Source organism: Gigantopelta aegis, chromosome 10 (genome assembly GCF_016097555.1).
Source record: "Gigantopelta aegis isolate Gae_Host chromosome 10, Gae_host_genome, whole genome shotgun sequence".
Classification (NCBI taxonomy): domain Eukaryota; kingdom Metazoa; phylum Mollusca; class Gastropoda; order Neomphalida; family Peltospiridae; genus Gigantopelta; species Gigantopelta aegis.
Window position 1 is genome coordinate 36,635,433 of NC_054708.1, and position 144,179 is coordinate 36,779,611.

General features: G+C 36.6%; 6 protein-coding genes across 9 annotated transcripts in view; 3 read left to right on the plus strand and 3 right to left on the minus strand.

Moving 5' to 3' along the window:
• The window catches only part of LOC121384353 (LIM/homeobox protein Lhx3-like), a 44,401-nt gene extending 37,156 nt beyond the window's left edge, over positions 1-7,245 (plus strand). For both annotated transcript variants that reach the window (XM_041514713.1, XM_041514714.1), the window contains exons 3-5: positions 1,871-2,082; positions 2,570-2,893; positions 4,437-7,245. In XM_041514713.1, the coding sequence (XP_041370647.1) occupies positions 1,871-2,082; positions 2,570-2,893; positions 4,437-4,795 (895 nt within the window). In that variant the 3' untranslated portion in view covers positions 4,796-7,245. The remainder of the gene's footprint in view (positions 1-1,870; positions 2,083-2,569; positions 2,894-4,436) is intronic.
• Positions 7,246-21,610: 14,365 nt separating this feature from the next.
• Positions 21,611-41,262, plus strand: LOC121384091. Of its 2 annotated transcripts, none has more exons than XM_041514318.1 (3): positions 21,611-21,721; positions 28,369-28,522; positions 40,162-41,262. In XM_041514318.1, exons 1-3 carry the CDS (start codon positions 21,668-21,670, stop codon positions 41,097-41,099), a joined length of 1,146 nt encoding a protein of 381 aa, XP_041370252.1. In that variant the 5' UTR covers positions 21,611-21,667; the 3' UTR covers positions 41,100-41,262. The 2 variants fall into 2 exon arrangements, with proteins under 2 accessions (XP_041370252.1, XP_041370253.1); XM_041514319.1 differs by lacking the exon at positions 21,611-21,721 and adding an exon at positions 27,257-27,315.
• A 38-nt stretch (positions 41,263-41,300) lies between these two features.
• LOC121384092 lies at positions 41,301-63,362 on the minus strand. Of its 2 annotated transcripts, none has more exons than XM_041514320.1 (2): positions 63,215-63,362; positions 41,301-41,708 (listed from the first exon to the last, which is right to left on the minus strand). In XM_041514320.1, the coding sequence occupies exons 1-2, from the start codon at positions 63,281-63,283 to the stop codon at positions 41,454-41,456; spliced, it is 324 nt and encodes a 107-aa protein (XP_041370254.1). In that variant the 5' UTR covers positions 63,284-63,362; the 3' UTR covers positions 41,301-41,453. The 2 variants fall into 2 exon arrangements, with proteins under 2 accessions (XP_041370254.1, XP_041370255.1); XM_041514321.1 differs by having other exon boundaries at positions 63,226-63,327.
• A 7,823-nt stretch (positions 63,363-71,185) lies between these two features.
• LOC121384442 lies at positions 71,186-76,682 on the plus strand. The gene is made up of 3 exons (XM_041514840.1): positions 71,186-71,295; positions 74,073-74,174; positions 75,413-76,682. Exons 1-3 carry the CDS (start codon positions 71,230-71,232, stop codon positions 76,562-76,564), a joined length of 1,320 nt encoding a protein of 439 aa, XP_041370774.1. The 5' UTR covers positions 71,186-71,229; the 3' UTR covers positions 76,565-76,682.
• A 1,460-nt stretch (positions 76,683-78,142) lies between these two features.
• Positions 78,143-91,212, minus strand: LOC121384603. The gene is made up of 6 exons (XM_041515063.1): positions 91,112-91,212; positions 89,879-90,065; positions 86,591-86,814; positions 83,843-84,029; positions 82,846-82,874; positions 78,143-78,508 (listed from the first exon to the last, which is right to left on the minus strand). Exons 1-6 carry the CDS (start codon positions 91,191-91,193, stop codon positions 78,324-78,326), a joined length of 894 nt encoding a protein of 297 aa, XP_041370997.1. The 5' UTR covers positions 91,194-91,212; the 3' UTR covers positions 78,143-78,323.
• A 37,445-nt stretch (positions 91,213-128,657) lies between these two features.
• LOC121384583 (mucin-5AC-like) overlaps positions 128,658-144,179 on the minus strand; it is an 18,545-nt gene continuing 3,023 nt past the window's right edge. Inside the window, exons 2-9 of the mRNA XM_041515041.1 lie at positions 143,648-144,084; positions 142,804-142,987; positions 141,501-141,889; positions 139,459-139,642; positions 137,892-138,016; positions 132,651-132,846; positions 131,272-131,414; positions 128,658-128,905 (exon numbers count right to left, since the gene is read on the minus strand). Coding sequence (XP_041370975.1) covers positions 128,736-128,905; positions 131,272-131,414; positions 132,651-132,846; positions 137,892-138,016; positions 139,459-139,642; positions 141,501-141,889; positions 142,804-142,987; positions 143,648-144,084 — 1,828 coding nt within the window. The 3' untranslated portion in view covers positions 128,658-128,735. The remainder of the gene's footprint in view (positions 128,906-131,271; positions 131,415-132,650; positions 132,847-137,891; positions 138,017-139,458; positions 139,643-141,500; positions 141,890-142,803; positions 142,988-143,647; positions 144,085-144,179) is intronic.

Genomic DNA, 144,179 nt, shown 5'->3' on the forward strand with positions numbered 1-144,179 from the left:
GAGAAAATAGGATTAGGATAATTATGGGAAGACTGCCATGTTGAGCTCTTAAGCAGATCACGCAAGAGACTGAATCATAGAAAAAATATTAAATCGATACATTCCCTGAGATACACGAGTGGGAAACACCGTTTTCTTCCATTCCCACGCTTACAAGTACAGAGTATATAATAATTAGTCAGTTTTAACAAAACGTTTTGGAGCATATTTTCTTAAAACTTCCGCCTACATTGTTCTTCGAAAATTCGACTAATTAACGAATATTATAATAATTATTATACACGCGAAATTCCATCACAGGTAGAATTAATATTTTTATACAATGTAGGTATTACGTATTGTATGATCGGTGTTTGAATTTTATGCCTTTTACGACACAATCATGTTAAAGCTGAAATCGTGTTGGCAAACAAAACGGAGTTCGTATTGCAGAGTAAATTCGTAGTTAAAAACAAACGTCAGTTGGTTATAAAATAATGAGTAATTCACGAACATTGTTTTAGTTTAACAACACCACAAACTGTGGTATCCTGAGCAGGAATGAACAACAGTGAACTGGTAGAGCAGTCGCCTGAAGCGCGGTGGGTCGTAAGATCGGTCGTCCTCGGTGGACTTCACGTAATGGATTTCTTTCTACGTTTTGGTATGTTGGTCTGTGCGGTGACAGCAGCTGTTCTGTCATTCTACATCAGCCATATGTTAGACACCAAATTAAAATGTGTCTAGTTGTCGCTAAATAAATACGTTTTCTTCAGTCGGTAGGTATTAATGTTAAACGTACCGTCACTTTGAGTGAGGCTTTTCCTATTTTAGCTGCTTAAAAAAACGTGGTGACTGAAGCCAGGTTTTAAACCTTCTTCTTTTAGCGTTAGTCGGATTTAGCTGTCGCGAAGAGATGATGTGTACTACTGTGAGTTCGGATCGATTGTTTCTCAAGTACTGGCGCCTACCAAAACCACCCCATTTACGTCCGTAAACACAGTTCGGTTATTCACTAATTCCAGAGAAATGTGAAACGTTTTTACTTATGTAAGTGTTAGCAAAATAGCATTGCTCTGGCAACTATGATAAACATCTATATTGATTCAATTACTCTGGAATAAAATAGTCTAGAATAAAAAAACTAGTCAATATTAGTCACTTATTGTGACAGAGTACTGCTAGTTTTGGTTTAAGCCAAACAATCAATGGAGATTCTTAACAGTACACATAACCTCTTTGCGACTAAGGCTGGCTTCAGTCACTCGGGAAAGTAAGAAGGTTATTTTTTATATGCACCTTCCCACAGACAGCAAAGTACATACCACGGTCTTTGACCAGTTGTGGTGCATTGGTTGGAACGAGAAAAAAACAGTCACTTGAACGGATCCACCGAGGTGGTTCGATCTTGCGACGCATGCACCCCAAACAATGTTATTGAAAGCGTATACCGTTATTATACACATGGATTGTTGAATTATAGATGGGTTGTTGAATTATAGATGGATTGTTGAATTATTGATTATAAACTACTTCTGGTAAATGCCGGTTAGGATTGGTAACCGTGGCCTGTGAAATGCAGGTTGTACCACCTCACAAAGTCCAATCAGATTCACTTACGAAATACAGTTTTATCAGATTTTTTATATATATAAAAAATGAACTTAATAAATTATAACAGTATATGAACATTTCAAAAAAAAAAAAAAATCTTGTTTGTTTTTAGCGAAACCCTTCTTTTACATACTACCTATAAGCAAGCGTAAAGCTTGGACTACCCTGTCCAAATTCACCTGCACATTTCATACCCAGTTCACAAACGCGAAGACAGACTGCAGTTTTGAAGGGTTTCTAATATGTTCTTATCGGCAGTGGTTTCTTGTCTTTACAGACGATTCGGTACGAAGTGTGCTGGTTGTGAGAAGGGGATCCCGCCAACGGAAGTGGTGCGCCGAGCGCAGGACAACGTGTATCACTTAGACTGCTTCGCCTGCCTCATGTGTGCGCGCCAACTTAATACCGGCGATGAATTCTACTTGATGGAAGACCGGAAGCTGGTGTGTAAAAACGACTACGAGGCAGCAAAAGCAAGAGGAACTTCCGGTATGAATTTACTTAATTAACTTAAATAATTGTCAGTGTTCCAATAAAGCTCAAACATTTAATCTGCAAAATATGCTGAACTTTACTGCGAGATCCAGGTTGAATATTCTATTTCAAGTGATTCGTGAGCAGAATTTTAAGAATAAGGATATTTATATTTACAATTTGTGTTTTATTCTCACAATGAACAGAAACTTTGATTCGTTTCGCTATTTCCTAGTTATTAAGTAAAGTTAGGATATATTCTCTCCGCCTTTAAGATACTTCAAGTTATCTTTTAATCATCCCCTGATAAGAGAATAACAAAGCTTTAATTTTGGAGTCAGGTGAATTTGTACAATATTATACGATCACAAATGGATTTAAGCCCAAAACCTGTCTGTTAAAGAGAAATAGCACACAGAAGCAAATATTGATGACCAAGTAGGACTAAGACACTGGCGACTTCGTGTAACTAGCCTACTGATACCCAAGTATTTGCTTACAGACTACGACATGGATCCATCTAACAAGAGACCTCGCACGACCATAACGGCCAAACAACTGGAGGCTTTGAAACGCGCGTACAACGAGAGCCCGAAGCCGGCCCGCCACGTGCGAGAACAGCTGTCCGCAGAGACCGGACTGGACATGCGGGTCGTACAGGTGTGGTTCCAGAACCGCCGCGCCAAGGAGAAGAGACTCAAGAAGGACGCTGGACGGAATCGGTGGAACCCCTACTTCCGCCAGATCAAGCGAGAGGGAGACCCAGACAGCTCCCAGAGCGGCGACGACAGGTCCGACGATGGCTTGACAGACGGCTCGTTTCAAGGTAAGCAGGAAAAAACCGTTTGTTTTGTTTAACGACACCGATAGAGCACATCGGCTATTGGATGTTAAACATTTGGTAATTTTGACTTCTAGTCTTAGAGAGGAAACCCGATACATTTTTTTCATTAGTAGCAAGGGATATTTTATATGCACCATCTGATAGGCAGGATAGCACGTACCACGACCGTTGATATACAAGTCATGGCGCACTGGCTGGAGCGAGATGTAGGTAGGAATTTAAATAAAAACCCCACACTAGTTTTCACGGAATAGTTTATGAATGTCATTGTCATCGTCTCGAAAGCCGAGTCACCAACAACGTTGTGACGGTGACGGTGTCGACGTTTTGTATTTAAGACTACGGCACTTGTTTGCATTTATATGTATCTGCGCTGGATGATTAAAGCTTGGCCAAAAAACCTCCGTAACTTACAAGTATATACGTTACATTGAAGTTCGTTGGTCAAATAATAAAACGATGGTCGAGACATATTATTAGAGGATGATGCATATGTTGAAAATTATATTAGTTAAATAATACGACTGTCATTACATGTTGTTGAGGGTTGTACATGTTGAAAATGGTATTAGTCAGGAGTTTCACCTTTTAATTCCGAGATTTTAACAATAGGCTGAGTGATACGCTGAAATTGTATTCTATGAATCCTGTGGTTCAAGCCAACTCGTGTCCCATGAACACTATATATTGCACATTATGAGCGAGTTGGCAAAACCTGTTTTGGAGTTACACGTATTTACAATACTTAAATAACTGCATTTAAGAAAAACAGGCTGCGTAAATTCGGCTCATGGTTTTCGGTAATTCACAACTGATGAACATGCAGTGTAAAACCAGAGTCGAACCGTGCACAACACTTAAAACATGAACAGTTTTAGGTGTTGTGTACTATTGAAGATGGCCAAACGTAATACATAGATACTATGGCAGACGGGACCGAACCAGTCGAGTACGAGAGAAAACTGTACACAACATCCGTACTGCCATAGTATATACTAATAAACACCATTCTACTCACATAGCTTTGTGAACTGTAATCAAACTATTATTGCAATTTGGTGATATTTTAGTTTTATCATAATTAATAGTAGTGACTTTAACTGTGGTTCTACACCAAACTACTGGCATAGAGATAAATATTCTGTTTCAAATCATCATTATTTTAGAGCATGCATGTATTTGTCTGTCTGTCTATCCATCTATCTATATCTATCTATCTATATATCTATATATATATATATATACATACATGTATATATATATATATATATATATATATATATATATATATATATATATATATATATATATATATATATCTATTTAATTGACTAGTCAGTTTAAGACTACAACACGTGTCAATTGATAAAATAATAACGACTGCAGAGTAATTTGAAAACTGTTAAACTAACAAGTAAAGAGATGGTTGTAAAATTAGCAAGTGGAACTGAACTACATCACCTCCATGTTATTGCCGTAGCAGACTATAAATGATCTTCACTGACGATGGATGTTTATGTTTCAGGGAGTCTGGATGACCTGGATGGTCCAGTACATCCTGGTAGATTATCCGGCGACATCTACGGACCGAGTCAAGTTCTAGATCACGAGCCACCAATGGGACAGATATCTGTTGGGCCGTCTGCCTCACCTCCTATAGATACATGGGGTCATTTCAACAGTGGACTACCTTCAGGTGGCCAGTTCATGGGTCGACATTCACCCAACGTTCCTGCTACACATCCACAAATGCTGTCTCTCGACCCGCTTCCAATGGGCAACCCACACGTTTCGCGCATGCTTCCACAAGATATGAATGAAAATTCTTCAGGGTTCATTGATTATCCACCTGTGTCAAATCACAATCATGTTGAGGTGTACTGAGGTGGTTACAAGGGAAGTTCTATTACGACAATATTGAAATACGCCCTTACTCGTATTGCGTGGTGCTGTATTGAAGGTTGCTGGGTGGATCTGTAGACTAGTGTTCAGATCAGACTCCGCAAGCGAACCTAGATCATACTTCGGAGGTTCGGCTACCTGTGGCTTGTGAAACCACGAAGGAAGAATATCAGCGACCGTGCAGATTAGCACCACTACTAACACGTGTTGTCAAAGAAACGTGCACTGACATGTCAGGCTACAGTGTATGCCATTTCAACAAAGGGCGGTGAACGTAAAGCCACGATCTCTATTCTAGACTGTGTGATAAGAAACTACACCTTCGTGTACATGAATGGTAACGACACGACGAACATACACGTGTGAATAAACTGACATACTATGACGAAGTACTGGATTTATTGTTCCAATTCTGACTAATGTAAACGTGTATCGCGGTGTTACCAGCATTGGTATTCTTGTTAACACGAAGGGATCTCTTTAGACTTATAGCACTGTGTAGTAATAGGTGAGACATGATGTTAGTATCCATGGTTTGTGAAATTGTCAACATTCATCATTATTAACATGCTCCTCTCTACGTGTTCGAAGTAATCAACTGACTAGATAGTTCAACACCAATACATACACGTATAGCACTATCCGCAACCTGTTCTGAAGATATCCCCAACATGATGAACATTTGACGGTCATAATGGCAGAAACCCCGTTAGTGATCAGCAGCTGTATGCTTTACCACTATCGGGTACACGCGGGCAGTATCTGGTGTGATGATAAACACACCGACATTCATAATACGACTGGCCAAACGTAAACCGGCATTAAAGTCCTTTAGTGCAATGTCTTTAGTTGTGTACTTTGATGATGTACTATTTTGAAAAACAAAATGTAGAATACAGGTTTCAAAAGCCTACAGAGTAAGCATATTGCTGTATAGAGAAGAATACATGATTGGTACCATCAGATCCATTTACCGTACGGGATGTTTCAAAATATATATGTAACGAGCGAAAGCTACTCGAATAGCTTTTAGACACTAATTATAAGATACATGTATATGGTATTAAGCGCATTTTGACATGGTGTTCTATTTCTTACATATCATCAAAACGAGGCAGTATTTTTAGTAATCGTTCCAGTTGGCGGTTTTGGTTTGACGTGTAGGTTAAACCAAGGGAAACCCAATGAGAAGTCATTAAAATTGTTTCCCAATTTGTTTGGTATTTTCGTGTGATATTATCTCACTTGGTTATGGACGAATACGATACTGAACATATATATAGTTGCTTGTAACATAAACTCCCTTTCTTGATTTACAGAGAGGACAAACTCCAACTATTCTTGACGAATTGTATTTATTGTCGGTGTATCATGCCCTGCTTGATAATGCATATGCTGAGACGTAATTATAGAGTTCGCGTCTTTTGCGAGTTTTCGTTTTCAGGGTTGAATTTATACTGAATGAAAAAATAACAACAAATAAGCGTATCCCTCAATTTAATGTGTTTGCTTACTAAATCTGCATTAATTAATATATAGTTTAAATATTGCACATGGACAATCATAGTTTTTATGTTTCGAACTACAAAATAGAATAGTCATTCTTTTTTATTATTATTATCATATTATTATTATTATTATTATTATTATTATTATTATATTACTATCATTTATTATTATTATTATCATTATTATTATTATTTTGTGGATTTCATGTTATTGATAAATTTGGCTCTAGTCACAAGCATTTGTGATCAAAATGTATCTGGTGTTGAACATTTTGATCATTAGTATTATCAAGGCAGTGGAAATTTGAAATAAATTTAAGATTTACCCTTTCATTACTTTTAAACCCGTGCCCTTCTAGTACTAGGCTCTCTGTCCCGCGTTAGTCCGTTCGGCTGGTATCATAACTGACTTCTTGCTTGTCCGGTTTACAAGTCTAATTAATGCTGTAGAGACAAGCCAGAGTAATGCTGTAGAAACAGGATTGTGAACAATATAGTTACCTTGATTCATTGATTGCTTTCACCACGTACAACTTGATGAAACAAACTGATGTGTGTAGTGTAATAGGACTTTCCGTTTTCCTCTGATCTCATTTCAAGCCATGTTTCTGATCATTATACGACTGTAGTCAGACTGAAAATATTTGTTAAAACAAAGTTGTCATGTTATGTTATGTTATATTATATAGCTTTTTTTTATTTACAAGGACATGCATCCATAAATGCATTACCAAGTATTTATATTTTACTTTATGTTCGGTTTTGTGCAATACATAAAAAAGTCATAAAATACTCATTGTCAAGTTCATGGTATATTATTTACGTCATATTTTATTTCATTTACGTTATTGTTTTATTTTTGAGACCTATGTTTCTGGTGCAATATTGAATGTGCAGTTGTGCAATATGTGAATAAAACATTCCATATTAGTATCCTGTTTATGTTCTTGTTTAGACTTCCACAAAATAAAACACAGTAATGTATATCTATGTTTGCTATTGGACATGGCGCTGGAACAAAACCAACAGTTGTACGTTCATTTGTGTGTAACGGAAATTAACACACAAAAAAACAAACAACAACAAAATCTCCACTACACCCCCCCCCCCCCCAAACAAACAAACATTAAAAAAACCCCACCCAGTGAGAGTTGACAGAAAACAAAAGCGTGAAGAGAAAGAAAGAAAGAAATGTTTTATTTAACGACGCACTCAACACATTTTATTTACGGTTATATCGTCAGACATATGGTTAAAGACCACACAGTTTTTGAGAGGAAACCCGCTGTCGCCACTACATGGGCTAAACAAACAACAAAAAAATCTCCACTACACCCCCCCCCCCCCAAACAAACAAACATTAAAAAAAACCCACCCAGTGAGAGTTGACAGAAAACAAAAGCGTGAAGAGAAAGAAAGAAAGAAATGTTTTATTTAACGACGCACTCAACACATTTTATTTACGGTTATATCGTCAGACATATGGTTAAAGACCACACAGTTTTTGAGAGGAAACCCGCTGTCGCCTCTACATGGGCTACTCTTTCCGATTAGCAGCAAGGGATCTTTTATTTGCGCTTCCCACAGGCAGGATAGCACAAACCATAGCCTTTGTTGAACCAGTTATGGATCACTGGTCGGTGCAAGTGGTTTACACCTACCCAGTGAGCCTCGCGGAGCACTAATTCAGGGTTTGGAGTCGGTATCTGGATTAAAAATCCCATGCCTCGACTGGGATCCGAACCCATTTCCTACCAGCCTGTACACCGATGGCCTAACCACGACGCCACCGAGGCCGGTGAAGAGAATGAAGAAAGATGACGAAAGGAACATGACAGAGGAGAGCCAGTATAGTACGTACGATTGTTTAACCACTACACTACCAAGCTTCACGTCGATCATTGGTTATTCAAATCAAAACAGTTTATCCATGCCTATATGCATTTCGTTTTTAGCACGTCTCTCTCGAGCGGGATGTTTGAACAGTTCAGTTTGCCCAGTCCAAGATTTACATTCACTACACAATATAGAAATCTCCAAATAACATCCCATATATCTAGATAACATCTTAAATCTTCACTCAATCTTAGGAGTCATTGAAAAATATGAATTTCTTGGCGTTTTTTATTCTAAACGTTGGCAAGAACTCAAGAACCAGTCTGGGTCGTGACAGTTCTCTTATAAAGGATGAATCGTCATGAGTAGTGACAGTTCTCTTATAAAGGATGAATCGTCCTGAGTAGTGACAGTTCTCTTATAAAGGATGCATCGTCCTGAGTAGTGACAGTTCGGTTATACAGGATGAATCGTCCTGAGTAGTGACAGTTCTCTTATAAATAATGTATCGTCCTGGGTAGTGACAGTTCTCCAATAAAGGATATATCGCTCTAGATAATCACAGTTCTTCTATAAAGGATGAATCGTCCTGGTATATTGACAGTTCTATAAATGATGAATCGTCCTGGATAGTGACAGTTCTCCTATAAAGGATGTATCGTCCTGGGTAGTGACAGTTCTCCTATAAAGGAAGTATTGCTCTGGGTAGTAACAGTTCTCCTATAAAGGAAGTATTGCTCTGGGTAGTAACAGTTCTCCTATAAAGGAAGTATCGCTCTGGGTAGTGACAGTTCTCCTATAAAGGAAGTATCGCTCTGGGTAGTGACAGTTCTCCTATAAAGGAAGTATCGTCCTGGGTAGTGACAGTTCTCTTATAGGAAAGAAAGAAATGTTTCATTTAACGACGCACTCAACACATTTTATTTACGGTTATATGGCGTCAGACATATTGTTAAGGACCACACAGATATTGAGAGAGGAAACCCGCTGTTGCCACTTCATGGGCTACTCTTTTCGATTAGCAGCCAGGGATTTTTTATATGCACCATCTCTCTGACAGGGTGGTACATACCACGGCCTTTGATATACAAGTCGTAAAGGAAAGAAATGTTTTATTTAACGACGAACTCAACACATTTTATTTACGGATATATGGCGTCAGACATATAGTTAAGGACCACACAGATATTGAGAGAGAAACCCGCTGTCGCCACTTCATGGGCTACTCTTTTCGATTAACAGCAAGAGATCTTTTTTATTCACCATACCATAGACAAGGATAGCACATACCACAGCCTTTGACGTACCAGTCATGGTGCACTGGCTGGAGCGAGAAATAGCCCAATGGGCCCACTGACTGGGATCGATCCCAAACCGACCGCGCATCAAGCGAGCGCTTTACCATTGGGCTACGTCTCACCTCTTTCCTATAAATGATGAATCGTCCTGGGTAGTAACAGTTCTTCTATAAAGGATGTATCGTCCTGAGTAGTAACAGTTCTCCTATAAATGATGAATCGTCATGGGTAGTGACAGTTCTCCTATAAAGTTTGTATCGTCCTGGGTAGTGACAGTTCTCCTATGAATCATGAATCGTCATGGGTAGTGACAGTTCACCTATAAAGGATTATCGTCCAGGATAATTCAATTCAGTTCGTTTATTGCTTTAAGCTACAAGCTTATCAGCACAACATATTTACACAGTATATATAAACACACAGGAGAATTAAATTATTATATACAATGAATCACATGCTTTGATCTATCATATTAAGTAACAATACATTAAAATATATAAACCAAAATATATTAAATACGTACATGCATGGCAGTAATACATTCACAGTTATAACATATGCGTCTGAAAAGTAATAACTTTTATAATATTAGACAACAGTTGAGTGCCGTAACTTGTATGTTAAACAAATATACCAATATTAATTAAAGGATTAAAGGTAGTGACAGGATGAACCATCCTGGGTAGTGACAGTTCTATAAAGGATGAATCATCCTGGGTAGTGACAGTTCTCCTGTAAAGGATGAATCATCCTTGGCAGTGACAGTTCTCCTGTAAAGGATGAATCATCCTAGGTAGTGACAGTTCTCCTGTAAAGGATGAATCATCCTAGGTAGTGACAGTTCTCCTGTAAAGGATGAATCACCCTGGGTAGTGACGGTTCTCCTGTAAAGGATGAATCATCCTGGGTAGTGACAGTTCTGTAAAGGATGAATCACCCTGGGTAGTGACAGTTCTCCTGTAAAGGATGAATCACCCTGGGTAGTGACAGTTCTCCTGTAAAGCATGAATCATCCTGGGTAGTGACAGTTCTCCTATAAAGGATGAATCATCCTGGGTAGTGACAGTTCCCATATATACAAAACATCCTTTTCACTCTAGGTAGTGCATAGATATAGTTTTGAATACGGCTATATTTGGCAAACCGTTTATATTGTAAAACACAAAAAATGCTACTGTAAAACTAACTCAATAATAAAGTACGTATTTTGTTTTATCATATACTAGTATTGGCATAAAAAGCCCAAATCGAACAGCTGAAGCATATGTTTTGTTTGGGTGGTTTCAATGGTTTGGGTTTGTTTCGTTTTTTGTTTCTTTTTTTGACAGATTGCAGACGAGTGAATTTTCCATTACATATTTTAGAGTATTTATTGTCCTAAGTAATATTTAATTAAGTAAATATAATAAAATACATTTTCTGCAAGCACACTAATCTCAATATATTCTTTTACATGATGGACATATGTTTTTAAAGATAGCATTTTATTTCAATTTTTGAAGTTTAAATAATTTTCTAAAATGGATTTCCTGTTTAAAACCGACTCGAGTAAAATGAACCTTTTATAGTTGGCTTTAAAATGCTTAATAATGTATAGTGTTAAAACAGAGTATCAATAATGATAATATAATTAAGGCAGCCAGAGTTACAGTGGGAGTTGGAAATGCACTGGGAGCATATGGCAGGCGTCGTGCTCCGCCTCGTGTTATAGTGGATCGCGGGCAGGTAATGATGCAAAACGACACAATTACAAAACAATTATAAATAAAAAATAAACAAATAAAACAAAATAAAACGAAACTGCCGTGTGTACGGCAAAACGAAACGGACCGTTGCGTGGCACAATTACTGTCTAATTGGTGAGACGATGACTTCCCGAGGAGCGCGATGGTTTGATACATTGTGATTGTGTGGGGATTGTCAACACGGTCAGTAACACCGCTGAACCAGTGAGTGCGCGCGAGTTGCCAACAGAACAACGGGGAACAGTCGAAACACCGCCTTGTTCACCAATAACTTAAAGATTACTCTGTGATCACCGAGTTGTAATAAAAAGAAGTTTGTTTTGTATAACGACACCACTAGAACACACTGATTTAGTAACCATCTGCGATTGGATGATAAACATTTGGGGATCGATCCTAGACCGACCGCGCTTTACCACTGGGCTACGTCCCGCTCCCTAAGTTGTAATACACTCGTATAATAAATATACTTTAACAATTAAGATAAGTTAAAATATAATAATAATAATAATGATAATAATGATTATAATAATAATAATATATATCAATAGAGGTTATTACCAGAGTTGTTTTCGGTATCGTCAATATCATGGTACTTCTTTCCGAGACGCCAGAAGGGTTACAGTCTATGTTAAATACCCTTGAATATTACACCACAAAATGGGATCTAACCGTTAATACAAATAAAACGAAAATAGTAGTCTCTAGAAATGGGGGTAAACTTAAAGATAACGAGAAATGGGATTATGAGGGTCACCAGTTGGAGGTAGTAGACGAATTTAACTATCTTGGACTGTTACTAAGTTATAATGGTAAATTTAATCGGGCACAGAAAAGACTGGCAGAACAAGGACGTAAAGCACAATACTGGATCATGAATATTTGTAATAAGAACTATTTTAATATTGAAACGAAGTTAGCGGTATTTGATACCTATGTAAATAGTGTTCTTAATTATGGATCGGAAGTCTGGGGTTTTCACTCAGCACACGACACTGAGAAAGTGCATATACAATTTTGTAAACGTTCATTGGGTGTACATAATAGAACTTGTAATTGCTTTGTTTATAGAGAATTGGGACGATTTCCACTAGCTATTATAAGAAAGCTGAGAATGTTTAAATATTGGATAAACCTTGGTAGTACCAGTAATTGCATTCTAAAAGCTGTGTACGAGGAAATGTATGAGTATGGAGATATTTGGCTAACGAATATTAAGCAGATATTAGATACGCTTGGGCTAAGAAATCGACCCATACCCATATCATTTTTTATTACATAATTAAAGAAAGAATATTTGATCTATTTAAACAAAAATCCTACAGTTTAATAACAGCGTCGCCAAAAGGATCACTATATAAACACTTAATAAAGGAATATCAATTACAAACATATCTGACGAAGCCAATTGATTCACGTATTATAAAAGAAATAACGAAAATGAGAATTTGTGCACACAATCTAAATATTGAAGCTGGTAGGTACAAGAATATCGAGAGAACACAAAGAGTATGTACGTTATGTAATATTAATGAGATTGAGGATGAGTTTCATTTTATTCTTCAGTGTCCAAGATACGAAACTTTAAGAAATAGATTTATTAAGAAATACTACTCCAAGAACCCCAGTGCTTTTAAACTAATACAGCTATTGTCAACTACAAACAATAAGGAGATACATAACCTTGGCAAATACTTACTACAGGCGAACAAAATGAGGGATATGCTATTACTACAAACAACTTAATATATCTATATTTGTGTGACCCATATTGCCGATTGTTTATATATAGATATAGATGGATTGTTTTATCGGTATATGTGTATGTATTTATGTAAGTCATTCTCCACCATTGTTCCGCACTATTGTACATAATAGTGTATTTCATTGTTATAATGCTGATAAGTTGGAAAACTTAACGCAATAAAGAACTTGAAACTTAAAAATATCATATAATTCCATTTTATAATTAGTGTTTTGTAATAGGTGTCTGGATTGGTTAAAATGCTATCACGGGATCTAAACAACAACATTCATTCTTCCATGAACGTATAACAAATAAAAACAGAATGTTGTTATCAGAACTACTTTTTATCTATTATGTCAGCAACGGAATCCCGGAGGATTCCATCGTTTCTATTTTTATCCCAATATCATCTGCACTGTGAGTGACAGTGAAAATTCAGGCTTTAAACGACTCCCGCTTTGAACTGAGACACTTAATGTATATGACAGGCCACACAAACGAAGCTTCTATTAGAAGTTATAGCAGAGAATACTCAACAAATCAAAACAGAGACATGAGCGCAGCTCTGTCACATTTGACAAAAAAAAAAAATCGACAACTTACACGCGCGAAAACACATACGTCTTCATGTATAATTACGCGGCCTGTCCTTTCTGAGAATAATATCACACAATCACAAACTTTCTCTGAAATCCACACATACAGTAACACTGAAACCACTTTATCACTATTAAGTCAGTCTTCACATTCACTTTTCACTAATTCAACTTTTGACAACTGCAATTTTAATATAGTAATTGAGAAATTTTCTAAATAATTTGACGCTCTCCTTTATGTTAATTAGTTCAAAATTCGTACTCTAACCGCTTTGCAACAAATCTTCCATTTAAGTATATAGATCGTTCAATTCTTATTAATTATCGTTTGTTATTTTTGAGAATAAAAACCTGCGTTATTAGTTGATGTTCAGTTATTTTAAATTTTATAACTTTTTATCCACATTTGATTCAGAAAATTAAAATTTATAAAACCTTATGTAAATCATTATAATGAATCGGAGATTTGACGAAAAAAAAAACGAATTTAACTTTCCTCATTTCCTCATTTTTGTATTGATACAGTTGTAAATCATTCGATTGGGTTTTTCAATATAGTTTTGTATAATGGCAATATTAATGCATTTGGAATTATAAGAATTGAACGTTATATTTTTGACGTTCATGCGATGATAAACACCAAAACCGTTTTACACACTGTATGAATGGCGTAGCATAATACATTATTTTTATTCCTAATATATAATATTGACGATATCGAAACGCACGAGGTAAATAATCTTTTTATCATATAATCTCAAGCTTAATACAACGTGTTTTTTGCAAACTGTATACACGTTTAATTCAAGTCAGTCATTACCCAATATCCCCTGCGCGTGCTGTAACCTCACCGTGGTGCAGGGGTGTAACATTCTCTTTGAGAATGGCCAATACAGCACAAAATTGAAAATTTGAGTAAAAGTCAGTATCTGTGATATCAGTATTTTTGCATAGTTCTTTACATGTTTTTATTTAAATCTTGAATTTTTAGCTTGATGTTGATCATCACCTTATTTGTTTGCATTACCACAGTTTGACACCCAATAGCCGATGTATTTTTCGTGCTGGGGTGTCGTTAAACATTCATTCATACATATTCCATTACCCAATATTCAAATGGCGTAAGAATATGTGACGCGGTGTCTTTTTGAATGGAAATGATGTCAAACTCGAATGACGACATTTTGGATATACATACATAAAAATAAACTAGTGCCTAAAGTAACAGACCCTATTTTTTAAACACTGTCATATTTTTTAATATTAGAGCCGTTTATGATCACTGAAATCAAACATTATTTATGTTTTATTGTGTAGATTATCCATTTCCGTACAGCCGAAGTGTTTCTGGTCATCCTGGTGTTTTTAGTATTACAAAATGCATTTTTCATATTTTAAAAAACGCACGTGCGTCTGAGAAGTAACTGTTTTGGAGTCGACTTGTAGTCTATTTTTCACTCTAACTTTATCCAAATATGCTACAGGTTTGTAGATTAACTAAATTTAGTGTCCATTTTTACGAGTTTAAACTAGGGTCTGCTACTTTAACGTGTTTTTTTCTGAACGTTGGACAGCTTTCAGTGTAAAGTTGCTATTGAAATATTTTTGTTGGATGCACACGTCAATTATGGAGCGTCTCTGTCATATGTTAGTTTAAATTTCATTAAACGTAGTGCTTTGACCTCGATTAATTTCCATCTAATTTGCAAAGTTATCAAATTCTTAAAGTATATGATTTGAAAAATATCACACACTTTGATTACACTGGATATGCTAACTATTATACTTATATACTGTTCAAAATAAGTAAGAGATATTTGGCATGAAGCCTACTTGTAAAAACAAAACGTCGGTACAGTACCATGATCATGCCTGAGCCCAGACCTTTCCCCATCGAACACATGTGAGACATCACCAGGCGACGTCTGCGTCAAACTCGGCGGCATCCAGCAAACACTGGAATGGATCCCTAAGTACTGAATGGACGTTCAATTGGGAACAATCCTCGATGAACTCATGTTCCGAGATCCGCGCTGATTTCCCGCGCTATTAAACGTACTTCGCCCTCTTTTACCGAGAACATCATTGGCAACTATAGTTATCAATAATACACCATAACAATATGAAAATGTAAAATTGTGTAATAGAAGCCGTAGAATATTGAGTACTGTATCTCTGTACAAGACTGATTTAAAAAGAAGTTATGATAGAGTTGTGAGGGCATGCAGCCATGACTCCGCCTACAGATAAGAGATGGTAATTTATAACCACGATATATGGTTTCTTTCTGTCTGTACGAGGACAGCCACTTTATAGAGGACAACGCTAAAAACGGGGTTTTTTCTTCAGTTTTCATGAATGAATTGATGTCTTAATACTCACACGTGTGTGCGTAGAATAACATTTCAACCAAGACATTATTAGTATTTTACAGAAATATTGCTCAAATTATTTTGAGAGCTAAGTACATTTAATTCATTAACTTGGATTTTAACATTGCTGCCTATATGTGTCTTAGATTTTAACATTGCTACCTATATGTGTCTTGGATTCTAACATTGCTGCCTATATGTGTCTTGGATTTTAACATTGCTGCCTATATGTGTCTTGGATTTTAACATTGCTACCTATATGTGTCTTGGATTTTAACATTGCTGCATATATGTGTCTTGGATTTTAACATTGCTACCTATATGTGTCTTGGATTCTAACACTGCTGCCTATCTGTGTCTTGGATTCTAACACTGCTGCCTATCTATGTTTTGGATTATAACATTGCTGCCTATATGTGTCTATATATATATATATATATATATATATATATATATATATATATATATATATATATATATATATAGCGATGTGATGTTACATTAGGGACCGTACCGGAACACTAGGTCGATTAGTGTTGTTGTTGTTTTGTTGTTGTTTGTATTGTTTTTTGTTGTTTTTTTGTATACCAACATGCCTCTCTTTTAAGTGTGTTTACGTATCAATACGGAAAGCTCTTCACTTGATTATTTTAAATATACTTGAAAGACAAAACCGGTTACTGTTTGGTGTTAATAGTTTATTCGATACTAAGTGCGAGATTTGACGTCAGACGACTTCAGAAGTGTATTATTTTATGACTTATCATAATTCCAACGTCCTACATTATTCAAACACAACATCACTGTAACCGGATATGCGAGTATTTCATGTTGTATGATAATAGAAGTCTGATTAATGAACAATAACAAAATTGTTTCGGTGAAATAATTTTTATGGAATCCATGATGACTGATATTACTTTACAAACTATATTATAGTTTTCATAAATAGATTTCTGCAGCATGTACTATAGAAATGACGTATTGTCAAAGATTTGTTTATGGCAAACAGAGTTACTTCCCGTGAATTCAAAAATTAAATTTGTAGTGGTTGAGATGAGATTTTCTTTTTTCTCTTTTAGTTATCATAATTTGAACGATGCTCCATCACTGCAGCTAAATTAGATGTCAATGCTTGTCAAATCCTGAAAGTGTCCACGGTCTCTGGCATCGTTTCTGCTGTAACACTCATTACTATGCATATTAGTTTGTGGTTTTTTTACTTTTACCTACGTATTTTGAACAGTATGTGTGACTGCAATGCAATCATGATTAAAATAACAACGTTATTAAAGCGTACTCAACTCCCCCAACCGCACCTCTCCCCCTCAAAAAAGAAGGGAAAAAAGTGGTCCAAGGGAGATAATGCTTTAGGCATATTACGAAAATCGTTGTGCCGAGTTATTGGGGGTTTTGGGGTTTTTTTTAAAAACTAAAGATGAAACCGTATTCACGGAACTTAGCGTGACAATGGTCAATTGTTAACGGAACGAAATGTTTTATTTAACGACGCACTCAACACATTTTATTTACGGTTATATAACGTGGGACATATGGTTAAGGGCCACACAGATATTGAGGGAGGAAACCCGCTGTCGCCACTTCATGGGCTACTCCTCTCGACCAGCAGCTATTCCTCTCGACCAGCTGCAAGGGATATTTTATATGCATCATCCCATCGCTGGAGCTAGAAATAGCCCAATGGGCCAACGACGGGGATCGATCCCAAATCGACCGCGCATCAATCGAGCTCTTTACCATTGGGCTACGTCTCACCCCCAATTGTTAACGGAAACTAACGACAGTATGTCCTTCCCGTCCAAGCCTCTTGTCTCATCTCGCAAAACAGCGAGGCTTGTAGTACATATACACGGGCGTAGGAAGGTGCCAACAAGTGGGGGTGGGAGTGGGAGCACACACACACACACACACACACACACACACACACACACACACACACACACACACACACACATATATATATATATATATATATATATATATATATATATATATATATATATATATATATATATAATATAAAAACCATTGCTGCTGCTACTAAGTGGGGTTTGGTGCGGGGTCACATGCCCACTTACCTCCACCCGCTACCTACGCCAGTAATATATTATTATTATTATTATATTTTATTTTGGGGGATTAAAAGCGTGAGCGATTCAGTGAACGAGTGAGTGAATAAATGCATGAATGAATTATAGTTAATTAATTAATTAGTAGTTATGATGTAAACATAAAAGGCACTGACAATAGTGCTTAGACTTTATCGCAGCCTCCACATGGACATAATAAATTAAACAGTTTAAAAAAAAGTTTGTTTTGTTTTACGGCATCACTGGAGCACATTGATTAATTAATCATCGGCTATTGGATGTCAAACATTTGGCAATTATGACTCGTAGTCATCAGAACAATCCCCGTCGATGGGTCCATTTGCCTATTTCTCGTTCCAGCCAAGGCACCACGACTGGTATATCAACGGCAGTAGTATGTACTACCCTTTCTGTGGGATGGTGCATATAAAAGATCCCTTGCTGCTAATCGAAAAGAGAAGTCCATGAAGTGGAGACAGCTGGTTTCCTCTCTCAATATCTGTGTGCTCCTTAACCATATGTCTGACGCCATATAACCGTAAAATAAAATGACTTTTTGTTGAGTGCGTCGTTAAATAAAACATTTTAATAATTTTAATACGTAGTCATTAGCGGAAACCCGCTACATTTGTCCTAATGCAGAAAGGGATCTTTTATATGCACTTTTCCACAAACAGGAAAGCACATACCACGGCCTTTGTCCAGTTGCGGCGCACTGGTTGGAACGAGAAAATAAATCAAATCTGCTAAATGGATCCACCTAGGTGGTTCGATCCTGCGACGCAAACACCTCGAGCGAGCATTCAACCGACTGAGCTAACCCGATCATAAACTCCACTGTCTGGCACTGACACGGAAACCACGGGAGAACTAACTTTGCCAATGTCAGACAGGGAAGTGACGATTTAAAAATGTTTAATAGTTTTGAAAGATATGCGGAGATTATTTTGATTTTTTTTTTTACTGTTAGTTTAAACATTATTAACTTCATTCTAGTGTTTCAAGTAGTTCCAAATGCATTTTGGTGACACAGAAAAAATACCTACCTACGAAATAAAGTTAATGACTTAATACACAAGTCTATATATATATTAAGTTAGTATGACATCGAACAATGATCACGCTAGCATTATGTAGCAAAGCAAGCAAACATTTAAAAAAAAGTTTTTTTATTATTATTTGCTGCACCTCATAACTAATTCTTTTTACAACTTTTCCTTTTATAGATTTTAATGATAAGGGTGGGGATGGGGGTCTAGACATAGCCCCATGGTAAAGCGCACGCTTGGTGCGCGGTCGGTCTAAGATCGATCGCTGTCGTTGGGCCCATTGGGCTATTTCTCGTTCCAGTCGGTTCACCTCGACTGGCATATCAAAAGCCGTGGTATATGCCATCCTGTCTGTGGGATGATGCATATAAAAGATCCTTTACTACTAATGGATAAATGTAGAGGGTTTCCTCTCTATGACTGTGCCATAATGACCATGCCCGGTATGTTTGACATCCAATAGCCGATGATTATTAAATCTAGTGCTATAGTAGTGTCGTTAAACAAAATAAACATTTAAAAAATATGTCTTGATATCTAACATACGATAAATGATGTATCTGCCACTATTATTCAGTGTGTTTGTATCATCTAAGAACACGTCGTTAAATTAATGACAAGAAAGGAGTCGCCATTTTAAATATTAACAAAAACTAATTTTTCTGTGTTTTGTTTTACCGGAATGTTAATGAAGGAACAGAAGTCACAAGTTGGTGATGTAGGTTTTTGTATTTTACTTGCCAACATGACTAATAAGTTAACAACATGGTGATACAGATACAATATATATTTCTAAACGCTTAGGTGAACGACAGAGTTGACACTGCGACTGAAACCTCAAAGGTCTCCCCTTGGGTCTCCCCTTCTCGGTCTATCTCTGGGTCTGTCCTTGGGTCTATTTTTATAGGATCCTGCTCAAATGATTAGGTCTTAATGTTCCTTGGGAATTCATCTCATTGTCACATGATAAATTATAATCGCTAACAGCTGACATAATAATTAATAGGTATGTTTGTTGGCAGACAGGGTATTGGTTGAGGGAATCAATTAAACATCCGTAGTGTCTTGATTGTTGTGATTTAGTTTCGCACTAATTGGTCTGCTTGCTAGCCCCTAAGTAACTAACGTCTAAGTTAGTGCACCCTCGACAGATGACACCATGACAATTAACTAAATTATATACGCACGCTAAAGTACATTTGAATATAGTTGTAAATCTTCCACTATAATAATATGTCTGGTAATTTAAAGAAATTATGCTAAGTGTACTGCCATAGTAAGATGTTTCTGACTAACACGGTTTTTAGTGACTAAAATTACATGATAAATACATATTAAATACATTTTCTTGTTCACTAGATAGAGATACATGGAATCAAGCACTATTTTGCCAAATACCCATTCGACTTTGTATTGTGCAGAGATACGGCCCTGACCATGTATTACGGTTTTGTCGTTCTGACTAGAATGTGTTTGCTAATGTTTATAGCCTTCATGTTTCATTTTACTTCGCAATATAAATGTTTTCGCTAGTACGAAGTTATTGGAAAGTAAAATCCGGTTTCGGCTAGAAACATTAGGACGACAACAAACACGTTGTTTATACCGACACTGATGTTCTAAACTAAAACGTATTACTAATATGTAAGTTTAGTCATCAAAAAGGCTACGTCCGTCCGTCCACGTTACCATGACAGCAAACTCAGGGTAGTCCCTTTAATTATAAATATTTACTACAAATTTCATTTAAACTGTATTTTAATAATTCAAACTCAAATACACCAATTTAACAAAATGATATAAATCTAATTAGAACTTTTTAATGTCATCAAGACATCAACGATGGGAATTGTATCAATGGTAACAATGCATGAGTTGAGACAAGAGACATAACCGACATTGCATCCCTAGTCAGTAAATATCGTAGTTTTGTAATTCATTTTACAGACCTGTTTTCACTAAAACATATTGGAAGATAAATTTCACAGTAATAATAATAATAATAATAATAATGATGATGATGATGATGATGATGATGATAATGATACTACTACTACTACTACTACTACTACTACAACTACTACTAATGATAATAATGATGATGATGATGATGATGATGTTGATGATAATGGTGATGTTGAACATGATGATGATGATGATGATAATAATAATATCTAAACCATGAGCACACACTTTATTGCCATTAAAATTTACTTCTAAATTTGTTTTGTCTGTTTTACTGCTTAATACGAAATAAATAACAAAATTAATGCTCACAAACTTCGGTTTTCCTACGTTAATATGTGACCTTTCATATTCTGCTAGTTGTGAATCTATATAATTTACAAAAGATGGGCCTTAATGCTTGTAACAAGGCATATTTAGAAATTATCACATTACTTGTCAAATAACTGTTCATGCATTCCACACACTGTTCAATTCAGTGCTGTTAGCGATGGCCTTCGAAAATTACGACTCATTTAAACTGACATTATGTCGAGAGCTTCCGTTTTATTGTCATTCATTCTGCTCTTGCATTTCACCAGCAGATGATAAGCTGTTCTGACTGCAGTCACGTGGAAAACGGACATCATGTTTCTCGTCGGATTTTGGGTGCTCCTGGTAGCCATGTTGTCTTCGTTACAGGTACCCTCTTGTTACTGACATATTACTAATATATTTGAGTGACGTTTCAGTGATTTGTTTTGATTACCGCATGTAGATCATATGCTAATGGTGCATTTTGTCCTTTACTAACAGTGTCCAGCTAATACCCACCTCGCTTTGAATCGAGCGGAGGTGTTCCCAAAAGACGACTTTAGGTTGATAAAGACAGTTTCAAATACCATTATTTAAGGGAACGGACACTGCTTTTGTTGTTTTTCTTAGAAGGCTAATTATTAGGCATTTGAAATAAATTCTTGAGCTTAGTGATAATTGAGGAGTTATTTCTAAAATTACATTTGTTTGTTTTATGGCCAGGAGTGCAAATGTTTCTCTGTGTATGAAGCTCGGTGTTCATGCACTGGGCTTCACTTGCGAATATCCATGGACTTGTCAAACAACTTAATGTAGTTTGTATAGATGTGAAATTGTCAAAACAGTACCACAAATCATGTATTTTGGAAACAGTTTTGGCATATTATTATGTAAACAACACAAAGAAATAATCTCAAAATGTTTATAATTACGACCATATTTGTAATTTCCCCAAGACTAGAAACACCTCTTTCTTTCTTATTAATAAGACAATTTATTAATAAAAAAGAAGCTGGTATAAATAAATCGGAGTTGAAGATTCACAAATATTGTTGTCTTCTACAATAGACTGTTCACTTTTTAAAGTATAGTTATTCCCTTTTTTATCTTTTTCTTCCGCAAAAATAAATAATATAAATATTTTAACATGTCAAAAACTAGTTATAAATGGCATTGAGAGTGTTTTCTATTTTTAATTATATAGCGGCAATGTACGAGTGCTTTTTTTTTTTATGCAACCCACACCTAAATAAAAACAACAACAACAACAAAAACCCCAACCCAACAACAAACCCCCCCCCCCACCCCCACCCCCCACCCCCACCCCCAATCCAACAGGGGGAACGATATACACTTTCTAGTGTAAATGACATTGCGTGTAGTGGGAGGGCACAATTTCTAGTGGAGAGGACACAGTCTGTAGTGGGAGGACACAATTTCTAGTGGAGAGGACACATTCTGTAGGGAGGGGGAACATTTTCTAGTGGAAAGGACACAGTCTGTAGGAAGGGGTGGAGGACACAATTTCTAGTGGAAAGGACACAGTCTGTAGGAAGGGGTGGGGGACACAATTTCTAGTGAAGAGGACACAGTCTGTAGTGAGGGGGAATAATGTCTAGTGGAGAGGACACAGTCTGTAGTGAGGCGACACACTTTCTAGTGGAGAGGACGCAGTCTGTAGTGAGGCGACACACTTTCTAGTGGAGAGGACACAGTCTGTAGTGTGGCGACACACTTTCTAGTGGAGAGGACACAGTCTGTAGTCAGGCGACACACTTTCTAGTGGAGAGTACACAGTCTCTAGTGAGGGGACACACTTTCTAGTGGAGAGTACACAGTCTGTAGTGAGGCCACACACTTTCTAGTGGAGAGGACACAGTCTGTAGTGACGAGACACACTTTCTAGCGGAGAGGACAGTCTGTAGTGAGTGGGGCACAATTTCTAGTGAAGAGGATACAGTCTGTAGTGAGTGAGGCACAATTTCTAGTGGAGAGGATACAGACTGTAGTGAGGGGGGGAGGGGGGCAGTGGGCACAATTTCTAGTGGAGTACATAGTCTGTAGTGAGGGGACAATTTCTAGTGGAGAGGACACAGTCTGTAGTGAGGGAACAATTTCTAGTGGAGAGGACACCGGCTTTAATGAGAGGACACAATTTCTAGTGGAGAGGACACAGTCTGTAGGAAGGGGGCACATTTTCTAGTGGAAAGGACACAGTCTGTAGGAAGGGGTGGGGGACACAATTTCTAGTAAAGAGGACACAGTCTATAGTGAGGGGGAACAATTTCTAGTGGAGAGTACAGTCTGTAGTGAGGGGACACACTTTCTAGTGGAGAGGACACAGTCTGTAGTGAGGGGACACACTTTCTAGTGGAGAGGACACAGTCTGTAGTGAGGCGACACACTTTCTAGTGGAGAGGACACAGTCTGTAGTGACGCGACACACTTTCTAGTGGAGAGGACACAGTCTGTAGTGACGCGACACACTTTCTAGTGGAGAGGACAGTCTGTAGTGAGTGGGGCACAATTTCTAGTGGAGAGGACAGTCTGTAGTGAGTGGGGCACAATTTCTAGTGGAAAGGATACAATCTGTAGTGGGGGGGGGGGGAGTGGGCACACTTTCTAGTGGAGTATACAGTCTGTAGTGAGGGGACAAGTTCTAGTGGAGAGGACACAGTCTGTAGTGAGGAAACAATTTCTAGTGGAGAGGACACCGGCTTTAATGAGAGGACAATTTCTGAGAGTGTAGTGAGGGGAGAGAACACAGTCTGTAGTGAGGGGACAATTTCTAGTGGAGAGGACACAGTCTGTAGTGAGGGGACAATTTCTAGTGGAGAGAACACAGTCTGTAGTGAGGGGACAATTTCTAGTGTCAGGTCAGGTCAGGTCAGGTCATAGGGTTTTACATTCAGAACAAGCTGTTGTAACGCACGCCTGTCCATGACAGGAAAGGTGGGGGGGGGGGGGGGGGGAGAGGAGGGACCGCCTGCACTGGTAGCAGGCGGGGGGAAGGGGGGTGCTATGGAATTTTGAATGGAGCAATTAATATGCCAAAGAAAAAAGGTGCGCTGTTTTACACATTATAGGGTACAAGTCAGATTTTATATTCAGACTTCGCCATTTAGGGGAGCTAACTCTCGCTCCATCACTCATTAGTTGAGAGTAACGTTTATCTCCTCTTATCAATATGGTGTTATCGCTACAAAGACATCTAAGCTAGGGGATCAGTTAAACCACCTCCTCGGTTATTTTCATGGCGAGGTCTGTATCTGTATTTATACAGAGTAGGACAAAGAAAATCCGTACATTTTCGTCCTCCGCCCGGAGCCCCCGATTACTACAGGCTTGTTTTATACATATAAATACTAAACATCATATCAAAGTGTAATATATCGTGCACAATATACATGGATGGTTTAAACTGCGTAACATTTTTTTTTTTTTTTTTTTTTTTTTTGTGGTGGGGTGTCATTAAATTTACATATTCATTCATTCATTCAAAACCAACTAGTGAATGTGGACAGAAAACTAGAGCCAAGTGCCATTTTCAATTTGCCAACAAAACAAATGTGCTGACAAAATAAACAGATCTATAAACAATGTACGATTTTCGAATTTGATTCTTGGCAAATTAAAGGACACCAGCCACCAAACCATACGTACGACGTAATGAATTTGTTTGCCGTCATAAACCACAATACGCAACTACCGCGCTCCCCTTATTGACTAAGTTAAACGTGCCAGTCTTGGTGGGTTGTTTTTTCCGCCGATGTCCGATGTTTACCGGAAACTGTCGACAATTGAAAGATATATTTGTTGAATACAACATTAATTCACATTTAGCAATTTCGCCAACGACAGCGTAAATCGTGTATGACATTATAATACATTATGTAGACATTGGTTAAATATCAGAATACTTTTATTTTTTAATAGTGCCTTCTTTGTTCTAAGAAAGCTAGCACAGTATTTAAAAGTATAGAAGTCGTGGTCGTTTAAAAACACTAATAATAAAATGTATGAATTTTGCTCATTTGTTTTGTGTATTTATTCTTATATTGTTCATTAGTTCACTAAATCGAGTAAATCGAGTAAAGTAATAACGACGTACTCAACACATTTTATTTACAGTTATAATAATAATAGATTTTTTATTTCAGATCAGAGATCCATAGAACATATATAAACATCACATACAAAACTGATTGCATAATATACAGCAGCTTGTGTCAGCGATTTACACATACAGATTTGACGTACACAGTTGTACACCGCAGGTGGGCAAGTAGGTCGTTTGAAGTTGTTTCGATTCTGCTCTTCAGCGAATATGCTGTTGAGCGAAGTAAAGCGCCAAAGCTTTTTACTCGATGACTGACAAACATCTTGCTGGCACTGTATGGTCGTCGTTGTCCGATCATCCTTTTTTATATGGCGTCGGACATATGGTTAAGGACCACACAGATATTGAGGGAGGAAACCCGCTGTCGCCATTTTTTGGGCTACTCTTTTCGATTAACAGCAAGGGATCTTTTATATGCACTATCCCACAGACAGTATAACACATACCACGGCCTTTGATATACTAGTCGTGGTGCATTGGCTGGAGCGAGAAATAGCCCAATGGGCACACCGACGGGGATCGATCCTAGACTGACCGCGCATCAAGTGGGCACATTGCCACTGGGCCCCTGGTAGCCCGATGAATAAGCGCAGATAAGCGATCTTGTGTCATGCTGGATCTCCAATAGGTGCACGCAAACGGCGCTAGGCACTCAAAGGCAATCGACCTGCGAAGGAGGGGGACGTAGCCCAGTGGTAAAGAGGGCCCATTAGGCTATTTCTCGTTCCAACCAGTGCTGTCCTGTCTGTGACTTAGACTCAGAGATAGGGCGATTACCTGACAAAAGTTGACCTAATCCATTACGATTACGATTATTTTTTAGAATGCCATTACGATTACGACTTAGACTATATGTTAAAATTACCAAATGCTTGACATCCAATAGCCGATGATTAATAAATCAATGTGCTCTTATAGTGTCGTTAAACAAAATAAACTATTTCAACCTACGAAAAAGCGGATGGCTTAATGTTTCGACGTTAACGCACACATACGTGTGTTAAAACAGTTTCAAGGACTATTATTTTTAAACACTTCGATCCAATATTTTGGAACAATTAATGTTAAGAATGTGGTGTAGGTCACACACGCACAACTGCTGAAATAAATCAGTGTTTAAAAATAACGAGACATTTATAACGAAGCATCTAATGCTCTTATTACTGTTTGCTTTAGACCAATCTATGTGACCTAGGCTGCACTCGCACTGTTACACAACTTGTACATGTCAATCTGGGCTTCTTTCGATTTCTGGCCGATTATTATTTTTTAAATAAAATTAATTTCCACACAAATTCCTATTAGACTGAAAATCAGGATTAAGTACTAGTAAAAAAATAAAAATAATAAAATAATAACACAACAAAACGAAACAAACAAAACACAACAAAAAACAACGAAAAACAACTATACAAAAACAACTCTTCAAAATGTGGACCTCGCGGTTCCGTGCGTGTGGGTACGCACCCAAACCGCATCCCCCAGCCCCAACCCACCCCAAGCCTCGGGTGCGGGCCTGAAGTAAATACTCTTACCTCTATTCTCTATATATATATATCCACTCGGAATGTTGACAACACTTGTTGAAAATATTGCTACAGAACAGCACAGTATAGCTATTAGCAGTCGCCAGTAGGTGATACTAGATCCATGCACATTTTAAATTTAGACACATTTAAAATAAATATGATTATAAATGTCAAAGAGCGATTTTGTTCGCACTTTTCTTAAGTACGTAGCATCGCTTTCGCATCGATAAGCATATTAAATAATACGTCAAAGCATTGTCGACGTCATGACAAAGCACTGTTGACGTCACGTCTAAGATATGTTTCCGGCATTTTGCATAATTTGACCACAGGTACCCCTAGCTAATAACGCTGAGCGTGCTATAGTTATGTTATATAATAAATAGTACGCTTTTATATGTTCCTATAGTATTAGTACAAGTTTGGGGTTTCGTTTGGGGGTACCAGTGATCTTGGTCAACTACAAACACAATGGCCAACTGTATTTTTTTTCGATTAGCGGGACGCCAGCCCAACTGGGACTTTACTTGATTGAACAAATGTAACTGTCTTGGTTGAAGGGTCGTCTCATATCTTCAAAACATATTTATATCCCTATAACACATTTCCAGGGATCGGTGGAGGAAAGTTCGACAGTTAGTGTAGGGCATATGTAGCTAAAATAGGTCCCGTGGGAATTTAATGTTAATTTTTGGAACCAATGATATTTGTAATCGCTAATGTATACAGATTGAGAAAAAGATATGGTTCCATTTTTTTTCTGATGAATAACAAGGTCATTTTGAAGTCTTACAAAGCCACCACTATAAATCTATTCAAGACGCCAAGTGAAATAAGGTGTAATTTTATGAATTGCGAAGCAATGAGTGAAAATATGGTTTTTACACATCACGAGATGACATAAGTGTATTCGAAAAACATACCATGCAATGGTCTACTGGTATTTATTATATACAGCTTTCTTCATTTTTGACAGGATATTGTATCACTATTATTTGGCTTTATACTCAATCAGTTTAAAATATTTTACCAACTTTGCAGTTTACATGCAATTATTTTATTGGTACAATTGTTTAAATCATATTTTTAATTCTCTTTAAAAAAACAACCAGATGCACTGGTAATCATCAAATTAAAAAAAAAAACCCAAAAACCCTGATGAAGCGACATTGACTTCAATAATTAGATTGTAATAATTTTCTAGGGAGATAATTGAATCATGAACTTGTTCACAAAAATAAATATGATTTCTATATTTTCACTGTAACTAAAATATAGTAAAAATACAACTTTTCACCGAATATCACATTGATAATTTCTGCAGATCTATATATTTCGTAGCTATGTATATAATAAAGTGTAATATTTTGCTGTTGCTGCTCTAGACGACAACGTGTCAAACTGCCGAGGACGAAGACTACGTGACAGCCAAGTCAGTTTTCATCATGGTGAAGGACAACGTGCGACAAGTGTCAGTGAAGTACGCGGCTCGCAGCAGACCCCGGGTGTACTGGAATATGGGCTGGAAACAGTATACAGGTAACCCAGCAGTGGAACTCGCTTATCTTAGAGTAACTCCAGGCTTAATATTCGTCTACTGTTCCTATTGTTGTTACCGTATCACATCCAACAGGCATATTACCACGATGATTTTCACAAACTGTTTTATGCTAATAAAAACAATTGGTGTTCCACAAAAGAAAGAGAAAAAATAGCACGGATAAAATGGAACAAGTAATAAACACTAATCTCACAATAACATGGTATCCAGCTGGACAACTTTAGGCGCACCCCTCCTCGCTTCAGCCCTGCCCCCGGGAACGTGCACGAGGCTATTCTAAATGTAGACCATAGGACAAACAATGAGTACGACTCCGGATCTTTAATCGGCCAATATCATCCCTCAATTTGGCCTGCCATCTGAGGCATACAGCAAGATTAGGTTGAGTAGGTCGGCGTTTTATGCTAGTTTCAGACTACCAACTGCCAGCACAAAATTGGCCAACTTTCTACTGTCACGACTTTACGACTTAGTTCATGAGCCAGACCAAAAATTGATACCATCCGAGGGAACCAAACAAAACTGTTATAATTGTTTAGATGGCCCCTAAAATGGTCGTTGGGAGTAAGAAGTGGCTATACCTTAATTCTATTTTACCCCAAACAATATTTTTTACTTCAAATACAGGGTTTTATAGTGGGCAGGAAATTCAGTTCTTGCATTAATTTTCTACTGAGAAATTTTATCTTTTCCAGAATTCAAGATGTTTAACATTATGGCTGCCAAAAAAAAGTGTTATATGTATCACCTGAAGCAATCTTTTCGAATCCAATTGTTATGTTTTGAGGGTGTTCAATCCATTAAAATTACATGTATAACTACAAGTAAAGTTAACTAAAATGTCATCTAAAATAATAATTCTTATGCCGACCAATCTATTTTTAAACTATCTAGAAGAAATGTTACATCATATAGACTAAGTCTATAATGCCAATCTGGCTGTTTTGGTAAATACTGTGGTATAAGTTTTTAGCATTCCCATTTTCTGTCTCTTGATAATGGATACATATATACATACATACATATATACAGGTGCGTGCGCACGCACACACACACACACACACACACACGCACACACACACACACATATATATACTTCATCACTACATTTGAATGACTAGGACAATTTGTCTCGACAAACTCGTCCGACATAATGTTTTCTCGCCGTACCATTGTAATGTCTAGTATATGTTATTCCGTTATACGCATATTACCAAAAGGAGTTGCCATATTAAATATCAACAAACTGATTGCGGCCTAGTAAAAATGATTGATTTTGAATATACATGATCCAACAATGCATAAACATAAAATACATCACCTTGAACAGCAACATTACCCAGTGGGCGAAGTGTGGTTATAGACCTGCATTGAATCGGACAATTTCAGAGGGTGCATGGTTTCACTCCATGTGGAATAGTTACTGGTGGGAAATGATCTAAACCTTCATATTTTCACCAAGGAACGTCTGTACTATCAAAATGTAGCCTTTCTGGTGGCATCCATATCAGAATGTATGTCCCCAGGTTTAAATGTTTCAGGCAGAATCTTGATAACTCTTGTTTTCGTAACCCTTTTATAATACAGCAGCAGTATTACCGCCTGGAAGGGCACGGATCATCAAATGAGAAGCAACCTTTTCCATTGTTGTTTCCCCATTGCACATTGCAGTTCTTGCTAGTAGCTCTATTATTTGGTCAGAAATCAGAAGCATCTCTGAAATTATGCAACTAATCCGGTGTAGCTTTCAATAAAACAATACCAAATTTTGAATGAAAAATGTAACTGTCATGGTACAAATGATAAAACAACCGCAGCAATCCTTTTAATCATGTTATTAATTAGCCACTAAGTTCATTTGGTTATGGCCGATCATTTTCAGGTATAGCTGAAGCGTACTAGTATACTAGTAATTGCCATGTTATGATGAGAAATGTTGGCGTCACACGAATACACATTTTGTTAGATAAATTGTCTTAGTCGACTAATTGCAAGGATAAAGCATATATCAATTATATAGAGATAGAAAATGGGAATGATAAAACTATCAGGGATGGCTGAAAAGTTATGAGCCTAACTATGATAAATTACGCTGACGGACTTTGTTGTTATTATTTTTCCACACAATCCCCTCCGCGGTCTACACACTGTTACAGACGATGCGTGAGTGCCTGGATCACACTAGTGTTGAAGGGTTCCTCCTGGTAGATTAAAAGATCATCCTCATCATCATTTGCATAATGCTTACCAGTTTTTCTTCAAGTTTGGGAAGAGGTAGAAATCTGGAGGTGCCAAATCTGGTGAATACGGAGGACGATTAATAAGTTCAAAGCCACAGTCATACAATGTAGTCATGGCAACAACATGTATATAGGTGTATTGGAACCAAGCGTCCTAAAACCTTTGTTATACATAATTTATTTCTTAACTTTCTCATGAGAAATGCCTACTGTATTGGCTGTGATGTGTGGTGAGTCGTCAATCATCCTTGTATTTTATACACATTTTCTTTGATAGTGTGAATTGAAGAATGTCCTGGTCTTGAATCATTTTCGATGCTCTCTTCTGCTCTTGAACTCAGCTGTCCACCTCTTAACTGTTAACAGTGACAAAGGAAGGATCATCATCCCTTAAAGTTGATACCAAAGATTATGTATTTGGTTTAAATGCAGCATATGTGCATAAAATATATTGTATTTAATACATGCAAACTGTTATGAGTATACAATAAATCATTCGTAATTAATACTAGAACTTTTCGGCCACCCTTCGTATAAACACTAGTAACTGATGACTTGCGTTCATATGCCCATTTATCACAGCAATGTTGGTATTGTGAACTATTTGATCCATGTCAAGCAACTTATATGTAGATGGTTTTGGGAAAAGGATTGGTTTACCCTTAAAACGTAGCAGTTGGTTTCAAAATGATTGTTTTAGGTGATACTTAAAAATACCGTGGTCGTTTCTTTGTTTTTGCAACCATTTTGGAAACTTGGATTCATGCAGTAATAACAATGTATATCCATATACATATAAAACATCCCTTTATTTTAGGTATGAATTATTCATTGGTGAATATAGGTAGAATGTAAGATATGACCACTTCTTACTCTTGGCGGCCATTTTCATGACCATCTTGGACTGAAATGCAATATGTCAGTTAGCAAGAGGTTTAAATTTATTCAATAATATAATACTATTTTCCCAGTTGATGTCAAATGCGATAAAGTATTATTTCCTTGTTATAAATTACGATTTGTTATATATTGGCGGCCATCTTGGATTGCAATGATGTTGCAATGCCATAATTAGCTGAAGATTGTTCAAAAGTAAATCCTGGTGAATGTTGACAAGTGCATTTCAGTTTGTGTGATTAAATCTATCTATATATTGACATACAGATTAATACAGAGAAACGTTATTAAAAGTTTACAAAAATACCCCTCTCTACTAAAACTCATTTTGTGACCTTAAGCTACTCTGCAGAAAAGTCCATCATGCTGTTTTGAGATCCCGATACATACACCTATCAAAAAAGTATAGTTAAGTTTGGTGCTCTCGGATGGTACCAATTGGTCAAATTTGGGGTATCGGCTCGTGGACTAATTGTCCAGTAGCTCGTCGTATAACCCATTAGTTGTTAATCTGAGCACACCCGTCGTAAGTCGGGAGTTGGACAAGTTACAACTTCGTCGTAACTGTTGACAGTCTTAACCTAGCATAAAACTACATGTTATTCTTTTCACCTACATATTAATTTAAAAAATCAATCTTGTCCGTAATTAGTTTGTTTTAGTCATTTTGATTGATCAGCATCATACATTATAGGTTTATATAAACGTATGATTTAGATCAGTTGTAGAATACTAGTTGTAGTTTATTTCTCTCTATTCTCTTTTTTAAACAAACAGAAAACAAAAACAAACTAGTAATTATTCACGTCAGCGTAATTCCATTGCCACTTGAAAATTACTTAAAGTAAAAAAAAAAAAAACCCACTTGCTTTTCAGCATTGTTTGTCTTTAGCCTATACGGTTGTACTGTACGATCTGTTAACAATTGTGACTTCTCGAAAAAAAAAAAACTAGGTGGCGGTTCAACAATTACGTAATGCAAAAAATATGGCCATATTATACCTTTCTGTCCCCATAGAGGTTTCCATATCCCAAACCACTTTTCACTCTCACTGCACCGTGACCTAACTGACCAACATTATGTTTGTATTTTTAATTTGCTTCTTTGATAGTAATATTTATCATCCATTAATAAAGGCTTTTGTAGGAGATATTGCTGGCACTATAATTTGCAATATCTCCTGTGATATTCTCCTAGGAGATATCGCTTCTTATAATCTTAATTGGTCAAATTTTAATCACAAGACTATATTTTGTTACGTCACTGTGTACGTTTCAGCACTAAACCTATCATTAGTGACGTCATGCCACTGTCGTTTTACCGCTGCCAAATATAGTAGTGCATATATGTCAAACAGCATTCTTCCCGCCTTTCCCTAGCTTTCCCTCAGAAATAAGTGCTTCACAAACTATTTTAAATGTTTTGTTGTTATTCCGACATGAAAACTAGTGTGTCGTCAAGAGATTAAACATAATTATCTTCTGTTTTAATTGTTGTTGTTTTTGTGGGTTTGTTGTTTTTTTTTTGTTGTTTTTTTTTGGGGGGGGGGGGGGGGGGGGGGGGGGGGTTGGGGGGGGGGGTTGGGATTTGGTTTTCTGGGTGGTTTTTGTTGTTGGTTTTTGGGGTTTTTTTTTTAAAACTTCAAATCCACGTTCCAAACGATATCTAAATAAAAGTTCAAAATATATTTTTGTGTAAGATTCCAGGCCACTGCCAGCCAATGTTCCACAACTGATACAAAGGCCATAACATGTACTGTCCTGTATGTGGGATAGTGCGTAAAAAGATCTCATGACGTGGCATTAGTTGGTTTCTTGTCTAATTCTCTGTGTGGTCCTTAAGGTAGTACTAAACCAAATAACTTCCGGCTGGGTCAAAGTTCGAGGTGCAACGTTTGATTGAGAAGTGAACACCACAAGTCCTGTGATTTGTGATAAATGTGTGTTGGTTGTAAAAAAAACCCCAGTTTCATCTGGGCAAAAAATTTATGCAGTTGTATTTCATCTAGTACCACTGTGTCAAGTAGCCTTGTGCTTGAAACATGTATGGGGTACCTGTAAAAAAAAGAGTACTCGCATTTTGTGCTGAATTAGACTCTACCCGTTATCTCAGAAATGAGCAGCTTGACCCCCAGGTTTTTCTGATCCACTTTAAGGGTGAGGGGTAGTAGTATTTATATCCGTAGCGTTTATGTCGATTGATACGCTGCAGTTAGGAGTTTTAGCCACATATGTTACTAGTGTCGTCTATGGTATTTAATTTGGTAGTATACACCCATAACGACATGTCCGACACCATATAAATAAAAATGTGTTGAGTATGGTGCGTCGATATATAAAACATTTCAGTGTTTTTGTTTGTTTACAGTTTGCCAATAACATGGTGTGGACAAAGCCATATGAACCAAAAATCTAGATCCAGAGTTTTTTCTTCTCGCCTTTTTGCAGTAAAAGGGTGAAATAAGATACAAGTATTAGTTTCCGACGGCGGCGGCGTCACCGTTTGCCTTTAACTCGACGTTAACGTGGCGCGTATAACTACATTTATCACAAACCATAGATCAATAAAACTCGGTTTATAGTTGCAAGTGAAACAAAATTAAATAATTTTTTTAATTCTATTTGTTTTTAATTGCATTTTAAAAAGTTGTTTTCAAAATTATCTGTGACACCGAATAGGTTTATAATAGGCAAGACACGCAGTGACACCGAATAGGTTTATAGTAGGCGAGACACACAGTGACACCGGCTAGGTTTATAGTAGGCACATGGGCGTATGGGGACTCTTTGATTTAGGGGGTCTGGAGGGGTTGATTTGCCCGAAATTTTACCCAGATAAAAACTGCCCGAATTTTCCCCACTGTTTTGCCCGAATTTGGGTGGGGGGGGGGGGGGGGGGGGGGGGGCAATTGCCCCCCCCCTGCCCCCCGGATCGTACGCCCATGAGTAGGCAAGACACGCAGTGACACCGAATAGGTTTATAGTAGGCGACACACAGTGGCACCGAACAAGTTTATAGTAGGCGAGACACAAAGTGACACCGAATAGGTTTATAGTAGGCGAGACACACAGTGGCACCGAATAGGTTTATAGTAGGCGAGACACACAGTGGCACCGAATAGGTTTATAGTAGGCGAGACACACAGTGGCACCGAATAGGTTTATAGTAGGCGACACACAGTGGCACCGAACAAGTTTATAGTAGGCGAGACACGCAGTGACACCGAATAGGTTTATAGTAGGCGAGACACACAGTGACACCGAATAGGTTTATAGTAGGCGACACACAGTGGCACCGAATAGGTTTATAGTAGGCGAGACACGCAGTGGCACCGAATAGGTTTATAGTAGGCGAGACACGCAGTGACACCGGATAGGTTTATAGTAGGCGAGACACGCAGTGACACCGAATAGGTTTATAGTAGGCGAGACACACAGTGGCACCGAATAGGTTTATAGTAGGTGAGACACACAGTGGCACCGAATAGGTTTATAGTAGATGAGACACGCAGTGGCACCGAATAGGTTTATAGTAGGCGAGACACACAGTGGCACCGAATAGGTTTATAGTAGGTGAGACACACAGTGGCACCGAATAGGTTTATAGTAGGCGAAACACACAGTGGCACCGAATAGGTGTATAGTAGGCGAGACACGCAGTGGCAACGAATAGGTTTATAGCAGGCGAGACACACAGTGGCAACGAATAGGTTTATAGTAGGCGAGACACGCAGTGACACCGAATAGGTTTACAGTACGCGACACACAGTGACACCGAATAGGTTTATAGTAGGCGAGACACACAGTGGCACCGAATAGGTTTATAGTAGGCGAGACACACAGTGACACCGAATAGGTTTATAGTAGGCGAGACACACTGTGGCACCGGATAGTAGGCGAGACACACAGTGGCACCGAATAGGTTTATAGTAGGCGAGACACGCAGTGGCACCGGATAGGTTTATAGTAGGCGAGACACGCAGTGGCACCGGATAGGTTTATAGTAGGCGACACACAGTGACACCGAATAGGTTTATAGTAGGCGATACACACAGTGACACCGAATAAGTTTATAGTAGGTGAGACACAAAGTGACACCGAATAGGTTTATAGTAGGCGATACACACAGTGACACGGAATAGGTTTATAGTAGGCGAGACACGCAGTGGCACCGAATAGGTTTATGGTAGGCGAGACACACAGTGACACCGGGTAGGTTTATAGTAGGCGACACACTGTGGCAACGAATATGTTTATAGTAGGCGAGACACACAGTGACACCGAATATGTTTATAGTAGGCGACACACTGTGGCAACGAATATGTTTATAGTAGGCGAGACACACAGTGACACCGAATAGGTTTATAGTAGGCGAGACACACAGTGACACCGAATAGGTTTATAGTAGGCGAGACACACAGTGACACCGAATAGGTTTATAGTAGGCGATACACACAGTGACACCGAATAGGTTTATAGTAGGCGACACACAGTGGCACCGAACAAGTTTATAGTAGGCGAGACACGCAGTGACACCGAATAGGTTTATAGTAGGCGAGACACGCAGTGGCACCGAATAGGTTTATAGTAGGCGACACACAGTGGCACCGAATAGGTTTATAGTAGGCGAGACACGCAGTGGCACCGAATAGGTTTATAGTAGGCGAGACACGCAGTGACACCGGATAGGTTTATAGTAGGCGAGACACGCAGTGACACCGAATAGGTTTATAGTAGGCGAGACACACAGTGGCACCGAATAGGTTTATAGTAGGCGAGACACACAGTGGCACCGAATAGGTTTATAGTAGGCGAGACACACAGTGGCACCGAATAGGTTTATAGTAGATGAGACACGCAGTGGCACCGAATAGGTTTATAGTAGGTGAGACACAAAGTGACACCGAATAGGTTTATAGTAGGCGAGACACAAAGTGACACCGAATAGGTTTATAGTAGGCGAGACACGCAGTGGCACCGGATAGGTTTATAGCAGGTGAGACACACAGTGACACCGAATAGGTTTATAGTAGGCGAGACACAAAGTGACACCGAATAGGTTTATAGTAGGCGAGACACACAGTGACACCGGATAGGTTTATAGTAGGCGACACACAGTGGCACCGAACAAGTTTATAGTAGGCGAGACACAAAGTGACACCGAATAGGTTTATAGTAGGCGAGACACAAAGTGACACCGAATAGGTTTATAGTAGGCGAGACACAAAGTGACACCGAATAGGTTTATAGTAGGCGAGACACAAAGTGACACCGAATAGGTTTATAGTAGGCGAGACACACAGTGGCACCGAATAGGTTTATAGTAGGCGAGACACACAGTGGCATCGAATAGGTTTATAGTAGGCGAAACACACAGTGGCACCGAATAGGTGTATAGTAGGCGAGACACGCAGTGGCAACGAATAGGTTTATAGCAGGCGAGACACACAGTGGCAACGAATAGGTTTATAGTAGGCGAGACACGCAGTGACACCGAATAGGTTTACAGTACGCGACACACAGTGACACCGAATAGGTTTATAGTAGGCGAGACACACAGTGGCACCGAATAGGTTTATAGTAGGCGAGACACACAGTGGCACCGGATAGTAGGCGAGACACACAGTGGCACCGAATAGGTTTATAGTAGGCGAGACACGCAGTGGCACCGGATAGGTTTATAGTAGGCGAGACACGCAGTGGCACCGGATAGGTTTATAGTAGGCGACACACAGTGACACCGAATAGGTTTATAGTAGGCGATACACACAGTGACACCGAATAAGTTTATAGTAGGTGAGACACAAAGTGACACCGAATAGGTTTATAGTAGGCGATACACACAGTGACACGGAATAGGTTTATAGTAGGCGAGACACGCAGTGGCACCGAATAGGTTTATGGTAGGCGAGACACACAGTGACACCGGATAGGTTTATAGTAGGCGACACACTGTGGCAATGAATATGTTTATAGTAGGCGAGACACACAGTGACACCGGATAGGTTTATAGTAGGCGACACACTGTGGCAACGAATATGTTTATAGTAGGCGAGACACACAGTGACACCGAATATGTTTATAGTAGGCGACACACTGTGGCAACGAATATGTTTATAGTAGGCGAGACACACAGTGACACCGAATAGGTTTATAGTAGGCGAGACACACAGTGACACCGAATAGGTTTATAGTAGGCGAGACACACAGTGACACCGAATAGGTTTATAGTAGGCGATACACACAGTGACACCGAATAGGTTTATAGTAGGCGACACACAGTGGCACCGAACAAGTTTATAGTAGGCGAGACACGCAGTGACACCGAATAGGTTTATAGTAGGCGAGACACGCAGTGGCACCGAATAGGTTTATAGTAGGCGACACACAGTGGCACCGAATAGGTTTATAGTAGGCGAGACACGCAGTGGCACCGAATAGGTTTATAGTAGGCGAGACACGCAGTGACACCGGATAGGTTTATAGTAGGCGAGACACGCAGTGACACCGAATAGGTTTATAGTAGGCGAGACACACAGTGGCACCGAATAGGTTTATAGTAGGCGAGACACACAGTGGCACCGAATAGGTTTATAGTAGGCGAGACACACAGTGGCACCGAATAGGTTTATAGTAGATGAGACACGCAGTGGCACCGAATAGGTTTATAGTAGGTGAGACACAAAGTGACACCGAATAGGTTTATAGTAGGCGAGACACAAAGTGACACCGAATAGGTTTATAGTAGGCGAGACACGCAGTGGCACCGGATAGGTTTATAGCAGGTGAGACACACAGTGACACCGAATAGGTTTATAGTAGGCGAGACACAAAGTGACACCGAATAGGTTTATAGTAGGCGAGACACACAGTGACACCGGATAGGTTTATAGTAGGCGACACACAGTGGCACCGAACAAGTTTATAGTAGGCGAGACACAAAGTGACACCGAATAGGTTTATAGTAGGCGAGACACAAAGTGACACCTAATAGGTTTATAGTAGGCGAGACACAAAGTGACACCGAATAGGTTTATAGTAGGCGAGACACAAAGTGACACCGAATAGGTTTATAGTAGGCGAGACACACAGTGGCACCGAATAGGTTTATAGTAGGCGAGACACACAGTGGCATCGAATAGGTTTATAGTAGGCGAAACACACAGTGGCACCGAATAGGTGTATAGTAGGCGAGACACGCAGTGGCAACGAATAGGTTTATAGCAGGCGAGACACACAGTGGCAACGAATAGGTTTATAGTAGGCGAGACACGCAGTGACACCGAATAGGTTTACAGTACGCGACACACAGTGACACCGAATAGGTTTATAGTAGGCGAGACACACAGTGGCACCGAATAGGTTTATAGTAGGCGAGACACACAGTGACACCGAATAGGTTTATAGTAGGCGAGACACACAGTGGCACCGGATAGTAGGCGAGACACACAGTGGCACCGAATAGGTTTATAGTAGGCGAGACACGCAGTGGCACCGGATAGGTTTATAGTAGGCGAGACACGCAGTGGCACCGGATAGGTTTATAGTAGGCGACACACAGTGACACCGAATAGGTTTATAGTAGGCGATACACAAAGTGACACCGAATAGGTTTATAGTAGGCGATACACACAGTGACACGGAATAGGTTTATAGTAGGCGAGACACGCAGTGGCACCGAATAGGTTTATGGTAGGCGAGACACACAGTGACACCGGATAGGTTTATAGTAGGCGACACACTGTGGCAATGAATATGTTTATAGTAGGCGAGACACACAGTGACACCGAATATGTTTATAGTAGGCGACACACTGTGGCAACGAATATGTTTATAGTAGGCGAGACACACAGTGACACCGAATAGGTTTATAGTAGGCGAGACACACAGTGACACCGAATAGGTTTATAGTAGGCGAGACACACAGTGACACCGAATAGGTTTATAGTAGGCGATACACACAGTGACACCGAATAGGTTTATAGTAGGCGAGACACGCAGTGACACCGAATAGGTTTATAGTAGGCGATACACAGTGACACCGAATAGGTTTATAGTAGGCGAGACACGCAGTGGCAACGAATAGGTTTATAGCAGGCGAGACACACGGTGGCAACGAATAGGTTTATAGTAAGCGAGACACGCAGTGACACCGAATAGGTTTACAGTACGCGACACACAGTGACACCGAATAGGTTTATAGTAGGCGAGACACACAGTGGCACCGAATAGGTTTATAGTAGGCGTGACACACAGTGACACCGAATAGGTTTATAGTAGGCGTCGCATGCAGTGACACCGAATAGGTTTGTAGTAGACGAGACATGAGATCTGAAAGACAAAACCGTAATCAATGCCGTATCTCTGGTCTGTCATAACATTGTTGGGACACTATATAGCCATGCTTTATTTGAAGATGTTTTATTACAAATGTTTACTCGCATATTAACTATGGAAAACAAATATGATTTTCGTTTCAGAGAATGGATTTAAAGTAGTTGATGATTACTCGGACTCGGAAGGTGAAACCTCACTCATTATGCCAACTGATCACTTCACTGAAGATCCAGACATACGCCTTTGGGTTTCCTTCACGTTGGACGATTTCTCATTGGTCTTACAACTGCGCAGAGGCGACATTCTTATGAACAGCTTCGCAGATGAGACATTTAAGCCGATCTACCTAACAATTCGACCAGGTGACAGCATGAGCTACAGCAAAGGCGATATTGTCTATCTAAATGCGTCAGTGGCGTCGGAAGATCACACACGCTATCGAGTTGGGCATACCTCTCTCATGCTGGAAGCTCTAGACTATTCTTTCAGCCCACCTAATCGAGTTCAAAGATTTGCATTAGGTAGTTTGAATCAAAGGGTCATGCGTGAAGACCGAAAAGCATTGGTGCTGTCAGCCATGATGCCATCGCCTTCCACTAGTAATATTCTTTCATCTTCAACAGCCATACTAAACACTACTTATGATCTGACTGAAGGAAGGCTGCTTTTTACCATTGAAGTCGGAGTAAATAGCAGAATTATTGAAGGAATAATTATGACACGAGGTGTGTATGTAAAGGAACACGTTCACGAATCGCCATTTATGGAAAACTCGTTAACATTTGTTGACGGTTCCGGTCTGTCTGGTGGACAGTTTGATGACTCGATAACGAGTTCTGACCCTAGAATCAATATCCGAGTCATTGGAAATCCTCGTCCAACTGTCAAACTGTATCGTGGATGTGAACAACTAAAGGAACCAGAAATCACTAAGTTGGAATCGGGGTCAAGGTTCACGGCCGACGTCACTTTTATGTTCAACAATTTCAGCCAAGCAGTGGAAGGAGCGTATCTTTTGGTGGCTACCAGTGGAACAAAACAACTTCGAGACATCTTTTCAGTTGATGTCATATCATATTAGATGGAGTTATACTCGAAATACTAAGCTGTATTCTTGTCTAGTCTGCGAAGTATTTGATTTCTAGGAGTTCCATGCATACCTAATGCAATAACATTGTTAATTTTACGAAACCGCCACCGTCTACTGTAGACTATAGTAAATAAAACACATTTTTATTCCAATATCTATTGTGTTCTGAAAATCATTTCAAAAACTCATTAATAATTACAAATCCTTTTTAATAATTAACATCTTATTTAAGAAAAATATGAATTACAAAAAGATATCTTTTCACTTTGGATTAGAACACCGTTATTTAAAAACAGTTGCCTTTAATTAGGTATTTGACACACCACCTCTTCTTCATCAGAACTACTAGTATTTTGGTTCGCTGTTAGCCTCGTCCCCAAAGCGGATCTTATGAGCTCGGCGGTGCTGCACGATCCAGCGCTCGATGAGAGCCTTGTCTCTCTGCAGATTGTCGAGCCTCTTGACAGCGTCCTCCAGTTCCACCAGCTTGTTCTGCATCAGGCCGCTCAGCTCCCCACTCTCCTTGTCGTGGTCCTTCTTCAGCTTGTCCATGCGGCCCAGCAGCTCCTCGTACTGCAGCTTCAGGTTCTGGATCGTGTTCTGCAAGTACGAAACACAACGACATCTCACTTTCTGATTGGTCCTCTAAACAGTAACTACGAAACACGTCAGTTCACTTTCTGATTAGGTCCTCTAAACAGTAACTACGAAACACGTCAGTTCACTTTCTGATTAGCTTATCTAAATAGTAAATAGGAAACACAACATCAGCTCACTTTGTGACTGTGATATCTAAATAGTAAATACGAAATACAACGTCAGTTCACTTTCTGATTGTGTTTAGTTAGTTCTCTTTCTGATTCGTAACACATTTATATATTTTAATATCAGTACATGACTGCATAGCTGAAACTACATGAATAATTGAAATAACTTAAGTGATACTAAACCTGCATGGTTATAACTGAAGCTGCATGTCTATATCTAAAGCTGCGTGATTGTAATTAAAACTACATGATCTAAACTAAAGTTACATGTTTATAACTAAAGCTGTATGGTTATAACTAAAGTTGCGTATCTGTACGTAAAGCAGTATGTTTGTATCTAAAACTGTATGTCTGTAAATAATCTGATCAAATCAAAACAAAGGGATCTTACTAAAACTTTTAATTTGCAGATTATCTTCCATTAATACCTTTAGATGTTTCTTTTATATCATACTCTTGTGGGTAACCAGTGGGTAAATCAGTTTCTTACATCGATCTATGCATAGAGATTCAAAGCGACACTGGTCTCCAAACTAAGCTGTATTACATCTTGAACTATCTGTGCATGGTTTCAGGCATTGGTATTTTGAACCGCTATATTTTGTCATATGACAAGGTTATATTTTCTGAAACTGTCGAAGGTCTTTTATGCTCGATAAACTTAACTTACATGTATATTTTCTTTTATGCTCGATAAACTTAACTTACATGTATATTTTCTTTTATGCTCGATAAACTTAACTTACATGTATATTTTCTTTTATGCTTGATAAACTTAACTTACATGAATATTGAGATTGGAGAGTTGTAGAAAATACTGCCAAAACTAAAATTGTTGTATTTAGAAAAAGGGGTGGTACAAAGACACATGAACACTGGGCTTATGATGGTGAAATTATATAAATTGTCGACTCCTTTAACTATTTAGGACTCATTTTTTATTACACTGGAAAGTTTACTAATATACACAGACATATAGCAAGTCAAGGTCGTAAAGCTTATTTATTATAAAGAGGTCGTCAAAAAATTAAATGTAAATGTCGAAACAGAAATTTACTTATTTGATACATATATACCACCTATACTTAATTACTGATGTGAGACATGGGACTTTGCTAACTCTCCAGATATTCAACAGGTTCACCTTTCATTTTGTAAACAAATATTTGGTGTGAATCGTAAAACCACAACTCATATGGTATGCAATGAATTAGGTCGTTATCCCATTCAGATATCTAGATATATAGCAATATAAATAAAAATATTGGTTGAAACGTATACAAAATGATAACTGTATATTAAAAGAAATTTACTAAGAAATGTTTAACGATTGTGAATCTCATATTAATAGGGCTACACATGTGAACCAACTACTGGACAGTGTTGGTAAGTCGTACGTTTGGTGGTGTCAGAATGTTACCAGTGAAATACCATTTACTGCTGATGTATCTGCACGCCTGAAACATATATATTTGCAAGATATGCATGCAACATTTTTGAGCTTCCTCCAAATGAATTATTTATAAGTTTTTAACTGATAACAATTGTCTACAGTATTATTTCTCAAAAAATTATCTTACAGAATTAGAAGTTTGTAAAGCTGCATGTTGTAACTAAACTACATAACTCTAACTAAACCTGCATGTTGGAACTAAAACTACATGACTCTAACTAAAGCTGCATGTTGGAACTAAAACTACATGACTCAAACTAAAGTTGCATGTTGTAAATAAACTACATGACTCTAACTAAAACTGCATGTTGTAACTAAACTATGTGACTCTAACTAAAACTGCATGTTGTTACTAAACTACATGATTCTATCTAAAGCTGCATGTTGTTACTAAAACTACATGACTCAAACTAAAGCTGCATGTTGTAACTAAACTACATGACTCTAACTAAACTGCATGTTGTAACCAAACTACATGACTCTAACTAAAGCTGCATGTTGTAAGTAAACTACATGACTCTAACTAAAGCTGCATGTTGTAACTAAAACTACATGACTCTAACTAAAGTTGCATGTTGTAACTAAACTACATGACTCTAACTAAAGCTGCATGTTGTAACTAAACTACATGACTCTAACTAAAGCTGCATGTTGTAACCAAACTGCATGATTCTAACTAAAGCTGCATGTTGTAACTAAAACTACATGACTCTAAGTAAAGCTGCATGTTGTAACTAAACTACATGACTCTAACTAAAGCTGCATGTTGTAACTAAACTACATGACTCTAACTAAAGCTGCATGTTGTAACTAAACTACATGACTCTAACTAAAGCTGCATGTTGTAACTAAACTACATGACTCTAACTAAAGCTGCATGTTGTAACTAAACTACATGACTCTAACTAAAGCTGCATGTTGTAACTAAACTACATGACTCTAGCTAAAGCTGCATGTTGTTACTAAAACTACATGACTCTAACTAAAACTGCATGTTGTAACTAAACTGCAGGACTCTAAGGCTGCATGTTGTTACTAAACTACATGACTCTAACTAAAACTGCATGTTGTAACTAAACTACATGACTCTAAGGCTGCATGTTGTAACTAAACTACATGACTCTAACTAAAACTGCATGTTGTAACTAAACTACATGACTTAACTAAAGCTGCTAAACTAAACTACATGCTGCATGTTGTAACTAAACTAACTACATGTTGTACTAAACTACATGACTGCATGTTGTAACTAAACTACATGACTCTAACTAAAGCTGCATGTTGTAACAGCTGCATGTTGTAACTAAACTACATGACTCTAACTAAAGCTGCATGTTGTAACTAAAACTACATGACTCTAACTAAAGCTGCATGTTGTAACTAAACTACATGACTCTAACTAAAACTGCATGTTGTAACTAAACTACATGACTCTAACTAAAGCTGCATGTTGTAACTAAACTACATGACTCTAACTAAAGCTGCATGTTGTTACTAAAACTACATGACTCTAACTAAAGCTGCATGTTGTAACTAAACTAAGGCTGCATGACTCTAACTAAAGCTGCATGTTGTAACTAAACTACATGACTCTAACTAAACTCTGCATGTTGTAACTAAACTACATGACTCTAACTAAAGCTGCATGTTGTAACTAAACTACATGACTCTAACTAAAGCTGCATGTTGTAACTAAACTACATGACTCTAACTAAAGCTGCATGTTGTAACTAAACTACATGACTCTAACTAAAGCTGCATGTTGTAACTAAACTACATGACTCTAACTAAAGCTGCATGTTGTAACTAAACTACATGACTCTAACTAAAGCTGCATGTTGTAACTAAACTACATGACTCTAAAGCTAAAGCTGCATGTTGTAACTAAACTACATGACTCTAACTAAAGCTGCATGTTGTAACTAAACTACATGACTCTAACTAAAGCTGCATGTTGTAACTAAACTACATGACTCTAACTAAAGCTGCATGTTGTAACTAAACTACATGACTCTAACTAAAGCTGCATGTTGTAACTAAACTACATGACTCTAACTAAAGCTGCATGTTGTAACTAAACTACATGACTCTAACTAAAGCTGCATGTTGTAACTAAACTACATGACTCTAACTAAAGCTGCATGTTGTAACTAAACTACATGACTCTAACTAAAGCTGCATGTTGTAACTAAACTACATGACTCTAACTAAAACTGCATGTTGTAACTAAACTACATGACTCTAACTAAAGCTGCATGTTGTAACTAAACTACATGACTCTAACTAAAGCTGCATGTTGTAACTAAACTACATGACTCTAACTAAAGCTGCATGTTGTAACTAAACTACATGACTCTAACTAAAGCTGCATGTTGTAACTAAACTACATGACTCTAACTAAAGCTGCATGTTGTAACTAAACTACATGACTCTAACTAAAGCTGCATGTTGTAACTAAACTACATGACTCTAACTAAAGCTGCATGTTGTAACTAAACTACATGACTCTAACTAAAGCTGCATGTTGTAACTAAACTACATGACTCTAACTAAAGCTGCATGTTGTAACTAAACTACATGACTCTAACTAAAGCTGCATGTTGTAACTAAACTACATGACTCTAACTAAAGCTGCATGTTGTAACTAAACTACATGACTCTAACTAAAGCTGCATGTTGTAACTAAACTACATGACTCTAACTAAACATGACTGCATGTTGTAACTAAACTACATGACTCTAACTAAAGCTGCATGTTGTAACTAAACTACATGACTCTAACTAAAGCTGCATGTTGTAACTAAACTACATGACTCTAACTAAAGCTGCATGTTGTAACTAAACTACATGACTCTAACTAAAGCTGCATGTTGTAACTAAACTACATGACTCTAACTAAAAAGCTGCATGTTGTAACTAAACTACATGACTCTAACTAAAGCTGCATGTTGTAACTAAACTACTATGACTCTAACTAAAGCTGCATGTTGTAACTAAACTACATGACTCTAACTAAAGCTGCATGTTGTAACTAAACTACATGACTCTAACTAAAGCTGCATGTTGTAACTAAACTACATGACTCTAACTAAAGCTGCATGTTGTAACTAAACTACATGACTCTAACTAAAGCTGCATGTTGTAACTAAACTACATGACTCTAACTAAAGCTGCATGTTGTAACTAAACTACATGACTCTAACTAAAGCTGCATGTTGTACTAAACTACATGACTCTAACTAAAGCTGCATGTTGTCTAACTAAAACTACATGACTCTAAACTAAAGCTGCATGTTGTAACTAAACTACATGACTCTAACTAAAGCTGCATGTTGTAACTAAACTACATGACTCTAACTAAAGCTGCATGTTGTAACTAAACTACATGACTCTAACTAAAGCTGCATGTTGTAACTAAACACTCTAACTAAAGTTGCATGTAACTAAACTACATGACTCTAACTAAAGCTGCATGTTGTAACTAAACTAACTAAAGCTGCATGTTGTAACTAAACTACATGACTCTAACTAAAGCTGCATGTTGTAACTAAACTACATGACTCTAACTAAAGCTGCATGTTGTAACTAAACTACATGACTCTAACTAAAGCTGCATGTTGTAACTAAACTACATGACTCTAACTAAAGCTGCATGTTGTAACTAAACTACATGACTCTAACTAAAGCTGCATGTTGTACTAAACTACATGACTCTAACTAAAACTGCATGTTGTAACTAAACTACATGACTCTAACTAAAGCTGCATGTTGTAACTAAACTACATGACTCTAACTAAAACTGCATGTTGTAACTAAACTACATGACTAACTAAGGCTGCATGTTGTAACTAAACTACATGACTCTAACTAAAACTGCATGTTGTAACTAAACTACATGATTCTAGCTAAAGCTGCATGTTGTAACTCAACTACATTACTAACTACAGCTGCATGTTGTAACTAAACTACATGACTCTAACTAAAGCTGCATGTTGTAACTAAACTACATGACTCTAACTAAAGCTGCATGTTGTAACTAAACTACATGACTCTAACTAAAGCTGCATGTTGTAACTAAACTACATGACTCTAACTAAAACTGCATGTTGTAACTAAACTACATGACTCTAACTAAAGCTGCATGTTGTAACTAAACTACATGACTCTAACTAAAGCTGCATGTTGTTACTAAAACTACATGATTCTAACTAAAACTGCATGTTGTAACTAAACTGCAGGACTCTAAGGCTGCATGTAATGTACATGACTCTAACTAAAACTGCATATTGTAACTAAACTACATAACCCTAAGGCTGCATGTTGTAACTAAACTACATGACTCTAACTAAAGCTGCATGTTGTAACTAAACTACATGACTCTAACTAAAGCTGCATGTTGTAACTAAACTACATGACTCTAACTAAAGCTGCATGTTGTAACTAAACTACATGACTCTAACTAAAGCTGCATGTTGTAACTAAACTACATGAAAACTAAAGCTGCATGTTGTAACTAAACTACATGACTCTAACTAAAGCTGCATGTTGTAACTAAACTACATGACTCTAACTAAAGCTGCATGTTGTAACTAAACTACATGACTCTAACTAAAGCTGCATGTTGTAACTAAACTACATGACTCTAACTAAAGCTGCATGTTGTAACTAAACTACATGACTCTAACTAAAGCTGCATGTTGTAACTAAACTACATGACTCTAACTAAAGCTGCATGTTGTAACTAAACTACATGACTCTAACTAAAGCTGCATGTTGTAACTAAACTACATGACTCTAACTAAAGCTGCATGTTGTAACTAAACTACATGACTCTAACTAAAGCTGCATGTTGTAACTAAACTACATGACTCTAACTAAAGCTGCATGTTGTAACTAAACTACATGACTCTAACTAAAGCTGCATGTTGTAACTAAACTACATGACTCTAACTAAAGCTGCATGTTGTAACTAAACTACATGACTCTAACTAAAGCTGCATGTTGTAACTAAACTACATGACTCTAACTAAAGCTGCATGTTGTAACTAAACTACATGACTCTAACTAAAGCTGCATGTTGTAACTAAACTACATGACTCTAACTAAAACTGCATGTTGTAACTAAACTACATGATTCTAACTAAAGCTGCATGTTGTTACTAAAACTACATGACTCTAACTAAAACTGCATGTTGTAACTAAACTGCATGACTCTAAGGCTGCATGTAATTAAAAACTACATGACTCTAACTAAAACTGCATATTGTAACTAAACTACATAACCCTAAGGCTGCATGTTGTAACTAAACTACATGACTCTAACTAAAATGTTGTAACTAAACTACATGACTCTAACTAAAGCTGCATGTTGTAACTAAACTACATGACTCTAACTAAAGCTGCATGTTGTAACTAAACTACATGACTCTAACTAAAGCTGCATGTTGTAACTAAACTACATGATAAAGCTGCATGTTGTTACTAAACTACATGACTCTAACTAAAGCTGCATGTTGTAACTAAACTACATGACTCTAACTAAAGCTGCATGTTGTAACTAAACTACATGACTCTAACTAAAGCTGCATGTTGTAACTAAACTACATGACTCTAACTAAAGCTGCATGTTGTAACTAAACTACATGACTAAAGCTGCATGACTAAACTAATGACTCTAACTAAAGCTGCATGTTGTAACTAAACTACATGACTCTAACTAAAGCTGCATGTTGTAACTAAACTACATGACTCTAACTAAAGCTGCATGTTGTAACTAAACTACATGACTCTAACTAAAGCTGCATGTTGTAACTAAACTACATGACTCTAACTAAAGCTGCATGTTGTAACTAAACTACATGACTCTAACTAAAGCTGCATGTTGTAACTAAACTACATGACTCTAACTAAAGCTGCATGTTGTAACTAAACTACATGACTCTAACTAAAGCTGCATGTTGTAACTAAACTACATGACTCTAACTAAAACTGCATGTTGTAACTAAACTACATGACTCTAACTAAAGCTGCATGTTGTAACTAAACTACATGACTCTAACTAAAGCTGCATGTTGTAACTAAACTACATGACTCTAACTAAAGCTGCATGTTGTAACTAAACTACATGACTCTAACTAAAGCTGCATGTTGTAACTAAACTACATGACTCTAACTAAAGCTGCATGTTGTAACTAAACTACATGACTCTAACTAAAGCTGCATGTTGTAACTAAACTACATGACTCTAACTAAAGCTGCATGTTGTAACTAAACTACATGACTCTAACTAAAGCTGCATGCTGTTACTAAAACTACATGACTCTAACTAAAGCTGCATGTTATAACTAAACTACATGACTCTAACTAAAACTGCATGTTGTAACTAAACTACATGACTCTAACTAAAGCTGCATGTTGTAACTAAACTACATGACTCTAACTAAAACTGCATGTTGTAACTAAACTACATGACTCTAACTAAAGCTGCATGTTGTAACTAAACTACATGACTCTAACTAAAGCTGCATGTTGTTACTAAAACTACATGATTCTAACTAAAACTGCATGTTGTAACTAAACTGCAGGACTCTAAGGCTGCATGTAATTAAAACTACATGACTCTAACTAAAACTGCATATTGTAACTAAACTACATAACCCTAAGGCTGCATGTTGTAACTAAACTACATGACTCTAACTAAACTGCATGTTGTAACCAAACTACATGACTCTAACTAAAGCTGCATGTTGTAAGTAAACTACATGACTCTAACTAAAACTGCATGTTGTAACTAAACTATGTGACTCTAACTAAAACTGCATGTTGTTACTAAACTACATGATTCTATCTAAAGCTGCATGTTGTTACTAAAACTACATGACTCAAACTAAAGCTGCATGTTGTAACTAAACTACATGACTCTAACTAAAACTGCATGTTGTAACTAAACTACATGACTCTAACTAAAGCTGCATGTTGTAACTAAACTACATGACTCTAACTAAAGCTGCATGTTGTAACTAAACTACATGACTCTAACTAAAGCTGCATGTTGTAACTAAACTACATGACTCTAACTAAAGCTGCATGTTGTAACTAAACTACATGACTCTAACTAAAGCTGCATGTTGTAACTAAACTACATGACTCTAACTAAAGCTGCATGTTGTAACTAAACTACATGACTCTAACTAAAGCTGCATGTTGTAACTAAACTACATGACTCTAACTAAAGCTGCATGTTGTAACTAAACTACATGACTCTAACTAAAGCTGCATGTTGTAACTAAACTACATGACTCTAACTAAAACTGCATGTTGTAACTAAACTACATGACTCTAACTAAAGCTGCATGTTGTAACTAAACTACATGACTCTAACTAAAACTGCATGTTGTAACTAAACTACATGACTCTAACTAAAGCTGCATGTTGTAACTAAACTACATGACTCTAGCTAAAGCTGCATGTTGTTACTAAAACTACATGACTCTAACTAAAACTGCATGTTGTAACTAAACTGCAGGACTCTAAGGCTGCATGTAATTAAAACTACATGACTCTAACTAAAACTGCATATTGTAACTAAACTACATAACCCTAAGGCTGCATGTTGTAACTAAACTACATGACTCTAACTAAAACTGCATGTTGTAACTAAACTACATGATTCTAACTAAAGCTGCATGTTGTAACTCAAACTACATGACTAACTAAAGCTGCATGTTGTAACTAAACTACATGACTCTAACTAAAGTTGCATGTTGTAACTAAACTACATGACTCTAACTAAAGCTGCATGTTGTAACTAAACTACATGACTCTAACTAAAGCTGCATGTTGTAACTAAACTACATGACTCTAACTAAAACTGCATGTTGTAACTAAACTACATGACTCTAACTAAAGCTGCATGTTGTAACTAAACTACATGACTCTAACTAAAGCTGCATGTTGTTACTAAAACTACATGATTCTAACTAAAACTGCATGTTGTAACTAAACTGCAGGACTCTAAGGCTGCATGTAATTAAAACTACATGACTCTAACTAAAACTGCATGTTGTAACTAAACTACATGACTCTAACTAAGGCTGCATGTTGTAACTAAACTACATGACTCTAACTAAAGCTGCATGTTGTAACTAAACTACATGACTCTAACTAAAGCTGCATGTTGTAACTAAACTACATGACTCTAACTAAAGCTGCATGTTGTAACTAAACTACATGACTCTAACTAAAGCTGCATGTTGTAACTAAACTACATGATTCTAACTAAAGCTGCATGTTGTTACTAAAACTACATGACTCTAACTAAAGCTGCATGTTATAACTAAACTACATGACTCTAACTAAAACTGCATGTTGTAACTAAACTACATGACTCTAACTAAAGCTGCATGTTGTAACTAAACTACATGACTCTAACTAAAGCTGCATGTTGTAACTAAACTACATGATTCTAACTAAAACTGCATGTTGTAACTAAACTACATGATTCTAGCTAAAGCTGCATGTTGTAACTAAACTACATGACTCTAACTAAAACTGCATGTTGTAACTAAACTGTCTAAGTGCATGTAATAAAACTACATGACTCTAACTAAAACTGCATATTGTAACTAAACTACATAACCCTAAGGCTGCATGTTGTAACTAAACTACATGACTCTAACTAAACTGCATGTTGTAACCAAACTACATGACTCTAACTAAAGCTGCATGTTGTAAGTAAACTACATGACTCTAACTAAAACTGCATGTTGTAACTAAACTATGTGACTCTAACTAAAACTGCATGTTGTTACTAAACTACATGATTCTATCTAAAGCTGCATGTTGTTACTAAAACTACATGACTCAAACTAAAGCTGCATGTTGTAACTAAACTACATGACTCTAACTAAACTGCATGTTGTAACTAAACTACATGACTCTAACTAAAGCTGCATGTTGTAACTAAACTACATGACTCTAACTAAAGCTGCATGTTGTAACTAAACTACATGACTCTAACTAAAGTATGTTGTAACTAAACTACATGACTCTAACTAAAGCTGCATGTTGTAACTAAACTACATGACTCTAACTAAAGCTGCATGTTGTAACTAAACTACATGACTCTAACTAAAGCTGCATGTTGTAACTAAACTACATGACTCTAACTAAAGCTGCATGTTGTAACTAAACTACATGACTCTAACTAAAGCTGCATGTTGTAACTAAACTACATGACTCTAACTAAAGCTGCATGTTGTAACTAAACTACATGACTCTAACTAAAACTGCATGTTGTAACTAAACTACATGACTCTAACTAAAGCTGCATGTTGTAACTAAACTACATGACTCTAACTAAAGCTGCATGTTGTAACTAAACTACATGATTCTAACTAAAACTGCATGTTGTAACTAAACTACATGATTCTAGCTAAAGCTGCATGTTGTTACTAAAACTACATGACTCTAACTAAAACTGCATGTTGTAACTAAACTGCAGGACTCTAAGGCTGCATGTAATTAAAACTACATGACTCTAACTAAAACTGCATATTGTAACTAAACTACATAACCCTAAGGCTGCATGTTGTAACTAAACTACATGACTCTAACTAAAACTGCATGTTGTAACTAAACTACATGATTCTAGCTAAAGCTGCATGTTGTAACTCAACTACATTACTAACTACAGCTGCATGTTGTAACTAAACTACATGACTCTAACTAAAGTTGCATGTTGTAACTAAACTACATGAGTCTAGCTAAAGCTGCATGCTGTTACTAAAACTACATGACTCTAACTAAAGCTGCATGTTATAACTAAACTACATGACTCTAACTAAAACTGCATGTTGTAACTAAACTACATGACTCTAACTAAAGCTGCATGTTGTAACTAAACTACATGACTCTAACTAAAGCTGCATGTTGTTACTAAAACTACATGATTCTAACTAAAACTGCATGTTGTAACTAAACTGCAGGACTCTAAGGCTGCATGTAATTAAAACTACATGACTTTAACTAAAACTGCATATTGTAACTAAACTACATAACCCTAAGGCTGCATGTTGTAACTAAACTACATGACTCTAACTAAAGCTGCATGTTGTAACTAAACTACATGACTCTAACTAAAGCTGCATGTTGTAACTAAACTACATGACTCTAACTAAAGCTGCATGTTGTAACTAAACTACATGACTCTAACTAAAACTGCATGTTGTAACTAAACTACATGATTCTAAAAGCTGCATGTTGTTACTAAAACTACATGACTCTAACTAAAGCTGCATGTTGTAACTAAACTACATGACTCTAACTAAAACTGCATGTTGTAACTAAACTACATGACTCTAACTAAAGCTGCATGTTGTAACTAAACTACATGACTCTAACTAAAGCTGCATGTTGTAACTAAACTACATGATTCTAACTAAAACTGCATGTTGTAACTAAACTACATGATTCTAGCTAAAGCTGCATGTTGTTACTAAAACTACATGACTCTAACTAAAACTGCATGTTGTAACTAAACTACAGGACTCTAAGGCTGCATGTAACTAAAACTACATGACTCTAACTAAACTGCATGTAACTAAACTACATAACTAAGGCTGCATGTTGTAACTAAACTACATGACTCTAACTAAACTGCATGTTGTAACCAAACTACATGACTCTAACTAAAGCTGCATGTTGTAAGTAAACTACATGACTCTAACTAAAACTGCATGTTGTAACTAAACTATGTGACTCTAACTAAAACTGCATGTTGTAACTAAACTACATGATTCTAACTAAAGCTGCATGTTGTAACTAAAACTACATGACTCAAACTAAAGCTGCATGTTGTAACTAAACTACATGACTCTAACTAAAGCTGCATGTTGTAACTAAACTACATGACTCTAACTAAAGCTGCATGTTGTAACTAAACTACATGACTCTAACTAAAGCTGCATGTTGTAACTAAACTACATGACTCTAACTAAAGCTGCATGTTGTAACTAAACTACATGACTCTAACTAAAGCTGCATGTTGTAACTAAACTACATGACTCTAACTAAAGCTGCATGTTGTAACTAAACTACATGACTCTAACTAAAGCTGCATGTTGTAACTAAAACTACATGACTCTAACTAAAGCTGCATGTTGTAACTAAACTACATGTACTGACTAACTAAAGCTGCATGTTGTAACTAAACTACATGACCCTAAGGCTGCATGTTGTAACTAAACTACATGACTCTAACTAAAACTGCATGTTGTAACTAAACTACATGACTCTAACTAAAGCTGCATGTTGTAACTAAACTACATGACTAACTAAACTGCATGTTGTAACTAAACTACATGACTCTAACTAAAGCTGCATGTTGTAACTAAACTACATGACTCTAACTAAAGCTGCATGTTGTAACTAAACTACATGACTCTAACTAAAGCTGCATGTTGTAACTAAACTACATGACTCTAACTAAAGCTGCATGTTGTAACTAAACTACATGACTCTAACTAAAGCTGCATGTTGTAACTAAACTACATGACTCTAACTAAAGCTGCATGTTGTAACTAAACTACATGACTCTAACTAAAACTGCATGTTGTAACTAAACTACATGACTAACTAAAGCTGCATGTTGTTAAAACTACATGACTCTAACTAAAACTGCATATTGTAACTAAACTACATAACTAAGCTGCATGTTGTAACTAAACTACATGACTCTAACTAAAGCTGCATGTTGTAACTAAACTACATGACTCTAACTAAAGCTGCATGTTGTAACTAAACTACATGACTCTAACTAAAGCTGCATGTTGTAACTAAACTACATGACTCTAACTAAAGCTGCATGTTGTAACTAAACTACATGACTCTAACTAAAGCTGCATGTTGTAACTAAACTACATGACTCTAACTAAAGCTGCATGTTGTAACTAAACTACATGACTCTAACTAAAGCTGCATGTTGTAACTAAACTACATGACTCTAACTAAAGCTGCATGTTGTAACTAAACTACATGACTCTAACTAAAGCTGCATGTTGTAACTAAACTACATGACTCTAACTAAAGCTGCATGTTGTAACTAAACTACATGACTCTAACTAAAGCTGCATGTTGTAACTAAACTACATGACTCTAACTAAAGCTGCATGTTGTAACTAAACTACATGACTCTAACTAAAACTGCATGTTGTAACTAAACTACATGACTCTAACTAAAGCTGCATGTTGTAACTAAACTACATGACTCTAACTAAAGCTGCATGTTGTAACTAAACTACATGATTCTAACTAAAACTGCATGTTGTAACTAAACTACATGATTCTAGCTAAAGCTGCATGTTGTTACTAAAACTACATGACTCTAACTAAAACTGCATGTTGTAACTAAACTGCAGGACTCTAAGGCTGCATGTAATTAAAACTACATGACTCTAACTAAAACTGCATATTGTAACTAAACTACATAACCCTAAGGCTGCATGTTGTAACTAAACTACATGACTCTAACTAAAACTGCATGTTGTAACTAAACTACATGATTCTAGCTAAAGCTGCATGTTGTAACTAACTACATACTAACTACAGCTGCATGTTGTAACTAAACTACATGACTCTAACTAAAGTTGCATGTTGTAACTAAACTACATGATTCTAGCTAAAGCTGCATGTTGTTACTAAAACTACATGACTCTAACTAAAACTGCATGTTGTAACTAAACTACATGACTCTAACTAAAACTGCATGTTGTAACTAAACTACATGACTCTAACTAAAGCTGCATGTTGTAACTAAACTACATGACTCAAACTAAAGCTGCATGTTGTAACTAAACTACATGACTCTAACTAAACTGCATGTTGTAACCAAACTACATGACTCTAACTAAAGCTGCATGTTGTAAGTAAACTACATGACTCTAACTAAAGCTGCATGTTGTAACTAAACTACATGACTCTAACTAAAGCTGCATGTTGTAACTAAACTACATGACTCTAACTAAAGCTGCATGTTGTAACTAAACTACATGACTCTAACTAAAGCTGCATGTTGTAACTAAACTACATGACTCTAACTAAAGCTGCATGTTGTAACTAAACTACATGACTCTAACTAAAGCTGCATGTTGTAACTAAACTACATGACTCTAACTAAAGCTGCATGTTGTAACTAAACTACATGACTCTAACTAAAGCTGCATGTTGTAACTAAACTACATGACTCTAACTAAAGCTGCATGTTGTAACTAAACTACATGACTCTAACTAAAGCTGCATGTTGTAACTAAACTACATGACTCTAACTAAAACTGCATGTTGTAACTAAACTACATGACTCTAACTAAAGCTGCATGTTGTAACTAAACTACATGACTCTAACTAAAGCTGCATGTTGTAACTAAACTACATGATTCTAACTAAAACTGCATGTTGTAACTAAACTACATGATTCTAGCTAAAGCTGCATGTTGTTACTAAAACTACATGACTCTAACTAAAACTGCATGTTGTAACTAAACTGCAGGACTCTAAGGCTGCATGTAATTAAAACTACATGACTCTAACTAAAACTGCATATTGTAACTAAACTACATAACCCTAAGGCTGCATGTTGTAACTAAACTACATGACTCTAACTAAACTGCATGTTGTAACCAAACTACATGACTCTAACTAAAGCTGCATGTTGTAAGTAAACTACATGACTCTAACTAAAGCTGCATGTTGTAACTAAAACTACATGACTCTAACTAAAGTTGCATGTTGTAACTAAACTACATGACTCTAACTAAAGCTGCATGTTGTAACTAAACTACATGACTCTAACTAAAGCTGCATGTTGTAACCAAACTACATGATTCTAACTAAAGCTGCATGTTGTAACTAAAACTACATGACTCTAAGTAAAGCTGCATGTTGTAACTAAACTACATGACTCTAACTAAAGCTGCATGTTGTAACTAAACTACATGACTCTAACTAAAGCTGCATGTTGTAACTAAACTACATGACTCTAACTAAAGCTGCATGTTGTAACTAAACTACATGACTCTAACTAAAACTGCATGTTGTAACTAAACTACATGACTCTAACTAAAGCTGCATGTTGTAACTAAACTACATGACTCTAACTAAAGCTGCATGTTGTAACTAAACTACATGATTCTAACTAAAACTGCATGTTGTAACTAAACTACATGATTCTAGCTAAAGCTGCATGTTGTTACTAAAACTACATGACTCTAACTAAAACTGCATGTTGTAACTAAACTGCAGGACTCTAAGGCTGCATGTAATTAAAACTACATGACTCTAACTAAAACTGCATATTGTAACTAAACTACATAACCCTAAGGCTGCATGTTGTAACTAAACTACATGACTCTAACTAAAACTGCATGTTGTAACTAAACTACATGATTCTAGCTAAAGCTGCATGTTGTAACTCAACTACATTACTAACTACAGCTGCATGTTGTAACTAAACTACATGACTCTAACTAAAGTTGCATGTTGTAACTAAACTACATGAATCTAACTAAAGTTGCATGTTGTAACTAAACTACATGACTCTAACTAAAGCTGCATGTTGTAACTAAACTACATGACTCTAACTAAAGCTGCATGTTGTAACTAAACTACATGACTCTAACTAAAACTGCATGTTGTAACTAAACTACATGATTCTAGCTAAAGCTGCATGTTGTTACTAAAACTACATGACTCTAACTAAAACTGCATGTTGTAATTAAACTATGTGACTCTAACTAAAACTGCATGTTGTTACTAAACTACATGATTCTATCTAAAGCTGCATGTTGTTACTAAAACTACATGACTCAAACTAAAGCTGCATGTTGTAACTAAACTACATGACTCTAACTAAACTGCATGTTGTAACCAAACTACATGACTCTAACTAAAGCTGCATGTTGTAAGTAAACTACATGACTCTAACTAAAGCTGCATGTTGTAACTAAACTACATGACTCTAACTAAAGCTGCATGTTGTAACCAAACTGCATGATTCTAACTAAAGCTGCATGTTGTAACTAAACTACATGACTCTAACTAAAGCTGCATGTTGTAACTAAACTACATGATTCTAACTAAAACTGCATGTTGTAACTAAACTACATGATTCTAGCTAAAGCTGCATGTTGTTACTAAAACTACATGACTCTAACTAAAACTGCATGTTGTAACTAAACTGCAGGACTCTAAGGCTGCATGTAATTAAAACTACATGACTCTAACTAAAACTGCATATTGTAACTAAACTACATAACCCTAAGGCTGCATGTTGTAACTAAACTACATGACTCTAACTAAAACTGCATGTTGTAACTAAACTACATGATTCTAGCTAAAGCTGCATGTTGTAACTCAACTACAGTACTAACTACAGCTGCATGTTGTAACTAAACTACATGACTCTAACTAAAGTTGCATGTTGTAACTAAACTACATGATTCTAGCTAAAGCTGCATGTTGTAACTAAACTACATGACTCTAACTAAAGCTGCATGTTATAACTAAACTACATGACTCTAACTAAAACTGCATGTTGTAACTAAACTACATGACTCTAACTAAAGCTGCATGTTGTAACTAAACTACATGATTCTAACTAAAACTGCATGTTGTAACTAAACTACATGATTCTAGCTAAAGCTGCATGTTGTTACTAAAACTACATGACTCTAACTAAAGCTGCATGTTATAACTAAACTACATGACTCTAACTAAAACTGCATGTTGTAACTAAACTACATGACTCTAACTAAAGCTGCATGTTGTAACTAAACTACATGACTCTAACTAAAGCTGCATGTTGTAACTAAACTACATGATTCTAACTAAAACTGCATGTTGTAACTAAACTACATGATTCTAGCTAAAGCTGCATGTTGTTACTAAAACTACATGACTCTAACTAAAACTGCATGTTGTAACTAAACTGCAGGACTCTAAGGCTGCATGTAATTAAAACTACATGACTTTAACTAAAACTGCATATTGTAACTAAACTACATAACCCTAAGGCTGCATGTTGTAACTAAACTACATGACTCTAACTAAAACTGCATGTTGTAACTAAACTACATGATTCTAGCTAAAGCTGCATGTTGTAACTCAACTACATTACTAACTACAGCTGCATGTTGTAACTAAACTACATGACTCTAACTAAAGTTGCATGTTGTAACTAAACTACATGATTCTAGCTAAAGCTGCATGTTGTTACTAAAACTACATGACTCTAACTAAAGCTGCATGTTGTAACTAAACTACATGATTCTAACTAAAGCTGCATGTTGTAACTAAACTACATGACTCTAACTAAAGCTGCATGTTGTAACTAAACTGCATGACTCTAAGGCTGCATGTAACTAAAACTACATGACTCTAACTAAAACTGCATGTTGTAACTAAACTACATAACCCTAAGGCTGCATGTTGTAACTAAACTACATGACTCTAACCAAAACTGCATGTTGTAACTAAACTACATGATTCTAGCTAAAGCTGCATGTTGTAACTCAACTACATTACTAACTACAGCTGCATGTTGTAACTAAACTACATAACTCTAACTAAAGTTGCATGTTGTAACTAAACTACATGATTCTAGCTAAAGCTGCATGTTGTTACTAAAACTACATGACTCTAACTAAAACTGCATGTTGTAATTAAACTATGTGACTCTAACTAAAACTGCATGTTGTTACTAAACTACATGATTCTATCTAAAGCTGCATGTTGTTACTAAAACTACATGACTCAAACTAAAGCTGCATGTTGTAACTAAACTACATGACTCTAACTAAACTGCATGTTGTAACCAAACTACATGACTCTAACTAAAGCTGCATGTTGTAAGTAAACTACATGACTCTAACTAAAGCTGCATGTTGTAACTAAAACTACATGACTCTAACTAAAGTTGCATGTTGTAACCAAACTGCATGATTCTAACTAAAGCTGCATGTTGTAACTAAAACTACATGACTCTAACTAAAGCTGCATGTTGTAACTAAACTAGATGATTCTAACTAAAACTGCATGTTGTAACTAAACTACATGATTCTAGCTAAAGCTGCATGTTGTTACTAAAACTACATGACTCTAACTAAAACTGCATGTTGTAACTAAACTGCAGGACTCTAAGGCTGCATGTAATTAAAACTACATGACTCTAACTAAAACTGCATATTGTAACTAAACTACATAACCCTAAGGCTGCATGTTGTAACTAAACTACATGACTCTAACTAAAACTGCATGTTGTAACTAAACTACATGATTCTAGCTAAAGCTGCATGTTGTAACTCAACTACAGTACTAACTACAGCTGCATGTTGTAACTAAACTACATGACTCTAACTAAAGTTGCATGTTGTAACTAAACTACATGATTCTAGCTAAAGCTGCATGTTGTAACTAAACTACATGACTCTAACTAAAGCTGCATGTTGTAACTAAACTACATGACTCTAACTAAAGCTGCATGTTGTAACTAAACTACATGACTCTAACTAAAGCTGCATGTTGTAACTAAACTACATGATTCTAACTAAAACTGCATGTTGTAACTAAACTACATGATTCTAGCTAAAGCTGCATGTTGTTACTAAAACTACATGACTCTAACTAAAGCTGCATGTTATAACTAAACTACATGACTCTAACTAAAACTGCATGTTGTAACTAAACTACATGACTCTAACTAAAGCTGCATGTTGTAACTAAACTACATGACTCTAACTAAAGCTGCATGTTGTAACTAAACTACATGATTCTAACTAAAACTGCATGTTGTAACTAAACTACATGATTCTAGCTAAAGCTGCATGTTGTTACTAAAACTACATGACTCTAACTAAAACTGCATGTTGTAACTAAACTGCAGGACTCTAAGGCTGCATGTAATTAAAACTACATGACTTTAACTAAAACTGCATATTGTAACTAAACTACATAACCCTAAGGCTGCATGTTGTAACTAAACTACATGACTCTAACTAAAACTGCATGTTGTAACTAAACTACATGATTCTAGCTAAAGCTGCATGTTGTAACTCAACTACATTACTAACTACAGCTGCATGTTGTAACTAAACTACATGACTCTAACTAAAGTTGCATGTTGTAACTAAACTACATGATTCTAGCTAAAGCTGCATGTTGTTACTAAAACTACATGACTCTAACTAAAGCTGCATGTTGTAACTAAACTACATGATTCTAACTAAAGCTGCATGTTGTAACTAAACTACATGACTCTAACTAAAGCTGCATGTTGTAACTAAACTGCATGACTCTAAGGCTGCATGTAACTAAAACTACATGACTCTAACTAAAACTGCATGTTGTAACTAAACTACATAACCCTAAGGCTGCATGTTGTAACTAAACTACATGACTCTAACCAAAACTGCATGTTGTAACTAAACTACATGACTCTAACTAAAGCTGCATATTGTAACTAAACTGCATGACTCTAAGGCTACATGTCACTAAACTACATGACTCTAACTAAAGCTGCATGTTGTAACTAAACTACATGATTCTAACTAAAACTGCATGTTGTAACTAAAACTACATGACTCTAACTAAAGCTGCATGTTGTAAGTAAACTACATGATTCTAACTGCTGCATGTTGTAACTAAACTACATAACTCTAACTAAAACTGCACATCTGTGACTCAATTTGTACTCTTGTAACTAAAAATGCATGCCTTAACTAAAACTACAATACTATAAATAAAACTGCCTGTTTGTAATTGAAACTACACTCCTGTAACTAAAGCTGCAAGTTTGTAATTAAAACTACACTCCTGTGATTGAAGCTGCAAGTTTGTAATTGAAACTACACGTCTGTGATTGAAGCTGCAAGTTTGTAATTGAAACTACACGCCAGTAATTGAAGCTGCAAGTTTGTAATTGAAACTACACGCCAGTAATTGAAGCTGCAAGTTTGTAATTGAAACTACACTCCTGTGATTGAAGCTGCAAGTTTGTAATTGAAACTACACGTCTGTGATTGAAGCTGCAAGTTTGTAATTGAAACTACACTCCTGTGATTGAAGCTGCAAGTTTGTAATTGAAACTACACGCCTGTGATTGAAGCTGCAAGTTTGTAATTGAAACTACACGCCTGTGATTGAAGCTGCAAGTTTGTAATTGAAACTACACGCCTGTGATTGAAGCTGCAAGTTTGTAATTGAAACTACACTCCTGTGATTGAAGCTGCAAGTTTGTAATTGAAACTACACGTCTGTGATTGAAGCTGCAAGTTTGTAATTGAAACTACACGTCAGTGATTGAAGCTGCAAATTTGTAATTGAAACTACACGTCTGTGATTGAAGCTGCAAGTTTGTAATTGAAACTACACGTCATTGATTGAAGCTGCAAGTTTGTAATTGAAACTACACGCCAGTGATTGAAGCTGCAAGTTTGTAATTGAAACTACACGCCAGTGATTAAAACTGCAAGTTTGTAATTGAAACTACACTTGTCTGACTAGGATACATGACTCTAATGAAAACTAATACCTCCTGACAATAATTAAAATTATATATCTAATTAAAACGTGATTGTAACTCGAACTGCATGACTTAAACTCCATAGGTGTATCTACAACTCCATGACTGACTACAATGTCATGGTTCTATTTAAAACTATAATTCATGTCTTAGACGTACTGACTAACTCTTACTACAGCTCCATGATTCATCTAACACATTGTGACGATAACCACTCTTTCACGTTCTAAAGTGGCGTATAACTAAATCTACACGTCAAGAAACATGTGTACGGCAACAGCTACGACTACATGGATGCAAAATAAGTACACGTTACCTGATCCGCACCTTCAAATTCCAGAGAGGTCGCACCAGTTATGAAAATCAAAAAGCTGACGACAAGCATTTTGAGCAGGTGTCATATGATGCAGCCTAGTGGCGAGAAACCAAGTACGTACGCTAAAAGGTCTTCATAACCACAAGACAACATTCTAACGATTATATGCCAACCAAGACGTCAAGAAAAGGTGTTCACATTTAACACAAGATACTCAATAAAGAATCCGGCAGTCATGTTTAGTCATGAAATAAGAATTTAAATTAATTATGGTATCTACGTTACATACATACATACATAACATACATACATAACATACATACAGTCAACTTCGACATACATACAATATATAGATATTCATACATCAGTACATACTAGCCAGTGACAGGTCTGCCCACTGTTTCATGCACGTAAGCGGGATCGACCGCGTAGATTGTAGGCCCCATGCATATGGTTGAGTTAAAGAACTTCCCTTTTTATGGAAGCTTCGATAGCTCAGAGCGTATCGTGGTTATTCTTGCAATTTGCGGGCGATTCTGTGCCACGGGTTCGTGTCCCAGCAACGGCATGGGACAATTTGTGAGGCCAGAAAGGATTTAATTATCCCCTGCGCCAGTGCGTTAATATCTATGTATGTAACAGTCAACCTCGACATACATACAATATATAGATGTTCATACATCAATACATACATACATGCATGCAAGCTCTTGAGAGGAGTGTCAACGCCACCAGTTAACACCCTTCCCAAACGTCCTGATCACAGGTAAACACCACCAACCCCACATATCCCATCTAACTCACACACTGACAGTAACTCAGTACCTCCCTGGCAATTTCATTTGCTGACATTAACGCATTACAATCTCCCACCGCCCCGAATCGCAATTCGACGCCGAATACAATTTTCGACAAACTTAATTCAACCAATTTCGGTACAAAATTCCGGACAAACCACAATGGTGCTTTCCTGAATTTTAGAAAAACACAACCTTCTCTTTGGCTCATCAGATTTCTCTAGAATCAGTTTGGAAAAGATCCTGGGGTGCAAGTAGTGTGTTATCCAGGCGTCAATTTCAACCAATCTCGGACCATGGCCTGAAATTACAAGGGCAAGTTCCAACCTGAAAGCATTGTTCTGAACATTGGTATAAATTCCAAAGATCACAATAATACCAGTGCATCAGATCGGTTGTAAAATATGATCAGCTCAATCCGAAAACGATTTCATAGGTCAAAAAATATTTGTTGTGTAACTGAACCTGTCGGACAGACTTTTGGCTTGTCAGAAAACCTGTCTCAGCCAAATAAATTTAGCTGTAAAAACAACGAGGCACATCAAAATTATACCTGCGCTTCCCGTATATGATTTTGAGGTTGGACAGGACAACACTGGACAGAAACAACTGTCAATAACCGTTACCGCAGTTGGATGATGTACCTGAAGTTAAACTAAGGCCGGGAGAGGGTAATGTCCACCCTGATTTAGGATTAGGAACTAACTTTGTTAACCTAACTGGTGACATTATCCGTCTAACATCTAAAGAATCATTACTGGACTGGGGTCTAAATTTTGTTCCCACACCCCAACCAAAAATGGGCTTAGAAGTTAAATTTAACAATAGTTCAATGGATACGGCGGTTTTTAAAGCAAAATATTAAACTGGTCGCCTGTTTTCGATACTGAACTGGAGAAAAAATCCGATTCACGGAAAACTTCAACTGGTAGCTCCCAAATTCTAGAGTATCCTAAAGCTAAAAAGAATAATGGAAAAAGTGGGTGATATGACTGTTTATACAATTCATCAAAATCTTTCTGTCATGGTGCTCTCAACAATGTACGCAAAAACCACAAAATTGTTACATAACCTGCAGATAAGGCGTCATAACTGTTATAGTCCTGTTCAATTGTTTAGACCCTACGTTTTTTGCAAATGTTACGTTTAATTCCTATTCAATCCTTGTTTTCTTTACATTTGCATGAAAACAAACCCAAACCCCGACAGGTTTCATGTACAATTCATCATCTAAAATGCACGAAGTTGACTTATTTCCATTTTACAAAAATCTATGTATGTTTGTTTGCCAGGGCAAACCTTGCAGTTCAGTACCCACAAGTGTTCTTGGTGGTAGTTTTTGCATCTTTGTAAGGTACTGATTGAAGATTCAAGGGGTGCAAACTTGGCACCCTTGGGCATTTTGAAATATTCAAGATGGCTGCCAAAACACATAACTCGGATACTTTATTACATATAAAGAAACTGTTGATGTCTATGGCAGAATTTTAGGGGTCATGGAATTCATTTTGAACTACCTCAGATAAACAAGACATTGTAACATCATATAACTTCAAGATGGCCGCCACTATAACGTCGGAACCAGTCTGGCAACAGAGAGGCAATGTTTGGCCTAACCCAAATTTGCTTTGGGTTTTTTTTTAAATTATGTTTATTTATCTTTGGGGCATATATAATAATATCTAGGTGGATGTAGAGTTGTCACCCTTGAACAATTTAAAATATTCAAGATGGCCACCAAGAGGTCTGAAAATCAACAAAGTACTATATATCTGTAATCAGATATAATAAAAAGATATATTTATCTTTTTTTTATATATTTAAAAAAATAAGGAATTCAATGAAATAATAATTTAAAGGAATCAATAGGAATTGTTAATATAATATTCAAGATGGCCGCTATGGAATGTAAAAATCAACAAAGTGCTATATCTATATAACGAAATGGTAAAGAATTCAGTTAAACAATTATCTGAAGCAGCAGTAGAAATAATTAATATATATTAAATATTAATACTCTAGATATTGCCACGGACTTCATCGATGTGAACATTTAACTAACTAGTGTCTCGGCGAGTCCAACCAAACGATAAATATGTTAGAAACTGTGCGTTACTAAACTATAGTTGAGTGTTTATGTTATACCACAATATAAATTTAAGTACAATATATTTCAGTCGTCTTGTGCCTATATTCGACTAATTATTCTACATACTTGTCCTCTTTTTCTGCCAAATCAGTTGCATTTCTTGGTCAATGAAATAAACCTGGCCACCTAAACATACACTGAAAACTTTACATACCAGGTTGGAACCGATGCAACCACATAAATTTTGCGTTCTACAGGAATATTCAGTCTCAAATGAACATCTTATTAATTTTAGCAACTCATCTGAAGCTAGTGGTATATCAGGGACAGTATCTGTTTTAAGTGATTTAGAAGTCACGTCTCGTGATCAGTCATATGCAATTGAATCTAATGTTGGTGGATTTGGTTCCAAATAATTTATCTTTTGACTGAGGGATTCACCAGTGGGAGGAAGATAGGCAAGCTTTGGTGCACATGTCATGCTCTGACCAACGTTTGACAACCACATTTTATGATGATAAAAGCATTTCTCATGGACTTGGTGACAGTGGCTGTAATATACAATGTAGGGGCATCACTATTGTTGGAAAGGGTAAGTGGAAATGCTACAGGCTGGTTTTCACACCATTAACTATTTAGGCAATATCAGTATACCTCTGTCAGATGTCACAAGTCAAGCCAGGTTGTTTACTGCAGCATGCTATAACCTGTAACAGTGTCAGTGTATGACAGACGTCCGCCACAAGATGTGGTCATCAAACGTTGTGCGGAGCACGGACTGTGCACTAAAGCTTGCCTCTCTTCCTCCCACTGATATATTCTTTGGTGAAAATGTTGCCCATGCTCAGGTTGTAGCATGGATGGGTACTTTAGAACCAAATCCACCAACATTAAATTAAACTACACAACGATAGTCATGGGAAGCGACTTCTAAATATCTTATACCAGCTACCGCCTCTTATATCTCACTGACCTCAAAGAAGTCGATAATATGATCATGTAACAGTTAATCGCCATGCAGAACACGTTCTGTTGCAATAGTTCCAACCCGGCATTTACAGTGTTCTGCTTAAGCGAACGTGGCCAGGATTGTTTCAATGACCAAATTACACAAGTTTAATTGGCAGAAAGAGATGATGATGATATAGACAAGACAACTGAATTATGTTGTATTTAAATCCTCAACATATATTGTAATAGCTATTTACCAATACATGTATCATTTAGTTGCGCGCATATACATACATACATACATACACATACATACATATATGATATATATACATACATACATACATACATACATACATACATACATCTTGCAATTTGCGGGCGAATCGGTGCCACAGGTTCGAGTCCCAGCAACAGCATGGGACAATTTTTGAGGCCAGAAAGGATTTAATTATCCCCTGCGCCAGTGCGTTAATATCTATGTATGTAATAGTCAACCTCGACATACATACAATATATAGATATTCATACATCAATACATACATACATACCTATAAGCGGGATCGACCGCGTGGATTGTAAGCCCCGTGCATGTGGTTGAGTTAAAGAGCATCTTTTTTTTATGGATGCCTCGATAGCTCAGAGTGCATCGTGGTTAGTCTCGCAATTTGCGGGCGATTCGGTGCCACAGGTTCGAATCCCAGCAACGGCATGGGATAATTTGTGAGGCCAGAAAGGATTTAATTATCCCCTGTGCCAGTGCGTTAATATCTATGTATGTAACAGTCAACCTCGACATACATACAATATATAGATATCCATACATCAATACATACATACATACATACATACAGATCTGTAATTGTTTTTAGGGCTACACCACTTAAAGTCTATTTGTGACAATTTTGAAGTGGCCGCTATTTATTAGTGCGTTTTTGTCTTATTCTTCGTTCTCGTCTTATAATAATTCCACTATGTAATAACAAATGTGTTTTGTGCCAACATCTTTATTTATGTAGAGTAGGGGAATTTACAACATATAGTTTCGTCCCCCAAACCAACCCGCCCCGCCCCTCCCCGCCCCGCCCCGCCCCGCCCCGCCCCGCCCCGCCCCACCCCGCCCATTTATCAGTATGTGACAATGTTATACGATTTCACAACATTTGTTTCTGTTTCCGTGGACAGTTTTGGCAGACGGGTAACACGTTTGCTTAATTATTACAAATACAGGGTGTAACCAAACACCTTAAAACTTAGATGATAGCTAGTTAAAAGAGAAAAGAGAATTGGGCTAATTTTTTTTTTTTTAAATGTTGTTGTTTGTTTGTTTGTGGTTGTTGTTTTTTTTTTTTTTTTTTTGGGGGGGGTTTGGGGGGGGCGGGGGGGGTTACATTATTATTATTATTATCCCACTGCCCCATTTTCTTTCTGGCTTTTGAATTTTGTCTCATTTTTTCAAGATCTAGCAATTCCTCTGATCTTTTAACTTCTTTCGCTGTCCACCTCCACATCCCAGTCCTTGTCTCTCCAAACGCGACAGGGGTTTGTCTTGTGTGGCTAGCCATGCCACACACCTGCCATTCCCCATCAGCGTTTGGCTGGGGGCTTAGTCTGACCACTTCTGGGAGTGTTCAGTAGTTACTTGAGGCATTTTTAAGAGGCACTCGTAACCACCTACTATACACCCTTATTACCTGCGGTCGTTAGTTAGTGCCGTAGGTCAGACCAGCTTTATTAGCGGCAGAGGACGAGGATGTCAGGTGGGTACAGGGAAATACACATAGACTGCACTCGTGGAGGAAGTTGAGACAGGTAGGTGATGGTGTGGACATCTCAGAAAACTGAGTCGGAGGAAACTGACAGAGAAGTTCAAAACAGATTGAAATCATGGGAGCATTTGGAAAGGTTTGATATTAAGATAATGAGAATGATAGCAAGAGGGTGATAGATGAGAAAGATGAATGGAAGTGTGAGTCAGCTTTGCCGGGATTTGAACCACTGTCGTCAACTTAATTGTCCAGCAATGCTTTTTGTTCCATTATTATAGTTTGCTTTGGCGAGGAGGGGACGCTTTTTTAAAATTTGCGAAACTGGCCTCTGGAATATCCATTGACGTGTCAAATTTACATCTATTCTGAACAAGATTTATGATGAAATACTACATTCTGTGTGTTTTTCTTCTAATTAGGTAATTAGTACAGCAATTAAAAATTATGTTTGAACATTTTTGCTGTTGTATGCACGGCAGTTTAACCAAATATATGGCACTGTATATGTTTCAATCCATCCTGGATTTCTCGTGTCACGTTATTAACAACCTTCAAATGGAACACCGCTGTCACTGTCGCGTCGTTTTCACTCGGTGCAAGATTCAACGCATAGTGTCATTTAAAGCGTTGACAACAGGCTTCTCTGTGACTCCGTGTCCTTGCTCACGTGTACTCTCCGCCATCTCAAGATACCAGTGCATTGATTCGTGTCAGCAGAAGGGAGTGACACAGAGCCGTCAATATACCGACCGAATTCACTACCAGTTTAAAGAAACTCATTTAACAAACCAGATAGTTCCGTGTCAAAGTCCCAAGTGCAAATATTAACGGAAATAAGGAAATGGTTTATTTAACGACGCACTCAACACATTTTATTTACGGTTATATGGTGTCGGACATATGGTTAAGGACCACACAGATATTGAGGGAGGAAACCCGCTGTCGCCACTTCATGGGCTACTCTTTTCGATTAGCAACAAGGGATCTTTTATATGCACCATCCCAGAGACAGGATAGCACATACCACGGCCGTTGATGTACCAGTCGTGGTGCACTGGCTGGAATGAGAAATAGCCCACTGACGGGGAAAATATTAACAGAGTAAAAATATCTCAGGCAGTGATTATTTGTGTTACTATATATTATCTATTGCCAATAAGTAAATGTATTTTTGTTTTGTATACTGTTGTTATGCAATAAACACTAGAGATTGAAACCAATATAGGGTAAAAGAAAAATAATTGTTGGTGATAAAAACATTAATTAAATGTCTTAAACGCCATGTTAATCTCCATTTTTAGGTAGATTAAAATTATTGGGAGATGCTAATCTTGTTATAATTGTGTTGTTGTTGTTGAATCCTTTTTAGCGATACACCGAGTTCATATGGGGGCGGGACGTAGTCCAGTGGTAAAGCGTTCGCTTGATGCACGGTCGGTTTGGGATCAATCCCCATCGATGGGCCCATTGCGCTATTTCTTGCCCCAGCCAGTACACTATAACTGGTACATCAAAGGCCGTGGTATGTGCTATCCTGTCAATGGGATGGTGCATATGAAAGATCCCTTGCTGCTAATCGAAAAGAGTAGCCCATGAAGTGGCGACAGCAGGTTTCCCAGATCTCAATAGCTGTGTTTCTTAACCATATGTTCGACGCCATATAACCGTAAATAAAATGTGTTGAGTGCGTCGTTAAATAAAACATTTCCTTCCTTCCTTCCGAGTTCATATACCATTATATCTGTATTTGGGTACAAAGACCCTATAGTAATTATATTTTAAAACGGTTTTATTTAAATGGCGTTAACAGCCTTTGCGTAGAACTGTTATTACCGTACGTTTATTAAGGCCACAGTGTTAACTTTAACATTGACTGGATGTTTAACGACACCCTGGTAACTTTAACAAGACAAGGTCTTGAAGTGTCTGAGAACAGATTTTATTGATTGTTTGCTCATATTACAGTATTGCGTTTCCTGATCCAGGGTTATATACGTTTTGTACCGACAGTCAGCTGACAGTCTGACATTTTGCATATCACATTAAACATGTTTTCACTCCTGAATCGATGTGTTCTGTGTACGCCCGTCTCTCATTATGATTGATATTTACCAGGTATAGTAACAGAATAGTACGTATATGGTATATTATATGATACATTATATAAGTTATGTTATAGATTTATATAAATGTAAGCAAAATACCTTTTTATGTTTTACGTATACTAGCATTCTGCAAAAAAACCAATAGCATTCTGGTGATTTCACGTGATGTTAATTTTGTCCCGCCTTTTTTCAATGAAGTCAAGTGAATACTATACCTTATTGAAACTATACCTTCTGTTGATATATAAGATCATCTTAAACAACAGTATGAGAACATACGGACTGAGTATTTCACCGAGAAGTCATGTCTTTTTGTTTTGCCAGCCTGGTCGTTCTTGTGCTTGTATCACACGTACCTTCCTGTCGATGTGTAAGTTGAAGCTGTTTTTAAGATTTCACACCGAGTTTATATATTAATATACCACTCATCATGATACACGTATTGATAGGAATTCACCAGAGTAGTTTATCAAATGTGTTGTTTCACTGAAAATTAGCAAATTATTTGGATTTTGTTCTCATAATGGCTAAACATGTTTTCTCTTTTACTATGTGTTATTTTAATCAATTCATTCAAAGAACATTTCCTTTAAAGAGACTATCCGGAGTCTGTTGTTACGGTAACATGTTCTCTACTAGTAGAGCGCTTTAACGACCACTGTTATACATTTGATGTCTGTGACAGTCTGAATTAGATTTTTTTTCTTTTTTTTTTTCTTTACAATTGAATAAATGCTTATATAATAATAAACTATTTAACGCTGTGAATTCAGGTGTAAGAGGCTGTTAGAAAGCAAGCTTCAGAAGTATTAAACAATTGGTCATTTCTTAAGATGCTAAATCTTACACACATTTATATAAAATTGTATCGTTTTAGTGTTCAACCAAAAATAGGTTTAACCTTTAAACTAACAGACCCGTTCCAGCATCCACTAAATGTGTTTGTGCCAATCATTTACGTTTGGTTTTTTTTGTTATGCACATTTTCTAAAACAAAAGACGTCAATATATGAAAACAGCAACACATAACCATTGTGAAGAATATTGTCTGTTCCGTGAACAAATTATATTATATTTTCTCGAATGGTTTATTATACTTACATACCAAACGGATCTCCAACCAGGATGGATATTAACAAAATGATAATTAAATATAGTTTGGTAGGATAAAATAATCAATAAAATATAATTTTATTTTTGATATTCACTATGGACAATTATTGTTGTTTATATTTTGATGAATATTTTAAAAATTTTATATTAAGAGGATGAGTGTTTAATCATATTTACTATATAATGAACCGGCAGTTTCTCGCTCAACAACAGTACCGTTTATTTATTTATTTGGATTTTATTTGAATTGGATTTTGCTATATTTTCATTGATGATTTATTTTCATATTTTCGACATGTGTATATCTGGTTCCAGTGTACACTGTTGCTCAATTTATCTATTTATCTATTTGTGTCCATTTATTTATATTTGTGTTGCCCAATTGCCTTATTTTCGGGTGGTAACCTTAAATTAAGCCGTGGCCAATTCAGCCAATAAACACATAAACACAATATTTTGAATTGTTATCTTTGATAATAACTAGTTAATGACGTCGGATATCTGCTTTATCCTGTTCAGGCCGAATTAGAAATTCCCCTTGCCTCGCGGATTTTCCTATTCTTACCTTCACAGGATAAAGCAGATATCCGACGTCATTAACTAATTATTATCTATAATCAACTCCTGCTGATAAATTATGATATCACAAGACACTCGGGGGAGTATCCTCTCTATATAGCAATGTAATATATACATCTACAGAAACCATACAAGTGATATCGGGTGAAAAGTCATATTTTCACTGTGTTTTAGCAACAGTGAAAATATAGAAATCGTATTTACTTGTTTTTAATAAAGTTAATTATTACATTATCTCCTTTTGTCTCGTTTCTTCGTCTTTAAATCTGATGATTACCAATGCATCTGATCGTATTTGTTGGGGCGGGACGTAGCCCAGTGGTAAAGCGTCCGCTTGATGCGCGGTCGGTCTGGGATCGATCTCCGTCGATGGGCGTATTGGGCTATTTCTCATTCCAGCCAATGCACCATGACTGGTATATCAAAGGCTGTGGTATGTGCTATCCTGCCTGTGGGATGGTGCATATAAAAGATCCCTTGCTACTAATGGAAAATGTAACGGGTTTCCTCTCTAAGAACATTACCAAATGTTTGACATCCAATAGCCGATGATTAATAAATCAAGGTGCTCTAGTGGTGTCGTTAAACAAAAACAAACTTTAAACTGATCGTATTTGAAAACCCCCACAAAAATATAATTTAGACAACTGTACCCAGAAAAAAGGATTTGAAGTGCAATTACGATAAAAAAAATATCTAAAACAAATTGAATACGAAGTTAAATATCGATGACACAATATCCTGTCATTGAGTGTAAGTTAAAATTTAACGGCGTTCGATTAGTTTTGCTTTTGTGTTTTTTGTTGTTGTTGTTGTTTTTTTGCTTGTTTTTTTAGGATCGCTTTGTCAGGTATGTCTGCACAGCAGTATTATTAAATAAATGTTAATTTAATAATTAAATAAAGATAATGTTTATTCAAATTTCTTTTAAAAAGTCTATGGTCAAGTAAATTTTCTGGGGAAGTTCCATTGGAAGAAATATATCATGGCGGTACGTGTTTTTGATAGGATAAGCGAAAGATATTGTCAAAAATTAGGAAAGATGCAAATAATAACTAGACCATTTCATGGTGGTTTTCCGAACTCGTGATGTGTGAAAACCATATTTTCATTCACTGCTTCACAATTCGTGAAAATATGGTTTTCACATATCACTCGTTGACATAAAAGTCGTGTTAAAAAAATCCATGAAATAGCCTCTATATATTATCTAAAAGATATAAGACAACCCAGCAAATCCACGAAGATGTGACTAATATGTATGTACGGATGAATGGATGGATGTATTTGTATGTTTACCGTTCGATATTCTCATACATAGTGTTTTAATAACAGATGAAATAGCTGATATACAATTAATGAAATATTTTGGTTTAATGCTTTGCTTCTCCTTTCTTCTTCTTCTTCTTCATATTATTTGTTTTGTTGGTTGTTTTAATTTTTGTTGTTTTACAGGATACTACAAGTAACTGGTCCTGCAACATTATTCATGAGGTAGAGCGTCTTCTTGTTAAGCTGCAAACCTACCAACTTCAAAATGAACGCTTATTGGAAAGGGTACGTTATTTATGGTAGCCTCGGTGATGAGCAAGTGTAACAATCATACCATCATATTCACCACGATGTTCTTTGTGTGATGAACACTTGTGACGGGTTTTCAACAATAATATATATATATATATATATATATATATATATATATATATATATATATATATATATATATACACACTCTCTTCAAAAAATGTAGGGGAACCTAAAATATTAATGTTAATATCAACTATTAGACCGAACATACGTTTTAACCACAGACATCCTAGTAAAGAACGTTCTGGTCTGTTTATCAACACACCGAAAAACATTCCATAGTTTGCACTGCATCACGCAGTTGCCCTGTACACGTGCGTGAGGTGTCATTCTCGATTTTGTCAATTTAAAGGAAGGTCCATTAATCACTGTGGAACATTATTTCTGTCAATCTTTTTCATTCTGTTGATCATACAGTTGTTATTGTTTTGTTTTTAGTAATTTTTATTGTTTGAATTTGCGATTTACTGATAAAAAACGTCAACTTTCAAATTTCACTTCTGACCCCAATCGTTCTTCAAGATCTTCGGTGGTCATAAAACCTACTGTAATACTGAACTACCGGTTGTAATGTTTGACCAATTAATTCACTATTATCATATAACCATTCCCCACAGCTAATATACCTATAATATACTTAATTCTTATTAGAGTTTCCCTACCTTTTTGAAGAGTATATATATATATTCGTAATAATCGAACGAATATGCAAAATGCAGATAAGAGGCTTACATAGTGTTTTATTATACACTAATTTGTTTAAACGTGTACGCTATAATAATAATAATTGGACAGTTACATCTTTGATGAGAAGTCTTTCATTTTAACTTTATTTCCCTGTTTATATACCATGTGTGATTCAGGCACATACCTGAGTTATTTGGGCTGTCTTCCAAGAATAGGGGTGCAAACATTAGACGAAATACTCTATATATTAACAGTAAAATAAAACACAAACAACTACAGCAAACCATAGTAACAATCTAAAGCATACTATAAACTACCAGTTTTCTGCGAGAAAGACATTTTTGGGTATGTCGCTATGGAATTGAATGCAACCACAGTCAACAGGGGTTGGGGTTGGGGGGATGGCTCCCCCAGAAAGAAAATAGGTTAAGTTTAGGGTTAGGGTTAAGAAAATAATACAGTAATGATAACAGTAATTACCCTCTGGCATAATAATTACAATGTCAGTTTGTTATTTTCAGAACGAATATTTACAAAACCTACACGAAGAATATCTAGAGAAAGGTGAAGAAAGACTGGTGGCCCACAAGGAAATCGTACAAGCCTTCGAAATACAAATCGCTCAGGAGAAGACGAAGCTGGAGGAAACTATGGAACAGGCGAACTCTCTAAGACTAGAAAATTTGGAGTTAAAGGAACGTATTAGTAAGCTGAGCAAGCACAGTAGCTTACCTGGGCCTGACTTCAGCCCCAGTGTTGTCAGCCTACAACACGAAGACCAGTCTAAGGTGCATGGAGAAAACCCAGAGCACGAAGATCAGTCTGTGGTGAAAGGCGAAAGACCAGGGCAGAGAAAAGCGCTTGAGGTGAATGATAAAAGCCCACAGCACGAACATCAGCCTGTCGATGAAATAGAACTAGTAACCGAACCGTCCAATTATAACACACTGCCAAAGGAACAGGACACGACAGAAACTGATACTACACAGTCAGTCAGAGAAACCCAGCCAGAAAACCCAAAACTGCCCGAACAGGCGACACCGGACCCCACTGGAAAGAGCAAGAAAGATGTAGATGGAGTGGGTGATGATCATAAAGGTGGTGATGCTGGTGCAAAACATCAAGAGAAAATGGGAAAGCAAAGTGGATCCGCGAACAAAGATGTAGATGTAGTGGGTGACGGTCATAAAGGTGGTGATGTTGATGCAAGACATCAAGAGAAAATGGGAAAGCAAAGTGGATCCGCGAACAAAGATGTAGATGTAGTGGGTGACGGTCATAAAGGTGGTGATGTTGGTGCAAGACATCAGGAGAAAATGGGAAAGCAAAGTGGATCCGCGAACAAAGAGAATACTTCAATAGGACAAGGACATGTCACTGAATCTAAACCTGCTGCACATTACTATTCATCCACTGATGCAAGTGTCCATGTGACAGACGAGGAAGAGCAGATCCCACAGCACAAATCCACCACACTACACACTGGCAAGCCACACAGTTTGAATACAATACTGTTAAAAGCTGCTGGAGGTTTAAAGGAAAGCAGTTCTAAAACGAACGAAACGCAGAATAACGCACCTGCAATTAAACATGAACATGGTCCAAATCAAGCTGTAGATGTTTCTAGTACAGCTCGACTACCCGACACGAAGGTAACTCCTAAAGCAACATGATTAAGCCTATATATGAGACTTTCACAACTGGAGTACAACTTCAAAGTTCAAAGAAGTGTCATTCTAAAATACCAATTTTGTCAGGTGTAACCATTAAATAAATAATATATTACAATTACTCATAATGTACTGTTCATTAATTTCATTCATTTTAACTACATGTTCGTGCTTATGTCGAATTAAGATTGAAGCGCGCTGTCCTGGATACACACGGGTTAATGGCTAGTAGTGAATGAGAAAACAAAATCATTACAGAAGCCTTACACTTCCCAATCGAGCCATTAATCAACCTTCGACGAGTGAAAATGCGCGCTGTTTAAGTCGTGTTCACATACACATGATGTGTGGAGTGCGTCAACAACGAAACCATGCGGCATTTTATAGTATTGCACCAATCACGTGCATGCGGCAGGTTTCAAAAAAATTCTGTTTACTAGTACATAAAAATTATGTGAAAACTTAAAAAAAATTAATTGAGAGAGAGAGAGAGAGAGAGAGAGAGAGAGAGAGAGAGAGAGAGAGAGAGAGAGAGAGAGAGAGAGAGAGAGAGAGAGAAATGTTTTTCATTATCTTGTGCGGTACAATTCGCTACATGATTGATTTTGAAAAACGCACCTAATGCCATATAAAACACGCACACCGCACACGCACACACACACGCACACCGGGCGCATGTGAACTACTGTACTGAAGGCAGGAGTGAAGGAATGTTTTATTTAACGACGCAATCAAAACACATTTTAATTACAGTTAAATAATTATGGCGTTGGATATATGGTTAAAGACCACACAGATAGTGACCGAGGAAACCTGCTGCCGTCAAGCAATGGGTTACGTCGCAAGGGATCTTTTATATGCATCATCTTGCAGACAGGATAATACATGCCATGGCCTTTGTTGTTGAGCACTGGTTAGAACGAGACATAACCCAATGGGTCCACCGACGGGAGTCGATCCTAGCCCGAGCGAGCCTCTGGCGAGAGCTTTACAACTGGTCTACATCCCGCCCCCTTGTATACTGAATGTTATTCCAATGATTTCAAAATAAAGAAATAAATAAAAAGAAATAAAAAGAAAACTAAATAAAACCAAACGCCGCACGTGTACGCACTGGTTGTGGGTGGAAGACGGTACCAGGATGCAGATTCCTTAGGCAAAAAAACAAAAAAGATAATAATAATAATAAATAAAAATAAATTTCTGGTCTCTGGTCGATTTTTGTAGGAGTAACCTGTGGGATGTACAGAACCCCGCCCCCCGTCCTACTGTTTAGAACAATATGTAGGGTACCAAGGCAAAGGATGGGGAACCATGGCTATTTAGGATGGACCAAGGCAGATAAGGAGGATGTACAAAAACTAAATATACCCATCATTTCTGTGTGATCCATGCTTTAAATAAAACTGCATCGTTGCATCAATTCTGGACCTTTGTTCTAACCAGAGACCGACTTTATTTGGGCCTTACCTATACTAACAACATTGAGTTGGATGGGTACACTGCTGGTACTAGAAATGTGTGTTGCATCGATGACGATATGTTTCGTGTAAGCTATTTCACAAATATGTCGACTTCATCATAGCCTATTTATTTCTGTGAATGATGATACACAATAGGACAACAACATTTTTTACTTTGCAAATAGTAATTCAGATAGTAGTTTTAAATGTTAGCGAATACATAGTGAAGTAAAAATTAAAAGCAAAAGTATCTTTATGCGACACGTTGTTTTGAGATTATCTTCTAAAACGCGAGTGGTTTAATTGCATTCGTCGCCTACACATTCTGGTAGGCAGGCTAAGTACTTCAGGTTGAAGTGCTGTTCCGACGGACAGGAATGAATAGTGACGTTGTGGTTGGAACACAGGATGAACTTGTCACAGTCGTTGCAGTGGTCATAGAAGCCGTCATCCTTGTCGTCACAACTGTTTATGCACTTGAAGTCTGGAAATACATGAGCAGATGGGTAGTTATTGGCAAATATTACTGAAGTCTGGAAATACATGAGCAGATGGGTAGTTATTGGCAAATCTTACTGAAGTCTGGAAATACATGAGCAGATGGGTAGTTATTGGCAAATCTTACTGAAGTCTGGAAATACATGAGCAGATGGGTAGTTATTGGCAAATCTTACTATTTGGTCAAAATGTAAAAGTCATTGTTACACTTCCATTGGTGAGAACATCATTCGTTATTTTTGATAACACATACTTGTTTACACATGTACGTGTGTTAACAATTTTAAGACATACAACTGGCTGATCCTAGGTGATGACCAGATCACCAATGTCATACACCCAATGAAAAAAACAGCACGATCGACATTGAATACACTGTGACGTATAGTTAACCTGACAATCTGTGACGCATAAGTTAACTACAAGTGCAAGGGCTGTAACTAACGTTTCGTCGAAAAATATTTTTAAATTTGCTTAAAAACCTGGTTTTTGAGGATATGTAAGAAATAGAATAATACATTCGTGTCCGTTAGATACCATTATCTTACAACTGATTGTTGAAAAACGTATCAAACTCGCTTTCGCTCGTTAGATACATTTTAAAACAACTCGTAAAATAAATGGTATTCTAACGGCCACTCATGTATTTTTCTCTATTTACACCGTCTTGAACTTTCAACATATTAAAAAAAAATATCCTTGTTTTACTGAAATGTCCAAAAACATCACAGGTCACCGGACAAACTTTTGATCCACAGGCCATAAAGTGAATAGGTGTATGAATCACTATGATGTTTTTTCTGTGTTTAGTCAGATCAATTAAGCTTTATATCCATTAAACATATGACATTTAAACTTTTCTATAATACAATAAAGAAAAGAAATTGTTAATTTGCTTAAATGAAATCCAGCATGCCCACAAAAACATATCTTCGATATTAAAACTAAAGACAAATGTGACCTGTCTAAACATTTACTATTAAATTTACAGTTGAATACAGGTATCTAAAGGTCATTACACATTTTTGCATTTTTTGCACAGATAGTAATGCTGGGTGAGTAAATCAATATGATATATAAAAAATATACCGATGAAATTATTTTACAGTCAGAGCTTGAAATATCTCACGGACACATAAATACTAATTCATAAAAATTCCACCATAAATCGTTTGAGCACTTTTCTTTTAAAAACAGCTTCATTATCGTGATCGCGATGTTCTTTAAAACACAAATCATACAAATAACATTATTTTCTATCAAAAATTCCATCGTGGATGTGGGTGGAGCTAGGGTCGGGGTGGAGGATTGGTGGGGTCATTATTCCCACATATCTGTATATACTGATTGTGATGTCACAAAATGTCCTGCCTGTCAAACGTCATACAAATTACACTAAGACATGTGATACTTTATTGAATACGAAGCCAAAATGACAGTCCTGTGATTGCCGCCCGTTTAGGACTAACATGGAAATATATCAGTCTCCTTTCATTACACAATTGTTTTTTGTTTTTTTGCAACGTTGACACAAACAAACATTGTATTTAAAAAATGTTTTGAAAACTAAAAGTAGACTATGGCTATAGCCTATATGGACGGACGGTATATAGAGAATAATACATGAGTGGCCGTCAGACACCGTTTTGAAATGTATCTAACGAGCGAAAGCGAGTTTGATACGTTTTCATACAATGAGTTGTGAGATAAATAGTATCTAACGTACATGAATGTATAATTCTATTTCTTACGTATCCTCAAAAACCAGGTTTTAAGAAACTTTTAACATCTTTTTCGACTAAAAGTTATTTACAGCCGTTGCACATGTAGCTAACTTACGCGTCACAGACACATGGATGTCACAGTCTAATCGATTTCCATCGTATAGGTTTTCATTGGATGCATGACATTGGTGACCTGGTCATCACCTAGGAGCAGCCAGTCGTATATCTTGAAATTGTTAACTGTTAACCACAATGTGTAACCAAAAATAATGCATGGTGTTCTCACCAACGGGTGTGTAAGAATTTGTTTATTCGTTATTTTTGATAACACATATAGTGTTAACACACATACGTGCGATAACATTTTAAAGACATACGGCTGGCTGCTCCTAGATGATGACCAGGTCACCAGTGTCAAACCATCCAATGAAAAGAAATCTGTGACGTACAAGTTAACCAGAAATTGACTTGTCTGTGACGTACAAGTTAACTATAAGCGCTAGGGCCGTACATAGCTGTTAGTTGGAAAAGGTGTTTAAAATTATTCTAAAACTGTTTTCTGAAGACATGTAAGACATAGAATACTACATTCGTGTCCGTTAGATATCATTTATCTTTTGCTTGGTGAATACGTTTTTAAACAACTCGTTATAAGATAAACAGTATCTAACGGCCGCTCATCAATGTAGTATTCTCTGTTTAGTACACCGCGGTGAAAGAGATACCCATGTGATATTTATTGTCTCATCACATTGTGGAATACGTCTTTTGAGAGGACATGACCTCTGATCAGGTGATCGACTGTGTAACACAGTACAACTCCGCATAGATCTTCATGCAACAAGTTCTTTGGATTCATATTTTTATCTCGGAAAAAAATATTGCTGTCAATTTTTATAATTAATGTTAGCAGCATAATTTAACAAAATATATATTTTAATAATTTTGTTTAGCCTTGAATATGTTTGTAATATCGTTTGTGTAATCTTCATTGATAGATATTTAGCTTAGGAATGCAAAGTTTCATTGATAAATAGCTAAATGAAATTGACCACAATGTGACGTCATTTTCCCGGTATTTAATCTGTGCATTTTCATGTCTTGTTTAGTTATTTTGGAAATCATTATGTGCTAAAAAAAAATATTGATGTACGGTGTAGTAAATAAAATGCTATACTCGTGTGTTTTAATCGCACATCACGATAAACATATAAACTGTCTCACACGGAAACTCGTTTATTATTCTCTATACATCACTGTGTATGGCAGTGCTATATTTATCCTTAATGACGTCACGTCACTGTCATTCTGCTAGTTAACGAGTTTACCACTGTTAATAACATTTCAAAAATGGATGACATAAAAGTAATTAATCTATTCCTGTGACGTTACACTATTATTCTAGGTGTAGATTATTATTTTAAAATCAACACCTGTGAAACAATGCAATTTGAACTTTTCGTGCGTTTAGGTCAAGGATTTGAATCCTCTACTAACAGAATTTGTATATTGTAAACAAGAACAACATTCATTCATTCCACAACTGGTCAAAGGCCGTTGTAAGTGCTTTTCTGTCCGTGGGAAAGTGCATATAAAAGATCCCTTTCTGCATTAGGAAAATGTAACTGGGTTTCCTCTGTTGACTACGAGTCAGAATTACTAAATGTTTGACATCCAATAGCCGATGATTAATGTCGGAACCTAATCGAAAATCAGAGATTACATGTTAGCACGTGCAACACACTTAATATCAGCAATTCTCGTTCCAGCCAGTGCACCAAGACTGGTATACCAAAGGTTGTGGTATGTACTACCCTGTCTGTGGGATGGTGCATATAAAAGATCCCTTGCTGCTAATCGAAAAGAGTAGGCCATCAACTAGCGATAGCGGGTTTCCACTCTCATTATATCTGTGGTCCTTAACCATATGTCCGACGCCATATAGCCGTAAATAAAATATGTTGAGTGCGTCGTTAAATAAAAACATTTCCTATTTTTTTTAATATCAGCAATCCACTGCCGATGATTTACTTGGCGAATCGTTCAGGTTTAATCCAAAGGGTTTCTTTAGCAGTCACCACGAATGTTAAAACAAAATTTAATAATGGATTACGTTGGAGAATGCACTCATGAATTAGCTTGCCATGAAACCACGCCTCCTCGAACATTCTCCACGGCATAAAACCAGGACTTTTTTTTAATATATAGTCTTTGTATATAATATTACCCCCCCCCCCCCCCCAAAAAAAAAAACCCCAAAAAACAACAACAAACAAAACAAAAAAACTACAAAAAAACTACAAAACAAACAAACAAACAAACAAACAAACAAAAACCAAACAAAAAATCAACTACCCAAAACCCCCACCAAAGTGTCACTTGGCAAAATTCGAACCTACTACACCGACTGCATTTAAAACATCGCATTCTTAATCCTCGGCCATCAGGACTTCCACAAAAATGTAATTCCTCTTAACCATATATAACTGATTTTGAAAACAGTTTTGGAACATTTTGGTTTTCTGTGTGGTCTCAGTTAAATTTTAAAACCTGTACACGTTAGGCGTATGTTAAACTAATGGAAAATAATAATACATACGTGTTTGCACACTTGTCTGGACAACAGAACTGCAAAATAAAAAACCCATAATTATTCCACATTAAAGTTACAAGCTCAGCACATCATAATATCAATTGATACGTTTAATGATATCATATAGCGGTAGTAGGTTAAACATAATACATTCAAATTGTTTATGTCAAAGTTTGTTATAATATGACCCGAATTCACCAATGAAGTCTTAACTTTTAAACACATCTAACATGATATTAAAAATAAATTAAAATATTACATCCATTTAAACATTTTAAAAGGACTAACCTTTTAAGACGGATTAAATTAGGTGTGTGTGTGTGTGTGTGTGTGTGTGTGTGTGTGTGAGCGCGCGCGCGCGCGTACTATGTATGTATATGTATATTCCACATATGTATGAATATTGTATGTCGGGTTTTCCCCATGTTCGATGAAATTACGGATACTAAATAGATTTTTCATTATAAAACTTTTGTTAGTTCAGCTATTAATGAATTATTTAAGGGGTTGATTGTGAAATAGTATGCATTGAAATTTTTATATATATATATATATATATATATATATATATATATATATATATATATATATATATATATATATATATATATATATATATACACTGTTCAACAAGATAATAAAATAACAATGGTAATCGAGAATAGGGTAGCTGTATGACAGGAATTCTATTGTTGTTTAAAATGGTGCACGTGCAATGCGTGACTAACTGGTATTATACTTGTCTCTCTAAATGTAGCTTTAAGATATTTGGAGCGAGTTGCTGAAATGGAAATCCTGTATAAATAAGACTTTTTAAGAGGTCACATCCGATGGACTAAAAGATGTTTAATTTGTACTTGGTTGGAGAAATCGGGCCTTATGTCTAATTCTCAGCACCCAAACTCACTGTCCACGTCACAGAAGAGGAGATGCTCCAGTTAACGTGTTGCTATGGTAATGGATTATTAAGCCACATGTAGACGCAACTTAGTACTACACATACCCACAGGTTGCCAGAGACTCGTTCATGCACCGCTTGTCGTTAGCGTCGAAGAGTTTCCCATCACCGCATGTAAAGTTCATAATAATTCCACTGCTGCACATGTGAAACACTTTGCAGTCATCACAGTTGGCAAACACTCCTGCCATTTCAGCCATACATTTCCGGATGCAGAAATTCGAAGTAGATACTGATAACATAGTGAGACATAAATAAGCATTTAAACGCTGCATATAGACACACACACACACACACACACACACACACACACACACACGTAGACACACACACACAACACAACACAGCACACGCGCGCACACACACACATGTAGACATACATACATGCATGCACACATACATACATACATACAGAATGATTAAATTCACAAATTTACCTGCATGTGTCAATGCTTGGCATTCTTGGGAGAAGAGGTTTTAAAAAATGTCTACCCCCCCCTCCCTTTTGGGATGGGGTGGTTTACAACGACCAGCTTCACAATTTTGTTTGCGCATGGTCAAGGAAGCTTCCTGGAAATGGTCTTAAAAATAAGTTTAAATGCATTTCTTTATGTACCTGGTAAACCTCGCCCAGCCCCCACCCCTGATATTAAAAAAAAAAGAGAAATGTTTTATTTAAAGACGCACTCAACACATTTTATTTACGGTTATATGGCGTCAGACATATGGTTAAGGACCACACAGATTTTGAGAGGAAACCCGCTGTCGCCACTACATGGGCTACTCTTTCCGATTAGCAGCAAGGGATCTTTTATTTGCGCTACCCACAGGCAGGATAGCACAAACCATGGCCTTTGTTGAACCAGTTATGGATCACTGGTCGGTGCAAGTGGTTTATACCTACCCATTAAGCCTTGCGGAGCACTCACTCAGGGTTTGGAGACGGTATCTGGATTAAATATCCCATGCCTCGACTGGGATCCGAACCCATTACCTACCACAACGCCACCGAGGCCGGTGACCTGATATTAATGACATTCACACATTAAATACACCATCTATTGATCTTTAAATATATGAAGACTATTTAGTTATAGCATTTGTGGAAGTAGAGAAGATTTATTAAAATGATTAATTTTCCCCTTTTAGGCCCAACGCCTCAAGCCGAGGGGGGAGGGGGGAGGTCAAAATGACCAAATGTAAAAATTTGTTTCTCTCTGATCCAATTTGGTAGGAATTGGTCAAGTAGTTTGTGAAGCTATTTTAAAAATTGGTTTAATTTTCCTCTTTTGGATCCACCCCTGAAACCCCGAGGGGAGGGGGGGGTGGGGGGGGGGGGTGGTCAGAACGACCAAATTCACAAATGTGTTCTTCCATGTGCTAAGGAAGTTTCCTGACAAAATGTGTTTGGGAATTGGTGAAGATGGTTGAAGAAGAAGTCCATAATGTGAAACGTTTACGGCCCAGGTGACCTAATAAAAACAACAATACTAATAATTCACATCCTTGTTCCTCCCGTTACCTCGTCCTCACCTATTGGTGATGTTGGACTTCTTGCAGATGTTGCGCTTGTTAACGAAGTTGGACTGGTTGGAGATGTTGCGCTTGTTAATGATGTTGCAGATGTTGCGCTTGTTAATGACGTTGGACTGGTTGCAGATGTTGCGCTTGTTAGTGACGTTACAGATGTTGCGCTTGTTAATGACGTTGGACTGGTTGCAGATGTTGCACTTGTTAGTGACGTTGCAGATGTTGCGCTTGTTAATGACGTTGGACTGGTTGCAGATGTTGCGCTAGTTAATGACGTTGGACTGGTTGCAGATGTTGCGCTGGTTAATGACGTTGGACTGTTTGCAGATGTTGCGCTTGTTAATGACGTTGGACTGGTTGCAGATGTTGCGCTTGTTAATGACGTTGGACTGGTTGCAGATGTTGCGCTTGTTAATGACTTTGGACTGGTTGCAGATGTTGCGCTTGTTAATGACGTTGCAGATGTTGCGCTTGTTAATGACGTTGGACTAGTTGCAGATGTTGCGCTAGTTAATGACGTTGGACTGGTTGCAGATGTTGCGCTTGTTAATGACGTTGGACTGGTTGCAGATGCTGCGCTTGTTAATGACGTTGGACTGGTTGCAGATGTTGCGCTTGTTAATGACGTTGGACTGGTTGCAGATGTTGCGCTAGTTAATGACGTTGGACTGGTTGCAGATGTTGCGCTAGTTAATGACGTTGGACTGGTTGCAGATGTTGCGCTTGTTAATGACGTTGGACTGGTTGCAGATGTTGCGCTGGTTAATGACGTTGCAGATGTTGCGCTTGTTAATGACGTTGGACTGGTTGCAGATGTTGCGCTTGTTAATGACGTTGGACTGGTTGCAGATGTTGCGCTAGTTAATGACGTTGGACTGGTTGCAGATGTTGCGCTAGTTAATGACGTTGGATTGGTTGCAGATGTTGCGCTTGTTAATGACGTTGGACTGGTTGCAGATGTTGCGCTTGTTAATGATGTTGCAGATGTTGCACTTGTCAATGATGTTGCAGATGTTGCGCTTGTCAATGATGTTGCAGATGTTGCGCTTGTTAATGACACTGGACTGGTTGGAGATGTTGCGCTTGTTAATGACGTTGGACTAGTTACAGATGTTGCGCTTGTTAATGATGTTGCGCTTGTTAATGACGTTGGACTGGTTGCAGATGTTGCGCTTGTTAATGATGTTGCAGATGTTGCGCTTGTTAATGATGTTGGGCTGGTTCCAGATGTTGAACTTGTCAGTGACGTTGCAGATGTTACACCTGTTAATGACGTCGGGCGGGTTGCAGATGTTGCACTTGTTAATGACGTTGGGCTGGTTCTAGATATTAGGCTTGTCAGTGACGTCCCAGATGTTCTAGATGTTACACTTGTCGGTGACGTCCCAGATGTTCTAGATGTTACACTTGTCGGTGACGTCCCAGATGTTCTAGATGTTACACTTGTCGGTGACGTTGGGCTCTCTACCTCGGCACTATCTTCAGCGCTTTCATAAAAAAGAAAGAAATGTTTTATTTAACGACGCACTCGACACATTTTATTTACGGTTTAAATTATACACCGGGGGGGGGGGGGGGGGGGAGCGACCGTTGCTATTTTGACCATATAGTTTTAAAACCTGTGCGCTAGCCCCAAATCTATGGCAGAGAAATCAGTGTCCTAATTCATGAAAGGGTAATATAATTCTATGTCGATTAATAAGAAAGAAAGAAATGTTTTAGTTAACGACGCACTCAACACATTTTATTTATGATTATATGGCGTCAGACATATGGTTACGGGCCACACAGATTTTGAGAGGAAACCCGCTGTCGCCACTACATGAGCTACTCTTTTCGATTAGCAGCAAGGGATCTTTTATTTGCGCTTCCCACAGGCAGGATAGCACAAACCATGGCCTTTGTGGAACCAGTTATGGATCACTGGTTATCGGAAAGAGTAGCCCATGTAGTGGCGACAGCGGGTTTCCTCTCAAAATCTGTGTGGTCCGTAACCATATGTTTGACGCCATATACCCGTAAATAAAATGTGTTGAGTGCGTCGTTAAATAAAACATTTCTTTCTTTATTGTATGTTTGCCGGGTTGGATTAGTACACACATAGATATTAACGCACTGGCACAAGGGATAAAATCCTTTTTGGCCTCACAAATTGTCGCATGCCGTTGCTGGGAATCGAACCTTAGGCATCGAATCGCCAGACCACCACGATAACCGCTCGGTCACAGAGACATCCTAAATATAATGTTCAGTTAGCCGATGACAAACGTGGTACTTACAAACAAAGTCGTCGGCCGCTAACGTACATGATATTGGATCTGGTACTGGCAAGTGTGTATAGATGTATGAATATCTATATACATGTATACATGTCGGGTTTGACTAGACTATACACAGATATTAACGCGCTGAAACAAGGGATAAAATGTATGTAAGTATTGCTCGGAAATCTTTTACAACCAAAAAGTTATTATTTTCCAATTTGGCCCCAAGGATTCAAAATTGAATTTTAAATTGACCGTTGTGATATTCAAAATATAATCGTTTTTCGGTCAGTTTTGTTTTTAATTCGTTTAGCTAGTGATTATGTTTTGTTTATTAACCAAATACGATTTATTGGGCGGCTGGTAGTCTAGCAGAGACTAAGATATCCTTGAACTTGAATTTTGTTTTTAATTCAGTAACCGGACATACTGTTATGGGGGTTTTCATAACCGTTTGCAGATTAAAAAAAAAATTCCTTCATACATTTTTTGGAAAAGTAACTTTTATCTCTTTCTACGAGTTTGCCAGACTCCACATTGATTCCAAATGGCTTTTTCTGTATTCTGCAATATACGAATCCAGATTTTGATTAACTTTTTCATCGGATGCTTGACTTTTTTGCAGGTTTACATTAGAGTTACAATTAAATGTCCCAATGTTATACATTATCAAATGTTACATTAAAAGCAAATTCCTATGCAATTTATTTTTGAAACTAATAAAATGAAAAGAAACAAATATTTGATTAACACTCTCGGCATAATTTAAGGAAGCATGTTATTGTATCTAACATTTGACTGCTTGGACAAATGGCCTAGAGACTGAATGCGAAAAAGGGACAGCCAACACCTACGTGAATCTCCTCCAAGTGACAGGACAGGACATACCACAACATTCGATAAACTCGTCGTCACGGATTGGTTAGGACGAGGAACCGACGGGTCGAGCATGTAATATATGCAATAAAATATGTTTCCAATAGACTAAAACCCCCAACATCAAGCCTTAGGCAAGTACCATGCCTCTGAGCTCCACGCCATGCCGTTTAGGTAATGGACGCCCTTGTTATAATCAGTAATATCAGTGAAAAAAACCTCTTCAGAAGTTTGAAATTGTACTTATAATCACAAATATACTTTGTTTTGCGTAAAAAAGACACCGATTAATTGGAGTAAGTTTATAATGAATAATGCTAACACTAATATAATGCGAATACTATATTATTCAGTTGTAAACACACACCATCTCGCTTAAAAATAAACAAATTCAATATAAACCTTTTTTTAAATTTTAACAAATTAACATTTAATTGTATATATTAAATCTCTATTTTGATAAGGGGTGAAGGCAACCGCAACTCACGAGTAATGTTACCTTTAGCCTCTGTAAAGTTTACTGACTTGGGTTTTGTTTGATCTGTACGGACTATGCTTAATAATGTAAGTACATATGCCAAAAGGATGTACAGAATGAATGAATGAATGAATGTTTAACGACACCCCAGCACGAAAAATACATCGGCTATTGGGTGTCAAACTACGGTAATGCAAACAAATAAAGTCATGATCAACATCAATATAAAAATTCAAGATTTAAATAAAAACAGTGTAAAGAACTGTGCAAAAATACAAATATCACAGATAGATACTGACTTTTACTCACAATTTCAATTGTATCTCGAAGAAAACAAGGGGATTTGTGCTGTATTGGCCATTCTCAAAGAGAATGTTACACCCCTGCACCACGGTGAGGTTACAGCACGTGCAGGGGTAGGATGTACAGATGTATCATACTGAATGAACATGAATACACTGTATTTGACTCAAACATTTACCAGAAACCCTTGCCATCCACTTTGAACATTTTGGCGGATAAAATCTTTTAGTATTTATAGGATATTAAACGATCTTCCATATCGTATCATGTTTATGTCATGAATGAAATAATGTTTGAATTGTCACAAACTTTAGCGAGTGAAAAAGAAAATTATTTCACGAGGGACATAAACATGATACAAAATGGTAGCGAGTTTAACATCCTATTTATTAGCCATAATCAATCTTAATTTATATCACTCAACTCGTTTTGTTTCCGTTCCTGTAAGATTGTAGTGCGCCAATCGATGACGTCGAAGTGTTACGTCCCATATGGCGTAACGCCAAGTAGGACGTATCACTTTGATATGTACCAAGACATTTTTTAACCATATGGGTAATAAATTCATTTAGTATACGTCTAATCTCTTTTTTATGTTTTAATTTAGTGCCTATACATATATTTACTTACCCACATGGGTCGTCCTTATCTTTGTGCGTACACGCTCCTACTTCTTTATTCCACTTGGTTCCATTTGCACACGGTCTGCTGAAGGTGCGGCCGGCGTAACACCGGATGTAGTGGTCACAGTGCTCGCAGTCCGGGTAGTAGCCGTCGTCTTCAAACAAGCAGGTTGTGATACAGTCCTTCAGTATGTCTGTACGATAGAGAACAGCAATTCATTTATTTACACAATTTTAGACGACACTTTATAAAACTATACATAGCGTTATTGTTTCACATTGCTTTACCTTTTCGCCAATTACTGGACTAAGGTAACGCTGTGTTTGAGGAAGAAGAGGTGATCTTCAAACGGCAGGGTTCGAACTTAACGGTCGCCCGATCGCCCCTGGCGACTGAAAACGACGACGGGCGACTGAAAACCCACAGTAAGGTTGCCCGTCTGGCGACCGATTTTTTTTTTTTTTTAAATCAATAATTAATAAATATATAAAAGTATTATTCGGGCAAGTGAAAATAGAACCGGGCAAGTGAAAGTACTGTCACCACTTGCCCGGATGCCAACTCAAAAAAAAAGTTAAGCGCAGACACTGAAAGGCATCTGTAACGATCATTCCACACACAGTGCCCATGTACGTCACTCACTTTGCACTGGCAAATCCAGCAGCTCGGTGCAATAATGCTAACCTGTTGAACCATTCGAGTACACATCAGAGAAATGCTACGACGTTTGAAATGCTACGTCCCAGATCTATATATACCGATAATAATATATCTAAATCAATCGTCAGAAAAATAAAAACAAAAATCAAATTCTAGATGGTGGTTGGAATCGGCAGCATTTTGTTATTTAACATGTACATGTATGAATTAAAACATCGTTAGGCACACACTGTACGTTAATTATTTTTTATTAAACATACCAAAACAGGATTAGCATATCCATTAGATTCATATGCGTATGTAATATTGCGAACTAAATATTTGTTTTCATATAACGAAAATCATCTATCTTTAATGTTAACGACTGCAACTTTCTAGAATACTTTTTAAAAAAAAACCCAACTACACAATAGGTTTACTATTATACGTATGTGACAGCATGGCTGCTAGTAACACTCTGTGATTTTAACTGTCACGTGTAGAGATTTTGCATTACTTAAAAACAAATGCATAAAAATACGCCTTCATTTCTACTAACCACTAACATTTATTAACGAAATATTGCAAACATTTACTTACTTACTTGACCAAACGCTGGGTTTTGTGACAGCAATTCTAAGAGTACAAAGCAATTAATAATGATCCACTTGGAATGTTCCATTCTTGGTTTTCCTGAAACAGAGCTATTTAGACAACATGTATTGTATCTACGTTTTCTTAATTTACTAACCTGTATCACATTTGTATAAATAGAAACATATCCTTAAAAAGTAGAATAGAGCTTGTGTATATAACCGTTATTTCTCAGAAGTACGTGCGTTTTTTAAATATGAAAAAAGCCTTTGTTCTTTAGAAATACCAACATGACCAGAAACACTTCGGAGGTGTGGAAATGGATAATTTAATAATCTAAGTAATATTTGATTCCAATTATCACAAACGGCTATAACAGTGAAAAATACGCCGCAGTGTTTTAAAACTAGGGTTATGTCACTTTAAACATCATATTCAATAGTGAAAGTAGAAATGTTTGATGAATGACACTCTAGGACAGAATAAAGAAACCCGATACCGCCATATGGGTTTTAATCTTAACTTTCCTGCAGATCATACGATGGCGCACACCGCTGTTTTTAGACATAAAACATGGACAATTTTAAGTCGTTGTATTGAACACAACACAAAACATGGGCAATTTTAAGTCGTTGTATTGAACACAACACAAAACATGGGCAATTTTAAGTCGTATTGAACACAACACTGCACATGTGAGTTTGCAAAAAATAAATAAAAACCCGATAACTGAAAAAAATAAGCATTGTTGCTAAATATATTTAAAATATGATGTAATATTAACACTTTTTCAAAAAGTGATATTTTACAAGCAATAAATTCGAATGGTGTGCTATCCTGGCTGTAGGATGGTGCATATAAAAGATCCCATGCTACTAATGAAAGAATGTAGCGGGTTTCATCTCTAAGACTATATGTCTAAATTACTAAATGTTTGACATACAATAGCCGATGATTAATTAATTAATGTGATCTGGTGGTGTCGTTAAACAAAACACACGTTTTGACACTGCAAGCTTAATATATAAATGACGCAGTTAAACTTACCTAAAGAGAAGTGGAATCAGTGAAAAGCACACTGCCCTGAGAACATACTGCCTATAATATATACACAAACAGATTTACCCTAAGGCTTATTTTTGAAGTGACACGCAAGTTATATTTAGTTTAAGAATTCGGTGATTTTACAGACTTTCAAAGTTGGGCTGGTCTGTTGCCCTCAGGTCCAGTACAAATGATCAGATATAATCAAAGAAACACGAAACGATTTAGTGGCAAAGAACATGTTTTTGATAAGGGATGATAAACAAAATATTTACTAAAAAAACACACAGACACACACACACACGCACGCACGTACGTACGCACGCACACATACACAGATATATATTGTGTGATTAAAACATCTAATCCCAAAACATTGAACCTAGGCATAAAAGCAGTTCTGTTGATATGTGGCTTACTTTTAAAATGGCGTGTGATTCAATACCTGATGTCACAAAATGCTATGCCAGTGAATACCTACTCAACATCTACTGTATGTATTAGAAATGTCATTTGGCCTATCATTTTCTTTTCCCACAGCGCGTTTTCGTTTGGTCTATTATTATTACTAACCCGCCAGTTGACCTTAATTTGTATTCATGAAAGACAGGTGGGCGGGACATAAGCTCACGTTTCATGCAACCTGGCGATTTTTTAGACGAAGTTGCGTACGTTTTAGGCGAATGTGACAAGAAAATTATTCTATGAATGACATTAATCGGTATAGGTAGAACAATTATCATTCTAGGAATCGACAGATATAAGTTTTATGGTGTAAATGTCTGGTTTGGTTTTAAATTTGTCGATTTTAACAAGTTGGGGTTTGTGTTTGATTTATCTTCGTTTCCTACTCTGTGTCTATATACAACGAAGGAATTGAATCAATAGAAAGAACACTTACTGGTGCTAGTTATAACTCCAACATAACCATTAAAACAATTAGTAAACTAGCTGCAATATAGTAGAATCAAATAATTTCCAATTTAATGGTGAAAGCTTTATCCAAATGCAAGGCACTGCAATGGGTACAAGAATGACCCCCTAGCTGTGCTAATTTATGTACGTGATGTTTTGAAAAAAAACCTTACTAACCAAATGTGTTAAATCGCCGATACTTTGGCTTAGATATTCTTTATTTGGGACCATTCTGAGCAAGATCTAAATGTATTCATTCAGTTTGCCAATAAACAACACCCGACCATTAAATTTACACACACATATTAAAGGAATAAAGTGACACTTTTGGATACTGATGCTATTAAAGCATATAGTGGGTCTTTTTCAACAACTGTTCAAACAAAAACAACAAACACACACCAATATTTACATTTTAAATTAGCTCACCAAAAAACATGTAAAAAAAAGGAATTTCATTCAATCAAGGTACACCCGAATCATTTCGAACAGTGGCACGTTACAAACTGAATTACACAGTTTGAAAAAACTAAATACTTCTTAAATAGACTTTACCCTCCTCCCATTGTAGATATCACTATAGGAAAAACTTTAATTGAACCCAAAGAAAAGCATCTAGAATCACCTGCATCAACTTCTGAACAAACAACAATAATACCTTTCGTCGGGACATACAACCCATTCCTACCAAATATTGGTCACATATTACACAGGCATTGGAGAATTCTCGAACAGTCAAGTAAACTCAAAGTACTAGCACAAAGCAAATCAATTGTTGCTTTTAAAAGCCCCTCAATCTTAAAGACATGCTTGTCGATTCTAAACTGCAATCTAATGATGTTAATAAAAATCGCTCTGCATTAAAATGTGGCAAAAGTAAATGTAAAAATTACAAATTCCTTGAAGAAAAAAACACACTTTAAAAACAGTCAAACTGGACACGTTTATCCCATAAAACATACTATGGCATGCTGTTCTTCAAATGTTATTTATGTTATCACTTGCAAAAAATGTGGTATGCAATATATAGGACAAACGGGGGTAAGCCGTTTTTACGAATTAATGGACATGTAGCGACATCAGTTTATATCCATGTAAATCTACATTAGTTAATACGCACTTTTATACGAATTGTCATTCCATATAAAATATTTGTTTTACCCCAATTGAACAGATATTTGGCAATGGTGAACACCACCGCCTAGAAAGGGAAACAGTTTGGATGCACGAATTGCAAACGATTCTAACACAGTATGCGGTATTTGTCCATACACTGCACACTTTTGAAATCCCACCTCTCAAAATTTGTTGGGTTTGTTTAACGACACCACTGGAGCACATTGATTAATTAATCATCGACTATTGGATGTCAAACATTTGGTAATTACGACATGTAGTTATCAGAGGAAACCCGCTACATTTTTCCTAATGCAGCAAGGGATCCTTTATATGCACCATCCCACAGACATGATAACACATACCACGGCCTTTGATACACCAGTCGTGGTGCACTGGCTGGAACGAAAAATAGACCTTAATGGGCCCACCGACGGAGATTGATCTCAAACCAACCGCGCATCAAGCGAGCGCTTTACCACTGACCTACAAAACGTATTTTTGTAGGAGGATGGGACGGACTATAACCCATTTAACTCAATGTCAATAGCTGCAACAGTATAACTGTAAACGACTATTCCATGATTTAGTTTTAAAAAAGTAACAAAATTAGGCTACTACAATTTTGTAACTATGCTCAAATACGAGTATTTGGGATTGTATTAGATGCTTATAGGCCGTTTAAAACAAGTCTGAGCCAAACTTCCTTATCGCATCATGCAACGTCATATAGGGGCGTGGTACAAGTCAATGTTTTAATTGACAGCCAATAGTTCACTCGTGCTGCGCACTCAGGACTATCAGCTATCAATCAAAACATCGAAAGTCTGCAAATAACTATTTATACCACTCGTCTGTTTATTCGGTAACTTTAACAAACACCACTTGGACTTAATGACAATGTTTTATTTACTGTAAATTTTATATCCGAATTATTATCTCGACGACAAATTCAGAATTTCATGAACAGCTCACTACAACATACCAAAGTAGTGTAGATGACGGAGTCAATCAGTTAACGGGCATTTTTATTAACGCTGTTGCAAGCATATGCCCACTAAAACGAATGCAAAAAAACCCACTTCACAAAAAACAATCAAATACATCCCCTGATCAATATGTATTAGGTAAACACATTCGTGATGCTGCAAAATATTAACATATTTACCCAAATAACCCTTATATCAGAGGATATTACATTACGCTTAAACAAAGTTCAAACGATCTAATAAACAAATTGAAAAGGCTACAAAAGATTCATAAGATACAAACTTATAAATATGCATGATTAAAGTCCCAAATGTTAGTGGAATGTTGTTACTAGTATGTTAGGAAAATCACATGCAATCCTGATTTGTCTCCAGAAATGATAAAAAAAAAACGTGAAATGCATTTCAAAGACCCCAGCTATCACAAAATGATATAATTAATAAAAGTACATCAGGATTGTTAAATGAACTCAAAAGAAGAGAATTAACACTAAATAAACCATGTCCTTTAGGTGGACACATTAAACCAAAAGAATTAATAACAGCAATTAATGCTTTGCAAAATAACAAAGCATGTGACCTTGATCAAGTATCAAATGAAATGATTAAATATGGACAAGCGGTAATTTTAGCACCTTTAGCAAAATTATTTCATATCTGTAATATATCCTTCCTGCTGGGCTACAGGTTACGTAACACCTTTGCATAAGAAGGGTTCGAAATCAGACCCCAATAATTATCGTGGTCTTATTATTAGTAGTAATCTTGGTAGCTTTTCTCAAGTATCCTCAAAAACAGACTATCACATTATATTGAATCAAATAACGTAATGCCTGACAATCAAACAGGCTTTAGAAAGGAGAGAAGAACAGCGGATAATCTCTTTATTCTTAAAACATTGATTGACAAATACATTGTGCACAATCATAAAACAATGTATATATGTTTTATTGACTTTAGCAAAGCTTTTGACAAAGTATGGCGAGAAGACATGCTTCTAAAACCTCTTCATATGGGTATTACGATGCATAATTAAATAAATGAATAGCAACACAAGCGTATCTCTAAAAGTCAATAACAAATTAACAAAAATGTTTCCTGCAAACACAAGTGTAAAACAAGGAGACAATCTCAGCTCAACTTTGTTTAACTTATTTATCAATGACTTAACCTTTCCAATTGAAGTATGTGACCCCGTAGTACTTTATAAAGAAAGTTTATCACATCTTCTTTGGACCGATGATTTGGTAATTATGTCAGAAAGTGCAGAAGGACTACAAAATGCGCTTAATATACTACATGATTATTGCGAGAAATAGCACATGCCCATTAATACAAATAAATCAAACGTATAATAGTTAAACGTGGTAAGGCATCTATGCAACATGAATTTAAAATTGGAATGAATGGAATTAAACAAACAAATGAATATACATATCTAGGCTGCACTATAACATCAAATGGTAATAGACAAAGGTTTGAAAGTTCTTTTGCATGTTCATCACCTCCACCATAGATATACAATAAGTTACTTGATATTTTGGTAAAACTAATAATATTATATAATTTTGAAATTTTGGGGAACTGGGCTACAAGGAAAACAAAATAAATGTTACAACAAATTTATGGATTATTTAGATTCTGAACCTTTTGAACAGATACATATTAAATTCTGCAAACTTCAAGTTGGAAGAAATACAACACATATAGCATGTAAGGTGAGTTAGGAAGATACCCATTAATAACTGATATAAATGTCCGTGGGTTCAAATACTTGGCCCATTTAGAAAACGTTCTTTTAGGTCGTTCATTACTAGCTGATGCTGTGCTATGTAGCAAAATATTAAATTCAGAAGGTACCAATAGCTGGCATAGCTATGCACATTCTGTTTAAGACAAATAACATTATTATAAATTCACTGGACGTTACACCACAGAAACGAAAACAGAAAAATTTTAAAAATATATTTTATAAAAAAATCTAACATAATATTATCAAAACAAACTTGTGGAATCGGAAAAATTATTGTATTACAAACATCTTATAAAACCATTTAATTTAGCTCCGTACTTAACTGAAATAAGAAACGACAATTTTAGAAAAGCTATAGCAAAACTGAGCGAGGCAGATACAGGAAAATTAAAAGGGAAGATAGATTGTGCAAGATATGTAATTATGGTGTAGAAGATGAATGGCATTTTTTAACTAACTGCTTATAAAAAACATACAGACTTGTTATATTAAAAAAAACCTTGATCAACATTGTCCATTATTTAAATCTCTTAACTCATTAGAAAAACTATTTTTCATTCTTGACTGTCCTGCAGACCTGTCTCCTATAGTTGGTCAGTTTTGCACGGAAATTTTTAATGAGCGGGATAAACTACTTAACACTAACCCATCCAAACCTGCTAATTAACATGATATATATATATATATATATATATATATATATATATATATATATATATATATATATATATATATATATATATATATATGCTGATCTGAAACAGTTTGGGGAGCACTGAACTATTATTATATGTTCTATATATAATTTGCTTCACTGTTTATAACTGAGTAAAATTAATTTTAATATGTATATATATTCCTCATGGACTTAAACAATGTCCTTTTATAAAACACAAATTAAACATAGTCTTGATTGATCTCAGAATTTATGTACGTTTAATTACTGCTCAGTTAATTACGCATTTAATGTGTGCTCCTTTGGTTATTATTATTCTAAGTTTAACAAATTCGGATTTCTATCATTATTTTAGTTTGTTCTAGTGTTAATAGACCACAATACGTGGTACAACTCATTTATACTGTTCACGTATTTATGAATAAACTGAATTGAATTGATTTGAATAAATATATCTTAATCACTTAGTAACATTATAAATATACAATGTAGTACAGTAGGATTAATCTGTATTTTTGTACAATGAAACAATGCTTTATATACAATGTTAGATCAGTTAATAAGAAATGAATGTAGGCCTGTGCACTATTATTATTATCTTTTTATACTTCAAATGTGACTTTGTATTTTACAATTTCAACATGTTCAGTTAGTGGTCTAATATCTGTTCTCATGGCAATTTTAGACTACTTTTGCCTCTACTAAAAATCCTGAACATAATGATAAAATGATATTAATAGAAATGAGAATGTATAATTAACGTCATCTTGACGTCATCATATTGTTAATTTAAAAAAGGCCAAAATTCAAAACAGTTTCTAGGTGTATGATTAGCACCAGTCTTTATGCTACATTGCCTGTCTTCATATATATATATATATATATATATATATATATATATATATATATATATATATATATATATATATATATATATATATATATATATATATATATATATATACCAGGACCCGAACGCCAGTGCACATTATATAATGCATTATATAACACATTATATAACACATTACGTGTTGAAATGTTAACTGGTCGTGTTGTTCGTACCGCATGTACATGCATATAAACGTGTCAGTATAGCAGTTGACCCAAAAACAACTGCAACAAAAACGTTTTCCAGTGGATTTAGGTATTATAGGTGTCCAAGATTTATTAATGTAAAGTCTACCAACATTTATCATCCACTGTGATGGAACATGCTCTTAAATTCTTTTCGCCTGTGGCGATATTAATTGTTTTAGAGGGTCGTGTGCAGTCCCAATATGCACTTAAGACCAGATGGGCTTTGTTACGTAATACCTCCGCGCGACCGTACCTTCTAATACACACCCAGACCAGGTGCGGAGGCCATGTGGCCAGTAGTTACGTAATACCTCCGCGAGTGCGGTTTTTACTACCGTGATTCTAGCGAACTGGCGACGACCAGTCTAGGCGTGTAAGAAAAAATACCGCTTGGTCGCTGTGGAAATATACACATCATAAGATTCGGTTCCGCGTACTGTCTCTGGACCAGTCTGGATTTTATAATAAATAGCTAGGGTTTTAGAGATATCAGGGAGAAACATAGGAAGGCTCCCAGGGAACGTTGTCCATCCGGACTAGTAAATATATTTTTCTGCTCTGTGTATAACCTTGATGTGATTGATGTGACTTTAAATATTTTAATACTGTATTATACCAATATTATTTAGACAGTGTTTCCGGTAATCTGACGAAGTAAACTGTAGGATTCATTGTTCTAAAAACTATTAAAGCTTAACCAGTCATCCTAGAGGACCTAGGTAAACTGTATGTTATTGTCTTTATTGTGATAGGTACCAGTATTAATTCTGTATTACAAGGTTACTGAATGAGTAGTCAAGGGTTAATTAAAAATTAACAAGTTAGGAATAGAGTTGTAATTCCTTTATTAATTAAGTTCCCCTGGAAGCGTTTCTCAATTATCACACGCGTGGGTGTTGTGTCACGGTGAAGTGATTAGAATATTGTGTAAACTAGACACCTAGAGATTAACTAATTAAGTGATCAGTTCTGGGTTGTTATTATTTGTTGTTGTTAATTAACTACTGCGGCAGTACATTTGTTAGCGTAGTATTAATACAGATTCCAAAGTGTATTGTGTTTTGTTGTGTTTTCTAGTGAACTAAACGTGCTATAATAACGCATATTTATATATAGATCTTATCTCTGATATACCTAGAGCCGAGCCACGCGGGTATAACTGCCCGTTACAGAGAGATCTAATAGATATACAGTTAGGAGAGATATTTGGATAATCGTGTTTCATTCAGTTACGGGTATTATAGGATCCCCGTGTCATCCATTAAAGGCTTTTGTAGAAGATATGGCTGGCACTATAATTTGTGATATCTCCTGCGATATCTCCGCAGTAGATATCGCTTCTTATAATCTTGATTGGTCAAATTTTAATCACAAGACAATGTTTTGTTACGTCACTGTGTTTGTTACAGTGTTAAACCTACCACTAGTGACGTAACGCCACTGCCGTTCTGCTAGTTAACGAGTCTACCGTTGACATTCAACCAACATTATTGACATTGTTTACAACTGTCGCAAATGAAAATAATGACAATGGATGATAAAAAGAATACCCCCTCGTGTCTTGTGATGTCATAATTTATCAGCATTCGTTGATAAAAGAATAAAATCATTTCATACTCGTGCTGATAAATTATGTTATCACAAGACACTCGAGGAGTATCCTCTATTTATCAATGGGAATTATTTAAAAGCAGGTCAAATTCAAAATCGCCGATGTTAGACTATTCTTGACCCAAAACTCGGTAATGATCCAATTTAAACCCTACATATGTTTTATTTAGGAATACGAGAGTCACTATGAGTAATATAAACATCGATGTGAAACTAATCTTCACGTCACATTGAACCCACACAATATTAAACCCTTTCAAGTCACACTGACCTCTATCTTCAAATTGGTGATTAGAGTAAAACCAAAACCCAAGTCCGGTGATTTAAGGAAAACATCATGTCACGCCAAGCCAAAGCCAAAGCACGCAATTAGATGCATTCATTAGTTACGTCAGGTGCCGCAGCCATTATCAGAATTGGTGTGTGTGTGTGTGGGGGGGGGGGGGGGGGGTTGGCTATAACTGAAACATAAGGATTTACTGTAGTTCATCCAGTGTCTGCACCACAATTTCAGGTTCAAGCTATATTGTGACTAAGGTTTTATTTTGATTAAAATCATATATCAGGCCACAGACCACAATTAATTTCGCTATATGTTTCTATATAGCCTTAGTGGCTATAACATTTTTATTAATATCAGCACCCCGTGGATTTTTGTATGTACCTTTGCCAGTATGGGGGACACATACCCTGAAAAGGACAACTCCTGTTGTCCAGCTCTTTCTCCCAGCATATTGGTTTAAACAAACACACCCTCTAAACCTGACCGGAGTACACCCATTTTACACAAAAAGCACTACTTTTGCATGGGCCGGAATTACCACAAACAAGTCTTCAATGTCAACAAGTTACACATGTTTACAAACTACATGCTCTCCTCTGTCACTTCAGTTAAATAGTTGTCACTTCATAGCTGTCTGCCATGAAATAATCACAGTCAAACAGCGGACTACTTGCGCGGACAAATTTCCGGATGGGAACATAACTGTAATCTGAGGCCATTTGTCTATATTCTAAGATGGCCGCCACAGCAATTATCAAAATCATTTCTTTTAACATCCTTCTGAAATTACAAGATAGGTGCAACCAGTGTCTGTAAATTATTTCAGGGTTAGGCTATGTGGTGATGTTAGATGTATGGTGGTCAGTATCATATTAAGCCTTATTTCAAAACACGCATATGCACGCACGTACGCACGCACATACATACACTGACACATATGTATACACACACACACACACACACACACACACACACACACACACACACCACACACACACACACACTGAACCGATTATGCACCGACATTTTAAAAGTAAGGTTGAAACAAAAAGTTACAGAGATATGCACTCTGTTTATATGCACTATTTAAAAATAACTGTAGGTTCGAGGTAACTGATTCCTAAACCACATTTCTAAACTGAGTGTCTTTTAAGCCTCCGTCTTTATATGTGATCGTGATAACCTTCGATTACCAAGCTGTAAATCCCAGAATAAGGAAGGAAATGTTTTCTTTAACGACGCACTCAACACATTTTATTTACGGTTAAATGGCGTCAGACATATGGTTAAGGACCACACAGATATTGAGAGAGGAAACCTGCTGTCGCCACTTCATGGACTACTCTTTTCGATTGGCAGCAAGGGATCTTTTATATGCACCATCCCAAAGACAGGATAACACATACCACTATCACGGTCTTTGATATACCAGTCGTGGTGCACTGGCTGGAGCGAGCAATAGTCCAATGGGCGAACCGACGGGGATCGATCCCAGACCGACCGCGCATCAAGTGAACACTTTACCACTGGGCTACGTCCCGCCTTTGCGGTGCAATAAGCCAGAAGCTACATTTAGTTTTGATATCATAGTCTTTGATGGCCCAGTATCGCAGTGGTGCATTTACTTGCATAAGGAGACGATTCAACATTTAAGCACAGCAAAGTAAGACTATTTTAAGACGCTGGAACAATGGTATTGATATTTTATGGAATGCAGGGCCGTTTGAGTCAAAGGTGGTTTCTTTAATGGTATCAAATTCAAGCACATTTAGCCTATAATGCCCATGACGACACTAGGAACAAAATCAAACCTATTATTACTGTGTAGATTCCTATCTTTTTTCATTACAACAAATGTCCCAGGGCTGGTATATCAAAGTAAATTACATATGAATGTGTATCTTGTTTGTTGCTGTCGTTGTTTTGTTTTTGGTTTTTTTGTATGATTTTTTTTATTTTATTATTTGTTTGTTGCTCTTCTTTTTTTTTTCTTCTTTTTTTTTTTGGGGGGGGGGGGGTGGGTGGGGTGGGTGGGTGGGTATGCAAGGCGTTTCCTCTCTTATTATCTGTATAGCTCTTATCTATAATGTCCGACGTTAATATAACCATAAAAATATAAATCATGTTGAATGGTGCGTCATCATATAAAACAGTTCTCCTCCTAACCGTCGTCAGAACTACCACGCAAAATATAGAACCACAATGCGTAACGAACAAATGACACACTCAGAATCTGATGCTCCTATATTCAGCAGGATGTATTCTGTTTTGCTGTTATTTTATGGGGTTTTTTTTATTTGTTGTTTGTTTTTACCAAACCAATAAGTTAAGTTGCTGTATTTACAGTCGTGGGGCACTGGATGGAACGAAAGAAAGTCGGGGATCGATCCTAAACCGACCGCGAATCAGGCGAGCGCTTTACCATTGTGCTACGTCGTGCCCGTCCAGTGCAATATAGTGATCAAGTACACTATCGCTGTTTAATATTACCATTTCCATATATAGTTGATGACACGACGTGTTCGATAAGCGAACAATAATATGAAAGTATTTAAATGACGTGTGTTATAGCTGTCCAGGCGCGTGTGTAGGAATTTAGGCAGGGGGCGGGTAGGGGTCTAGACTTGTGAGCGAAGTTTATTGAGATATGCTTCCCCGGAAAATGTATCGAAGAGAAGCAATTAAATTTGTTTGAGCAGGATGTTTGTTCCACCTCCGAACCCCACTCCCCTGCACACGCGCCTACTTTCTGACTCCAAACCGGCCTCGGTGGCGCAGTGTTTAAGCCATCGGACTACAGGCTGGTAGGTACAGGGTTCGCAACCCGGTACCGGCTCCAAGCTAGAGCGAGTTCTTAAGAGCTCAATGGGTAGGTGTAAGGCCACTACACCCTCTTCTCTCTCACCAACCACTAACAAACTAACAACTAACCCACTGTCCTGGACAGACAGCCCAGATAGTTGATGTGTGTGCTCAGGACAGCGTGCTTGAACGTTAATTAGATTATAGCACGAACATAAGTTGAAATGAAATAAAAATCTTCCTCCAAATGACGTTTCCCCTCTAAGGACAAAAAACCCAAAAACAAACAAAATAAAACAAACAAAAAACGCTTACAGGTAACCGTTTCAGTGCTGTGTTCAGTGAGGGCAGTCAACGCTGAAATTTACTATTTAGATTCAGCGATTCAGATCTCAGAGTAATGTGTTTCAACTCATTTAAATAATAATTCTTGGGTTATAAAACTTCAAAAGAGAAACTGATCGCTGTCTGAAAATGGCTAATTTTGCATTTAAGATGCCAAGAAATCGCACCTAAGACTATCAAATAATAAATGTAGTAAAAACATTTGGGTTATAATACTATGCAAAATAATCCTTAAAATAGTAAACAAAATTAATTATTGTTTAAAAATAGCTAATTTTACTATGCAGATGCCAAGAAATCACGTTTAAAGCAAAGCAATTTTAAAATGTTCTTGAGATAGCATGCCCTCAGACCCACCCCTAAACGTCTTGTTTACTAAGGACCCAGATCCCCAACCTACTAAACATGAATAATATGATGCATTTAAGGCCTTCTAAATAAAAATACATAACATTTTTAGGTTATAATACTGTGCAAAATTATCCTTAAAATACTTAAGAAATTACTGTTTTAAAAATGGCTAATTTTGCTATTAAGATGCCAAGAAATCACGTTTAAAGCCATCCAATTAACAAAAACCGTTCCAGCCCTGGGGAGCATGCCTCTAGACACACTTAGACATCTGTTGAAGTCCAAATAATAAACAACAACGATTGGATTACTTTCGTATTTCTTTTAACCTGCAACATTTTTTAACTGGCGCTGACATAGATGTAAGCTATGTATCGGACCATTCGTCTATAAAAATTACTTTTCAATTTATTCAACACGAACGTGATAGAGGAATCTAGAAATTTAACAATAGTTTATTGCAGGACATGGAATATATTGAACGTATTAAAACATGTATAAAAGATACCATAAAGCAATACCAAATAGAAGGAGATAATCTAGAAGAACCCAAATGTTCTATTAATGATCAGCTTCTTTGGGAAATCATTAAGGTACGGGGTAAAACTATATCTTACTCATCATTTAAAATAGAGAAAGAAATGAAAGGAATTAGATTTGGAAAGAAAATTAAAGCAGCTTTATGAAACTAATAACATAGACGGGCACATTTGTAACGACATCAGTGAAATGGAAAGGGAATTAAACGAATTAAAAGAGGAAAAATTAAAGGTAATCTGAAGGAATTGCCACATTGGTGTGCACAATTTGGTGCACAGTTGTTCTCTGTGGATTCTGACTCTGTAGGGGGTCCACATCGATAATCCACTGGGTGTCACCCGGGCACCCTTGAGGAATTTGAAAAATCAAAACGATGGCGGTCAAGATGGTGGCCAAATCAGGGAAATGGTCATGGCTTGTTTATAATGTAACAAAGAACAACAATTCCTATATCTACCGCATGGTTTTAGGAAGGAAGGAAATGTTTTATTTAATGACGCACTCAACACATTTTAGTTACAGTTATATGGCGTCGGTTTTAGGGCCAAGGAACACACTGTTTCTACCAAAATTCAGATTTGATAAACGGGTAACCTAAATACACGATAGTTGCCAATATGGCGGTTCAGATCGAGAAAATTGCAACAAATTGCGTATTGTTTCTAACAGAAAAGTAATTCTTGCGTTTCCATGGTTTTAGGGTTCAACGAATACAATGAAAGTAGTTCAGTTCTTCTATATCAGTTAATTTTAATGAATTTAAGATGGCCACCAATATAAGCAACGAACCGATGCAAATAGAACTGTTAAAAGTAACAGTCACACAAAAGATTTGTTGGTTTAAAGATTATGACCTACATGTAATAATACTTTGTCAGACATAAAATGCAAGGTAACACTATATTAGAGTGACCCTTTAGTGGTTCTTCTTAAAAATCAAATGGAATGCAAGGTCTCAGGTAGTGTTGTGTTTGTTGTTTGGTGAGCATGATGCAGTTTTGCTAAGTTGCAAGGGGATGATTATTCGGGCTAAAGCAAAATGGAAAGTAGAAGGGGAAAAAGTACGAAATATTTCTGCAACTTAGAAAACCGACATTATATTGAAAAAATAATCCCAAAAATAATTCACAAACCAGGTTGAAATTATTAAACGGACATACCCTAGTTTTTAAACACTAAGGCATATTTTTTACTATTAGAGCCGTTTTTGGTAAATGAAATTATACTTTACTTAGATTTTATTGTTTATATTATCCATTTCCGTACATTCGAAGTGTTTTTGGTGATCCTGGTGTTTTTAATATCCCAAAATGCATTTCTCATATGTTTAAAAATGCGCGTGCATCTGAGAAGTAACATTTACGGAGTCGAGTTTTAGTCTATTTTTAGAGGGTGTTTCACCATTTCAAAGTCACAAACTCATGTTTCACTCAGTTGTAACTTTATCCAAATGTGTTGCAGGTTTGTATATTTACTAAACTTAGTGTGCATTTTCATGGGCTGAAACTAGGGTATGTCCCTTTAACGCTCGAAAATAATATTAGGAGACGCTATATAAAACTAGGAATGTAAATATACCAGAAGACAGTGAAAATACCTTTTTTAACTATGATAATCCTTTTATAAATTATTTAGACAAAGATAAAAGTGATAAATTAGAAGGATTATTAACGTATTCAGAATGTAGTATTTCACTGAAAACGTTTCTCTGGCTCAGTTTACATGTATATATAATACATTCTTAAAGGGACTGTCCTGAGTTTCCTGATTGTAAGATTTTTTTGACTAATAAAATCGTTTAACGTCTAAAAATACGCATTAAATATATTTGTTTGTTTAGAACATTAGTATCTGTATATTCAATGTTGTTTTGGTCGTCTTAATATTTGTAAGAAGCCCAAACTCGATTTTGTCTTCAAATAATTTCGTCTGTATGAAAAAAAAATATTTTAGGAAATAAAATGAAAGTTAACCTAGTACAAATACTAGAACGATCAGAAACACGTTTAATATACAGCCACTAATATTTTATGCAGAAAAGTATATTTGATATGTAATTACTGTCGTTAACAAAATCTCTGTTAGTCGATATTATCTTAAAAATTGCAGCAAACTCAGGAATGTCCCTTTAATGAGAACGTTTGGCTGTAACACAAAAACAGGGAATAATTACTTGTATGTCAAAAGAAAGAAAACCTAAATAATTGGTGTCCTACATCTCTAATTAATGTTGATTATAAAGTTGCATTTGCAGCAATTGCTAATCGAATTACAATTATTTTAAGTGATATAATTACTGAAGCACAATCTGGTTTTATGAAAAATCTATATATTGGAGAATGTACTAGATTAATTATGGATTTACTAAAACAAAACATAGGACGAAGAAATTCCTGGAATTCTTCTTCACTTGGAGTTTGAATAAGCTTTTGGTTCTTTAGAATGGTCTTTTATTAAACATGTTTTACGGTTCATTGAGTTTGGTCCGTCGATTGCACAATGGTTAAATACCTTTTATTGTGCTGTTTCTAGTTGCATACTAAATAATGGACATTTGTCTCCTTTTTCCAATAGAAATGGAGGGGGGATGTCAGACAAGGCGACCGACTGTCACCATATCTATTCATAATAGTAGTTGAAATTTTAAGTGTAGCATTAAAATACAACCTCAATATTCATGGAATTAAAGTTTATGATACAGAATATCTTATCACGCTATATGCTGATGATACCTATCTTATGTTGGACGAAACGGAACAGTCACTGAACAGAGCACTTCTGTTAGTAGACAAATTCTGCGCCTGCTCAGATCTGAGAGCAAATTTTAATAAAATACAAGCTATATGGATTAGGGCAAGACGGGGTTGTGGTGTGGAATATATGGAAACATGATGGGAAATTTAAACTTCTCTGTATTAATACAGTGTAATGCAAGTTGACAACTATTCTGAGAATTTTAGGGATAAAATTCAATCTTTTAAAAAAAAAACCTCTTAAACGATTGGTCTTTCAGAAATATATCAATTATGGAAAAGTAACTGTAATAAAATCACTGGCATTGCCAATTTTAATTCAAATCTTGACAGTCCTCCCAGATCCACCACTTTATTATTTAAAATAATCACAGTCCACACTATTTAATTTTGTATGCAATTGGAAAAAGGTTTCCTGAAAATACCTCATATCATGTCTTTCTCTTGTGCGTTAAAAATATCATGGTAAAAAAAACCTCGTTGATATTTTTAATCTGTCTGCCTGGGAGAGCCTCGTTATAGATGATTTGGAGGATCTGGGAGAAGACCAAATTTTATTTTTATATACGGACTGCTATAGGAATGTAATATTTAGATTAAATCAATTTTGGCAGGATGTATTTACATGTTGGACTTAAATTCAACAAAACTCCGCCACAACACCACAAGACATTCTATCTTAGCCTCTATGGTTTGATCCATGTATTAAAGTAAATAATAAGTTGGGTTTGGGTTTTTTACAATTCTTGGTGTACAAAAGGCATTTATTTTGTCAATGATCTGATAAATTATCAAAGTATTTTTTTTTTAACTTATGAGTATTTTTGTAGGTTTTATCAACTGAATGTGAATTATTGACAGTATTATGGATTCTTGGATGCAATACCAAATGAATGGAAAAGCACACTAAGAATTAGCAATTTTAATAATTTAGATAAAACACACACTTCGAATGTAAATCTTCTTACAAAATACGAGAAAGTAACGAAACTATTTTACAAGTTTTTCATTGATTAAAAAAAACAAATAACCAATTAAATCACAATTTTTTTTTAATAAAGTGATCAATTGGGAAATTTTTTATAAAATGTTTTTTCGAATAACAGACTATTTGGTATTGCTTCCTAGATGACCTAAATGTAAAATGTGGGCCTGTCATACCTAACACCGCTGAGGTACTTTCTTATTAATAGTCCAAATATTGATATTATCAATCTTTGTTTGTTTTTAATAAAATACTATATGCATATTTGTAAAAGAAAAAACACTCAACCAAATTATATTTCATGTGTAGCTCACATACGTCGTTATAAGCAGATTGAATTGTATTCTCTTTATCTTTACCACCCACTCACATCCCAACCACCATCCCAACCGGAAAATCTGGTGAAATAAGAAAAACGTGGGAATATCTTAGTATAGTACTTCAGATGTAATACATATATTCTTGTATTAATTAAAGGTGCAGGCCCTAGTTTCAGTCCGTGAAAATTGGACACTAAGATTAATTAATCTGCAAACTTGCAATTCATTTGGATATGATTATAAAAGAGAGAAGCTATAGTCTGTGATGTTTAAACAGGGAAATAACGTCTAAAAATAACTAGATATTGTATCGATAACCATTACATCTTAGGCAAACGTGCGTTTTCAGAATTATGAAAAATGCATTTTGGGTATTATAAAGACCTGGATGACCAAAACTACTTCAAGTATATGAAAATTAATATTCTAAATAATAAACTGTAAGTACTTCTAATTTAAATAGTGAAAAAATATGTCGTAGTATTTAAAAACTAGAGTGTCACTTTAATAACTGTGGGTTTTAACAGATGTAACGTTTAATTATGTATTGTAATAGTATGAGTTTGAAGCTCCGAATAAAAAACTGAATAATAAAAAAATAATAGAAATAAAAAAGAATTTTGCACATAAATGTAAATCTACAACTAAACCACAATTCTTATTACTAACTAATATAGTTTGAAGTACACACATTTCATTTTCTTTTGTCTTTAAAATGCTCCATCTTCCATAATGACGTACTTTTCTGCATGAAATAAGATACCAAACACGTGTAAACAAATGACCTGAATAATTGCTAGTAGCCGACGTAAACTTACGATGTTTTGTGAAATAGGCCGCGTAAGAGTACACCTCTAATTCCTCTCTTGCATTTCTCAATTCCCATATGTCCTACATCAATCCAAGACAGATTCTGGTCTCATGGATTTTGGGATTATCAGTTTATAACCTTTCAGGATTATCTGATCCTGACATGACAGTACATCTCGGAAATTCCAATATTAAAGTGTTCTGGAGGTACATGAGATTTGATATCTGGCCATCCATTTAGAATGACCTGACGTAATGACTGCACCACTGCATCGTTATCAGTTTGACTCTTTAACTGAGCCAATGTTTTATCAATCATTGGTAACAATGATATTACTGTATGAACCTGAGCATCAATGTTCTCATCATCAAATGTATCATTCAGATATGCTCTCGACAGAGCATCGGCTATCTTGAGCTCCTTGCCTGTGATCTTCGCTCCAGGATATTTCTGTAATCTCGGAAGTAATCTTTGAATGTGAGGTGGGGCCTGCCTTAGACGCTTTTTCTAAGATTGACTCGAGAGGCTTGTGATAAGTTTCTACAATGTCAAAGACGAACTGGTGAAATCTTTCTAGTCCAAATGTTATGGCCAGTAGCTATTTCTCTATCTGCACATAACGCTGCTGTGTGGGTTTTAGCGCACGAGATGAATATTCAATTGTCTGGTTTCCCTGCAGCAGTACAGATCCCATACCAGACTCTCACTATCAGGATCATGGTTTACATCAAGGTGGTCCTCATTTAAATGTTCAATGTGATGTACATCTTTTAATATACAAACCAATGAAAAGTGATTTTGTCTTTTACATTTGTAACAAGGTTTACCAAATGCGGGACATTTACGTCAGGGATGAGACTTACCACATTACCCACATGACTGACTGCTAGGTAATGGACGGGACTTGAGAGCTTTAGGCTTTTGCTGACTTTTACCTCCACCTAAAGAATAGGATTGGGGACGGGATTGATAGGATCGAGACTGACTAACAGCATGCAGATTTCAATCAATAACACAATCTGAACAAGTTGCAACACTACCAAAATGTTTAACATGTTCTTGTGATAATTCAAAGCCTCGAATATTTTTTATTGCCTTTGGAAGATCAGGTCGTCTTCTCGCATTAGTCTTTAATGAGGTTTCTGGCAGTTTGCACCACGCACAATTTTCTTGAGTCCCATATTCACAAGAGTGTACCAATGAGTTTAGGTAAGTCACCCATCAATCAACCGGTTCAGTAGGTGGTGAAGTGATCTATTTCTATCCTCAAGCTCGTTGAAGCATTCAGTGAATTTTGTGAAAAGTAGTTCACACTTAACTTTCTCTGCATCCTCAAATGTGAATGTATCACATATTTTACGACCTTTCTCTCCAACGAGGTATAAAATATAGCACATTTTTGTTTTTCGTTCTTATCGTTCATCACAGCTGTCAAGAACAGACGAACAGACCTTTCCCTTCGACGCAATCTGTTTGAAATATTCCGACTGTCAAAAGACATTTCTTCCAGTGATTTTATGTTTGGGTATAATAAAAATATTGTTCATGGATATAAGAAGCGATATTTGTGGGCTGTACGAGGCACACAAGTCTGTCAGTAATGACGTCAATTTTATTTTGAAAAATTACGTCATGAATACTTGGCGCATGTTTAAATGTTCGTGCATGTGTGATGCATACTTACTTGACACTAAGTCACGTTAATAAACTTGTCACTTTGTAACTATAATAAACTCACACCAAGTCAAAAGTCTGTTTTTCTTTACAAACGACCGGGAGGACATCCGGTTTAAACATGCGCAGTTCGCCTCTTCCATTTTGCCAAAACGTTTCACTTGAAAATCAGCTTTACTGTCGTTTTGTCGGTTTTGCGCTCAAAGTCTTTTTTCTTCACAAGCTCTGTGCTTTCTTCTAATACCATGCCATGATTTATGTAACATAGGTTTTGTTAATTCTTGTGCATTATGAAATCGACATATTTTAATTTGTACTACCCGGTGCGAATACCTCCACAACGAGGCGTCATGAACAGGGGTCACAACATTGGTTTACATTAATTCCAATGTCCATAATATTACATATGTGTAATAAAGGAACTACCGTTTGTATATATGAATGGAATGATGAACAAATGGAGAACACTATTAACAGTCTAGAGATAAACAGGGACAAAATAATGTTTTGTCTTGATAGTTTAGTTCATAATAAGCCTAGTATAAATGGATCTGGAGATAAACTTACAAACATGTTGCATGATGTTTTAGACGACATCCGTTAGCGTGAAATTAATTTACGTAATAGTAACTTCCCTGTTCATCCCAGCAGACGAGGAGAAACCGTTGAATCGAAAGGTTGGTTTAACGACGAATGTAAACAGCTTCATAACAAATACATCCGCGCTGACCACAACCATCTTAAAGTTACAGTGTCTGGTTACCATATAATAATATCATGCACAAATATGAAATACAAGTTCAACTGCACTTTTAAAAGATTCGTGTGTGTTCGCTATGAACGGAGAACGTCAAAAGTATACGCGCGATTCGTCGCCTGTGCGGCCATTGCTCGGCAAACTACAAACGACAGCCTGTTGTCAATTTCAGTTAACAGGTGCGTTTGCGCATTTGAAGTTGTAGGGTTCGTCTCAAAAAATGAAATAAGAATTCTTGCGCTGTACAAAGAACGTTCGGTTGAGGATACGTACTATTCTTTCTTGACAACGTACTATCGACAATCGTACCTTCCCATATAAACTTCGCTCAATGCAGTCTATAACCCCCAACCTCGCTGAAATCCCTGCACACGCGCCTTGGAAACCCGCTACCTTTTAAAAATATTTGTTGATATATATATATTTTTTTAGCAAGTGATCATTTATATGTGCCATCCCACAGATAGGATATCACATACCATGGCCTTTTATATACCAGTCATGGCGCACTGGCTGGAACAATCCCGCCGATGGGGATCGATCCTAGACCGACCGCGCATTAAAAAAAAAAAACCCACATTTTTAGGTCTAAATAATGAATAGAAATAACATATAGTCTTCATAAATGTTACGTATATCGAACATACCGCCCTCTTCCTCTACTTCTAGAGCGTTTCGTAATTATTAACACCCCCTTACATGTAACGTATATGCCAACCGCTGGTCACTATCATAATTTCAAGGCAAATCCCCCACCGACCCCTGGAAAGGTATTGTACCATACCTCTATGGATATAAATATATTTTGGAGGTATGAGACGACCCCTTAATCAAGACAGTTAAATTTGTTCAAAATCACGTGACAAGCTCAGCGCCTGCGCAAATCGCGTAAATTCCCAGGTCTACTGGCGTCCCGCTAATTGAAGAAAAACAAGCTGGCCATTGGGTTTGCAGTTGACCTAGATAAAGTAGATAAGCGAGCATTGCGAAACTATAGCGATGTGGTGGGCCTTTTATGTACCAAACAGAACTGGATCATCTATTCTAAATGCTTAAATAATAAAAAATATTCCAGACACTGCAGCTTTAATATAGTTAAACTCGCTGATGCAAAGGAAAGAAATAAAATTCCGCAAAAGAGAATACGATCTGCATATTTATCTCAAGAAGGAAACATGCTAAGTATTCCCCAAAATTACCCCAAACTATTCTACATGCAATTTAAAAGACGTAAAGCTGATTTAAAGTGTGACATTACAGTTGAACACAACGAAGAAGCTTTGTATAAGGAACTTGACTGTGTTATCACTGAGCACGAACTTCTATGTTGGGACACGTTAAACGGAATACGAGTCCGGGACCAGATGACCTATTATGTGAGGGTTTCTTTTAGTGCAAAGACATAATGTTAACAATATGGTGCACATTGTTTAATGTTATCTTGGACACAGGTAATTTTCCAGAAATTTGGACTAAGGTCTCACTACACAGATGTCATCTGCCATTGAAACCCATGTTAAATTGCCCAACTTCAAACGAAGATTACCAATAGAACGGGTTCTCATTAGCACTAACAACATACACCATTGCGAACATACATTATATACGCATTTATTTTCATTCCAAAATTGAGAACATTTCTGTCTCAGTTTTTTGCTATATGACCGCATCTGGCTGTAGTACCGGTTCGAACAGGTGGTTCATTAACCGATTCACACCGGCTGTCTCTTGCGCTGTACACCCATGTCCCAAAAGGTCGATGCACAATGTTACAAAATAACATGGTAAAATACAGCCAGAAGACTTACCATTAAACATACATATTGTTTTAATTCTTCACTATTTCCTAGAAGTGAATATGTGGACCATAACATGTGTTACAATTAGGAACTATAGTGGACCGTGATGAATGAACTCTCACCCGGAAATGATCTGTGTAGTGAGACCTAAAGGTGTAATTATTCCTGTGTTTAAGAAAGGTGCTAGAAATAACGTTAACAAGTATAGAGGAATTTCCCTTATGAGCCACTTTACGTCAGTTATTAATAACAGATTACTGAAATTAAGTTCATCTTTTAACATTGTGTCAGATGCACAATTTGCCTTTAAGCAATGTTTGTTCTTCAGTCCTTAATATCAAACACTCTTGGAAAAGAAAGATATTGTACTGTGCCTTTTTTGACTATAGTAAAGCTTTTGATAGTGTTTTGCATGGTAAATTGTGGTTTAAGATTACAAAGCTTGGATTAAACAGCAACGTTGGTCGAGTGATTAAATCTTTGTATAGTCAAGTAAAATATTGTGTAAAATCTCATGGTAACATATCGGAATATTTTTTTGTATAAATCAGCTTTAATTCAAGGTGAAGCATTATCGCCACTACTGTTCTCCTTGTTTGTCAACGACTTAGAAATGGAATTATTCAGTGCTATCGACCGAACATATGAACTGGACATGATCAATCTCGTTTACTAATGTATTATGGCTGCTTTATGGAATGAAACAACTAATTATTCTTTAAATACAGAAACATTATTATCAATGTTTGACACATACCTATTAGATGTCGTGGGCCTATCTTAAGTTACGGTTGTGAAGTGTGGGGATTCAACAAAGCTAATAACTGAAGTTACTTTATTTCCATGTTAGAGTACCGGATCCTGAGGCGACGAAAAAGAAACAAAATGGCTGTTTCCAGTCAGCATAAATAATCATGGTTTTTCTTTTTATTAATTCTAAAATTACGGGCTGTCAGTCCAGGACAGAAGGTTAGTGAGAGAGAAGAGGGTGTAGTGGTCTTACACCTACACATTGAGTCGTTAAAACTCGCTCTGGGTGGGAAGCAGTACCAGACTCCGAACTCAGTACCTACCAATGGCTTAACCACGACACCAACGAATGCATAGAAATATTACTGTTTTTATCGGTTTCAACTATTTCTTTTTTATATTTGGGTTGCTTAAGATGTTATATCCAAATATACGCTATCCGAGATTTTGGCTTTATTTATTTTATTTATACCTCTTGTAATTGTAACCGATAGAAGCAGTGATATTCCTATGCATTCAGTAGCAGTTAGATACGGGCAGAGATTACCGGTTACCGCTTACCCCTTTGAACTCGTATAGCTCATATTTGACAAGATTGTTCCTTAAGGTTACACACCACCATTGATTACTCCATGCAATTCAATACAATTTTTATGTCAGAATATATCCAGTAAAAAAGGGTCATGTGCCTACTAATTGTAGGGAGTGCTCTCAACTGACAAGTACCGTGTAAAAAAATCAACATAGGTCGACCACGAAATGTTTCAATTAATGCCTGATCACCGCCTCGTTTTGCTGTTATACAAGTGGCACCATACCACTTGCACAGTTGTTATCAGTTAGTACTACATATAACAAGCAACTTCAAATCAAAGTGTTACTTAAATACCACAGAGGTCGACCTACGTGTAATCATAAAAAAAAAAAAAAAAAAAAAAAAAAGCATATCAGAATTTTGTAGAATTGGTTTTTTTTAATGATGTACTATTTCCTAAGCTGTTAGCAAGTAACGATATGCCAAATGGTGGTGTGCTGCATTTAACCAGTAAAAACTCACCAGTAAGCCCATATAACTGAGAGTGCGTGCGTGTGCTCAGGGCATACACTAGCTTATTACGTATGTTACATTCCAGATATTTGTGATAATATTTTGCGCCAAGGGGACAATTTGTATGTTGTCATCATCTCTACTCAACATATATTTCTAATATTTTATGGCTCTAAAGGAGAGCGTGCAGCAATTTGGGTTTCTACCAATATTTATATACCCATTTATCATAGAATTTTTATGCATTCATATATCCATGTACATTAGTACTGTTGTAATATACTATAATTATCGTATATAGTATTCATATTTTATAGAATCATTTAGCATAAGATAGTGATATCAGGGCCTCATCCTTTACACTATCATATTTATTTCTTGGGTAATAAACTTCTTAAATATATATATATATTTTTTTATATATATATTGTCTCCATGTATTGCCTACAGCATAAACAAATAAAGATCTTGATCTCAGGGGAAATCTATGAACTAAGTGTACACGCCTAAATGGCGATGGTGGTACGAAGTTACCGTACAAAAAATAATAACAAAAAGCCATAAACTAGAAGAATAGACACGCTCCCAAAATGCAAGTGTATCTTCTTGTATGGTACTAGGTAGGACAAATATATTCTGGCCAAGAATAATAGTAATACATGTATTATTATTGTTAGGCTTTTACTGATGGTGGTGTTGTTAATAATTTCTTATTGTTAGGTTGTACATATTGTTTACAAACGATTAACCATGCAGCGTTGTTGGTAGTCCGATACGTTCATCGTAAACTCAGTTGACGGCAGGTGTATCGAACTACGTAGATACATCATAGTATCGGAAGTACAGATTAGAAGAAAAACCACATCGAAATACGCTAATTATAATATTCAGTTAAAAAACCTTTTTGTATTACTTAATATTTTATTAAATACTCGTTACAATAAGACAGATCTATACTGGGCATAATATTTACATATACCGTCTACGTCCCAAATTGCGTTCGGCTAACGACAAAAACACTAATACGATATTTAAATAAATATTATTCTATATTTTTCAGTTACGGTACATAAAATAAAACATATTCCAATCAGTTAACAAAAAAATAACAACGCGGATGTTGAAATAATCCATTCTAGTAAACAAAAGTGTAACACCATCCAGTAAACAGGAAAGTATTTTAGTTTCTAACTGCGTTCAGGCACATAGATTTGGAAACATATATTCTTCGCGCATGCGCGGTTCATCATTTTCCATTTTTAAAGCCACTACATGAAAAATATGTTTCTGAAATATGCACAGTGGAATGGACGAATACTTTGATAAATCCTTTTTATAAAGATAAATTAATTTTGTCAAGAGCAATCAGTTGAACTTGTTTTCCTCCATGATCGCTAACAACTTTTAATACAGATAGGCATTACGTTCATACCAGTGAATAGTTTGTAAAGTATCGATATTCTATTGAACTGATTCTTAATTAAAACAATTTGTACTATCAACATTATTTACAAATATTCTGAATGGACAATGTCTACTATTTACTAAAGTAGATGCACTAAAATGCAGCATACCTTTAGCAAATAACCGGCCTCGGTGGCGTCGTGGTTAGGCCATCGGTCTACAGGCTGGTAGGTACTGGGTTCGGATCCCAGCCATTGCATGGGATTTTTAATCCAGATACCGACTCCAAACCCTGAGTGAGTGCTCCGCAAGGGTTGGGTAGGTGTAAACCACTTGCACCGACCAGTGATCTATAACTGGTTCAACAAAGGCCATGGTTTGTGCTATCCTGCCTGTGGGAAGCGCAAATAAAAGATCCCTTGCTGCCTGTCGTAAAAGAGTAGCCTATGTGGCGACAGCGGGTTTCCTCTAAAAAAACAGTGTTAGAATGACCATATGTTTGACGTCCAATAGCCGATGATAAGATAAAAAAATCAATGTGCTCTAGTGGCGTCGTTAAATAAAACAAACTTTACTTTACTTTACCTTTTGCAAATCGAATATAATAATTGAAAAAAATTCTAACAACAAGGGGCATGAAAAATCATAAAAAATTAAATGATTTGGCCTCGTTGATCTGGCACGTGCGAGGTCATGTGACATTTTCCTCCATTTACGTTAATTCCTACGAGTCAAGTGGACCCGATATCTGTAATTTTAAGGAATAAACACAAACAACTAGGTAAAATTAATGGTTTTAGGGATTTGTAAAGTTTTGTATTGAGATACTTACTTGTCTGAACTTTATTGTTAATGAAAATGTTCCCGAACTGTGAAGAAAAACCTCACAAATTAACAACAAACAGACGACAACAAATCGGAAGTTGATTGTGCAAATCGTACACAGGAAAACAAACCGAACGGAGTTTGAAGCACAACGCAGTTAGAGACGTTGACGATATAAATTTAGTACACTGTTACGATTCCCCTCCGGCCCAGAATGTTTGGTCACACTTCCGATCATTCTCCTCTTGTAAACACGTCATAGCTACACACCGACGACGAATATTTGTTATGGATAGCTGAAATTGTTACGTTTCAGGTAATCGTTCGTATTTCACATGCCGGTACGACAGACATTATGTTCCAATATTCCATACGATCTATAGCACATATATTGACATATATATTGAAGCAATAACGAGAGATTTACCTATGCAAATCCCGTATTTTGACATTTAACATAAATGTATGACATGTAATATCCCACTGTAATTATTATTGGCTTTGTTTAAAAAAAAAAATTCTTTAATGTTTAAAATGCAATTATAATGGCAATGTTTTGTGTATTCTGTAGAACGTAGTGGTTGTTTATAAACAGCAAGTGAAAAGTCAACTCAACGGTTTTGTCCACTACTCTGTGTCTGGTTTTATCATAAGACATATTAAAAATAATGTATAGTTTAGTTTGTTTGTTTTTTCTTTTCTTTTTAACAGCTGATGCTTTTAGCTGAAAGCGATGACACCGTTCGCCTGTGTTTATTTGTGAAAGGAAATTTGACTATTATAAACCATGTACAAAATGTTTTTAAAATCATTAGTGAATTAAACATAAGTACTGGGAAAGTTAAATACAGGACAGATTATTTTTAAATAATTCCGAATTTAAAACAAATTAATTGGATTGGCCCATCATAGACAACATCCGCCTGGCATAACGTCACGGTGTTCGCCTCATCTGAATACGCCCAATTCAGTTCAGTCGCCCGCGACATATTTTCCAAGAATGTATTTAAATTTAGTATATCAAATTATTTAGATGTAATTTCGATATGTATGTAGTTGAAGGTGTAGTACTTACTTTTCAAAACAGAACTTAATAAATAATATTAACGGGAAGCCGCCCCTATACAACTTCGAGATAGCACCTTAAAGAAATTAATTCTTGATTTGGGCAATTTTACGGTAACGCATATGTCAGGCATGTCTATCAGCCTCTGCTGAATACACCAATGTGTTCTTGTGTGCTTTATGATAAATGTATATTGGCCACCTTTTTTACAAATCCCCAACATATTAGAAATTGGCGAAGGGTTGGACAGGAAAGTCTCAAAAGGGTCGGTAACACACGTGACGTGGAATCGGACGAAGTTTTGAAGTATCATGGATTTCATTCAAAATGTCTGTGAAGTGTGCGCAGATAACAAGTTGATATCAAAGTGTGTTCATAGATGGCAAGATGGTCTACCTGTACTATACTTAAATAAGGGATAATTATTTAGTCTCTCTGGAATCTGAGTTGGTGGTAACACACGTGACATGCGGTAACACACGTGTCACTGTCTAAAAATGTCAACAGAGCTACCGAAAAAGACATTCAAAGCGATCTGAAACTTCTTTTTTATATTTTAAAACAATGTACTCTGGTAATGTCAAAGATTGCTGTACAATTCTAAAATGTCAATAAATAGTAGTTGCTATTCGATTTTCAACTGATCATTGTCGTTAATCAACATTTTTAAAACACCAAAATTGCCTGTTTTCATTATAATGTTTAACGTTTTATATGCATCAAATGTGGCTTTTTTAAATAAATAGTAAAACAGGCGAAAGTCAATATTTTAACAAGAACAAAACCAGTTAATGGATAACTGTTTAATAGCGATTCCTTCTTGGCTGGAATATCTAAAATGGAAATGTATATAGGAAAACAACAATAAATGGAAATATCTCTTTGAAGAAGACAACAATGTTTTGCAGATATTCTGACTAACCTCCTTTAAACACGACCCCAACCTAATGGGGCATTTTTCAAGTAACGAAAAGTTAAAGTTTGTTTTGCTTAGTGACACCAATAGAGCACACTGATGTATTAATCATTGGCTATTGGATGTATTTTTACAATTTTGAAATGGCTATATTTTTCCATTTGCAGCAACGGATCTTTTATATCCAGTATCCCATAGACAGCATAGCACACATCGTGGCTTGTCATATACCAGTTGTGAGGAATTGGCTGGGGCGGTGAAAAACCCCAACAGAGGATAGGTCCACTAAGGTTTGATCAGGTGATTATTACATGTACAATACTTAGTAAGATTTTTCAGATACACATGTAGGCCCATACAAACTCACACAGCATTAATAAGTCCTGTATCCTCAAGGCAAATCCACGTTGGCCCACTCAACCAGTTTTCAGATTACCTGCCAATGCTGGATCCAGTAAATATCTTATACAGGGTATGTGCAAACCTTACCACTGTATGTTGTCTTCCTGAGACATGCCACTTCAGTTTATTTCCTTTCTGATTAAAAACCTTACCAGCAAAACATCATCAAGGGAAATGGATTGCAGCCCTTTGAGAATGTTTGGGGTCTTGTGCATTTGATTTCTGCTGCCAGGACTACACCTAATTGAATTAACAAGAGACATCTTATTATTTTCGCTGACTCGGAAGTTGTTCTGGGCATGGGCGTATGGGGACTCTTTGATTTAGGGGGCTGGAGGGGTTGATTTGCCCGAAATTTTATCCAGATAAAATTTGCCCGAATTTTTCCCACTGTTTTCCCACTGTTTTGCCCGAATTTGGGGGGTGGGGGCAATTGCGTCCACTCAAGATAATGTTAAGTAGCTAAAATAATGGGAAAGAGGTTACATATATGTATGCAGTACAGTTTAGTTATCTGGGGCCTTTGGTCTTACAAATAACAATAAACCACAATCAGAAAATATGTTTTAGACTTTTACCCTGAGGTTGATGTTTTCATGGAATTGTCCATTTTACAACATAAAAATTATAATACCAAGAAATAAATCTGAAATAATTATAATTCAACAAATCAAGAATTCGTTCACACCTGTAAATGATTATTAATTACTGATCAAAAGGACTTCATTTTTCGATATATATTTTTCATTATCAAATGGTAAAAAAAAAAAGATCGTGCATAAGCCTATATCCGTGTGTATAAAAAACCCAAATAATAAATAAATAAATAAAACGTCAATACAACCGACATCGGTGGAGTAATGGGTATGCCATCGGCTTAAGCTTGACAGATGCCGAGCTCGCATGCAGTACAGTATAGACACATGTTCCTAGCTAAAATAAAATAAAATAAAATGTAGACAAGAGGATCAATATTTACAAACCTGGAGTAACAAGATATCACTATCCTCGAGAGGCTATACTTATAAACTCTTTAAAACAACAATTCAATTTTGAAAAATATTTTAATGTTATCCCTCAAAAGTTATGGACTACTGTTGTAAAGTTTAGAACGTCAAACCACTACTTAGCGGTAGAAACTTTTGGATATAGCCTATTATGCGTTTTGACGAAACCGAACATTGCATTATGACAAACCCACACACCACATGTGAAGACAAAACTGTGAACCGCGATCCCTAACAATATTTATTAAACATTTTATAACATCAAAATAAATACTGCCGCTGGGCAATTCCACGAGTCAAGGGACATAAGAGGAAAAATTAAATTTCATTATGCAAAGATTCAAAATTAATTCACAAAACACCCAATTTGCAAAAAACTTAATATTATTGTTCACAAACACGTGTTTCCTGATGCGTCTGACATCAACATAATTGTATAGCTAAATCCTACCAAAAACCAGGAACATTAAGCCACTCAAATCCCTTCCATCAAACTGGCTTCGACACTTTATGATACTCAATTTATAATGTCAGTAGCATCATTTAAAGAATACAGGCATTTAAAATATTTTGTGAAAATATGTTGCCAAAAATTGTCATTTGAAACAATGTGCTCAGTTAGTGTAACGTCCATGACAAAAAATTACAATTGTTTATTTGAGAAGAAAATCTGAAGGTGTATAATCATGTCCTTTGTAATTCTCTTAGCACTAGTCAAGGTAAAGATAATAGACATGACAGTCAGCCTTGAAATTGTGTGATTTTAATTTGATAGAAGAAAGGAAACTGTAACATCTGTCACACGTAACGTCTGTCACAGGAAAAAGTGAATTCAGTAACGTCCGTCAGAAAAAGTCTCCATGTAGAATTTTCACAACAAAAGGTGGCTTCACTATTTTACCCACAATTCATTAGGACTATCCTGAGGTTTCTTCCTTGTGCAGACTTCTGTGTGTTACCCCAATTAAATAAAAACGCATGCTTTTTTTTCTGGGTTTTTTTTTTTTTTTTCAAACACTATCTTATCTTATGTTTATGTTGATAATTAAAATTCGATACGACCTTTGGCTGAAACATTTCATATTTCGTGTGGTATTTGCAAAAAATAACAAATTTGTATGTACAAAGGTATTTTGGATAAAAACTGATATTGAGATACATGTACTACAAAACATAATTATGTCCAGAAATACATTGGTTATAGAGATATTTATATTCTAAGTAAGAACATGTAAATATATTGCAATTTTAATAATGTAAAATACGTTTATTTGCCGAACATTTCTTAAAATGGTGACGAACAGAGGATGGTCCCTTTCATCCTTGTTCATATTCTGAGCTATTTCAAGACAATTCAGTTTCAATCTCATCAGACAACATCCTCAAAAATAAAAGTATGTACTCAAGAAAAGGAAAGTGCGTCACAAATTATCCACAGATACAGATACTGTTGCTGAAATCTAAATTGTGACTGGTGGGTTATTGAACACATATATAATAATGAAGACTTTCCTGATTCGTGATGGAAATGTTACCTTGAAAAGGCCATCCAAAGAGGGCAAGATCGTCTATGTTAGAGAGAAGATGAACAAAAAGCTGCCACCACCCATTATAATGAACAAAATGGATGACTGTGGCAGGGTTCAGGGGGGGGGGGGGGGGGGGGGGGGGGGGGGGGGGCGGCAGGCGAGATTCTCCCATTTTGAGTAACTATAGTATTTGATACAGCTATTAATTTTGAAGGAATCCTATCACATGGCACCAGCAACTACTGTGACATGTATGAAAAATGTACATACAATGGTAATCTAAAAATATACCTGGATATGTCATTGGTAGTCTTGTAACGTATCATTATCGACATAGGTTCTTTTTTTAATTGCAGACCCTTTTGAAACCATTTTAGGGTACAGTGTTTGTCTTCACGAGCTTTACCTTTAAAATGAATTAATGCTGTTGAAGAAATATTTAAGAGATTGGATATATTGATAAATCCTCAGTATCTTTGTATTAAATTGAAAGTCTGTGAAAGTTTAATTAAAATAAATCAAAATCCCATCATGATATTCACCATACATTAAATGCTTTTATCATCACAGCAGTGGACAATGTAGGCCTACTGCTTTTTATAGACTCAGAACTTCATTTAACGTCAGTGGACAAAATGTAACGTCCGTCCGTAAAGCTGAATTGTAACCGGTAGTGTCCAATAGGCATTTGTTTGTTCAATTTAAGGGTTTCACACAATTTGAAAATGAAGTTAGTTTATTTTTACCTATGTCCTTTTGAAGTAACATCCGTCACTCACATATTTCTATTACCCAACAAGCCATAAATATTTCTATACACTTTTCTCTGTGGCACCAAATAGACATGAACAATGGCAAGTATCATGCACACGACCAGCTTACTGGGGGTACCACTCTAGCAATCAGGTCCGTTGGAATGACTCCAACCTCTCTGAATGTAACGTCCGTCACCGTGGAATTGCCCCACTGCAACAAGAATGGTATTTCAAAACGCCCAAAGGTGAAAGAATGTCATCCGCCGGAAATACATTCTGAGATATGTCCTTAAACAAAATCAAGAATTAAAAAAACTTAATACCCCAATTTGGACTTTTGAGAAAAATCGTATTTCTCTACCGGACTATGACTGTATTTTGTAAAGTAATAAGCAAAGATTATACTACAATGAAAAAAGAAGTAATTTGTCCACAAACGCTCACAGAAGGTATTCCAAAGTCGAAGTTTCACAGATAACCTATAAACACTATAATAATTTGTATGGACTGAAAAATTTACACATTTCTTTCAATTCATCTAAAGCCAGAAACATCTTCAAATATACCGGTAACAAAGTAAAATTAGATAAAATTGCAGCACTAATCTGAATAAGGCGTCCATATCATCGACCAGTGGCGTAGCGAGTGGTGGGTGTGTGTGTGTGTGGCACGGAGTCCATGTCCCCTCCCCCGAATCAAACCTTTTTTATTGTATTACATTTTATAAATTCATACATACATAGAGTGGGTTGCTCACCCCCCCCCCCCCACCCCCTACCCCCTACCCCCCACCCCCAATATAAAAACCTGCCTAAGCTAGTGCAATCAATAGCGGAAATGTGACCAAACATTTTGAGCCGGAGTGGAATCGTAACAGTGAAAGTTCATGTTTATCTTTATTTCCCGCGGGACAAAAACAACTCTTTGTTGCATGGGGGTGTGGCTGACGAAGAAAGGGCTACGAATACGTTTTCTCTTGGCTAGACGTCATTATCTGGGGTCATACTGGCGTGAGCTAAAGACAGAAGTCCGCTGTCTTCCGTGGGCTCGGTCCTGTTCATAAGAATGGCATCATTGCCGTGTAATATCGACAATGTCCTACGTAATGTTTCACATTGGGCCGTGTTTCCGGGCTTAACACCAACATTCAGACCACTGCCTGGCCCACACTGGGCCGTGTTTCCGGGCCTAACACCAACATTCAGACCACTGCCTGGCCCACACTGGGCCGTGTTTCCGGGCCTAACACCAACATTCAGACCACTGGCTGGCCCACACTGGGCCGTGTTTCAGACCATTGCCTGGCCCACACTGGGCCGTGTTTCCGGGCCTAACACCAACATTCAGACCATTGCCTGGCCCACACTGGGGCCGTGTTTCCGGGCCTAACACCAACATTCAGACCATTGCCTGGCCCACACTGGGCCGTGTTTCCGGGCCTAACACCAACATTCAGACCATTGCCTGGCCCACACTGGGCCGTGAACCCGAATCATGAGGGACCTAACCCGGAGGCTTCTTTTTAATTTGCTAACAATTTTGTTTTTCTTTTTGGGATGTTGGAGGGGGGGGGGGGGAATAAGTTTCCAAAACCGAATTTATTATTCTTATAATTCTATCAACATATACAATGTAAGCACTAATTAATAATTACCTGTCTAATCACTATTATTTTTTGTTTTGTATTTTTTGTAATATTTATATCATTTAACACCATCAAAAAGTAAAAATTAAAATAAATGAAATATTTTTTAAAATCTAGTAATGAAGAAATAAATTATTAGATTAATTATATTGATTTAATTATTTTATTACGAATCAAATGCAGATATGTGTGGTGTGGGAGTGGATGGGTGGGTGAGTGAGTGAGTGGGTGGGTGAGTGAGTGAGTGTACTTTGTCAAATTGAATATAATGCATTTATATTTTAACCGGTGTCTAGACGTTTTAACTGCAATGTTGTCATTCTGCTGTAGATATAACTAGTTTACGTAAATTTTAGTTTTCCTTGAAATATTTACCCTTGACCAATGTGAAGATATAAACGTTGCAATCAATATCGTATTTCGTTTCATTGAATTGAATTGTACTGAATTGTGTTGTGTTGTATTGTGTTAGGTTGTGTTGTATTGTGTGTTGTATTGTGTTGTATTGTATTGTCTAACGAAATAAAATGTTGGTTTGTATTCCTAGAAACACTGTTACTAATGACTGAAGTTAGTTTTGCAAGGAAAACAAATGAACTGAAAACCAGCGGATTACCCTCCCAAACATCCAACAATAACACAAAGAGTAAACCATAATAAATAAAATAAAATAAACAGATTGAAAAACCGTTATGTGCATTCTGCTTTCAAAAGGGAATGGGATCAGACAGAACAAATTGCATTTTAGGCTTCAACGAATTTACTTTTTGTTTATAGGGTGAGCGCCCTCTAACTTCTGCATTCGGGTTAACTCTCTCTCTCTCTCTCTCTCTCTCTCTCTCTCTCTCTCTCTCTCTCTCTCTCTCTCTCTCTCTCTCTCTCTCCATACATACAGGTTTGCCCAGTGTTTCATTCTCTGCGCCAGTGCGTTAATATCTATGTATGTAATAAGTCAACCTCGACATATATACAATATATAGATATTCATAATTCAATACATACTAGCCAGTGCCAGGTTTGACCACTGTTTTGTGCACGTAAGCGGGATCGACCGCGTACCTTGTAGCTCCATGCATGTGGTTGAATTAAAGAGCCACCTTTTTATGGATGCCTCAACAGCTCAGAGCGCATCGTGGCAAGTCTGCAAGTTGCGGGCGATTTGGTGCCACAGGTTCGAGTCCCAGCAGTGGCATGAGACAATATGTGAGGTCAGAAAGGATTTAATTATCCCTCGCGCCAGTGCGTTAATATCTATGTATGTAATAGTCACCTCGACATACATACAATACATATGCATACATATATACATACATAAATACATACATACATACATACATACATACTACATACATACATACATATATGCAGCAGTTGGGAAATTTTGGGCCGACTTGGTACATCTTTTTTTTTTAATTGGGCAGTTGGAACATTTTGGGCTTCAACACCCGTTTCCAAGATGAAAATACCCGGGAACTGTTTCCAATATGATGGTCAGTAAACTGAGTGAAAACACTTGCACTAATTCAACTCTGTGTTACTATATTTTTTGTTTGATAATGATGATAACGAGGAGGATCTAGGGAATGATGACAGGATGGGAAATATGTTTTAACTGTTGGAGCATTTGTTAAATAAATAAAACAACCAGGTTTGCCGAGAACGTAGTTGAAATCATGCTACGCTACGTCCCTAGAATAAGATAATGATCGTAGTTCATGCTTTTCCGAAGTATTCTGGTGCCTCATCATAGGGCCTATGCATAAAATTACACAGCGAAACATATATGAAATTCAAAACTTACAAGTGAAAACCTTTCTTTTGTTTTATCTTGTCAACTAATAAACAAAAATCCCAGTTATTTAATCAAATTCTCCGCATTTGCCGCCATGTTAGTTCGCATACGTTCTCACCAGGCGAGGTGGTGTGGGATTTCATACCTGGAACACGTTCACGAACACCTTCTTGCTTGTTCGAAATGTTTAGGAACGTGTTCCCTGCACCAGAAGAGTGTTTTGAATACACGCGTAGACGGGTTTCCCGAATAATTTGTGGCTAAATATAGCATGGTCACCATCTTTGTTTCTTTGTCAGTTTTGTCTGCAAAGAATTATGAAACAAAGACTTTAGTGTGTTGAATGTGTACGCATAAAACAGAGACGTCACTAGTTAATGTGTGTGACACACTTTCAAGATTCTCTCTAAAAAATATTCTACTAGAAAATGGCATTATTTGGTTTTAATTTTTTGTAGGCATGTAGCTGAAAGTTTTAAAGGAAAAATTCATAAATATGTTTGGCGGGAACCGTCATTATTGCAACTTTGACATAGCACCTTTAAACAAATAGTTCATATCAGTTTCATCGGTACACGATTAAAATAAATGCTGCCTTATTTCGAGAAATGGTGTGTGGATAAATTAGACTTATTAAATATATGCAATAAGATATGTTTTCAATCAAAAACACCTCTTAGGCAGCGGTTAACCGACCGATCTACTTGACAAAACGCACGCGCCAGTCTGTCGTCTTTCACAATAGGGTTAGTACACCATGCTGCAGCCAGCTGAAGGACCTGCTTTATCCAGGCAGATAGTTCACTTTCTTTGAGCATTTAATGTAGATTGCAATTAATTTTGTTTGAAACTTTGTCTAAAATAAATGCATCAATATTTCATAAGAAAGAAAGAAAGACATGTTTTATTTAACGACGCACTCAACACATTTTATTTACGGTTATATGGTGTCAGATATATGGTTAAGAACCACACAGATACTGAGAGAGGAAACCCGCTGTCGCCACTTCATGGGCTACTCTTTCCGATTAGCAGCAAGGGATCAATATTTCATAATTACATTTCTACCAAGAGAAAGGTATTTTGTAGCTTATAATATATGATGTGTTTTACTGTATATGACCTTTTTAAAGATGCACCTCATTCCTTTAAAAACAAAATCCTGTCTCTGTCCCGCTCACATTACAATATAATTACAAACTTTCCGAATTTATACGATTTACTGTATTCTGATTGGCTGACGTCACTAAAAAACCAAGCGTTATCCTTCCATAAACCTCATAAAAATACGTCATCACGGAAGACCAAGATATTTTTAGCTGGATGGGCGAGAAGCGCAATGACCCAGTTCGGTGATCATTTTAAAAATAGAACAAGGAAGTGACCTGTTTTCTCGATTAAAAAAATAAGGGAAACTGGATGAGATATTCATGTTATAAATAAAAAAAAATTACAATATATTTTTTATTTGTTTTTATTCTGTTAAAAAACACCACCAAAACATCCAATAGTATGTATACATGTATTCCTACGCTTATTTACAGAACATGGCTGACGGTAAGAACGAAAGAAATTATTTTTGAGTGTTTTAAGGTACACTTCTTGTACTGTTTGTAATTATAAGAATTGTTTCTCATTTTTTTAGGAATTTATCGATGTATAAAAGTCACAAGTGTAGTATAAAATCGCTTCGCTACGCTACGCGATTTTATACCATTTGTGACTTTTATACATCGATAAATTCCTAAAAAATTAGAAACAATTCTTATATATTCTATGGTTACTCCTGGAACTACAAACAACGAATGCAGCTTAGTACTTTAACTCTTTATTTGTACTGTTTGCTAGGAATATCTAGGGTATATGATGGTGGGGATAACTTGCTGTGGTTTAACAGCGGTAATTGAGGATGCACGTCTCAATGTCGTTGTTGAAGTACGTGCCAGGTGGACACGAGTACACGGTCTCAAGGGTGGAGCACATGAGGAACTGCGAGCAGTCGTCGCACTTTCCGTAAACACCTTCCGGCAGGCCCGCGCAACTGTTCTTGCATCGTTTAACTGAATGGAAATTTAAAAAACAAAAACATTTAAACAGGTAATAACAGAACTAATACTGTAGATAGCACGTCACTAAAAACGTCGCAGAGTCTCATATATAATGAGTCAAATTAAAAACTTCACAATCGTTTCATCTTGGCTCAGTGATACTGTGCACGTGCTATGGTTTGGGTCACATGGGCTGTGATGGGCTTCAAATGGAGTGTTGACATTGTCGTTACAATATTTATTCCTGCAAAATACCTGCTTTTAACACTCATTGACATTATTCACATTTGAGATTGAGAAGTATTTAATTTGACTCCGTATATATGTACATTAAGCTTTATGCTTTTTTGGCGTCATAGATCGACTACTACCTTCACGGATCCAGGATTTTGTAAACACTACTGGATCCGCCAATGTGCTGTGTCTACATCTGGAGATAAGCTCCGATTTTCTTTTCATTGTTCAGTGTTGCGCTTGAGCCGCTATTTTGCCGCTCTGAGAATGTTGGTTGTCTCAAACTTACCACAAATAATTACGTACGAATATTATTATTTACTAGCAAAAATATATACACACATGTTGGAGACAGGTTAAACGTTAAAAGTAACACCGACCATCACTATTTGTCTTGCATTCACGATGCAGAAGGGCGAGTGTATGGGTATTACTTTTTCGACGTCGGTGGCGGCGGAGGCGTCAACTTAAAAATTGCGTTAACGTTAAAACGTTAAGATTTCGTGTTTACATCATTTTCTCACAAACTATACGTCCTAGGTCACGAAACTTGGTGTATGGTTGCACCTATGGATGTTCATCACTGTGCATGTGAAATTAAATTTTTTAAAGAAATTAATTAAACATTTTTAGTTAAAATGTATTTGCTTTTGGTCAACGTTAAAGTTTCGCGTGTATTTCTGACAAACTATATAGGTGCTAGATCAGTGGAACTTAGATCACAGTTCCACCTGTAGATGCATGTGACATAGATTTAAAAACATTTAATATAATTAAAATTTATTTGAAAGTTTTTAATTTATTATTATTATTATTATTATTATTATTATTAGCAACCTACCGCCTGAGATTTTATTTTTTTTACAATTCTTGAGATATTGACCTAAAATTGTGTGTATAATTACAGATCAAGTTTGACTTTTGTGAGGATTTACCCATATTTGACGGAAAGGAAAAAGGAAATTTTTATTTAACGACGCACTTAACACATTTTACTTACGGTTATATGGCGTCTGACATATGGTTAAGGACCACACAGATATTGAGGGAGGAAACCCGCTGTCGCCACTTCATGGGCTACTCTTTTCGATTAGCAGCAGGGGATCTTTTATATGCACCATCGTGGTGCACTGGTTGGAGCGAGAAATAGCCTAATGGCATATTTGACGGAGTTATGACCTCTGAACTTAGAAGATACGAAAGTTTGTTTTCCGGGATTTTATTTTTGCAATGTCTCAAGGTACTGAGTTAAAATTTTGTGTGTAACTTTATAACGTACTGTTACAGATTGAGGCGAATGTCAAGGCGAGTTTACCCATTTTTCGCCGAGTTATGGTCCTTGGCTGTATTGCTTTAGCAGTACTCTCAGAATTCTTGTCCTGTTATTATTATTGTTTTGGACATTCACTGAGATGAACATGTTATGGATGCAGCCACCAGTTTGTGGTAGACAAGACATGTCATTCCACGGAATTCGTCTTCTTACTCGTATTACGAAGTACGATCACAGTCCTTTCCAAACAAGGCTATCAACTCATTTGTCCCAAAACAGATCCAGCTAGCATACATTTAATAGATTTATCGTTCGAGGTAAAACGTTTGTGTCTTGCTTTAAAGCCATCCCAAAAGTGCGTATGCACTAAATCTGGGTGTACGAACATTATGCATGGCCACTTAGGCCATACAACTTTTTACAGAAAACTGGGAGATAAATCTCATGCATTATGCGTTCGGAAATTATCGCTTCGGAAATAACTTGCGAAGTTAGTCGCAGATTTCCAACACCAACGAATATATATATATATATATATATATATATATCCAACACCAACGAATATATTATATATATATATATATTCGATATGTTCTAAATAACAGCAACTAACGTATTATTTACCTACTTGGCATAAAATGGATGTAAAGGTTACGTGTGCTGTTGTGATATTATAAAGTGTAAGCAGGCCTTGAAATAAAGCAACTTGAAATAACCAAAAATGTTGGCCGTATACAATGGTGACAAATAGTTTATCTTGTGTGATGTTTGAGAAGATCGTCTTCCCTGCTTGCTAGCTGCTAATGTTCGCAATTTTCATAGGATCTTCGGCGAGATATCTTTGTAAACGTTACCGAAATGCGTATTTTACCTGAATTTGGGTTGTATCTTGTAGTAGCAGCATAGTACATTGTAGTACGATGGTAGTTGTTCCCAGTAGTTTGGTACTTAGTGGCAGGCCGAGTGTAGTACCGTGTAGTTGTTGGGTAGTCCCTTCTAGTAACGGGCTTATTCCTGAAAACATAAATAGTTTACTGTGAAGAAATATATTTATATCAAACGATGCAAACCTAACAAGACGTGGATATTAAATATAACGTTTTGCCAGTTGCATGTTTAACTGCCTTAACGAGGCCACACACGTGGACACATAGATCGGACTGTTAAACTTTAGAACTTCGTTCAGAATTTTATGTCAAAATTGCGCCTTTATTTCTATATTTAAATTGTCAGATCCTCTCTTCTTTCTCTTATTTGTGTTTGAACTGTCCTTTTTATTTGTGGCTTGTTACCTTTTCATTTTATTATTTTCAATTCTATTGACATTTTCACTAATTGCTATTTCCAAAATTCTTCCCATTTCAAACTCTACCCCCTTCTGTCCCGGACCCAGTGACTGGAGAAGTTCGATATTGTTCCAGGGAGAGACGTGCTTGAACCTCAACTGGATATAGGCACGTTAATATGAGTAATAGGTGGGTCTGACCCACCTACTTCTCATATCTTATACAATCCAACCCGTATGTTTGTTGATCTTCCATCGTTTTGAGAAGTCATTAATTGTAAAATATTAAAGTCAACATTAAAATATTGTACATGTAAATAGAGATCAGGGATTTTAAAAAGTTAATATTGTTATGTTAGGTTGTCATAGATCATTTCGCTGAGATAAATCGCACATTATTTGGTTCCAAGTTAGATTGAACATTTTATCACATTTGTCATATAAATCAAGTTTGGATGAGGACACACTATGTTAGGGGCCTATTTTACAAAACGCTCGCAACTTGTAAATGGATGGATAAATGAATGAATAAATGAATGAATGAATGATTGAATGCATTCATGCATGTTTAACGATGCCCAGCACAACAATACACATGGGTGTCGAACAAAGGTAAGCATATGAATATGATTAAGTTAAAAATAAGAATTATATAATTAAGAAAAAACACATCTGTGGGGGAAAATATAATACAAATATCAAGGTAAGTGTACTTTAAACGTTTGTCTAGAAATCAAAATGTTTAAAAATAAATCTGAGTTTAAAAGGTTATATTACATTTGTGACATTTTCTGTTGCCAAATGTTTTGTAGGGTTTTATCTGAGGGGGATCATCGGCTTCAAATGATTACACTGCACCAACATGTGGCGCACTGTCAGTGCACACTGGTAATGTTCACACTGGTAATGTTCACACTGGGTCACTGTGTGAATTAGCCCCCAGCTGTCTACAAGGTGGATCTTACCAGCACGGGGCGTAGGCATTCTGGTGTGTGCAGCTGTTGTCATTAACATCCCAGCTAGTGGATTCCGGGCACGGGGTGTGGTAGCCCTTACTCCTGAAGCAATGCACGAAGCTGATACAGTTACTGCAGTAGGGGTACCTTCCGTCAGGTCGATCCTGGCACTGTGACATCTCCCACACGCAGTTGCTTGGAGCTGCTGTAAACAAAACATTTATGGGGTTAACAAAATACAGACATTACGAACGTAACATTTGTTTTAATTGTCTTAATATAATAGATAATTGCAGTAATTACAAAATGTGTGTAATTGTCTAAAGTCAGATTAATAAGTATCATTGGTTCGATGATAACTGGACACAATAAAGAGACACTGTTAACGTTGATACTTAACATGAAGCTGCCACCGTGAACTAGGAAACCTATATTGTATTATTGTTATTGCCATGACATAGCCTAGTTGCATTGTTATTATTATTATTTTTTATATACATGTATGAATTGTTCCTGAACCTTTAGGAGTGTCTCACAGTGGCGTAGCTAAGGGAGGGGGGGGGGGGGGGAAGCACGGGGGCAATGCCCCACTCCCAATCAGAATTTGTTTTTTAAATTTTATAAAATCATATATACATATATACAGTGTGAGTTGCCCCCCCCCCCCCAATAGTGGGTTGCTACCCCCCCCCCCCCGCCCCTAATATAAAATCCTGTATTATAGCTATCCACGTTATGTTTATATTCGTACGTCGTACGTTAACATAACAATTAACAGTGTCATTGGCAGCTATAGGGACAGTATAAACAGTGTCCAGAATTCGCTGTTTTCAATTAACATAGCCTTTTCAACGACTAATTATATTACATATGTGTGTGGCTCTCAGTGTCTATATTGTAAGAATCCATCAGATGCGGCCATGTGATATAGAAAAAGTACACTCGAGATGGTTGAAATGTTGACCTGGGACGAGGTTTGCAAGGCCTAAGCCGACATTTCTACACAGATGGTGTACTTTGTCTTATCCCATATGACTACATATAATGAGTAATTTTCCTCTCATCTGTTCGAACGAACAAAGATTGCTGAGAAAATAATTGTTGGACAATTTTATCATAAACAACATTATCATATCTACCGTGTTTGTTTCATGCATCAAATAAAATGTAACAGTACACATTAACAAAATACGTTTCATAATGTAAGTTCCAATCACAAAATATTGATCTGATGACCACAGACATGACAATAAAGTTAGCTCCCTTGTTAAACATAATCTCATGGTAGTTCATAAAAGATAAAAATATCTGCCATAGCTGTCTTTCAAGGGACACTCTGTCCTGTACACTTAAAGATGAGTGAAATTCAACGTGTCTCAAATGATTTAACAAATCTTTATTTCAAGATATCCATGGCTCTCATTTAGCACTAAAAGTTCCCAATACACAAAGTAGAAAAATGCCACGGCCTTTGCTCTTGCAATTTGTGGAGTACTGTTTGGAAGAGGAAACAACCGAATGGAATTCGATTCAGTGACACGTCGTGTCTCAGTGTTCAATGGCTAACATGTAGGAATAAGTTCCTTTTTAAGTCACTGATCCTACTTCCAGACGTAAATACGTTCTCTGGTTCCAGCAAAATGCATTTGTAGTTATACAAACATCAAAAAGACCAGACACATACTGGATTTGCCAGTATTGATAAATTTAGCATGGATTTTAAGTAATGTGTAATAGAACTTCCACCAACGGGTTTACTGGCCAGTCACGTCAAAGTATTGTGCGCGGCCATGTTTGATCACGTGATCGGTCCTCCATTAAGAGGGTGATATTCACTCGTTAATAGCATGTGAAGGCATTGCATCTGGGTGTATTTTCAGTATTTATAACCTTTTTGGTACGTTTTGTGAAAGCAAAACCAGTATCTCGGATAATTCAACCTCATTTAAAGATTGTAGATTCATTTAAAAGTCGGTGGAAGTGTTTAAAAACATTAAAAACGTAAATAATAAAGCAATGTATATATTGCGAATACAAAAGTATAGCGAATATTAATTATTTAAACATCCATGCAAGCAATTTCGACTTCCTTCCTCCTATGCAGGGCGATAGCGTGGTCTGAACCTGAAGACGAATATAAACATAACCTATCCCTGCCTCTACAAGGTACGAATATCAACATAACGTATCCCTGCCTCTACAAGGTACGAATATAAACATAACTTATCCCTGCCTCTACAAGGTTCGAATATAAACATAACCTATCCCTGCCTCTACAAGGTTCGAATATAAACATAACCTATCCCTGCCTCTACAAGGTACGAATATCAACATAACTTATCCCTGCCTCTACAAGGTACGAATATAAACATAACCTATCCCCGCCTCTACAAGGTTCGAATATAAACATAACCTATCCCTGCCTCTACAAGGTTCGAATATAAACATAACCTATCCCTGCCTCTACAAGGTACGAATATCAACATAACCTATCCCTGCCTCTACAAGGTACGAATATCAACATAACTTATCCCTGTCTCTACAAGGCTCGAATATAAACATAAGCTATCCCTGCCTCTACAAGGTTCGAATATAAACATAAGCTATCCCTGCCTCTACAAGGTTCGAATATAAACATAACCTATCCCTGCCTCTACAAGGTTCGAATATAAACATAAGCTATCCCTGCCTCTACAAGGTTCGAATATAAACATAAGCTATCCCTGCCTCTACAAGGCTCGAATATAAACATAACCTATCCCTGCCTCTACAAGGCTCGAATATAAACATAACCTATCCCTGCCTCTACAAGGCTCGAATATAAACATAACCTATCCCTGCCTCTACAAGGCTCGAATATAAACATAACCTATCCCTGCCTCTACAAGGCTCGAATATAAACATAAGCTATCCCTGCCTCTACAAGGTACGAATATCAACATAACCTATCCCTGCCTCTACAAGGTTCGAATATAAACATAACCTATCCCTGCCTCTACAAGGCTCGAATATAAACATAACCTATCCCTGCCTCTACAAGGCTCGAATATAAACATAACCTATCCCTGCCTCTACAAGGTACGAATATAAACATAAGCTATCCCTGCCTCTACAAGGTTCGAATATAAACATAACCTATCCCTGCCTCTACAAGGTACGAATATAAACATAACCTATCCCTGCCTCTACAAGGTTCGAATATAAACATAACCTATCCCTGCCTCTACATTTGCCCTGGACAATTAAATATGTTTAGTATTACACTACAAATTGCTTTAGCCTGAGCGGAGGGGGGGGGGGGGGGGGGGGGGTATATGACACACCCCAGCCAATACTCCTGTTTTCTTTGAGAATTTTCAAAGGGAGCTTGGCTTATTTGCCTTCCACAAACTCAGATTGCCCTTTTCTTCTGGTATTTAAAAAAAAAAGAAAAAAAAAGCCATATGGCAAAGTGTGAACTGCGTTCCACTTCAACCCCATGTGATCACATCTGGAATAGCCAAGATCTAATAATAGTAACAGCTAAATGTTGACATCTAGATCTAATGCAGGTCTTTTCTTTTTTAAAATGGTACACCACCTGTTTTCTACAAACGTACAAAACTGATTTTTATATATATTTTTTTTTTTTAGGATGCATTCAGTAAAGTTTCACTTAATAACCATCGATACACTTTCATGTGTTTAATTTATTTGCTATGATGTTGTTTTGGCGTGTTAGCCTAAGGTGCTTTATTATTTGTGGTTTTAATCATTGAGAGACTTCTATCGACTTTAATATGAATGTACAATCTTTATTATTTGTGGTTTTAATCATTGAGAGACATCTATCGACTTTAATATGAATGTACAATCTTTATTATTTGTGGTTTTAATCATTGAGAGACTTCTATCGACTTTAATATGAATGTACAATCTTTATTATTTGTGGTTTTAATCATTGAGAGACATCTATCGACTTTAATATGAATGTACAATCTTTATTATTTGTGGTTTTAATCATTGAGAGACATCTATCGACTTTAATATGAATGTACAATCTTTATTATTTGTGGTTTTAATCATTGAGAGACATCTATCGACTTTAATATGAATGTACAATCTTTATTATTTGTGGTTTTAATCATTGAGAGACTTCTATCGACTTTAATATGAATGTACAATCTTTATTATTTGTGGTTTTAATCATTGAGAGACATCTATCGACTTTAATATGAATGTACAATCTTTATTATTTGTGGTTTTAATCATTGAGAGACTTCTATCGACTTTAATATGAATGTACAATCTTTATTATTTGTGGTTTTAATCATTGAGAGATTTCTATCGACTTTAATATGAATGTACAATCTTTAAATGAGGTTGAATTATCCGATATATTGGTTTTGCTTTCACAAAATCGTTCAAAAAAGTCATAAATACTGAAATTACACCCAGATGCCCTCACAATTTATTCAATTGTTGCATGAACTTCACTCCCTTAACGACGGCCGTCTATCGACAACGTTATAAAATACTGGGTGACAATATCGGGAAAACCTGTCTATACGGCTGGATATTTACAATTTGATGATAATTTGTAAGAAAGTTTATTTAAATTCATTTTTGTTATGCGCGTTGGTGTCGGTTAAAAAACATGAAAGAGATTAAAGAGTCCTTACATTTGCCCATTCAGCCATTGAAAACCAGTGGCAGTGTGAGTGGAAGCTGATACTGAACCCAGTACCAGTCAGCTTTAAGGCCAATGTCTTAACAACTACTTTACAACTACGCCACTGAGGACGATTCAGATAGTTTAAACAAACTCTGAGAAATATCTGTTTAACGAGACCTCAGCACATTTTAAACTACGGCTATTTGGTGTGTCAACACATGCTCGAGACAACGAGAGAAAAACCCGTCGCTATAGGCTCTCATCTCAGATAGATCTCGCCCCTAAGAGATATGATACTAGACAACTTACGTCTTGTTTGATAATGAGTCGGAGTTTGTGTTGGATAATGTGTTGTAGTTTGTGTTGTATAAAATAAGTTGGAGCTTGTGTTGATAATGTGTTGGAGTTTGTGTTGGATAATGTGTTGGAGATTGTGTTGGATAATGTGTAGGAGATTGTGTTGGATAATAAGTTGGAGCTTTTGTTGCATAATGAAATATCTTCAAGTTTCTCATACAGAACTCCTTTTTTATAGAAGAATCAGAGACACATAAATAGTCTAGCGACATATTTTCAAATCTGTTATTGAAACTCGCCTCTGTTTGGATAACGTGTTGGAGCTCGTGTTGGATATCTGGTTGGATAATGTGTCGGAGCTCTTGTTGGATATCTGGTTGGATAATGTGTCGGAGCTCTTGTTGGATAACGTGTCTGGTATGATCTGTGAAATATAACATAAAATATGCAAGTATATTAAACTAAATTCACCCTTGAATAACTAAAGTTTCAAAAAAATATTACAAACTTGTAAAAATATACTTTTGCATTCGGCCTAATATCTCTTGAGTCCATAATCTATAATATAATAATCAGGGCCTTTTTAACTGTTTCCAATCATTCTGATCGCTTCTCCTCTTTGATATGTACTGTCAGAACCTTAATTGTACTGACCCGATTTCGCATTTCGCAAGGATCTTTTGTGCTCTATTCCTGTCGATAACCATACACACATCGTGCTGAATATTACACATAAAGATGGATTCCATAAATACAATTATACAGACAGACAGACAGACAGACATAGATAGATAGACAGACAGACAAACATAGATATATAGACAGACAGACAAAGATAGATAGACAGATAGACAGACAGATAGATAGACTGATATAGACAGACAGACAGACAGACAGATATATAGATAGATAGATAGATAGATAGATAGATAGACAGACAGATATATAGATAGACAGACAGACCGACAGACAGACAGAGAGACAGAGATAAAGTATAGTTATAGATACATATACACACATACATCAGTGCTGGAAACACTGCCGACCCGATCGGTGTTTGCCAGTCAACATAGCACGGGCCGGGAAATACGTTTGCCTGCGGTCCTGTTTATATTTTATGATCATGTTTTGATTCGGGCCGGTAGAATTTATAACTTAATAAATCTTTAAACATACTCGGTTATTTTCATAATATAATTTTTGATATAATATAATTATATATATATATGCAAATGACAATTAAATTTCAAGTAACACATTTGCGATTATCCAGTAAAATTGGTTTAGGTTTTGCTCATCTTCCCGTTTCAATTAAGAGCAGCAGTGTGCAATCTCATTAAAGCAGTTCTATATTTGTTTCCACAGAAATACTATCGAAATACGATTTGTAACAGAAAATATTGACAGATGTCCATATGGCGATGCTATTGAAAACTTGTCTAATCGATAGGTATGTTCTTGCGCAAAATAAATGATTGAAATAAATAGGAAGCGAAAACAACGTATGTGAAGTTCTGTATTTATTGCATACCTTCTTTTATTTCTTTTACAAAAACGGTTTTTAATTTACCCGTAACTACACTTTCTTAAATATCTTAATCAAGCCTCCTTTCATGGATTTTCTTACCGTTAACGGCAATGTTGTGTAATGATTCAAATACGATGTAACGTAATTTGTAAATCAGGCATGACGTCAGTAATTAAAAGGTGCTAACGCCAGTAAAAAATAAAAATGGAATTCCCAATTTAAAAGTTCCGTTCCAGTTCGCACATATGTGTGATACAAGATAAATTCATGATACGGTTTCAAAATGTCTTTGTCACTATAGTAAGACTGAATAGGTATGTAATAAAATGCATACTTACTTGCACGTAGCCTCGGTTGGTGGCTTGCATCTGGTTGTTTGGATGTCAAACAAGTAATTGTATGCACACTCATAGGTTGCCATAATTCGACTGTCTAGACACATGACGAATTTGCGACAGTCTGAACAATGTGGCCGGTAAGGAACTCCATACCCGTTACATATATCATCTCGACACTCGCTCCCTGAAATATAATGAATATAGTCAGCACTCGAATGTTTACAAATATACGCATAGACATTCATACACATACACATACACATACACATACTGAGACATAGTAAACAGGTGTACATGTAATGTTATCCTGAGTGCACATTCAGTGACCGTAAGCGTTCATTTTCATTTCAACGTATTTTCGTGCTTATATCCAATTAAGCACGCTGCCATGGGTACCCACCTCAGCTATCTGGGTTGTCTGTCCAGGACAGTGGGTTACTTGTTAATTGTTAGTGGTTAGTGAGGGAGAAGAGGGTGTAGTGGCCTTACACCTACCCATTGAGGCGTTAACACTCGCTCTGGGTGGCAGCCAGTACCGGGCTACGAACCCTGTACCCCTGACAAAATAATTAAGAAAGCTTTATTAGCCATACAATTGGTACACTATCCTGTGTTTTCACGAACAATAAGAATATTAACGCTACAGTAAATCTATAAACGTTTTAAAGTTAGTTCATGCATAAATGATAATAACGGAAGCACAAAGTTATCTATTCGTGGATTAAATGTTTTTAGCGTTAATCAATAGTTTGTATTAAATACAGTTATGTGTGTGTGTGGGGGGGGGGGGGGTGTTTAAACCCCACACAAAACGGCCTATTTATTTTAATTAATAACGTCAATAAATACGAATACAGAACGGGAATCAACCCAGATACATCGGTGTTTCCTTTTATTTATTTGTTGTTGGTGTGTGTGTGGGGGGGGGGGGGGGGGGGGAGGGAGTTTTAAACTTATTTTCTATATCAAATTGTATAGTACTATCATAATAAGCTCCTTTTCTAACAATAAGTGTGCTGCATCTTGGAATCCATGACAGAGCTAATCGCAGTCAGTAGCCGCATTAATGGAAACACAGTAAACGTAATCGGACGCACCCAGACCGCAAACGCATCAATGAAAACATAGCTTAAAACAAACACCCACTCGCACAACATTAAAAAAAATTCAAATGTGCTGTAAAAAGTGTCTAAACATGACACATTTCATCGGTTAAATCTCCTTTATGATACAGGAATGGAGAAAAGTGCTGAACAGTCATGGTCTCTGTTAAATCTCCTTTATGATACAGGAATGGAGAAAAGTGCTGAACAGTCATGGTCTCTGTTTACTGCATACAGATTTCTAGTAACAATTCGGGTGCAGCTGTCTACCTTGCAATTAACTGTACCCACGTTTGTCTTAATCTCTGCATATGACATACGACTGCATATGTACAATTGAGTACCTGAGTTTGTAAAGGGCGATCGATCCTATGACCCGTCGCATCTCAACCAACACCCCGGCCCTAAGATATATGATGCTAGGAAACTTATGCCTGGTTGGATAATCTGTTGGAGTTTGTGTTGGATAATGAGTTGGATAATAAGTTGGAGTTTGTGTTGGATAATGTGTTGGAGTTTGTGTTGGATAACGTGTTGGAGTTTGTGTTGGATAATGAGTTGGAGCTCGTGTTGGATAATGTGTTGGAGTTTGTGTTCGATGAGTTCGGGCTTGTGTTGGATAATGAGTTGGAGTTTGTGTTGTTTGTGTTGGATAATGAGTTGGAGTTTGTGTTGGATAATGAGTTGAAGCTTGTGTTGGATAATGAGTTGGAGTTTGTTTTGGATAGCGAGTTGCAGCTTGCGTTAGATAATGAGTTGCAGCTTGCGTTGGATAATGAGTTGCAGCTTGCGCTGGATATGTGTTGGAGCTTTTGTTGATATAATGAAACACCTTCAAGGTTCTCTTACAGAACTCCTTCACCTACCTTTTTACAGAAGAATCTGAGATACATATATATAGTTGAGCGACATGTTTTCAAATATGTTATTGAAACTCGCCTCTGGTTGGATAAGGTGTCGGGGCTCTTGTTGGATATCTTGTTGGGTAACGTGTTGGAGCCATTGTTGGATATCTTGTCGGATAACGTGTTGGAGCCATTGTTGGATATCTTGTTGGGTAACGTGTGGGAGCCATTGTTGGATATCTTGTTGGGTAACGTGTTGGAGCCATTGTTGGATATCTTGTCGGATAACGTGTTGGAGCCATTGTTGGATATCTTGTTGGGTAACGTGTTGGATATCTTGTTGGGTAACGTGTTGGAGCCATTGTTGGATATCTTGTCGGATAACGTGTTGGAGCCATTGTTGGATATCTTGTTGGGTAACGTGTTGGAGCCATTGTTGGATATCTTGTCGGAGCTCTTGTCGGATAACGTGTTGGATATGATCTGTCGAATATAACATAAAATATACAAGTATATTAAACAGAATTTTCTCATGATTCAGTAAAATTTCAAATACTCATTACAAACACAAGTATAAAATGGAATTAATATTTTATTAAATGACAAGTAACAGATTTACGATTCTCTAGTATAACTGGGTTAGGTTTTACTCATCTTTCCGTTTCAATTTATGAGAAGCATTGCGCAATCTCATTGAAGCAATTCTATAGTTGTTGCCAGAGAAATACTATCTAAATACGATTTACAACAGAAAATATTTGACAGATGTCTGTATGGCGATGTTCTTGAAGATTGGCCTAATCACGTTTGCTAACCCTGTATAAACAGATCTTGTAATCGTTTCCGTAATAATGATAAAAAAAGGGAATGACCCTACACCCTTATTTTGCCAGACTATAAAAACAAAGTTTTATTTAACACTTTTTAAACAAGTATAGCCCATTTATTGTTATTGGAGAACAAAACTAAATCACTTAACATCATATCATAATATATATTTATATTTTAATTCCTGTTGTCATATTTTATTATTTTCACATATACAAAATCGTGCTGATCAGTCTACCAACACCGAAAAACACAGAAGAAAAACTTTATGGAGATCAGAAATGCCTCCGTGTCACTGTGAGATTCATCCTGGCAGCAAACATCTCCCTGTGATATCATTATAAGAAGGAACGAAAAGAAGAAGAGTCTACTTTACACCAAGTAACTGCTTACAACACTTCTAATGCACCTTTTCTACTGATGGTCCCTGAATAAACTGACTCACAGCCGTAACTCGACAGCCACCAGATCACATAGCGTTCGCAAACGACTCTGGATTGAATACAAAATAATAAAAATGCCTTACCTAAGGAACTAGAATTATTTAATAAAATAAAATGTATATTTACTTGCACGTAGCTTCGGCCGGTGGCTTGCATCTGTGTGTTCGGGTGTCAAACAAGTAATTGTATGCACAGTCATAGGTTGCCGTAATACGACCGTCTGAACACGTGACGTATCTGCGACAGTCTGAACAATGTGGCCGGTAAGGAACTCCATACCCGAAACAGATATCATCTCGACACTCGCTCCCTGAAATATAATGAATATAGTCATCAAGAAGAAAATAGGTATTTTACCAGTTTCTCCACAAAGCGTATACACAGGTGTATTTTTCCTCATTTTAAAACGTTTTAACAAAATTACTTTGTAAACGTTTTAATGTAATAACATACTAAAATCACTATTGAGATTTGTGGTCTGAAATTAAGAGTATAGGGGCATCAGCTCATTTAGTAGACATTCCTAAGTGTGTCTTGCTGATGATATTGTTACATATTTACATTAGCTGAACAAAATTGTGATTTGTGATAAGTAGTTTTTAAGAGAACTGTTCTAGAAAACAGACGACATGGTCTTATCAACACAGAACTGAGTTGTAATTACTTAGTGTTAAAGAGTTTGGATTATTCTGCTACATGGTTTCATCTTTTACTAGACACACGTCACGAATTCAGGTCTTATATTTTATTACGAGACCGAAAATAATGTGGGTTGACTGGTTTCGTACATTCAAGGAACTCACAACGCCAGGCTGTCCTTTGGACTCGATCCGACTAACTGAAGGCTGTCCTAAGCGAGAAACATCTTCAAGGTTCTCTTACAGAACTCATTGACCTACCTTTTTACAGAAGAATCTGAGATACATGTATAGTTTAGCGACATATTTTCAAATCTGTTACTGAAACTTGCCTTTGGTTGGATAAGGTGTCGGAGCTCTTGTTGGATACCGTGTTGGAGCTCTTGTTGGATATCTGGTTGGATAACGTGTTGGAGCTCTTGTTGGATAACGTGTTGGAGCCATTGTTGGATATCTTGTTGGGTAACGTGTTGGAGCCATTGTTGGATATCTTGTTGGGTAACGTGTTGGAGCCATTGTTGGATATCTTGTTGGGTAACGTGTTGGAGCCATTGTTGGATATCTTGTTGGGTAACGTGTTGGAGCCATTGTTGGATATCTTGTTGGGTAACGTGTCGGAGCCATTGTTGGATATCTTGTTGGATAACGTGTCGGGGCTACTGTTGGATATCTTGTTGGGTAACGTGTCGGAGCTATTGTTGGATATCTTGTCGGGTAACGTGTCGGAGCTCTTGTTGGATAACGTGTTGGATGTGGCGTCTGGTATGATCTGTGGAATACAATATTAAATATATAAGTATATGTCACAGACCTCCCTATTTAATAACTCAGTTGCAAAAATAAGACGGAAATGTATTTAAATAT

What these genes read in the sequence shown, in the direction of transcription:
- LOC121384442 (XM_041514840.1), top strand. Translation starts at nt 71,230, where the DNA reads ATGTCTTTTTGTTTTGCCAGCCTGGTCGTTCTTGTGCTTGTATCACAC. An exon ending in ACGTACCTTCCTGTCGATGT is followed by an intron (nt 71,296 to 74,072) that starts GTAAGTTGAAGC and finishes GTTGTTTTACAG; the next exon opens with GATACTACAAGTAACTGGTC. An exon ending in ATGAACGCTTATTGGAAAGG is followed by an intron (nt 74,175 to 75,412) that starts GTACGTTATTTA and finishes TGTTATTTTCAG; the next exon opens with AACGAATATTTACAAAACCT.
- LOC121384092 (XM_041514320.1), bottom strand. Translation starts at nt 63,283, where the DNA reads ATGCTTGTCGTCAGCTTTTTGATTTTCATAACTGGTGCGACCTCTCTG. An exon ending in AATTTGAAGGTGCGGATCAG is followed by an intron (nt 41,709 to 63,214) that starts GTAACGTGTACT and finishes TCGTACTTGCAG; the next exon opens with AACACGATCCAGAACCTGAA.
- LOC121384603 (XM_041515063.1), bottom strand. Translation starts at nt 91,193, where the DNA reads ATGGAACATTCCAAGTGGATCATTATTAATTGCTTTGTACTCTTAGAA. An exon ending in CCCAGCGTTTGGTCAAGTAA is followed by an intron (nt 90,066 to 91,111) that starts GTAAGTAAATGT and finishes TCTATCGTACAG; the next exon opens with ACATACTGAAGGACTGTATC. An exon ending in CCGCCCGACGTCATTAACAG is followed by an intron (nt 84,030 to 86,590) that starts GTGTAACATCTG and finishes CTATGTTATCAG; the next exon opens with TATCTACTTCGAATTTCTGC.
- LOC121384091 (XM_041514318.1), top strand. Translation starts at nt 21,668, where the DNA reads ATGTTTCTCGTCGGATTTTGGGTGCTCCTGGTAGCCATGTTGTCTTCG. An exon ending in CCATGTTGTCTTCGTTACAG is followed by an intron (nt 21,722 to 28,368) that starts GTACCCTCTTGT and finishes TTGCTGCTCTAG; the next exon opens with ACGACAACGTGTCAAACTGC. An exon ending in GGGCTGGAAACAGTATACAG is followed by an intron (nt 28,523 to 40,161) that starts GTAACCCAGCAG and finishes TTTTCGTTTCAG; the next exon opens with AGAATGGATTTAAAGTAGTT.